The 144,179-nt window shown below is 32.4% G+C and overlaps 5 protein-coding genes across 5 annotated transcripts; 2 read left to right on the top strand and 3 right to left on the bottom strand.

The window, feature by feature from the left end:
• Positions 1–5,777: 5,777 nt before the first annotated feature.
• LOC127728210 (myeloid differentiation primary response protein MyD88-like) lies at positions 5,778–16,010 on the bottom strand. The gene is made up of 5 exons (XM_052235441.1): positions 15,208–16,010; positions 12,436–12,501; positions 10,814–10,994; positions 8,967–9,058; positions 5,778–7,924 (listed from the first exon to the last, which is right to left on the bottom strand). Exons 1-5 carry the CDS (start codon positions 15,560–15,562, stop codon positions 7,602–7,604), a joined length of 1,017 nt encoding a protein of 338 aa, XP_052091401.1. The 5' UTR covers positions 15,563–16,010; the 3' UTR covers positions 5,778–7,601.
• Positions 16,011–27,170: 11,160 nt separating this feature from the next.
• On the bottom strand, positions 27,171–41,288 carry LOC127728214 (proteasome subunit alpha type-2-like). The gene is made up of 7 exons (XM_052235446.1): positions 41,163–41,288; positions 36,293–36,369; positions 34,292–34,424; positions 32,842–32,964; positions 31,577–31,664; positions 30,610–30,683; positions 27,171–27,398 (listed from the first exon to the last, which is right to left on the bottom strand). Exons 1-7 carry the CDS (start codon positions 41,198–41,200, stop codon positions 27,224–27,226), a joined length of 708 nt encoding a protein of 235 aa, XP_052091406.1. The 5' UTR covers positions 41,201–41,288; the 3' UTR covers positions 27,171–27,223.
• A 22-nt stretch (positions 41,289–41,310) lies between these two features.
• On the top strand, positions 41,311–51,444 carry LOC127728217 (39S ribosomal protein L32, mitochondrial-like). Its single transcript, XM_052235448.1, has 3 exons — positions 41,311–41,454; positions 50,077–50,328; positions 51,211–51,444. The coding sequence occupies exons 1-3, from the start codon at positions 41,367–41,369 to the stop codon at positions 51,426–51,428; spliced, it is 558 nt and encodes a 185-aa protein (XP_052091408.1). The 5' UTR covers positions 41,311–41,366; the 3' UTR covers positions 51,429–51,444.
• Positions 51,445–58,731: 7,287 nt separating this feature from the next.
• LOC127728205 (uncharacterized) lies at positions 58,732–89,628 on the bottom strand. The gene is made up of 5 exons (XM_052235432.1): positions 89,444–89,628; positions 81,414–81,562; positions 77,961–78,086; positions 76,038–76,219; positions 58,732–66,575 (listed from the first exon to the last, which is right to left on the bottom strand). Exons 2-5 carry the CDS (start codon positions 81,553–81,555, stop codon positions 65,382–65,384), a joined length of 1,644 nt encoding a protein of 547 aa, XP_052091392.1. The 5' UTR covers positions 81,556–81,562; positions 89,444–89,628; the 3' UTR covers positions 58,732–65,381.
• A 4,319-nt stretch (positions 89,629–93,947) lies between these two features.
• LOC127728199 (uncharacterized) lies at positions 93,948–130,212 on the top strand. Its single transcript, XM_052235422.1, has 9 exons — positions 93,948–94,061; positions 95,572–95,691; positions 97,947–98,245; positions 100,698–101,773; positions 105,378–105,492; positions 117,760–117,844; positions 118,273–118,407; positions 122,968–123,148; positions 125,275–130,212. The coding sequence occupies exons 1-9, from the start codon at positions 93,969–93,971 to the stop codon at positions 125,457–125,459; spliced, it is 2,289 nt and encodes a 762-aa protein (XP_052091382.1). The 5' UTR covers positions 93,948–93,968; the 3' UTR covers positions 125,460–130,212.
• Positions 130,213–144,179: the final 13,967 nt, after the last annotated feature.

The raw sequence follows: 144,179 nt of genomic DNA, 5'->3' as shown, positions 1-144,179 counted from the left end.
CATCTTTTCCGCAAGTTTATTGTTTTCTGTTTGGTATTAAATTAATATTTAAGATCCATTTTGTTACATCTGGTGATTCGTTTATTTGGCAATCGCCAATGCCAGTCAGCAGGGTTTAAGAACATCCGTTGTTCGACCTGCTAGTCAAATACATTTTGTTAAAATATACTTTTTCACTTTTTTGGACTTTTGGAAAATGTTGTTTGTGCTGTATTTAGACCCCTCTACCAAGAAATTTGTTTTGCATGCACACGTATAAAAATTGTGGTTTTTATCTAACGCCATCATAGGTTTGAACGTTGTTTTCAATTTATACTTGTTAATATTTTTTCGTTTGGGCTTGTATTATATTTATAAGATCCGTTCATCCTAATTCGATTCTTCAAAATTCAAGAGTCTATACTAAATTGAGGTAAATTATATGGCCTTCCAAATACCGTTTCGATTCCTAACATCACTTAAGAGACATTAATTGTCGAAATCCGGATATGGTGTACTAATTTTTGCACCCTTTGTTTGCGGTATACTATCTTTTCCGCAAGTTTATAGTTTTCTGTTTGGTATTAAATTAATAGTTAAGATCCATTTTCTTACATCTGGTGATCCGTTTATTTGGAGATCGCCAATGGCAGTCAGCGGGGTATAAGAACATCCGTTGTTCGACCTGCTAGTCAAATGCGTTTTGTTTAAATATACTTTTTCACTTTTTTGGACTTTTGGAAAATGTTGTTTGTGCTGTATTTAGACCCCTCTACCAAGAAATTTGTTTTGCATGCACACGTATAAAAATTGTGGTTTTTATCCAACGCAATTATAGTTTAAACGTTGTTTTCAATTTAGACTTGTTTATTTTTTCGTTTGGGCTTGTATTATATTTACCTTCGGGTTTATATGATCCGTTCATCCTATTTTGACTCTTCAAAATTCAAGAGTCTATCCTAAATTGAGGTAAATTTTATGGCCTTCCAAATACCGTTTCGATTCCTAACATCACTGAAGAGACATTAATTATCGAAATCCGAATATGGTGTACTAATTTTTGCACCTTTTGTTTGCGATATACCATCTTTTCCGCAAGTTTATAGTTTTCTGTTTGGTATTAAATTAATAGTTAAGATCCATTTTGTTACATCTGGTGATCCGTTTATTTGGCAATCGCCAATGGCAGTCAGCAGGGTTTAAGAACATCCGTTGTTCGACCTGCTAGTCAAATGCGTTTTGTTAAAATATACTTTTTCACTTTTTTGGTCTTCTGGAAAATGTTGTTTGTGCTGTATTTAGACCACTCTACCAAGAATTTGTTTTGCATGCACACGTATAAAAATTGCGGTTTTTATCCAACGCAATCATAGGTTTGAACGCTGTTTTCAATTTAGACTTTTTTGTATTTTTTCATTTGGGCTTGTATTATATTTACCTTTGGGTTTATAGGATCCGTTCATCCTATTTCGACTCTTCAAAATTCAAGAGTCTTTTCTAAATTGAGGTAAATTATATGGCCTTTCAAATACCGTTTCGATTCCTAACATCACTGAAGAGACATTAATTGTCGAAATCCGAATATATTGTACTAATTTTTGCACCTTTTGTTTGCGGTATACCATCTTTCACGAAAGTTTATTGTTTTTTTGTTTGGTATTAAATTAATAGTTAAGATCCATTTTGTTACATCTGGTGATCAGTTTATTTGGCAATCGCCAATGGCAGTCAGCAGGGTTTAAGAACATCCGTTGTTCGACCTGCTAGTCAAATGCGTTTTGTTAAAATATACTTTTTCACTTTTTTGGTCTTTTGGAAAATGTTGTTTGTGCTGTATTTAGACCCCTCTACCAAGAAATTTGTTTTGCCTGCACACGTATAAAAATAGCGGTTTTTATCCAACGCAATCATAGGTTTGAACGTTGTTTTCAATTTAGACTTGTTTACATTTTTTCGTTTGGGCTTGTATTATATTTACCTTCGGTTTTATATGATCCGTTCATCCTATTTCGACTCTTCAAAATTCAAGAGTCTATCCTAAATTGAGGTAAATTATATGGCCTTCCAAATACCGTTTCGATTCCTTACACATCACTGAAGAGACATTAATTGTCGATTTCCGGATATGGTGTACTAATTTTTGCACCTTTTGTTTGCGGTATACCATCTTTTACGAAAGTTTATTGTTTTTCTGTTTGGTATTAAATTAATAGTTAAGATCCATTTTGTTACATCTGGTGATCCGTTTATTTGGCAATCGCCAATGGCAGTCAGCAGGGTTTAAGAACATCCGTTGTTCGACCTGCTAGTCAAATGCGTTTTGTTAAAATATACTTTTTCACTTTTTTGGACTTTTGGAAAATGTTGTTTGTGCTGTATTTAGACCCCTCTACCAAGAAATTTGTTTTGCATGAACACGTATAAAAATTGTGGTTTTTATCCAATGCAATCATAGGTTTGAACGTTGTTTTCAATTTAGACTTGTTTATATTTTTTCGTTTGGGCTTGTATTATATTTGCCTTCGGATTTATATGATCCGTTCATCCTAATTAGATTCTTCAAAATTCAAGAGTCTATCCTAAATTGAGGTAAATTATATGGCCTTCCAAATACCGTTTCGATTCCTAACATCACTGAAGAGACATTAATTGTCGAAATCCGAATATGGTGTTCTAATTTTTGCACCTTTTGTTTGCGGTATACCATCTTTTCCGCAAGTTTATTGTTTTCTGTTTGGTATTAAATTAGTAGTTAAGATCCATTTTGATACATCTATTGATCCGTTTATTTGGCAATCGCCAATGGCAGTCAGCAGGGTTTAAGAACATCCGTTGTTTGACCTGCTAGTCTAATGCGTTTTGTTAAAATATACTTTTTCACTTTTTTGGTCTTTTGGAAAATGTTGTTTGTGCTGTATTTAGACCCTTCTTCCAAGAAATTTGTTTTGCATGCACAGGTATCAAAATTGTGGTTTTTATCCAACGCAATCATAGGTTTGAACGTTGTTTTCAATTTATACTTGTTTATATTTTTTCGTTTGGGCTTGTATTATATTTGCCTTCGGGTTCATATGATCCGTTCATCCTATTTTGACTCCTCAAAATATATATATATATATATATATACACTATATATATATGTTAAAGAAAATCGTTGATTTATTTAAATTAATCCAAATTGAATGCGTATGACACTAAGGTTCAAACTACCTCGGGCACAGTTGACCTAAGATGGTTTTACCTATTCTTTTAGGTCCTATAGATTGGCTTTCAAATTCTACGTTTCGAGCTTAAATGATAATTTAAGCAACTGGTATAGTAATAGGCCAAAGCCTACTGAATAAGACCAGTTAAAAGATCAAAATTTCAGTATTTTTGGAAAGAACGTTGAAATACATACTTTTAAAGAAGTGAACAGCCTATGGTAGTTTAAATTTTTCTTTGAAATTTTACAGTTACAGCTTAGATTTACACACTTTTCCTCACAAAAGATTTCAAAATGGTATATTGATTGTGTGGTTTGTTTTCAAATACCATACAATGCGAATGAAGGTTATCAAAAAAAAAAATGATCCGAACGTACAAAAAATTTTTATATGGTTAAGATGTCTTTTTTCTGAATGTTGATACATTCGGCAGTGTCGCCAGTTCACAATAAACAAGCAAACAAAATATAATGTCCTTCGCACCTACTCCTTATAAAACTATACCATTTCTCATACTGATTTTTGTTAAACGTTGGTAACAATCCAAACCAGTTTAAATTAGCGAAACACCAATGATTATCACTATCTCTGAATGTCAGTTCTATAACTGTATATAATTATAGATTCAATTGAGTTGCAATATACAAGAGTCATTCAAATGGCACTTTGTGCTTGTTTGTTAGCCTTTGGACATATCATTGTTTTATCTTATTTTGTAATTTTGAGTTTTTAAGTTGCTGTCTATATTTATTAACCTCATTGTGGATTGTAAGACGATGTTTTGTTATTAGGTTTAAATAACCAACAAGAACTTCCTTGACAGGTAAAAGAATATTTAGGGACATACCCCGATTACATTTACTTCCTTCATTGAAGGTAAATTATTTCTTAAAACCTAATCACAAACCTTACACATACAAGACTGCGGGTCTGGATGGGTCCTTCTTTTCTATATTCTTTTTTCTTTAATCTTGTATACCCTTATTCTCTATTATTTATTTATTTTGTCATAATATTCTTCATTCTTTATATTTTAATTCCTCATTAATCTATTCTTTGTATTTGTTTGATCTTTTTTCTGCACTTTTTGAACATTATACTCTATTCTGTAAACCCCATCCAGACCAGTTCAAGAATTTGAGCACGTTCAAAAACATACATAATTTGTAAAGATCTACATGTAACATTTGTTTGTATAATCAAGGGGTATACCCTCAGTAAATAATAAAATTTAAGGACCCTGTAATAAATTACAACTGACATGATTGGACATCAAAATGCTAGGATAAAATTGTGATTTTTAATTAGTTTTGAAATAGGATCTTCGGTACCCTGTATTTACTTTTAACAACAATGCGTAAAAAGCAGCGTGTAAGCTATCCTACCGAGGAGTTTGGATGCGACATAGAAAAACTAAGGCGATGTGGTATGATTGCCGATGAGACAACTATCCACCAAAGTTTAAGTGACGTAGATGTAAGCAAATATAGGCAACTGCACGGCATTCAACAATGAGAAAAACCCCATACCGTGTAGTCGTTTATAAAAGGCCCCGACGTTAAACATATGAAACAATTCAATTGAGTAGAAAACTAACGGCCTGATTTATAACAAAACAATTTACGAAAAAAAAACATGAACCATCGGCAATCGCTGAACTACAAGCTACTGACTTTGGACATGCACATACACATTGTGGCGGGGTTAAACATATTCAAAGGCGCCAACCCTCCCCTCACCTAGGACAGTGGTGTAACAGTACAACATAAGAACAAACTAAATACGATACAAAGCAGAAATGCATCTATCAAAAACACAGACCGGACGTGACAGGGTATTGATACATCCCTCACAACTAAAAAAAAGTACACAACGTACAGATCTGAGAGTACCCGCAGTTACTGACAACTAGTTCAAAGCCAATAACAACTAATAAAATATTCATGTATCTAAGACTAAAATATCAATCAGTACACATCCAACATACAATGAATTTAGTGTAAAGACGTCATCTCCGTGTATTTCAAGTCACTGTAGGCATCCTCCTCCAATTGTATCTTGAAATGATAACAGAATAATTTGCATTCCGAAAGTCCATAGCACCTGCATAATAGATAGTTACAGTGTGAGAAATGTGATTTGATTTGAGGGATATTATCGTGCGTATACCTGTATACTGATCTATACGGGATCATGTGTACTTTTATTTACTGCAATTATTTCTAGGTACAGATATCGTTATAAACCCCAAACGTAGTTTATGTTTATAAAATTGCTAATTCGGATCGTAAAACTAGTTCTGAAGAGGGGGCATCTATACAGTTTTTTGGTGAATAAACATAAAGTCACATACTCAGGAAGGGACATTAAATGTAGCAAACGCGTCGGTGGAACCATTTTGCAATTTGAAGAATCCTGAGTGATAAACTCTCCGATGATTTATAACAGTTTAAGACCAGTTCAGAAGATTGGACCACACTTTTCAGTCAACTCCAACACCACTGACAACTTTTTGATGTTGAACAAATACAGGGGATATTGACCCTACCTCTTTTCTAGTAGTGTTCTTTAAATAAACGAACAGCAAATATAAGTGGCATACTTTTATTTAAGGATAATCGATTCCCGGATGGACGCTTTCAACAAGGATTCAAACATATATAGAATATCTATTGAAATAATGAAACAATTTTAATTAATTGATACGTTTATATTAATATTGAAGAAGCTCTTGATTTGAGAGACCACCATACTGTTTCATCAGATAATAATCCTTCATAGTAGTTTGTGCATATACACATATATCGTATATAGGTGATTGTGTGTTTTAAGTAGGATTATGAAAATTTAGAATAATCGTGATGTATATGTGTAATGGTATTAATATGAGTTTAGAATGTAATGGTATTCTTGGAATATACTTAGAATGTTATGGTATCTATAGAATTTACTTATGACTTGCTGTTACATGCATCTATGTTTCATTTATTATATGTTGTTTTAATATATTTATTGTCTGTATTTGGATCACGCCTCTATTGTGCTCTTTTCAATAAATATTGAAATATTGAATATTGAAATATATTACTATGCGTGTCATTGGTTTGAAATTCGTCTGATGTAATTTAAGAAACAAGTCTCTATAGACTGAAAACTTAGAAAAAAATATTTGTATACCGGTATAACATTGTATCTCTATGTGTTTGACATAATCATAGAAGACTAATGACTCAAATGTTGCGTCGAGAAATAATAGAAATGAATATCAATAAAAAACTATTATCCTTTTTTCTAGATCGACGCACTGAATGTTTAAACTAGCTTATGATTTTACAGTCCACAGGGGACGTTTCATTCCTGACTCACAAATTAGGTTGTCTCTTGAGTCGACCGATATTCGCTCATACTTCTTATTGTGTCCTCACTTTTGTGATTTAGGAAGCAGCAATTAAGTTCAAATCAGAAAAAAAAACATCGTCAATTTATGTTTTCCCTTTCTCGCTGGAAAGTCAATTTTAACCCCGTGATTCAGAATTTTCTTCATATCAATAATATGGCGAAGTTAATGAGTATTTCCTGTAATAGCATATTAACGATGGTTACTGTTTGTGCGTGTTTTGATGTTGAGTCTATGTATGGAAACTATAAATGCCTGAATTTTATACTTCGTTCAACATTTTTTGTTAGTTTGCTATCTCATTCACAGAAGGACAGACAAAAAAAAGAAAAAACAAAGGCGAAAAATAAAATCCCCAATTGATATAGCTGTATGGCATGTTCAGATATTTAAATTTGAAAACATCCACCAATCTCTAAACTTCAAGTATGTATTAGTGCATTTAAAAAACAATTTTCATTAATTTCAAAAATGCAAGTAACAAGAGTGTTGATCTGATTTCTGTGCGCACAAAACGTGTTTCTTGAACAAGATTCTTCAAACGTTTATCTAAAATTGGCTTGTAATATACAATATCCTAAATAATTCAGTATGGTGACGGTCTGTGTATTTCCTCTAAATGTTGATGAAGATGATATGTAATCATTAAATAACACAGCTGAACACTTGTATAGTTTAAAGTTTTTAATTGCTACGCCATAACACACACATAAAACAGTAGTCATAATTAATAACCAATATTTACAAATAACAATGAAACATTACATATTTATATCGTACAAAAGTAGTCAAATCTGAACAACAAAATATTCACTAATACAAAGTATATCCACATTAATATTCGTCCATTCCACTCAGAGGGTCGTTTTTCCTTAAGGGTTTTGCACGTGTTATAACAAGCCCATTTGGATGTTTTGAGATCCATATTTGGATTTCTTTAATAATCGGACAGTGATAAATGGACGGATACACGTCTCTATCAGATTTTTATAACAACCATCTATTTAACACTTTATTCATCATGTTTTCTTTTTCTTGTCTCCTTTTTTCCCTTTTTTGTCTTCTTCTTCTTCGGGTGGAAATTCTTGACATGCAACACCAATTCCATACAACAGATGTTGCACATGTTTACTGTCATATTTCATATTCTTTAAGTCATCAATTGTACACTGCCAATCCTGTATACTTGGGACGAGAGGACACTTGATAGTGGCGGCAACTCGGGGCCAAACCCATTCACGTTGCATGGGGTTTGTAAAATTAACTGTACCAACAAAGTTTAATATAAGTGGAATTTTTACATTGTCTAATAATATTGGTATAATACGTTTTGTTTTGGCACCTAAAATTGAAAAAAAACAATAATTACTATTTTTTTATGCCAACATAAAGGAAGTTGAATCACTGTGAACTTTTAGCTCGGAAAATACTACAGTTGACAATACATTTGTACACAAAAGAAATGATGATTTGTATTTTATATTTCAATGGATTTTTTTTTTGTCTTTTTGTTGTTGTTGGTTGCTGTCTCATTGACGTTAACATTATTCTCCTTCAATTCATTGATACACTTTCTTAACATATATTTGTTTGTTGAATTACCCTCCCCTTTTTCAACTTTGTATTTATTATCGTCACTTATAATTGTTTGTTAATATCTAGATGTCTTTGGGTATTTTGGTGTTGTTGGGGTACTGTCTCATTAACGTATAACCCAAATCTCCTGTTATTCGTATCTGCTTTTAATAAATTGTCAATAAAACTAAAAGTTATAAAAGTAAGAAGCCTCTGTATGAGGTATGTCCCATACAAATACAGGAACAAATCGACTGCAAGTGGAACACGATTGGTCCTACATGAATGCAAAAAAAAAAAAAAACGTGATTTGAAAGTTGTGAGCGTTGTTCTTTCCATTCCAGGAAAACGGTCTTGTTTAAGTTCATACTATTTTCATATAATTTTAATGAATTTAACTTAATTTGAACTGATTACGAATTTATATAAAGAGGAACCAACAATTCCATTAGACTAAAATGAATTTCAGAAGTTAAAAAAACACAAAAAAAACATTAGTTTATCAAAGAAAAACTCTAGCTTACAAATCAAAAAATATTTTTTTATTGAAACTGCTTCAGATAGTATACAAAATAGGATGTAAAAGAAATACAAGAGAAACAGTTTAGGTAAACGATACAAAATTAGAATTTCTTTGACAAAAACATCAAGTATTATCACAGGCATGCCAAGCTTTTAATTATAAATGTAGAGTAAAAAAAACTAATCAAAATTTTCAGGCTTACAATGTTCACGGTATGCCAGACGCGCGTTTCGTCTACAAAAAACTCGTTGGTGACGCTCGAATAAAAAAAGTAAACAAGTTCTACCTGGTGATAATGACTGTGCTAATTTCAATGCGAAATCACAATCTTCACTGTCTTCGAATCCTCTAGACAGTACGACTATAACTCTCCGACATCTGAAATGATAAACAATTGAGAAACAAACATATATAACATGCATCTCGTTTTATTCATACAATTAGGAACAAAACTATATATTATAATATGTACTCTAAGTATGTAAAAAAGAAGATGATAAAATTATTAAATAACTTTAAAATGTTCTTCGATCATAGTTGACTTTTAATGATTACAATTTTTTTTTTATCTATTTAGGTTCTTTTTTGTTGTTATACTCTTAGAATATTTCATGTTTGTTCGTTATGGGCACAAGCGCTTGGGGTAATAGACAGTCCCTTTTCTATATATCTATGTTTATGTATTATGCCCCTCTATTCTTAGTTAAACAAAAAATAGAGGGGCATCATATATAAACTCCGTGTTATATCGTATGGATAAGAGCAAGAACACATTCAAATAATTGAAAATAAGTTAATATATTAAAGAAAATTTACAAAAAAAAAATAAAATATGAAATAAAAAAATATACCAGTAACATATATAGAAGAAAAGGGGCCAAAGCCTCTGGTTATGGGCAGTTTTTGTACTATCTATTGATTGATGGCTGTTTAACGTCCTGCAACAAATAGTATGTGAATATATATTATACATGACGATAACATATTAATAATTTATGCATCTAATATTTCCCACAGGATATTAAGCAACCATCAAAATTAACAAACGAATGTGGGAAAAAAGTCACATGAAAAAAGTCACGAAAAAAAGTCACAGGAAAAAAGTCACAGGAAAAAAAGGTCACAGGAAATAAAGTCATAATAATAAAAAAAAGTAAATACAGCATATTAATTTTTTTGATATAAATACTGTTTTATAGATTTTTTCTTAACATGTAGGCAGAAACCTATACATGTTTATGTTTTATTTGTCTCTATGTATGGAAAAGATCACAGGATAATTATTTGACCTGAATTTGTTTGTAGTAAAACTGAATAGAGTTTTCGAATATTTAAACATCTGTGATGTAAGAATACAGGGGTATGGTATTATGATGTTTGTGTTTATTACAATCTAATAAATTTTCCAAGATTCATACAAAATGTCCATGAAAATGTCAAGTTTTAAAAACAATCCAACAGACGGTTAATAACTAATTAACTGGCTTCAATTTACTATTTTCCTGTCAATTGTCTCAATCTTGACAGATTAACAATTAAAACCTTAAAATATTTTTTTTATAATATGTCATTAATTTACCATTGAAAGTTCTGTATAACTTAAGAAGAAAGAGAAAACAATGAAATATTATTAAGCATTTGTACAAACATGGAGATTATTTCCTATCAGATTTGTGACTTATTTCCTTCATATATCAAACGTGTGACTTTTTTCCTACCAAATTTGTGACTTTTTTCCTGTGACCTTTTTTCCAGTGACTTTTTTCCGTTTACCAAACAAACTGCTGAAACCGAAAAGAAGACAACACACTGATCCAAATTTTTACCACAAGGTAACAGTTCGTAGGAAAAGATGTCACCCGAAGTTATTATTCCTACTGCAAGCCGACCAGACATTACTAATAAATGCAAAATATTTCAAGGCGGGGAGACAGGAACACAACAGGTTGACAGTCTTTGGTTTGCGCATGGAGATGTTAGGAAGACAGATAAAAATACCATATTAAGGGAGCAAGAACGAGAACACTGAGAAACCACTTTCATGAAGTAAGAGTATTAATCAGTTCTCCGTTTGGGTTGGGCTTGTTTCTATTCTTAAATCAATTATCCAAATACTTTTTCAACTAATGTTACCTGTTAGCAATCATTTCTGCTGTTACTACATATTTTTCATCGCCTGCGAGATCGTCCCTTCCAGGAACATATAACCTTATATTATGATCTTCTCCTTCTAGAATTTTCACCATATCTAACATGAACTGGATATCTCGTTCTGTGTTGCCATAAACAACAAAAGCATCATATCTGTCACTTTCTTCAAAATAGAAAAAAATATTTTTGTTTTATTAGTATTTAAAAAATGTTATAGTATATTTTTTTTATGACAGGTTCTAACAAGAAGAATATTTAGACATTCTCTAACCAGAAGGAACATTTTATTAACGTAAGGCTCTAAAGAGTATGTGGTCGCTCACCAAGGTCTATGTGCAACAATTGGCACTCTCCATCATTGTAGATTAGAATATAGCTAATGACTAAAATGTCTTTATTGTTGATCTTGTATTGCTGATAATTTTTTCTGGTTAAAAAATCGTCATTTAAGCTCCTATATGAAGACAACTGACAATTTCATCTATGGTGACCTATTTGCAGATCTTGTCTTGTTGATCGTTTTTGCTATTTAAAAGTTTCTCACTATCTATTAAAATTTTCAAGATAAAATGCAAAAACGCAAAACAAATAGTAAAAGTTGTAATTTATGAGCAATTATTCTTTCAAGGAGTGACGATTTCGACATTGTTGGCTTATTTGTAGATCTTGTCTTCCCGATCCGGCTTTTTAGCTAGTAAAAAATTCCATCTATCTCTGATATTTTCAAGATAATAGGCAAAGACACTTAAAATTGGTATAAATCGTCAGATGAGGACAATAACTCAAATAAGGAGTCGACTGACAATTTCGGCCATGTATACGTTTATTTAAAGATATTGTCTTGCTTTTTGTTGTGTTTCTCTCTCTGTTATAATGTTGAAGATAATAGGTAAAAACGAAAAAAAAAAGTAAAAATCGCTATTAAAGGGCAATATTTTCAATAATGAGTCGACTGACGATTTCGGTTGTGCATGTTGACTTGTTTGTAGAACTGGTCTTGCTGATCAATGTTGCTGTTCGAAGTTTTTGTCTATCTATTATACTTTTGAAAATATGAGGCAAAAAACGCAAAAAAATTGGTAAAAGTCGTCATTTTATCAATATCTCTCATGAGAAGTCAGCTTACAGTTTAGATATGAATAGACAGTATGTCAATCTCAACATTTTGAACATTTATGCAAAAGTCAGATTGTCTCTATCTATAGTGGTTTTCAAGATAATAGACAAAACTGTCATTTTCCTCCTATGTTCTATTTTTAGTCATGTCGGCCATGTTTGTTGGCAGCCTGGGTCATTGGACACTTTATATAGTATAATAAACTAGATACCTCCAATAAAAATTGTGGCCAATTGCGGTTATTTGGCCATGTAGTTTTAGAGGAGAACATTTCTGTAAAAGTTAACGGACGACGGACGCCAAGTAATGAGAACACAATTACCTTTCGGCCCAGGTGAATTAAAAAAACACAAAAAGCAGTTATTTTAGTAAGTATTAAAAACTCATTTTTCATCGTCTATTTCTCTCCCGGTATATTCTTTATTATTTGATACATTGTTCGGTAAATTTATCCTGGTTATATTATTAAAATGATAAGGTGTCTTACCTGGTACCTTTGGTTTTGGTGGCGGTGGAGCTCGAGCTGGTTGTTTGGAATGTTCTACATCTCTTCCTGAAATAATGACAAAGTTGTCAAATCGGATTATAAGAAAATGATATTTCAGAAACACGCATTCTTAAACCTGTCTGTCGTGTTATTTCTATAAAAAAAATGTATAGAATGTAGGATATATATTGACTCAAATGTTCCAAAATATAAAAAAAAAGATTGTAGTGATAATTACTTTTTACAATAAAAATGGGTCTCTGAAAAATCATTATTTTTAATATTTGTACAATGGCGACCAAAACTTTCATAACGGTTTTGCACTATGAATACTGTCAAACAACATTATAAACCCTTACCATGCGGGAGCGTAATGTTATGACCTCTACACATTATTTAAAGTTGCTCAAACGGCTTTCCATATCTTTAGAGTTATATAATCTTTATTTAGTCACTATTCAGGCATGTCACTTTAACCTAAGTTATTTTCTACAGATATAAACCAGTGGCGGATCCAGGGGGGGGGGGGGGGGGGGCTCAGATTCGAAATTTGAAATTATAGAAAAATAAACGCAGTACAGAAGTCTTGAAATTCACAAAACAACATAAACTTCCAAAAAATATAGCTACTAAACATGCTACGCTTGGGATACGACTACTTCCCTGTAAAGCCAAAACACCAAATAAAATCGGAAAAGTCTGGATTTTGGGTTGATTGGCCTTTTGTACATATATAGACTGCCATACCCAGAACAATTTTCCCAAGAGCTCATCATTGCGTACTAGTAGTTCATGTTTTCACTCAGGTTTACTGTCTAGGCAAGTTACAAGAAGTACATCTATCAGCGTCCCGATGTCTTGCAGGTCAAGGAATAGAGCAAATAACCGTTTGACGTTTTTTTGCACAGGAGGGCCAACTTAGGAAAAGAATTATATGAATTTTATACTACCATGATAATAATTTCCACATAATATGTCTAGTCTAAAGTAACAGCTAGATTGAGAAAGATGGACAGATAACCAAGAGTCTCTCAGTTCACATTTGAATTTATTCAAATTAAAACTTTATTTAGAATGAAGCGAATAGTTTTTTCTTTAATATTTTTTTTATATTTAATTCGAGCTTCTAATAAAGAAAAGGGGGCAATTTGTATATGTGTCATAGTAGAGCTGAATCAACTGTTGAACATATATGAATTTAAAAGAATACCACCCAGGTCAAGACTAAATTCAATAGCTTGAATAAGAATATAAATTATCGTTTTAAACACGTACAAACTGTATCTCTTTACACAGTTTATTTTGTGTCTTGTGCGTTTCTTTCTAGATCGACCATATATACAGTGGCGTATGAGCAGCCTGAAAAGTAAGGACAAAGTTCTGAAAGTGATAAGCCCAAAATAAAAGATATCTTTTATAGTCTAGAAGTTAGTCAGCGTCCTCACATTTTCATTTTTTATATTCAACATTTTTCCCCCAAACAAGTACGGGGGAACAGTTCTGCCCCCTTTTGTAAGTGGGTGACATAGGGGAAATTCACATCCCCACATACACTTTCAAATGTTAGGGGGCAAAACTTGTTTGAAAGTGTGACGATTTTCCCCTTGCCAACTTCACCCCAACCGGCTCTTAGCCAGTGTCAAATTTATACCGTGTATAGACTTTACATTTCAAATTAACTTCAATATAAGTGAACGTTTAACATTCGTTTATGTGCTACCAATCTTCTTGTTTATTTCTAATTTAATCTATTAACTTAAGTTTGCTTAGTGTAAAATTTAAATGGCACTTGTACTTCCTTGATGGTATACATGTAACAAGAGAAATATAGCACACAATCAAATATATACGACTTCCTGAAAACCTGTCATCTGGAACTTCCTGAATAAAAATACACATTAGACTGGATAAGATTTTTTATATTTTAGTTTTAATATTAACACTATTAACAAGAAATAATGAAAATTCAATTTTATTAATTCTCCATAAGAAATTGAGACAGACAAACTCAGTCAACATTATTTGACCTATACACTAGTGTATCGGAAATAGAGAGGAAACCCTATCGATTTTGTGTAAAACGTAAAGTGGTTACGGTAATGGTGTAAATAAAATTGCATGCGGTAAGACCGAGGATAGGCGAGGGACAAATATAATTTAAAATACGCATGATAATAATATTATAAATAAATACCTCTGTTTTATACACCATTTCTCTCAACTCGGGGTGATGAATATTGTACAGATATAGCCTATTTTTGAAGACCACATGTTTTCTTTTAAACTGTGTTGTTGGATTGCTATCTCTTTGAAGAATATGATCTCATTCATATATATATATATAATTGTCATCGGTCAAAAATGTTTCAACTGAAGTTACTATTTAGATATTAATCTTAATTGCTTCAGATAGATGACATTTCATGTGTACAGAAAACCATTATCAACCTTGTAACTTGGATGGAGAGTTGTCTCATTGGCACTCATACCACATCTTCCTATATCTATCATCAAAGAAGAAAGAGGGTTAGAAGGACCTTTTTTCGGGACGTCAGGATTAGCCCTTTATTTTTGTGGAAATTCGGGATTAGGCTTTGTTTTCGCGAGAATTCGGGATTTACACCTATAGGGAGTCGGGAATTAATGATTAAAATTTTCGGGACCTGGGAAATAATGTTCTATTTTTCGGGAATTTGGGATGACACTCCTACCGCTTATTTGTATGGGTTGTGTGTGTGTGTGTGTTGTAATTCAATATAAAATAATACGTACTTATACTTTTTTCGCTATCCAACACAACATCCGGTCTCTGTATCTCTACAAGATACTTTATCAAAGTGTCAACTGTTGGGGACATCTTTAGTCTGGTGCTCCAGTCGTTAATAAGAACGGTAGTTGGACTCTCGTGTTTTTCAAACTTTCTCATTTCCTTTGTCATGTATCCGATTCTTTCTGCAAGTCCATACCAGTCATTACTGTAGTCTCCTAAAACATATCCTTCTACATCAAGACGGTTAGACAATAGCTTTGTCGATGTCGCTCTCAATATTTTGAGCTGAACGTCTTTACAATACTCTATCAAGTCCTGAATAATTCTATCATCATCTGATATTGGTTCATCAGCCATTTTGATGAAATATTGAAATAAAAAGGTTCAAAGTAACCAACTTCCAGATGAAAATCGGAACTGTTGAGAAAAAGTCTTCCGGTTCAGTTAAATATGGTTACCTCAGTGGAAATCCAAGCTATATCCGATATATTTTTATCAATACAAGTTTAAAGTTTTCATTACGTTATAAGTCTATATTTAGTTTAGGTTAGCCAGGTATACGCAGAAAAATCAGTTTAAACATGTTTGAAATAAATTGGTCGAACGATTTCACTGAATATTTCTGCTCGCAACCTCTACGTTAATTTAGATGATTTTGATTTGTAGCTGTAATGATGAAAATTAGAAAAAATAAATCTGAAATGCGTGTCATGAAAGTCCAAAATAAAAGATGGAAGAAATTGACGGAAGTATTTCAAAAACGTGGGCGCTGATAAAATGATGAAACGGAAATCAAATCCAAATATGGATAAAAGTCTCTTTAGGAGTATAGGTCGCCGAAAGACGTACTTCATTCGCGTAAACAAATATATCCTGTATTGTTTTCTTGTTTACATAAACATTACAATCTAGTTACAAACATCCTGAATAAAATTACATCAGTTGTTAAACTATTTTACTTTTCTACATTTCCTAAAACGTTTTCCTTGTTCTGGTCAATAGAAGCGGAAAATGTACAACGTGTTAAATCCATAACTCCGGTCAACGAACTCCTACGGTCCTGATCGTGTCAATATTAAGTGCAACTAATAATGATTTTCGGAAAATAGCCAAATAAGCATTGCTTGCTGATGCTGAATTTAGTCAAAATAAACATTCACGGATTTGAGAAAAGCATTTTTACTACGAAAATCCGTTGGTACAATGGAAAAGAAGCGAACATTGTGATTAGATATAACGTTATTGTCAATTGTCATACTAATGATTAGTCAATTACACATCTTTTTTTTTTAACTTAGTATATATCTAGGCGTTTCGGGTGAGTTTGTTTGGGTAGGGACTTACAACTTATATTAAAATAGGTTCGTTTTCGCTGGGAAAATTTTGCATAACAAGCAACCAAATAACTTCCAAAAATGCACGATCTACCCCATTTTCATTATCGCCAAAATTATCAGCTATACGAGACATACAAATATGGCATAATACCGAAATCATTAGACTACTCATTATACGAGTTGCCCTTAAATGACGATTCTTAATTAACGTTTGAATTTTTCATATTATCTAGAAAACTATTTTTAATAGATAAGTAAAAATTGTATGCAGTAAAAATGATTAGCAGTAAATCCTCTCAAACCTGACCGTCACCATTGGAAGACTCCTTATTAGAGGTTTTGTCCGTAGACTGGTTCCCTGTCCTTTATCTGTTTGGCTCTGAGATACCCGTATGTTGGAAGGGAGAGGACCAGCCTATTTTGTCAGTAACTGACCACTTGTGATTATGTTGTCAGGGGCGTAGCTGGACTTAATTTGAAGTGCAATCATAACTATCGCCAGCGGAGCGAGGCGAAAATTTTTTTTGGACCATTTTATGCAGAAAATGATAACTTTTTTCGGGCATTTTCCAGGTATGCCATGCTTATAAAATTCCTTCACGCCCAAACTCCTATTTTGTGAATACTTGTGGACTTTATAGTGATTCTGCAAGGGAGGAGACTATGGACCGCTCAAAGTCCCCAGCTGGTCCAGGGTAGCACCCTAGTCGGGGATCCATGCAGGGTAGCATCGTAGACGGTGGTCCAGGGAAGCGAATCCCCATGAAGCTCCGGGCATATGAGTAATTACAGTGACTGCATTGAACATGAAAAATACCCTATCTGTTTCTTACTATATCATATTTTCATGAAACGATAGTAAAAGTCAGGGAGTTCCGTAATTTGCTGCTTATATTATTAACATGGTTATTTTCAAATATAAAAAAAATTTATAAAACGGGATGAACAGGAAGAGTAGACAACCGAAGCGTTAAAAGCCAATGGACAATTGACAAACCCGGGAACAGATAAGACACAAAAGGAGAAACAAAAGCATTCAACATTGAAAACTAAATACAGATGAAAAACACGGACCCAGAAAATAATGTGGCGACCTCCGGTGCTCCGGAAGGGTAAGCAGTTCCTGCTTCTTGCAAGACACCCGTAGTGTTTCTCACGAAGGTCATTCTCAAATCAAAGGAGAGGTTTCTACGACAACAGTAGAAGGTCATTTGGGACACAGATACCCCAGGTGAATTAATAGTCTTTTGGACGAACGGACAATGGGAATACGAAATCTAACGGCCACTTTTAAGTCTTGACTTATAAGTAAGGGATATAAATCTAAGATGTTTTCAAGGTAATTGTATTGAGCCTGTATCATTAAATGTTAATACTGAATGTAAGACTTAAAGTATAGTTAATATCGAAAGTCCATATATTTATTTTTTTGCCAAGGCAAATTATCGCAGAACTCTCTCGGAGTTGATATCCATTTCTTTGTGAACATGTATGAGCGCCAACGAAGATAGTCTGTCCTGTATCATGGTTGAACGGAGATACGTTTTCGGTCGCCGTAATGCACTAAATGACCGTTCAGTAGTTGATGTGGTTACTGGCATTGTAACTAGAATTGAGAAGATTGCGAATATTGAAGGATATAGTTCCTTATTAGTCACTGCTAGAGACGACATTAGAGATTTTGGCTTTAAACACCGCCCGACACGATAATCTGTAAAGACTAAAGACTATCCGTAATTCAATTTCAGAATATTTTTTTTGTGAAAAAAATGTGCAAGCAAATGATTTTTTGCGTAAAGGCAGCTACGCGCCTGGTTGTTTTTGTTTTTGGTCGATTATCTTGAAAACTAATAATAGAGATTGGTAGCAACTGTAAACAGCAAAATTTGTCATCAATTCGATTAAGACCTATATCACCGAAACCATTTGATGAAACCATATAAAAGTCATAGCTTGCAAAATGACAGTTTTTGACAAAATTTAATGTTTTTGCTTATCTTGAAAACTACAATAAATAGGTAGAAAATTAAACTGTGTAATGTTTAGCATTGTAAGTTCTATAAAAATGTTGATATGAATGGAACCATTGGATGACTCATTATAGGAGTAATTGTCCTTAAATGGTGATTTTGCTCAATTTCGAGTGTTTTCCTATTAACTCGAAGACTATAATAATAGACAGGTGGTAACAGTAGGCATAAACAAATGATCGGTAGTACAAGATAAAATTTTGACAGGCGAGTGATTTAGATTCTTAAGATCCTCTTGAAATTTTAAGCTCCTTGTCTGTTTCAATTAGATAATAAAAGACTTCTAAAGCGAAAGTGGCATATTTTTGTAGCACCCGTTAAATTTATTTACAACTCTTCTAAAATTTTGTAGTGTTACGGACGCCATCATGATGCATGTATTATTAACCGTTATTAAATATCTGTACCACAGATGACCATGGATATGTTCCACATATCGTAGCCAAATCCTGTTCTCGCCTCAACGATACTGACGTTACCGAATGCGTCCGGCTAATCATCGGATTATTTTTCTCGCCATGAGCAACACTACGGTTACCATTAGTGATTTATTAGTGGAACTGAAGGAACTGCTTACACGTTAGGACAAATTCAGTCATCGTGTTTCTCATTCTTTATTTTTCTATGTTGTCTTTTGTGGGCCGTTGTTCTTTTTAAATTGGGCCATGATGCTGTCTGTTTTTCTTTGATCTTAAGGATTGCCCAATGGTTTCGTCTTCCCTTATTTCAACACTTTTCTAGAAGCGATTGAAATTTTCTTTATTCCTAGATTAGACGGTTTAGCGTTTAACATATCGAACTGACACTTGTCTTTTTGTTTAAGACCGTATGTTGACCTCTAGATAACTCTGCGATTTTGTATCGTTGGGCTGCTGTTTCAATGACGTACATCCTATATCTCCTTTTATTTATCTTCATTTATTCAAAATGTCGGAATTACAAGACCAAACATAAAAAAAAACAAAAAAAAACAACAACAACAGACAGACAGACAGACAGACAGACAGACAGACAGACAGACAGACAGACAGACAGACAGACAGACAGACAGACAGACAGACAGACACACAGGCAGACAGACAGACACACAGACAGACAGACACACAATCATACGGAAAAGAAAGCATATGTAAACAGCAAACAATACTGAACACTAAATCTTGGTGAATGATAGATTATAATGTAAACATCTTAACCAACAGAAATGTGCTTTGGGTAAGTATAGCCTGCTCCGCAAGCTGGACCCGCTGTATACCGTGAAATAGATCAAACTAGTTCTATTTCAAAGTAAAATTTTTAAAAAGCGGATACAATTGAGAATACTGCATATAAATGTCAAAGAAATTGTCCTTCAATATTTTTAACCTTGAGTAGACATAACTTTTAAATCGTTATATTTACACAAAGACTATATTTTCCCCGTGACATTTAGCAGACCGGCGTACTAGGAGAGATTTTTTTAATTGATAGGCTTTGGTATCATGCTTCGGACTATGTGGAACCCTCTCTAAATTGGTGTATGGATGGAGCATTATATTTGGTATGTACATAATTTCTTCCACATGTGGAGCAGGATCTACTTACCATTCCGGAGCACCTGAGATCACCCCCAGTTTTTGGTGGGGTTCGTGTTGCTCAGTCTTTAGTTTTCTATGTTGTGTTTTGTGTACTATTGTTTGTCTGTTTGTCTTTTTCTTTTTTAGCCATGGTATTGTCAGTTTATTTTCGACTTATGATAAAATTGAGAATGGAAATGGGGAATGTGTTAAAGAAACAACAACCCGACCATAGAGCAGACAACAGCCGAAGGCCACCAATGGTTCTTCAATGCAGCGAGAAACTCCCGCACCAGGAGGCGTCCTTCAGCTGGCCCCTAAACAAATAAGTATACTAGTTCAGTGATAATGGACGTCATACTAAACTCCAAATTATACACAGGAAACTAAAATTAAAAATGATACAAGACTAACAAAGGCCAGAGGCTCCTGACTTGGGACAGGCGCAAAAATGCGGCGGGGTTAAACATGTTTTTGAGATCTCAACCCTCCCCCTATACCTCTAGCCAATGTAGAAAAAAACAAACGCACAACAGTACGCACAGTAAAACTCAGTATAAGAGAAGTCCGAGTCCGATGTTAGAATAGGAAACAAAAGAAAATAAACTAAATGACAATAATACATAAATAACAACAGACTACTAGCAGTTACTGACATGCCAGCTCCAGACCTCAATTAAACTGATTGAAAGATTATGTCTTCATCATATGAATATCAGGCACAATCCCTCCTGTTAGGGGTTTAGTATTATACCGTCATGAAATATATGAGAAGAACATAACCCGTGTCATGCCAACATGTTTGAATGTTCCTTTGGTATCTTTCGCCCCTCTATTCCAATTGTGTTAAACAATATGATGCAATTATCCCTCATTTTCACGTATTTTACTGATAAATGAACATTTTTTACAGTTAACATTTAGATACAGTCTGGTGACATCAGTTACTTTGACAAACCCTCATAGAATTTCATGAACTTCAACTGAAGCTTTTTAATGAGGAAGATATACCATTTTACCTATAATTGATTATATCCACGTCATTTGAACTATGGTGGATAGTTGTCTCTTCCCCACGTGACTGTATATTACTCAGTACGACAGAGTATGTGCCATTTTTGGATATAGAAAAAAATCTTTCTTTTTTTTTAAATCGTTTATACGTTGTTTTTTTTAATCGTTTGTACAAAAAAAAAGCAAGAAAAACTTAGAAAAAACTTATACACAGTAAAAGTTGTTAACATCCTTTTTGTTTTTACAGCTTATTGTATACATTTTCATCTTGATCATAATAAATGTCTCGTGTAAAGATTCAAACCATACATATACTTACCAAATCGTATAACCAACATACCCCAAACCATCCATTGAAACGTATACTTTTTGTTGTGAGGTCCAATTATGAGGAAGAAACCGTTTCTAGTATCATCGAGAAAAAAAAAATACGTGTAAACGATTTGTATGATTATAGCATCTCATTAACTGAACAACTATTTAACTAACATCGCAAACTAACGAAAAGGCTGTCTTTTATTTATTTCTGTGAGCAAGTATTTATATAAATATCGCGCTTATTTTAAATGTTAATTAATCATAGCATAATTAATCTACGTGTTTCTAATGAGGTGACACTTACGAAGACCTGTGTTTATAATAACATGCAATCTTGACATTTCCCGGTAGATTATGAGAACATCACTGAACAATTTATTTATGTTGTTTTCTCTATAAAGTTGTAAAATACAATTTACTATTTCACCAAATTAAACAATACTTTTGATTGGTCTAAATGCACAATGTGTATAACTTTGTCATAATAATATGGAGTTCGGCAAGTTACAAGCAGCCAATGATAATAGGCATGTATCTTGCTACGTAGTTATAATAGTGTTTACTGTTGATATCTTAAGTTATGCGCGTTTTACATATGACACGCATATTTCAACCAATCGATCGATTAGGCCTGGAACGGCACCGCAATAGAAATGTAAACCAACTCTATAAAACATACAATATGTTTTTAACTAATAGATTTGGTTTACATTGCAATTGTGGTGCCTTTTACCAGTTTCTTTACTAATTGTATTTAGAAAGCCGTAAGAGTATGTAAATGTTCACTATACGTACTAGGTGGGTACATTATTACTTCGTTCGTCAAACGCATTAGAAAAAAAGAAAGGTTGAATGTTCCTGAGACTATTATAGGCGGATCCAGGGAGGGGGGCTGGGGGCCCGCCCCCTCCCCCTTTCGTGGGAAAAATTGTGGTTGATTATATAGGGAATCACTGAAGCATGACTGTAGCGGGGCCCCCTCTTATGGCAGTCAGTCTCCCCTTATTAATATCAACTTAACAATACTTGGAAATAAGAAATGAATCATAGGAACAACGAATAACTTTATTAATTTTTTCCTTCTAGGCAGTAACTGTTGCTTACTGTATCGGGTTTATTCGTCATGTTCATGTTTCTCTAAATTTCGAATTATAATTTGCGTCAAAAATAAATGTTGATACAACATTTATTGGTTTTATTGAGATCTTTATAATCAACTGTCATTCATGATAATTTAAATCTTGGAATATTACCGGCAGAGACATATATATACACATATGTGTATATATGTCTCTGTTATCGGTAATTCATTTAAATAAAATTAAAACAACTTGTTAAACAGGGCGAGGAAACCCCCAATAATACAATACAATACAAAGTTTTTTATTGTCAATTATGACGCCCATACAATTAAGTTCAATTTCATACAAGTGATTACATATTGATTACATTGATTATTAACAATTAAACAAAATCAAGTCTTTCTCAGCAGAATAATTTCTACAGGAATAATATGTATAGTTTTACAATATAATATAGATGGACAAACTACCGGTGACTAAACTGTATCTAGAATTAAATTTCTCTCTTTGAATAAAGTACAAATAATAAACTTACTTTTTTAATTATAACATTATCCTCAGATGACATTAACCATATTAATTTTGATTTATTTGGGAGGCTTTTAAAGTTTTTGTTAACCTTATTTAAGTAATTTATATATTCAGATCTTTTATTTTCTAAAACAGGACACCGAAGAATAAGTTTTAAGGGATAGCAGGTCAAATATCAAGGTCACAGAGGCTTTTACTAGACTGAAATGAGGACAAAATAAATTTTGGTGTCTTAACTATATGTCCAATTTTCACCAAAATTGAATTGAAATTGCCCAATGAGATGACATATACTCCATATTGAATTTGATGTAATTAGGTCAAAGGTCACAAAAGTAATTGCTAAATTTTGTTTCCTGGTGTTATGCTTTGAAAGTATTTCCAATTATTTATCAAACTTGATTTTTTTATAATTGCCAAAAAGATGAAAAATACTATTGATTTTTAGGTCACTGGATAAACGGTCAAGGTTATTACAGCAACTGATAGACTGAAACTGAGGCGAAATTTTGTTTCAGATCACACATCAACCTTCTCCAAACTTATCTTGAAAATTCTCATTCGAAAGAACAAGGCCCTAATGATATTGCGGCAGTTGGTCATGGTAACCGTTCCTATAATAAAACATGCCCACATATATTTTAATGAGAACATTTTCTTTCATTCATCAAAGAAGTTAAAAGAAGAAATGATGGTAGAACGCTTCCTGGGTGTTAAATAAAAAGGCAGAGCATAAGCCAAGTTGCGATCTTTGTGGATTTGTACTAGAAGTAAAAGATTTTTACGGCAAGTACAATTAAGAATGTAAAGTCTGCTGACAATTTATGTCAAATGATGGGAGAAAAAAAAACTGCCCATCTGTTAGTCTATTAATTGCTGCTGTTACCTAAACTTTTGACTCGGAGTGACCTAAATATCAACAGAGATCATGTTCACACTATCAAATAAAGATCTGATTTATGACTCAATAGATGATTGTCCAAAACACAAAAATAGCTTTAAAAAATTCGACATTTAAGGGCAATAGCTCCTATAAGAAGACAACTGATGATTTCAGCCATGTTGCCTTATTTGTACCAATAGATCTTGTCTTGTAGATCTTTTTCGATATATAAATTTCCATCTATTAGTTATAGTTTTTCAAGTTTAGGCAAATACATGTAACAAAAAATAAATTGCTTAGCCGAGCGCAGCTGGATACAACCGCAGAGGTCCAACCCTGAACAGTTGGGGCAAAAATGGACACAATATTCGCGCTTGATACAGGTCTGAATTTGGATTGTAATTAAATATTTGACACATAATAGGTTTCTGACACAGAATAACTGTAGTCAAAGAACTTAGAATTGGTTATATGATATGAATTTATATTCAATTTTTTGCTTTTGTGCAATACACTATGCTGTTTCGAATTGACCCCAACCCCCCTTTTTAATTTCTAAAATCTGAAATGAAAAAAAATTGTCCCTCCCCCCTCACAATTTCTTTTTTACCCCTCCCCCCTTTTTCCCCCCAAAAAAAATCTTTCCTTCAAGATATGGTCATAATCTCAATTCAAATTTCCAATGGAGTTTGCAACCATAATTACCCATTTAAATACATCATAACAGTCTTAACATAGAAAATGACATACATAATCATGGCTAAAATTAATATTCCTTAATCAGCATTTTTTAATAGTAACTTCTAAAAATAAATTGAATGCTAATCACCTCGAGACAATACAACATTTCTTTATACATAATTTAAAAGCAGTGTAAGGGAGGTAATCCAAACATGACATTGTACTTTTTTTTAATTGTCCATTAACCAGGAAACCCTTGTTTTCCCCCCTTTTTTGCCCCTAATTCCTAAACGGTTTGAGCTATAACTCCCCAAAGCCAATCCTAACTATCCCTTTGTGGTATGGAAACTTGTGGTATAATTTCAGAGAGATCCATACACCGTTCCAAAAGTTATTGTCTAGAAACTGGAAAATGCTTATTTGGGCCCCTTTTTGGCCCTTATTCCTAAACTGTTCGGACTATAACCCCCTTTATCAATCCCAAACTTCCTTTTGTGGTTATAAACCTTGTGTTTAAATTTCATAGATTTCTATTTACATTTACTAAAATTATTGTGCGGAAACCAAATGTCTTCGGACGACGCTGACGACGACAAAGTGATACCAATATACGACCGCAAAATTTTTAACCCGAATTATTCAGTCCCTCCCCGTGATCGACTCTCCCACTCATGTTAATGTAGCCATCGTAGAGCAGTGGAATATAACGACTGAATTATTCGGGTTACGGTTGAAAAATTGGTAAAAATTGTCATTAAAGGGCAATAACTCCAATAAAGAGTTGTCTGACGATTTCAACCATAATTCATTTGTAAATCTTGTCTTGCGGAACATTTTTGCTAAATCAAGTTTCTCTCTATTATAGTTAAAATAATAGGCAAAAATGAAAAAATAAGGGTAAAATTCGTCATGAAGGGCAATAACTCTTATAAAGGTCGTCTGACATTTTTGAAGTGAATAAACATTAGGTAGGTCTCAACATTGTGGACACTTCTACCTCTGTATTATATAACCCAATGATGATTATTGCCAAATTTGGTTAAATCTGGCCAAATAGGTTTAGAGAAGATTTTTGTAAAGCTAATGTGAGATGATGCCATGTAGTTTAAACATATTTTATTGTTCAGAAACTAAACAAATGGATGAGACACAAGTAATGTCTTCTCCAGAGACATGTGCCATGTGATGAGAAAAGTCCGCTGAAAATTAGTAAAATTCTCCATTAAAGGGCAAAAACTCCTATAAGTCGTCTAACAGTTTTGATGTAAATGAACAGTTGGAAGATCTCAACATTCTGAACTTATCTACCCTTGTCACATTATCTCTATCTACAGCAGTTTTCAAGATGATAAGACAAAACTTGCACTTTATCCCTAGGTTCTATTTTTAGCCATGTCGGCCATGTTGGCTGGCAGGTGGGGTCATTTCAGAGGAGAAAGATTTTTGTAAAATTTAATGAATGACACCGGACCCCAAGTGACACGAAAACCCCAAAGGGCCAGGTGATCTACAAAGCAGAAGTACCTTTTTTTTTATGAACCAGATATTGCTTAAAATTTTACAAGGATTGGTGCAATTACTCAAAATGTGCTACGACATACAGATAGGCAACTAGGCAACGGTATACCAAAAATTTGTCTATTTAAGTTTAACGAAGGGGTTCACATTTATTTGACTACCAAATAATGTAAAGTTTAAGTGCAACCCAATCTCTATTTTGTGACTATCCAGATTACATAAATAGATTTTTATTATATGTATTATTGATTTGTCATATCCTTGCAAGAAAGCAGATATATATCTGGAATTCTTTACAACCTTAGATAAGGATTTGACTTTTCAAAAACTCAATCATGTCCTGTTTGTTGCTGGTAAGTGGTAATCAGATTTTTTAAAGTTCTTAAATATTTCTATCTTCCAAATTTTGCTGACAGTTATCATATTCATTATATATGTAAAAGTTCTAAAACACTTCTTCAAAGCATTTGAACCCTATGAGCTCTTGCAGCTTCTGAGAATATTTAATAATGACTTGAAAGGTCTGGTACTGTAAGCATTTCATTTTCAATGAACAGCCTTATACAAGAAAAGTTTAATTGCAACCCAATCTCTATTTTGTGACTATCCAGATAACATAAATAGATTTTTATTATATGTATTATTGATTTGTCATATCCTTGCAAGAAAGCAGATATATATCTGGAATTTCTTTTAATAGTTATTCTGAATTATTTACAACCTTAGATTAGGATTTGACTTTTCACAAACTCAATCATGTCCTGTTTGCTGCTGGTAAGTGGTAATCAGATTTTTTAAAGTTCTTAAATACTTCTATCTTCCAAATTTTGCTGACAGTTATCATATTAATTATATGTGTAAAAGTTCTAAAATACTTCTTCATACTGATCATACCTGTAAAGCATTTAAACCCTATGAGCTCTTGCAGCTTCTGAAATATTTAATAATGATTTAAAAGGTCTGGTACTGTAAGCATTTTATTTTCAATGAACAGCCTTATACAAGAAAACACAAAAAATGTAGCACTTTTATTTTATCTATTAAACAATAATGAGATGAATAATGTTGTTATTGAACTGAGGCTAAATAGTCTTTGACTTCTGGTGGGGTCAAACGTCTAAATCCATCTTTATTACATATGCCTATTTCAATATTATCCTCTGTCATTTGTCCTTCAAAACTTTCCTTCAAAGTCAAAATAGCTGTGTGGATTGCATCTTCAAGTTCTAAATTATCACTGTATCTGCAATTACAAGAATGGTTATACATTGTAAGAAAGTTATTGCTGTAAAGTGTATTATTTTTCACAATATCTTGAGCCAAACTTGTTTATGACAAAAATGCAAGGGGATATTTTCTTTATTTTATCTTTGTTATAAAAAAACGAAGAAAAACCTTGCAAAACATTTCCCTATTTACAGCCATGACAGTATGCTATCTGTAACCAGGTAACAGGCATATTCAAATCAAGTCACAGCTCCTTAAAAAAAATATGTTTTGGTGACTTGAAAATAGATCAAGACTTAAAGCATGAAATGGTGCAAATGTTGCATTCCAAAGCTTAAAGAGCTACTCTGCAGTCTATTATACCATACAAGATGGCAACAAAGAAATTGTAAGTTGAAAGGCATTAACATTTCTCGCCATCACAATTTTTCTTTTATCTGATACATTGGAGTGCTAAAATTTTAAAGCAACTTTAGCAACTTGCGGAAATTGCTTTCTACTAAACAACATTTATTTATGAGCCATTCTTTGTTTCATTTCAGCTATAATCTACTCTCTGCATAATAACATGACACTTCCAAGTCATGTTTTGCAGAAATTTAAAACAAGTTTTACCAGGGGGAACTGACATAAACCTGTAAATGCAGAGAATAGGTTTCAAGCATAAACAATGAAGAGCTGTGCCATGAGCGCATGATATGCCCGTCACTTTTTCAACAAATAAAGCTCCATAACTCCTTAATGTCATATCAGAAATTTATAAAAAAATAAAGGGAGCTTATTTTAATAGATATAAAGCAATCACCAAAGTTTCATGAAAACTGCTCAAAGCATTTTTGAGTTATTGTCGGAGTACTGGAAAATCCTCCCTTTTTTTATGAATAAAATCCCATAACTCGGAAACGTAACATCTAAAATTTATAAAAATCGAAAGGTAGCTATGTCAATAGATATAAACAATTCACCAAAGTTTCATGAAAATTGGTTAAAGTGTTTTGAGTTATTGTCGAACATGTTGACGACTGATGGACAACGGTATACCATAATATGTCCCGTAAACGGATGTATAAAAATGAAATAAAACACTTTTTTTATGGTTTAAAATATAAATTTAGGTTTAGTTACTTAAAAACAAGAAAATGTGTCAATAGGACACCATGCCCCACTGGAACCGTTTCACATTTCAATCTTCAGTGAACTGTGAAATCTTGGTCAAAACCCTTAATTGGCTTAATGATATCTATTAAATAGTCTACTTAATAATATATAAACTAAGTTTCAAGTTGATATGACCACAAACTACCTTAAACCAAAACTTTAACATGATACCAGACGGACAGAGGCACAGACTAGAAAAAATAATTCCCCTCTACTATCACAGACATGGTATAAAAATAAAAACTTGCACAAAGCATACAAATTCAATATTTTCAATAAATTGCTTCGCTGAGCGCAGCTGGATATGACCGCAGATGTCCAACCCTGAAAAGTTGGACCAAAATGGACACAATATTCACGCTTGATACAGGTCTGAATTTGGATTGTAACTAAATTTTTGACACATAATAGGTTTCTGACACAGAATAACTGTAGTCAAAGAACTTCAAATCAGTTATATGATTTGAATTTATATTCAATTTATTGCTTTTGAGCAATACACTATGCTGTTGCGAATTGACCCCCCCCCCCACCCCCTACCAAAAAAAATTTATTTTACCCCAGTTTTTAGCTTTTGTGCAATACACTATGCTGTTGAATATTAACCCCCCAAAAAAAATATTTGAAGAAATTTTCTTTTAATTTCTAAAATCTGAAATGAGAAAAATTGTCCCCCCCTCAAATTTTTTTCACCTCCCCCTTTCCCTTATTCCCCAAAAAAATTCTTTCCCTCAAGATATGGTCAGTATCTCAATTCAAATTTCTAATGCAGTTTGCAACCAAAATTACCCATTTAAATACATCATAAAAGTTTTAAAATATAAAATGACATACATAGTCATGGCTAAAATTAATATTAATTTATAATAGTAACTGCTAAAAATAAATTGACAGCTAATCACCCCAAGACAATCATCATTTCTTAATACTTAATTTACAAGCAGTGTAAGGGAGGTAATCATAAAGTGTTCTTTAATTTGAATTGGATTACCTCCCTTACACTGCTTTTAAATTGTCTCAATTGTCCTTTAACCAGAAAAACCCTTGTTTTTCCCCTTTTTTTTGCCCCTAATTACTAAATGGTTTGAGCCATAACCCCCCCAAAGTCAATCCTAACCATCCCTTTGTTGTATGGAAGTTTGTGGTATAATTTCAGAGAGATTCATACACTTTAACACAAGTTATTGTCTGGAAACTACAAAAATGCTTATTTGGGCCCCTTTTTTGGCCCCTAATTCCGAAACAGTTTGGACTATAATCCCTAAAATCAATCCCAACCTTCCTTTAGTGGTTATTAACCTTGTGTTAAAATTTTATTGATTTCTATTTACTTATACTAAAGTTATTATCCGGAAACCATCTGTCTTCGGACGACGCTGACGACAACGACGACGACAACATGATACCAATATAGGACCAAATTTTTTTAATTTTTGCGGTCGTATAAAATTTTTTTAATTTTTGCGGTTGTATAAAAAGTAATTCAATCTAAGTCTTTGATCAATGAGTGAACTGTATGAATAAACTCTAAACCACATATTTTTACTAAACTGAGATGTGATGAATCAACCATGAGAGCTGATCTTATGAACAATATATATAACTATATAACTGACAAATAATAAGGAAACAAATCATTTTACTACATATCTACTAATTAAGGTGGTACCTAACACTACAGGGAGATAACTCTGTAAAAATCAGCTAAAAGCTTTAATCACGTTGTATTGTTAAGGAAATATTAAGCTTCTCAATGATAAAAATTAGTGTTTGTCCAACTGCTATATAACCAATGAAATTTTTCTGATAAAGTGGTTGGTTCAAATTTTTTGAAATTTTTATATTTTTGTCAAAGGGTCAAAGTAAACATTTTGTCAAAATTTTATGAAAATTAAACGAGCCAAATTAATATTAGTCAAGGTGTTGGGTACCACCTTAACTCTAAATGTCTTCAGATTTTTTATGGTAAATTGGCACTATATAGCAGAATCCATCACTGAACCAATCAAGACTATTGCCTATGTCTGAATTGACCTTGATTTTTCAAACTTATAAACAGCAGAAGTTACCTTTTTTCTAAGAATGTTTTCCCATTTACAAAATTCTTTCCCATTGCAGTTGCCTTCCAGGCAAAATAAGCTCCCTGAAATAAAGTTAACATACACATAAAATTATTTGTTTTCTCTGCAACAGGTATTGTTCAATTCATTTTGGCAAAAGTGTTGTATCTTATAAAATCAATTGATTGGGTAAATTATTTGTATTGAATACATAAGTTCTCTGAAAAGAAAGACAAATGACACACAATGCCATTTTCGCATCTTGAATTTGGAATACTAAGAAAAAAATTGTAGCACAAACATATTATCACAAATTATGAGAGAACCTTGAGAACATAAAATCCAAATCCAAGAAAATTTGAATTAAATCGTTTACCACCTCCATGTCTTTGCCATGCAGTCCTTCATTTACATTTCTAACACTTTAACAAATAGGTAACTATACTACAGAATGGTTTAATATTATCAAATTCAACTATTTTTTGTAAAGCTATCAATCAAATGATCCTACTGAGTATGAAAGTTTTTTTTTACTTATAGTTTTTGATTGCATTTAACGACTCAAATCAAAATTTTTGCATTAAAAATTTGGATCTTAGCTCAGGTTGTAAGAAACAAATCTTTGTTTTTTGCCATCCTTTTAAAACATGCAAGGGGTCTGAGAAAATAGGTAATGACTTTGTGTAGACTTAAGAGAAAACTGATTAAAGCAGATATTTTGAACTATCTTACAATTTAAATGAACCAAATAAAAATCTTATTTCTAATGATTAACATATAAATAGACATATATATATATATCTATAGTTTCTTACATCCACAACATTTGTACTCTTAGTTCATAGTTTGTTTCATTGGCAGTCATACTACATTCAAATTATTTATACCATATCATTAAAACAATATTTCTTCTAATAAAAAAATGATTATGTGTAGCCTAAGGTACAATAAAAGTGGACCTATTGGTGTGACTTACTGATGGGTCACACTGATAAAGGTATGGTCTTTCCTCATCTTCATCCCAACCAGCAAGTAAAAGTGAAACACCAAATGGTCGTACTCCACTGAAAATATATGCATGAATGATTTCAGAACACAAAGAAATCTAATATACTTTTTAGCTTCCCCATAATTGTAATTGTTTTTAAATGATTGAACAGAGCTTGGAATATAGACTTAACCAATAGCATATGATTGACATGTGTGTCATAAATAAGATTAAATCACCAATCATAAATTTAATCAAAAGTTAAATTTTCGAAACAGTATAAAAATATCAAGTCAGAATAAATGTTTCGTTTAGCAAATAAATACCACATTTACCATGGAACTTATGTTTTACTATTACACTATTTTACAATTTAGCCTATTTATAAGAATTCAATCTAAGTTTAAGTGCCTATTTGGAGATTTTGATAAAATCATGGTGTTAAAAAAATAATATACCATCATATCACCATTAACAATGTATTATAATTTCTTATCACAGTAGATAAGTTAAAAATTGTATGGAATACACTGAAAAATGAGAAAGCAATTCTTCAACTAATTTATGAAAATGATATTAGAATGTTCAGCAGTCACTATCACATTAAAACTGCATGATTTAGTTTGGCAGATTATAAAAAATGAAACACGTTTTTTTTATATACTTGTACATACATATCTAAACATAAGTCATTTTATAAATGTTTTATTATTCAATGTATGCTAAAATAGAATTTGTGTATACATTAATGAGAAAGCAAAGTACTTGTAAACACTGAAGGGTACAAATTGCATTCATTTTGCAGAAGAAACTAAAAGTTAAGCAGCATGGAAGGCATAACTATGACAACTACAGTTATGATCTAAGGAAGATAACTCCAATTTTAAATATTACTTTAACAATGACATTATTGATTATTGATACCTTTAAAACAGATACTAGATTCATGCACCATGCACAATTTAAGTAATTTCTTGACAAATATGGTTTTACACATACACATAATTTTCAAACAGAGTATATATTTCATTGATTAATTTCTTGAAATGGTCATGCTTAGGATGTATCTAATGTTGTGCTGAATGCAATATGTTTTATAGTGATAAAGTCTGGAAAATATATAACACATAAAGATTTTGATTGCATGAATGCATTCTTTACTCCCCCTTCCAAAAAAAAAGAAAAGAAACATGGATATCATTAAGTATCAGATCATAGAGTATAATTTCAAATGTTTGTATATCTCTGAATACCCTGATTGTGTGTATTCCTGCATGACATTAGCTATTTTATGTACAATCTGTGCTGTGGGTATTTGTTCTTGATAAGACAACTGATACTGCTGAGCTAACTTCCTTGCCGCCTTTAATAAGACCCTGAAAATACAAAATATATACCTAAAAATACACTGTGTCCTGTTTGTAGAATTAACCCTTCAAATATCACATTCAAAAATTATAAATGTGCTAATAGCTTCATTGGGTTTTTATATAAAACAGTTGAACCCAGAAGTCAGAAAATCAAGCCATCTTTTTTCTAATCATTATCCATCTTTTGACGAAGAAGTTTCTACTATTTGATTATTTTGTAATCTGTTTTTGTTCTATGTATACTAGAGGCTCTAAATTGAAAAGACTGTTTCTCTTATTTGTATCTATGACCATTGTTAACAACAACTTTTACATCAACACAACAACTCCATAAGTTCATCAGAAGTTAGCTTTGCAATTAACAGATAATTTTTTGCTACATTTTGAAAATTGATCAAAATCAAGAATTATCTCAAAATTTGGTTTGAGACTGAGAGCCCTGTATTGTAACTGGAACAAAAAGAGGATTTATTTTAAGGAAGCGTGGGTACGGTAATTATGCCTGCAAAGTTCAGTTCACACTGGAGAGGTAAAGTTTCTGAGATATACAACAGACCTTATAGGGAACCTTTGAAGTATCATGACTTATCACACACCAAAATAATTCTTTGGCTTATAGAGAGACCACCAATCATCATTCCTGTATCATGTGTATAATTTGAAAATGATTTTGGCTATTAAGTTCATTTGAGGGGAAATTTGAAAGTTCATCAATCAGAATCAATAATTGCCTTTGGTCATTACTCTTTTGGCTGATCATAACAAAATAAGATATTTTTCAAAGACCATCTATAAATTTTACTGGTGAGTTTGATTTAGACATGTACAAGCCACTTGGTTTCTGAGAAAAAAGATGAAAATAAGATTTCCCAAAAGGTCCAATAAAAACCAATGTGGCATCATTGTTGCCATATCTGTCATCCTTTCTCCACAAATTGACTGCATTTTCATCTTTATATGTACAACTATCATAACTATATACCTGTAATAATCTAATCTATAGTCCTGTCTGGCAAATAAAATCATTAAGAACAAAAAACACCAATGGACAACTTCATTGTACTATAAAATGAAGAAAGGAGATGCACCTAAATGTCCATGAGACAGAAATAAAAAACACAAGATAAAACCATCTAGATGCTACCACAGATCACTCAATGGTGTACAAATAACAAACAGTGAATTTGCCTAAAGTCTCATAAATTTTTTAGACTTTGTTCTAATATACATTTTTTGTACATGTGCACATTTTCATCAAGTTTTTTTTCTGGTTTATATTTCATACAATTCAATGTGTATGAAAACTTTGGTAAGATGCATGTCTTCTACAAACCTGAAATCCGGTCCCATCCCACTGTATACCATGCCTACATTTCTAGTTATCATTTCTATTTTGTGTATACTGTTTTCATCATATAATATGGATTTCTGTTTCTTCTCTGTAGCTAATACCACTCCATTTGTTGCTAAAATAAAAATACATAATTTACATATATTTACTGTGTATTTCATATAAATATCTGTGGTGTAAATGATACTCTGACACAACAACAACAACAACAAGAAGAATAATTTATTCTAAGAGGGTTACACAGTTAGCTATATAACTAATCTTCCCTGAGGCCCTCATCATAAAAAATCAAACAAAATGCAAACTTATACATTGCATACATTAGTATAAAAAGACAAGTATGATAAAAATGTTCAATACAACTTGATAAAATGTTATGAAAAAATAAACGTGATGACATAATCAGTTTTCAATATTTTTTATACAGCTAGGTTGATTTCAATAAATGATCTGTTATTTTGTATTTGAAAGAGTTAACATTTGTAATATTTCTTAACGGTATTGGCAAATTATTCCACAAGAATCGTCCAGAATACATAAGATTTTTTGAACAAATCTGTTTTTGGTTTAGGGAGTATGAGGTTTCCTTGAATAGCATTTCTCAAGGGGTATGGATTTCTGTCTGAAACATAATGAAACTTATTAGTAAGATATGATGGTGCGTCATTTTTTAAGCACTTAAATGTCATCACAAACTTGTGATATCTTATTCTCTGTTCCCATGGACATGACTTCTGATTTGTGTGGCCTGTCATACTTAAGGTACATGTATTTATTTTACGGAGTTTCTTTTGATTACAAATACTGTTACCACATTGATCTCAATGTTTACTTTCAACTCTACCATAAAAATTAATATGAAGAAAAATCCTTATATGATGGAATTTATCACTGTTCATTGAAAAGTAAAGATAAGAGCTACAATGCATGATGTACCTGAAAATGTTTGATGCTTGATACATGTACATGTGATAGTAAGGTTACCAGTTATTTGAATGTTTTGTAGAGCACATATTCACAAAATTTTAAATATTAAAGCTACTGGCTTGATTAACATACATGTACAGAGGAAATTTGATGAAATAAATAAAAACTCTGACAAGGTCATGATGGATGGTGCATTGAAGAAAATCGCATTCAATGGAAAAAAAGATATTGTACTGATAAAAAAATTATAACAGTAGCAATTGGTGCAAATGACTTTTTATAAATTCCTTTTAATGGATTACTCATATTTTTAAGTCTTTCTAAGACATTCTTCCTAACTGATTCATTTGTCAGTACATGTACATTTTTGATAAAATTGGGTGCATGGAATTGTTTATTGAGAGTAGTTATTTAATAGAAAGTACATGTATACCAAAAAAAGTAACCTTTGATGTCTTATGCTGTTTTTTTTGTGTTGTTCTGTTGCTGTCTCATTAACATCATTTGAACATATATCTGTCACCTGTTAATCATTTGTTATTAATTATATACATGTAAAATAGAGTTTCAATTTATTCAACTGTTTTTTAGAAGACATTCTTTTCTCGTATCTCACCACAAGCCTTTGCTTGAATTGCTTAATGAATGCATCATATTCAGCAACAAAATTACACACTCACAAGGTAAAAGTTTGCATGTACATGTAGCCCTTTCCTTACATCTTATTCTATCTCAGAGCTGACAGTTTACTTACAGGGTTCTCCTTTATTTCACATGCTTGATGGAGAAGCAGCAAATACAAATTTAAAGTCAAGTTTTATCTAGCCAAGTATAAAACACACAATCTTCCTGATGAGAGAGTCAGGCTCTACCACAAGACCACAGCATTGGTTTACTTTTCATGGTACCTCATAGTTTTGATGCCTTTAACATAAAAGTTGGGGGCTTTAGCATGTTTAGTATCTAGAAGAATAACGAAAAATAATTCCCTGCCAATAAATTTATTTTTATGATAAAAAAAAAAAAACTGTATCATTTGTACTATATGACACTTGCCTTTAATGCCTACAGATGGTGCTCCTGCTGCTACAGCTGCCAATGCATATTCTATTTGTACCAGTTTCCCTGAGGGACTGTAAAATACATGTATGTAACAATATTTTATTTAGAAGGTTTGAAGAAAATCTTCAACATAATTTTATCACACACTGAAATAAAGTTGTCTACCATTCATCAATTTAATGCCAAACAAGAATAATTTTAAAGTGTTGAATATATTTCATGTCTCAAAGAATATGACAAGCACCAATTAGTTTATCTTTTACCTACTCATTGAATCAACATCTTAGTATTTGGAAAATCTTTAATTATAGTAAATAAGCCTTTGCGAATTCAGCAATTTTTCAATTTACAAAGGCACATAACTCAAGAACAGTGAAAGTGACGCTACCCAAATTAGAGCTTGATTTGTGTTTGGTGGTAATAATTATAAGCATTGTGTATAAGTTTCATAACATTTGGTTTAGGCAAACAAAAGTTAGAATGCGGAAATGGAAAATTAAATTGCTAAATTTTCCTATTCAAAAACAATGATAAAGGGACATAACTCGAGGAAGGTGAAAGTGACAACACCCAAATCCAAACTTGATCTGTGTTTGGTGGTAATAAGCATTGTGTACAAGTTTCATCACATTTGGTTGAGGCAAACAAAAGTTAGTGTGTTGATATGGCAAATTTAGCAATTTTTCCATTTATAAAGGGACATAATTCCCGAATGGTGAAAGTGACGCCACCCAAATATGAACTTGATCTCTGTTTGGTGGTTATAAGCATTGTGTATAAGGTTCATAACATTTGGTTGAGGCAAACTTAAGTTAGAGAACGGAAACTAAAAATTTTGCAATTTTTCCATTTATAAAGGGGCATAACTCTAGAACGGTTAAAGTGACGCCACCAAAATTCAAACTTGATCTGTGTTTTGTGGTAATTAGCATTATGTATAAGTTTCATAACATTTGGTTGAGGCAAACTCAAGTTAGAGAACGGAAATCAATTTTGGGACGTACATACGTACAAGGGTTAAACTTAATGCCCCCTTCGCTACGGCAGGGGCATAAAAACACCAAAAATTTAATTTTAGTTGAAATCAAACAAAGTTTAATTTTGGACCCTTCAAACCTTAATATGGACTTATTTGAAAACAGGGCCCAAAATGAAACAAGAGTACACATGCTGAAATGTCTCACCTTCTTTACTAACCATTGATATTATGTTGATAGTACTAAATATAAAGCGTTACTACAACTATCACATAAACTTAACATGATCCAAGAAAATGAGGTCAAGGTCATATAAACCAAACGAGAAATACATGTACACCTTACAATCATTCAATACACTAAATATAGTTGACCTATTGCTTATAGTTTCTAAGAAACAGACTTCACCATGAAAACTAAACATTGACCAATGAACCATGAAAATGAGTTCAAGGTCAGATGAAAAATGCCAGGCAGACATGTACAGCTTACAATCCTTCCATACAACAATTATAGTTGACCTATTGCTTATAGTTTAAGAAAAACAGACCAAAACACAAAAACTTAACACTGAGCAATGAACCGTGAAAATGATGTCAAGGTCAAATAAAACCTGCGAGACTGACATGTACATCATAAAATATTTCCATACACCAAATATAGTTGACCTATTGCATATAGTATTATAAAAAATAGACTTAAACTCAAAAACTTAACTTTGACCACTGAACCATGAAAATGAGGTCAAGGTCAGATGACACCTGCCAGTTGCACATGTACACCTTACACTCATTCCATACACCAAATATACATGATATAGTAGACCTATTGCATACAGTATAAGAAAAACAGACCAAAACACAAAAACTTCAACTATAACCACTGAACCATGAAAATGAGGTCAAGGTCAGATGACACCTGCCAGTTGGACATGTACACCTTACAATCCTTCCATACACCAAATATACTGCACCTATTGCTTATAGTATCCGAGATATGGACTTGACCACCAAAACTTAACCTTGTTCACTGATCCATGAAATGAGGTCGAGGTCAAGTGAAAACTGTCTGACAGGCATGAGGACCTTGCAAGGGAGGCACATACCAAATATAGTTATCCTATTACTCATAATAAGAGAGAAATTAACATTACAAAAATTAACTTTTTTTTCAAGTAGTCACTGAACCATGACAATGAGGTCAAGGACAATTGACATGTGACAGACACAAACTTCGTAACATAAGGCATCTATATACAAAGTATGAAGCATCCAGGTCTTCCACCTTCTAAAATATAAAGCTTTTAAGAAGTTATTTAACGCTGCCGGATCACTATCCCTATGTCGAGCTTTCTGCAACAAAAGTCGCAGGCTCGACAAAAATTAAATGCACAATAAGATTCAGCATATCATACAGCCGCAATAATTCAGTTTTTAATGAAATCAAACATAGTTTAATTTTGGAGCCTTTTGACCTCAATATAGACCAATTTAAAAATGGGGCAATATCCAACAAAGTAATACATTTGTACAAGGTTAGAACCCCCAAAAATTAAAGACTTTAAATTAATCCCATTGAAATTGGTTATAAGATTTGTATTCATTTTCAATTGAAGATTTCTTGCTATTGCAAAAATTTCTAGCCATCAATGAAGATTTCATGGCAAAATTGGGTCTCAAAGTGGGGAGGAATATTCTCTCTTAAAGTCCATACAAAAAAAAAATGGCTTCAGCATTATGATGTTGTTGGACGGCGTTACAGCAAAAAATTATATCCTTCAAAACGTTGTACTCATGAATTCTAGTCACTTAGGCACCTGGTCAAATCAGCACCAGTTATAATTAAATAGGCACCTAGTCAAATCGGGATGGTTAACACCCAAAATTAACATTATGTTTTGCAAGTAAGATATTGAAGACTCTTTTTTTCCCCATAATTTTTAAAAATATTTTCACTCAAGGTGTCAACGTCAATTTGATGCACGTAACAGAAGTTCCAATCTAAACTTTGTTATAAACAATGGAGCCATATGATAATATCTGTTCCTATTGGAACTTATATTATAAAGCAACCTCTATTTCATGGCAACTGCACATTACTAGTAAACATGGGCTACAAGATTGGTGCCAACATTATTCATTTATACAAGTAGACAGGAAATGCAGAAAAAAAAACAATTCAGATTACAACATGTACAATGATTAAATTAGTTTTTATCCTCATTTGTGTATTAAACAACAGCTTGCCTAATCACCATGATCATGATGATCACTCCTCGTTTAAATTTTTTTTTAATTATAAAAGATCGAAAACTACCTGAAAATTGTTAAAACAACAAACAGGTTATTGTTTGCAATTGATATATAATCCCAACCTTCCTTTTGTGGTATAGAACCTTCTGGTAAAATTTCATAGAGATCTATTCACTTAAACTTAAGTTATTGTCCGGAAACCAAATGTGTCTTTAGACGCCGACAACGATATCATAGCATTATACGACGCAAAAAAATGTTTGCAGTCGTATAAAAATGTGTTGTTATATCAATTGAATGTTCTGGAAATTCTGATCCTTCAAATTTTACAGAGTTTGGTATTTTATACTCTCTGAAAGTGAAGGATCTTGGGAAATCTTGGAAACCATTTCAAAAACAAAGTAGATCATTGCACTTCTTGGATGGGAATTTTTAAAACTTTTTACATCATTACTTTGGGATATTTCTGGAAATATTCTGCACCAACAAGCATGACAAGCAAAAAGTTAGAATTTGTTTATATGCAAAAATTTCTAGCCATCAATGAAGATTTCATGGCAAAATTGGGTCTCAGAGTGGGTAGGAATATTCTCTCTTAAAGTCCCTACGAAAAAAAAAATGGCTTCAGCATTATGATGTTGTTGCACATCGTTACAGCAAAAAATTATATCCTTTCAAAACGTCGTACTCATGAATTCTAGTCACTTAGGCACCTGGTCAAATCAGCACCGGTTATAATTAAATAGGCACCTAGTCAAATCGGGATGGTTAACACCCAAAATTAACATTATGTTTTGCAAGTAAGATATTGAAGACTCTTTTTTTCCCCATAATTTTTAAAAATATTTTCACTCAAGGTGTCAACGTCTATTTGATGCACGTAACAGAAGTTCCAATCTAAACTTTGTTATAAACAATGGAGCCATATGATAATATCTGTTCCTATTGGAACTTATATTAAAGCAACCTCTATTTCATGACAACTGCACATTACTAGTAAACATGGGCTACTAGATTGGGGCCAACATTATTCATTTATACAAGTAGACAGGAAATGCAGAAAAAAAACGATTCAGATTACAATGATTAAATTAGTTTTTATCCTCATTTGTGTATTAAACAACAGCTTGCCTAATCACCTGACCATGATCATGATGAATCGATCACTCCTTCGTTTAAATTTTTTTTTTAATTATAAAAGATCGAAAACTACCTGAAAATTGTTAAAACAACAAACGGGTTATTGTTTGCAATTGATATACACATGTAAGTTCACAAGTTTTTAAAGTGATTACCAATCAAAACATTAATCATTATTCATGTTATTAATTAATAGAGTATTGAGAAAATTTCAAACAGAAAGCCAACTGATTATAATTTGTTTATTGCGTATTCTTAATTACATGTGCTGAGATTTTAACGATGTACGAAACGAACCTCTGAAATTGTAAGTTTTGCCAAAAAATACATATATTCATGGCGATGACAATGCAGAACTGAACAGTGCAACTAGAATACATATAGTTTTGCTGTAGAATTGCAGAAGACTCTATAAATTTGAATTCTTATTCGTAAACGATACTCTTTTTGACTGACATTTTTGGTAAAATAATGTATCAATAATGCTCAGAATACCTAAAAGTTGTAAGAGAAAAGCTGTATCGCTCAGACATTGCTGTATTTTGTTAGGGTACCGGCTAAAATAAAAGCACAACGGCGATTGGACGAATTTAGAAAATGGACCAATCGACAGAAGTCTTCTTTCTTCGACTTTAGAGGAAATACTAACTGGTTCAATTTTGATATATTTATCGTCATTTGAAACCAGTCGAAATAAACATGAGCCTGCTAACACGGCTTCATCTTTCAGTGCAAAGACTTGAACAGTATTTACAAAAGCTAACAGCAACATATATAAATAACCAAAGTAAGAATTAAAAAAATGTCAGGTCGGTTTTATGCAACACGCATAAAAATATCACATCTTCATGGGATTTTGATATTTCAATTTTTATTGGGGGGTAAAGTTTTGCAATTACTTTCAAAAACATGAAACAACTAATACAATACAAACATTTATTAGGCTAATGAAATGGATTCACACAACACAATAGTTCAATAATAATCGATAAACAAATTTAAGAATAACCAAGATAGAAATTCAAAAATTGTTAATACATATCGTCTTGGTACCTGTTTTGACGCGGACCAGAAATGACGCACCGATTTAGTTAACGGTTTTATATTTCTAAACAAAAGCTGTGACGTCATCAACATTTGCTGTTCATAACATGATGTTGAAGGTCATCTGACTACAACAAAGATGCCTAAAACTCTGCCCAGAAATGTTATTATTGCTAAAATATTAAAGACAATGCAATTTCCGCCATTTTATTAAGGTAAAAAAAATTCTACCCTTCCCCGAAAGATTATCAGTCCTATCTCCACTTTGGTCAAGAAAAGTATGTAACCATATGCTTCCCCATTTTGTGTTTTTCAAATCCCGTGACTGTCATGTGACATGGTTTTATATTTAAGCGGGAATCACTGTAGAACAAATGATCGTCTCTTATATAATTTTCTATGGTTTATCGATTTTTTTTCATTCAATGTATGAAGTATACATTGATAAATGTATTATTGTCAATGTTGTTTTATGAATGCAATTACTTTTTATTTTCAAATATATGGAATATGTATATCACTTTCATAAATTTTGAACAATTATATACCAAAATATAGGTTACATTAAAATTGATTAAAAATTTGGTGTTACAATCATCATGATCATTAAAGTGAATGAAAATGTCAAAAGTTGTTAATAAAATTGAATCTGTTGCACAGTTTTAATTTTAAAGAATCCGGATTGAAGCAATTTTTCGATTATCAGTTACGTGCAAGTGGTTTTTACTGGTTTGTTTACAGTGCGTCATTACTGGTACCCATCATTAGTTGGCAGTCCATTTGTAATGTTAGCAAACATGAATTTTATTGCTATTACTGTTTCAAATATCAACTGTTTAATGATTGAAATATAATAACAAGTTCCCAATCTTTTATTCCATTCCGTTTTTCTAATTCTTTGAAATGGTAGATTAAATGCAGAAACAAAACAACCTTAGGTGCGTCATTACTGGTTCCTCGGGGATAATTAAGGTTCATCTAGTCCAAATAATTATGACGTCTTGAAAGGCTATTATATTTTTTTTCTTTGACGCCTTACATCGACAGGAAGGCGTCAAAGCAAAAATTTAAAATAGCCATCCAAGACATAATAATTTGGACTAAGGTTCATCATAACAAATGGAAAAAATGGCTGTATTTCCACCTCAGTACAGACTTACCTGTCCAGTTGGAAAAGTTTTAAGGATGGCATCCACTAGATATTGTTTTTGGATTTTGATGGGCATTTTTTTTCCTTTCTGCAGAAGGTGTAAAAATAAACAAACACCTGAATTATATATAATATGCTTTGATACTGTCCACTCAGTTAAACCCTTTAACTCACCTATAGTTGTGTAGATACCTATTGTCTGTCTATTGTCCATGTCAATCAAGGACAATCAATACAATACAATACAGTTTTAACCTGAGAGGGAGCATCTCAAAGTTGTATCCCAACTTAGTTTATTTTTACACCTTCTGCCTGAACAAAAAAAAAATGCCCATCAAAATCCAAAAAAAGATTATATCTTTCTGAAACACAAAATGCACTTCAATTTTATATATTTAGTGGATGCCAGGCCTTAAAAACTTTTCCAACTGGACAGGTAAGTCTGTACTCGGAGTAGTTTTTGAGGTGCAAATACAGCCATTTTTGTCCATTTGTTAGGATGAACCTTAATTAAACCTTAAAACCAGTAGAAAAATATAATGTAATACCCATTTATAAATAGGGCACAGGTGGGCGGGTTAAAAATGTTCTCTAAACTATCGAAATTGTTGATTGTCGCTTCAACTCAAAATTCAAAAATAATATAATAAGATCTAAGTGTTTACAGTGTGAAAACAAACCTTGGAGTGAAGAAAAAAGGTATGTAATTTAACAGGTAAATGATGAAAGTGAGTAGAATTCAACTGATAATCCAATAAGAAAAGTTATGACAAACTTAGGATGACGAAAATAAAAAGCAATTAAACAAATTAAATTCGTTAAGAGCAGAAAAATATAAAATCTAGCAAGAATTGAAATTTCTTTATCAGTAATTAATCATTTTTATTAAAATAAAAATTTCCAAATCAAAACCTTTATGTGGCTGGATTGATAGTGCTTTGTATCTGTATCTATATACTTGCACAGTATAGGAACTGTTCACCATTTTGTACGCACTTGAAGGAGAGCAGCTGGACTTAGTCCAACTGTCAGAGGGCGTGTCTAAAGCCCTCTTCTGTCTTTTATGCACTTACATGTTCAATGAAGTTCTATCTTCTAGGTAGTTCCAATCGATTATAGTTTTTGCAAAGAATGAGTGTTTCAGTGTGGTTTGATAAGTCTTTGAGTTTTTTGTTTCTACAGTACAGTTAAAGCGAACATGTTTCCAAACTCCATACACCGCAATTATTCATGGAGTGACACCAGGAAACTCCGATATCCCTCCCTAAATTCTCGGAGAAATTTGGGAGTATTCCTTTATGGATCTGAAAGTTATCAAGGTTAAAATTTTGTGGTCAAATCCGTGTCTCAGATACTTTAAGCAATAGGTCAACTATTGTAAGGTGTACATGTCAGACTGGCAGGTTTCATCTGACCTTGACTTCATTTCCATGGTTCATTGGTCAGTGTTAAGTTATTGTGGTTTTGTCTGTTTCTCAGATATCTGAGTAATAGACCAAACCAGACAGGCATGTAAACCTTCCATTCATTCCTGAAAAAAATTACAGCTTATACTATAAGCAATGGGGCCACTATATTAAATGAATGGAATGATTGTAAGGTGTACATGTCTGTCTGGCAGATTTCATCTGACGTTGACCTCATTTTTATAGTTCATTGGTCTATATTAAGTTTTCATGGTGTTGTCTGTTTAACGGATACTACAATGTACTATAAGCAATAGGTCAACTATGTTTGGTGCATGGAATGATTGTTAGGTGAACGTGATAATTGTCTGTCTGGAAGGTTCAGCTGACCTTGACCTCATTTTTATGGTTCATTAGTCAATGTTAAGTTTTCATGTTTATGTCTGATTTTCAGATACTACATGTATTAGCAATAGGTTAGCTTTATTCCATGTATGGAATGATTGCATGGTGTTCATGTTTTATGGCAGGGTTCATCTGACCATGACCTCATTTTTATGGTCCATTGGTCAATGTTTGGTTATTAGGTCAGTTTCTCAGATGCTACATGTATTAGCAATAAGGTAACTTTATTTGGTGTATGGTATGAGTGTAAGTTGTACATGTCTATCAGGGTTCATCTGACCTTGACCTCATTTACATGGATCATTGGCAATGTTAATTTTATGTAATATTGGTAGTAAAACCTTCATATTTCAAATATTTTTCAACATAAATTCAATCATAATTAGTAAAGCAGGCAAGACATTTCAGGTGTGCACTCTTGTTTTATATTTTACATATCGTAAATGTTAAAAATGAGGCAAGACTATGAGAATAACTTTATAAAAATTATAATCATTAATGTGTTGGATATATATTATATATGCAAGTTTATTACTTCAGGCTAATTAGATCACTGAAGTTTAATTAAGTAACAGTACATGTTTTCTGTTTGACACCCAAACTGTATTAAGCCATTTTATTGACAAAATTGATTTTTTATTGCCCATTTTATTTGCTGATCATGACCAACTAGGACATGTAGGAAGTAAATCTGAGATCAATTTTGTAAATTTTGTTGATCTAATAAAAATCAATACTATTACAATTGACAACAAATGCTTTAGAGCACTGGGATAAGTTAGGTTTGTAAATTTCATCCAATCCATGTAGTTCCTCTCATTAACAGGTACACATGTCACAATGACATCTTGTATCTTTAATTAATAGCTGTAAAGACAGTCAGTGAATGGTTGAGGATTAGGAGGAAATAAATCATGTTCTCTTTTCTAACTAAAAAGGCACAGGGGCACTCAAAAGGGCACAGAATAGGAAAATTTCAGGGGCTGGGTGTAGCATCTCTCTATTTTCTCCTAATTTGGTAACAGATTACCTGAGAGGAACATCTTTAAAATTTTACCCAACTTATAAAAGATAAAAAGATTTGGTATGCTTTAGTTTATTTTGACACCTTTCATGCCTTTTGTAGTGATGAACAAGAATTCACATCAATATCATTGAAATTTTTTATTTTCTGAAAGGCAAAAATGCAAATAACTTTTATATATCTAGTTCTTAAAAACTTTTCCAGTTGTAAAAGTGTGTCTGTACTCTGAATGAATGTTTATGTATAAACACAGAGCTATATTTGCCAAATGGTTATGATGAACCTTTAATAGCTAACAAAACCCATCAGTCTTAATCATATTATGAATACAAAATTCAGTGAAGTTTTAGAATGTCAGTAAACCTAGGACTTTCAATGAGGAGAGAGGCGGCTTAAAGTGGTAAAAGACTAAAACATATTGAAATAAAAAGCAAAATCGTTGTTATTTGAATTTTTTTGTGTTCATTTTAGTCAATACATGTATGTTTTACTTATTCCTATTTGAGATCCTTAAGTGTTAAACCTGTATACCTGGGATTTATCAACACTTGACCAACTGGCATCATAAAAACAATCTACTTTGACAAAAAGTGACAGTCTCACTTGTCTGAATGGAATAGTTACAAAAAAAAGGATACAACTGATCTTATTTGAATAAAAAATACAACAGAACAATATTGGATTTAATTACACATCCTTGCATGGATTTATCAACTTTCCTTTCATCATCAGTGGAAGTTGCATATTTTAAGTCAAGAAAATATACATGTATCCACCAAGATTGGCAAATATCTTTTAAAATACATTCAGGTCTATTCATTCCCCCTTTCACTCCAAATAAACTTATGAAGTATAGCATTTATTGATATTACAGCAATTCAGAAATAAAATTGTTTCACAAATACTGTAAATTCAGAAATTATTTGGAGCATTTATTATTGCGATTCTGTCACGACCAACTTAAATCCAAGATTTATTATTGCTTGTATCAGATACAGAATGCAAGTTCTTATTTTTGTGATAATCAATCACCCAGTTGCATTATTTGCATCAATAAAAACCTCACAATAATTTCTGAATTTACAGTAATAACTTTAGTTGTGATTGAAGCCCATTTTACATGTGCTTCCGTCCTAAGATAGGTTACAAGCGCTACAAAAAGCTCACTTTTTACATGTAGCTTACCTGGCCCGATGGGCCAAATGAGCTTTTCTCATCACTTGGCGTCCGTCGTCGTCGTTAACTTTTACAAAAATCTTCTCCTCTGAAACCACTGGGCCAAATTTAACCGAACTTGGCCATAATCATCATTGGGGTATCTTGTTTAAAAAATGTGTCCGATGACCCTGCCTGCTGACCAAGATGGCCGACATGGCTAAAAATAGAACATAGGGGTAAAATGCAAGTTTTGTCTATTATTTTGAAAACCATTATAAACAGACAAAATCTGACAGGGGCAAAAATGTTCATAATGTTGAGCTCTACCAATTGTCCGTATACATCAAAACTGTCAGACAACTTCTTATAGGAGTTATTGCCCTTAAATGACAAATTTTACCTTTTTTTTTCATTTTTATATGACCGAAAAATTTCTTTAGGACAATAACTTTAGTATATGTAAATAGAAATCTATGAAATTTAAACACAAGGTTTATAACCACAAAAGGAAGGTTGGGATTGATTTTGGGGGTTATGGTCCTAACAGTTTAAGAATAGGGGCCAAAAAGAGGCCCAAATAAGCATTTTCTAGTTTCCAGACAATAACTTGTGGAGCGGTGTATGGATCTGTCTGAATTTATGCCACAAGTTTCCATACCACAAAGGGATGGTTAGGATTGGCTTTGTGGGGTTATGGGTCAAACCGTTTAGGAATTAGGGGCAGAAAAGGGGGAAAACAAGGGTTTCCTGGTTAATGGACAATTACTTTAGCTTTGTTTCTTTATGATGGTACTTTTTGCTATTTGTTTGCTAGTTCTAGTATGAAATATTTTTTAGCTGTTTCTAGAAATATCAAATACTGTGATTTAAATACATATAATATTATAATAGTGTATATCAAAGGGTTCAGTGGTAATACATTTTTATACTCAGAATTGGTTATTCTTTGTTTGGTTTTTTTTTACATTAGATTTACCTCCCTTACAATGGTTTTGTTTTACAGAAATTTGTATTCTCTTGAGGTGATTATCTGTCAATTTATTTTTAGAAGTTACTTTTAAATGCTGATGAAGGAATTTTATTTTTAGATATTACTATAATGCTGATGAAGGAATTTTATTTTTAGCTCACCTGGCCCAAAGGGCCAAGTGAGCTTTTCTCATCACTTGGCGTCCGTCGTCCGTCGTTGTCGTCCGTCGTAGTTAACTTTTACAAAAATCTTCTCCTCTGAAACTACTAAGACAAATTTAACCAAACTTGTCCACAATCATCATTAGGGTATCTAGTTTAAAAAATGTGTCCGATGACCCCGCCTGCGAACCAAGATGGCCGACATTGCTAAAAAATAGTACATAGGGTAAAATGCAGTTTTTGGCTCATATCTCTGAAACCAATTTTCAGACCAATCAGGCAACACGTTGTTGGGTTGCGACCCCTGAATTGGTAATTTTAAGAAAATTTTGCAGCTTTTGGTTATTATCTTGAATATTATTATAGATAGAGATAAACTGTAAACAGCAATAATGTACAGCAAAGTAAGATCTACAAATAAGTCAACATGACCAAAATTGTCAATTGACCCCTTAAGGAGTTATTGCCCTTTATAGTCAATTTTTTACAATTTTCATAAATTTTGTAAATTTTTGTAAATTTTTACAAAATATTTTCCACTGTAACTACTGGGCCAAGTTCATTATAGATAGAGATAATTGTAAGCAGCAAGAATGTTCAGTAAAGTAAGATCTACAAACACATCACCATCACCAAAACACAATTTTGTCATGAATCCATCTGTGTCCTTTGTTTAATATGCACATATACCAAGGTGAGCGACACTGGCTCTTTAGAGCCTCTAGTTAGATATTACTATAAAATGTTGCTGATGAAGGAATTTTATTTTTAGATATTACTGTTAAATGTTGCTGATGATGGTTTTTTAGCCATGATTATGATGTCCTTTTCTATTTTAATACTTTTATGATGTATTTAAATCAGAGCCAAAAACAAGCATTTTTAAAGTTTCCAGACAATAACTTATGTTTAAGTGTATGGATCTCTCTAAAATTGTACCACAAGGTTCCATACTACAAAGGAAAGAATGGGATTCAGTTTGATGGTTAATGCTCCAAGGGGGGTTCAAAAAGTTTGAAAGGGGGGGGGGTCCAATTTTTTTTAAGGGGTTCACATTTTTTTTTCAGCATTTTTCAAATTTCAAATTTTTGAAAAGTTTCAAGAAGAAATCTTCAATTGCACAGTATTGTGAATTAGATTTGTAAAATGTTTGACCACATTTATTTTGTGTCAAAAACCTATATTATGTCAAAAAATTTGATCACAATCCAAATTCAGATAGTAGTCTGTATCAAGCTTGAATATTGTGTCCAAATTTGCCCCAACTATTCTGGGTTCAACCACTGCGGTTGTATCAGGCTGCGCTCAGCGAAGCATTTTATTGCATATTATCTTGAAAACTATGATAGATAAAGAGAAACTTTAAGTTGCCAAAATGATCAGCAAGACAAGTTCTACAAATAAGTCTGCATTGTTGAATTTGTCAATCGACTCCTTTTTAGAGTTATTACCCTTTGATGAAGATTTTTACCCTTATCGTTTTTGCCTTATATCTTAAAAATTATAATAGATAGATAGAAACTTAAATAAGCAAAAATGAATAGCAAGACAAGATACACAATTAAGACAATTTGTTGGAAATCGTCCAGCAACTTTTTATTGGAGTTATTGCCCTTTAATGATGATTTTTACCATGTTTTGCCTTATATGGTAAAAATTGTGATAGATAAATAGACACTTTAAATCACAAAGATGATTAGCAATGCAAGATCTACTTACAAGTCAAATTTTACTGATATAGTTTGTAGACTGTCACTCTTTAAAGGAGTGATTGCCTTTAAATGAGGATTTTTTTTACCCTCTTTTGTGTTTTGAGCAAAAACTAAAGAAGATTGAGAGATACTAAACAGACTAAAGGATCAGTAATACAAGATCAACAAAACAGAGATTTTTGTCATGAATTCTATTCTCGTCTACAAAGTTGGAGAGTTTCCTTTGTTAAATATGCACATAGACCAAGGTGAGCGACACAGGCTCTTTAGAGCCTCTAGTTAATTTTTTTACATAATCTTTATGTTCTAAATAGCAAATCTCTTTAATACTTTGTGTACAATTGTTGTATCAGTTTATATTTATGATTTCTACTTTCAGCACATTTTGGCTTAGCTATAGATACACCTTCAACAAATGGAAGATTGGACAATGGCCATGCTGAGCAAAAGTCTATTTTGGATGAAATCTTTTCTCCAATAGATTATGCAGTACCTAAATTTAGACGATCACGTGAACGTAGAATGACACGGCAGTTTGGGAAACATCAAATGGAAAAATATATTGATATCAAGAAAAGTTTGATTATGTGTCTTGAATGTGGTCATTGGCATGAAAAGAGAACAATTTGTGGTAAGTTTTGAAGTTAATGAAAGAGGAGGAATAGATGGTTTATTTATTCATGACACACTTGAAATAGCAAATTAAAGGAGCAACAGTGAGGTGTTCACCACAAAGCAAAAGCTTACTCAAGACCGCCCCTAGCACCTTTTTTAGTTGAATTTTTGCCAGATGGCCTTGACGCTGCAATGAAGATCATAGACAAATGATAGATGTGGGGTAATATCAACAGATTACAGACTAATACAAATAAAGAAATCAAACAAATATGTAACAATTTCCTTCACAATCTCAATGTAAAATGCAGAACTATACAAACATTTAGACAACCATGGACCAAATTTATTCAAAATATTTGTTAGATAACCTTGGCAGGAAATACTGTATGGATAGGGCAAATAATTTGGATGGACTGGTAAAACAATTAGTGCGGTTTTTCATCTCAAAGCTACAGTGAGACCTAGCCCTTCAACACAGGATTAAAAGCTCACACCTCAAAGCATGTTCAAAAGGTCCCTAGCACTGATTTGAGCAGAATTATTTGCTATATTTGTCCATAACTTTACAACTGTGAACTGAAGAACATACTTAAACTATAAATTTAACCATGTCAAAGTGATTTATAAACAAAAGGCATACAAATTTTGATGTTGCTGTTCATTTTATGCCCTTACATTTATAGTATAGAACTTTTTTTTTGTAGCATTGTTTACTTTAAATTTTATGACTCTGATTATAATAACAAAACCTTCTTCAAGAATTGATCGTTAGTAAGATTTTTAAAACATCTTAGATCTAATAAAATTTTACTTCTAAGATGAATAACCAGTTGTGTCTGAAATATTGTAAAATTTATCTTGTATGCTAAAAAAATGTCCTGTTGCCTATTTTCAGGTACTTGTTATGAAAGAGTTAAAGAAGAAACACAAGAGATGAAAAAAGAATTGGGCGAGGCCATGGAGTATACACCTGATCAGAAAGAAATCATGTTTGTTTATGATGGTGAAGAGAAACCTACCTTTGAAGGAAAACATATTGTGGAAATGAAAAAGCCTAGACCTAAGTGGTTTGCTGATGCACTGTTGACAAAAGTGAAACCATCAAATAATTAAAATTCAATAAAAGTTTTGTTATGTTTTACAATTTTCTTTCACCTTTACCTTATCTGATTTTGAAATATATGTCCACTATACATTCAACTTGCCATAGGTTATATATCTGTCTCTTAATATTCATTTAAAAAATGTTTATAAAACAAAAAAATCAAAAACCAAATGATATTATTTTGTGATCACAACACATGATTCTGGAATAACCTTCATCAAGTCTCATGACCAAAAGTTTCGACAAAGCCTTAGTGGTATTGTGGTTTCATGCTCCCTCGTGTGATGATTAAAACTATTATGGGCTAAATCATAAACTTGAACATGGTATTTGCTGCTCCTCTATTTAATAAGCATGCAGTCTTAAGGAATAAAAATCAACTTAAGGGTTGGCTTAAGTCATAATAATGTGTCCAGGTAAGGTGACTTGACGTCCAGCAAACAGTTACTATGTGAACTACCACATTAAAATTTTGCTCAGAGTGTAGGTCTAGTACAAAGCAGGTTCATATCACATTAAAATGTTCTTGTCCTGATATGCATGTAATAAATGGATGTTAAAGACCAATCTATCAATCTAAAAAGTTAAGAAAGGCAAAATATATAAGTTGTGCTGGAGCATAAAAACAAAAAGAGCCTAAAGAGAACAGCCAAATTAATCTGTGTTCAGCTTTGCCAGAGAATATTACTTGTTACATTAGTATTTTAGTACTGGAAATTTATTATGAAATCATGCCAATTCTTATAAAGAACTGGGCCTTAGGAAGATGGCACCCTGTGAACAGCTGTTCCACTGGCACTGTACTGGCCCAGTGATTATATAAAAAAAAAACAAATGACACAATTTCATTGTGCACAACACATATTTCTGGAATAACTTTCATCAGATACCCTGAAACTAAAAGTTTGGAAAAATTAAAAAAGGGGCCTAAATAGAACATCAAGAACTGTCTCAAGGTCAGCTTGCCTGAGGGAATTATGTCTTATTTGTAGCAGTTACAAGGTTATATCCACCATGTTTAACCGACATTGACAATACCTTCATTTTTTAATTGTTGTTTTCTGTATTATTCTGATTAAAACCCCTGAAATTTTGACTGTCAAATTTGTTTAAATCTTCTCTGAAAATATGAGCTGAATTGCAATTATTTTGAACCCTGGGGAATACTAACTAACACAAAAGCCATCTGATGCTCAAGTCAGAAATTTCCATTTCTTAAGCAGTTGAGGGGTTGATTTACTTGATGAGGAATTCAGGTTCTACAAGCCTATAACTAGTTTTACCACATTGAACATTTGATTATGATACTATAAAAAGTAGATCAACAATATTTGATGAATGGAATAATTGTACATGTTTGACAGCAGGGTTCTCTGACCTTAACATCAATTACATGGATCTTTTATCAAGTAAAGTTTATGTGATACTTGTAGTAAAATCTTAATCTCAAAGACTTTCAACATAAAATCAATCATGATCAGTAGCAGGCGAGACATTTCAGTGTGTGCCACTATATTCACTTTGTGAACATCTATTGCCTCTATTTTTAACCCCCTACTCAAAGATGAGGTAGTATACTGCATTGACCTTGTCATCTGTTCATCCTTAAATAATTTTCATTACACATTACTCACTTTCTGTCACTACAAACCAGTAAAAGTCTGAAATGGCCTATATCTGTACTCAACTGTACTGATTTTTACTTGACCAGTCTGAATTGGTCTGAATCTTAATTGATATTATGTGTTATTCAATGATTTGATATTTCATCTGAAAATTTATAATGATGTGTTGTTCTGCACAAGGGATTTCCAGATCTTCAGGATAGTCACTTTCTGATCAACTATACTTAAAAATTTTTATTATTCCCATTGAGCAATTTTTATACGACCACAAAAAAAATTATATATTGGTATCACGTCGTCGTCCGAAGACAGTTGGTTTCCGGACAATAACTTTAGTATAAGTAAATAGAAATCTATGAAATTTTAAACACAAGGTTTATAACCACAAAAGGAAGGTTGGGATTGATTTTGGGGGTTATAGGCCCTAACAGTTTAGGAATTATGGGCCAAAAAGAGGCCCAAAAAGGCATTTTTCTAGTTTCCAGACAATAACTTGTGTTTAAGTGTATGGATCTCTCTGAAATTATACCACAAGTTTCCATACCACAAAGGGATGGTTAGGATTGGCTTTGGGGGGTTATGGCTCAAACTGTTTAGGAATTAGGGGCAAAAAAGGTTGAAAAAACAAGGGTTTCCTGGTTAATGGACAATTTAAAAGCAGTGTAAGGGAGGTAATCCAAAAACAAAATTGTACAATGTTGTACAATGTTGGATTACCTCCCTTACACTGCTTTTAAATTATCTATTTAAGACTTTTATGATGTATTTAAATGGGTAATTATGGTTGCAAACTCCATTGGAAATTTGAATTGAGATTATGATGACCATATCTTGAGGGAAAGAATTTTTTTTTTTGGAAAAGGGGATGGGGGTTAAAAGAAATTGGGGGGGGGGAGCAATTTTTTCTCATTTCAGATATTAAACAAAATTTCTTCACATATTTGGGGATTTTTTTGGGGGGGGGGGGGGGGGTCAATACACAACAGCATAGTGTATTGCACAAAAGCAAACAAAAAAGGGGGTTAATTTTTATTTTCATTTTTGGGTGGGGGGGGTGTCAATTCGCACAGGCACAGTGTATATCACAAAAGCAAAAAAATGAATATAAATTCAAATCATATAACCAATTCTAAGTTCTTTGACTACAGTTATTCTGTGTCAGAAACCTATTATGTGTCAAATATTTAATTACAATCCAAATTCAGACCTGTATCAAGCGCGATATTGTGTCCATTTTTGCCCCAACTGTTCAGGTTTGGACCTCTGCAGTCGTATCCAGCTGTGCCCAGCGAAGCAATTTATTGTAATATATCACTCAGCTTGTGTATTATTGAGCAATTTGGTATTTGGTCTGGAACTTTTGAAAAATAAGGTGTACCATATAAGTGATTTTCAGATCTGCCAGGCTTCCTGTTTGACCATTCTTTTAACCTTTTTATCAAAATGTCTAATATCAAGTTGGGATTGACATGACATCACTTACAACTTCTTGTTGGTGGAGTTAAGATTTAAGGAAGACTAATGTGAAACAGATTTCATATTCACAAATTAATTTTACTACAGTATACATAAAGTTATCAACTGTCTTAAATGTAGGTCAAAAGAAACATTTCAAGGTTCAACAATAATGCTTAATTTGTTGGTTTAATTTCAAGTTTAATGCGTAACAGATGCTATATCACAGTGCTACTTCACAATAGAATACAACCCCCAAGGGTGACTGGGGAATAGAAGTATGGTCACCATTGGTCTTCCTCCGACCGGCAGTAAAACCCGTGCTTAAGTGGGGCGTCCGTTTGGCTGTGCGGGATGTACAAATTCGCAGCCACGTCCGGTCAGAATGGGGACGTTAAATCCGATGCCTCGTGTAAAGAGAGTGCCACGCTCTTTGCACGTTAAGAACCCTTGCAACAACTCTTTGAGGGGTCCGTAGGTGACCTGTTGCAAGGCTAAATTTCTGTCCCTATCCAATATACCCTCATTTCCCGTGGCAGTCTAAATTTCTCCGACCTTTATCCCTTAATCTATTACAGAACCTACCTATTGTATTTATTGTGAACTTGTTCTCGTCCTGAATATGCATGAAATATTTGCCACTGGACGTTAAGCAACCAACAATCAATCAATCAATAGAATACAAGATATGAAAATTTTGTATATAGGTCAAAGGGATGGTATGATTTCATGATTAATATTAATGGTTATCAGTGGTCTGACCTGAAGTTTAACTAGAGGCGAAATAAACCAGATTGACATTCATACTCATAAGTCGAAAAATAAACTGACAATGCCATGGCTAAAAAAGAAAAAGACCAACAGACAAACAATAGTACACAAAACACAACATAGAAATCTAAAGACTGAGCAACACGAACCCCACCAAAAACTGGGGACGATCTCAGGTGCTCCAGAAGGGTATGCAGGTACTGCTGGAATATTGCTACATAGAAATGGAAAGTTCACAATTGTGAAGCTGAAATCATCTCTTTTGTCGTAAAGTTTGTTTTCAACCAACCCTCATTGTCAATTTCTAGATGTAATTTGTAATTATTGCGAACCAAATGAAAGTCTTCCACAGAGTCATCTGCTCTTGACCAGGGTATTTAAACTTTTGTCTATTCTCTTGTCCTATTGCATAAGTACAATAGCTATTGTTCTCTGTGCAGTTTTTTCACTGGGACCTTTAAATTTCTTCTAGGAGAAATCTATCACTCATTGATTAATTTACCTGACCAAAAAATTATCTTTTTGGGGGGGGGGGGGGGGGGGGGGGAAATAGTTGTATAAACTCGCATAAACTGCATGCAATATTGTATTTAATCCATATCAATAACATATTTTCAATCTGTTCAATATAAACACTGATTTAATTATAAAAAGTTTACTTCTGACAAAATTTTTAGTATTGTTCCAATGAAATTGCATGTTTTTGTTGTTGTTCAGTTATAGAATACATTTATCAAGACCTTAATTTATAAACTCAATAATTTTCAAGTTTTTATTTGTCAAACACACACAAAAAAGCAAATTTTAATAGGGAAAGTATAAAATTTTTTTTCAGAAATCAACTTTTAATTTTTGAATCAGTGTTTATATTGAAACTATTAAAAATGAATTATTGATATTGAATAAATACAACACCACATGCAGTTTTTTGAGTCCTTATTTAGTATTTGTACATGTATTTTCATTTTTGACAGTTCAATTTTTTGTTCAGGTAAATTAATCAGTGAGTGATAGATTTCTCTTGGAAGAAATTTAAAGGTCTAATAAAAAAACTACACAGAGAACAATAGCTATCCTATTTATTAGATGGGACAAAAGAACTTATAAAAGTTTAAATCGACAGGTAACTTGCAGGTGAATCTGTGGAAAAGCATCATTGGGTTTGCAATAATACAAACTTTTTTGTTCAGGGATAATATATTCCAAAACATAGGTTATAATCATGGTACAACCATTTATTCATTTATTCACTAATCAGCATAACAATGTAATACTTAAGAATTGATATGAAAGGCTGTGTGTAGCATTGGACATATAAAAGAAAAATGTGTCCATGGGACACAGATGCCTGTGCTTGTAATTATATAGCAAATTCAGCAATTTTTCAATTTACAAACGGTCATATCTCGAGAACTGTGAAAGTGATGCCACTCAAATTCGAACTTGATCTGTGTTTGGTGGTAATAAGCATTGTGTATAAGGTTTATAACATTTGGTTGTGGCAAACTAAAGTTAGAGTGCAGAAACTGCAAATTAAGCAATTGTTCCATTTATAAAGTGACATAACTCGAGAAAGGTAAAAGTGATGCTACCCAAGTTCTAATTTGATCTGTGTTTGGTGGTAACATTTGGTTGAGGCAAACTAAAGATAGTGTTCGGAAATGGCAAATTTAACAATTTTACCATTTATAAAGGGACATAAATCGAGAAAAGTAGAGGTGACGCCACTTTAATTCAAACAGCGTGGCACTCCGGCTTCCTCCATCAATAAACTGTTAACACAGAGCTATATCTTGCCTCTTTGTAATTTTGAAAGTATAATGCAGATATTGAATCAAAATGCGTTATTTAAACATGTAAACTATGCAAAACATTCAAAGTAAATGAACTATGACTTATGGTGCAGGACCAAATAACCCAATGGAAATGAGAATGCCAATGCTTATTAAATTGCATACCAAATACAATTGGCTTATAAGTGGTTCTCTTTATAATAACCTAAACACAAACTTCAATTTATAAACAATGTAAAAGTTTCTAAATCAATAAACTGTGCTAAGGGGATGGGGCCATATAGTCACCATGGAAAAAAGACTTCCAAATGCTAAAACAACTGCATACCAAATATCATTGACTTAGCACTAGTGGTTCCTGTTAAACTGATCTAATCACAAACTTAACATGTAAACTATGCAAAACATTTAAAGTCAATAGGCCATGACTGAGGGGGCGAAGTCAAATACTATCCATGGAAATGAGATATGCCAATGCTTATGCATCTACTTAACAAATATTATTTATCTACCACTAGCATTTCCCCTTAAACTGACCTAATCACAAACTATTGTAATTTCAGAAATTAATGCAGTCATTTATTATTGCGATTTTTGAAGAATGGACAAAAATGTGAGATTAACTATTGCGATTTCAGGAAAATATTTTTACCGATATATGCGTCATATATCAAAATGAGAGTTCTTGTTATTGCGATACTCGCCCAGTCGCAAAATTCGCATTAATTTCTGAATTTACAGTAATTCATGTAAAGTAAGCAAAAGTTTCAAAGTCAATAGACCATGACTGAGGGGGTGGGGTTGAATAATCTCCATGGCAATAAGATGTGTCAATGCTAATACAACTGCATACCAAATATCATTGACCTACGACTAGTGGTTCCCCATAAACTGACCTAATCACAAACTTATACAAACAGCTTACATAAGTCTTGCTTTTTGACTGCAAGACAATAATCAAAGTGCTTTTAAGCACTGAAGAGTAAAGTTTGCTTTAATTTATCAATGGGAAGTCAAATTAAACATTGCATTGTACAAAGCATTGGTTGAAGTTGATTCAACTACAATTATGGACAAAGGAAGATAACTCCAATTTTAAAGATTACTTTAACAATAACATCATTGATATTTTTAGAACAAATATTAGAGTTCTGCAACTTGCACAAGTTATGTAATTTTCTTGACAAGTATAACATCATTTAATAATTTAAATATCTGAGCATATATTTCACTGATGAATTTCTGGAAATGTTCATGGATAGGATGTTTAGAATGTTATGACCAATGCACTATATTTTGTGTATCTCAAGAGTAGTGATAAACCTTGGAAGATTTAGATATGGTAAGTACCATAGGGTTTAGATCGCATTTCATGCAATCTTTACCCCAAAACTGGCTGTTATGAAAATAGCCAACAGTGCTGAAAGTGCCGTTAAGAAGTATTGACTAATTGGTGTTTAATCCCAAATTCAGCACTATAGGCTATTTTGTGGCAGTCAGTTTTTATTGGTTAAGGAAGCCAGAGAGAACCACCCACCTTTCGGCAGGAAAACTGACAATCTTAGTCAATCAAGATTGGCATGGAATCCAGGATTCAAACTCACAATCTCAGTGATGGCAGGCTAGTAATCCAGTAGTTGAACTACTGGCAGAAGGAGAAGACAATCTTAAAATCTTAACATTTTATTCAGGTTAAATGACTAGATTAATACATGTCATTAGGCCTTCTACATAAAATATCTCTTTAACAATTTAAAATAAAGTTAAAACAATGCACTATTTAATTATGAACATCCATACTTCACAACTAATAAAATTTCACACCACACATTTCTCAGGAACAAAAAACTGTCTGTTGCAAAATAAAGGTAATTTAATTGTGATATCTTCATAAAATATCATACTTTTAAATTTGATTCCTGGTAATTCATTACTGTTTAGAGGAAAGAATAATGACACATTAAATAATTATTTGTCTGTACCTTGAATGTATAATAGGAAAACTATATTTTCCATTTTCATTTAGAAAAGGTCGATGAACAAGGTTTGTCAGAGCAAGAGTAAAGCATGTTCATTTGTGAAAAAAAAATATAATTTTGTGACAATAATTAAAAGCCAACATTTAAACCAGATACTGTATATGTATATTAATGTTTTCAATTTAGACTTGTATGTATATTAATGGTATATACTTGGCTGCTTGTATTATTCTTCTGCAGACAGGAAAATGCATAAATAAGAGTACACAGTATTTAACTAATCTCAATATACTTCTTACACATAGATGATATTTAACTTTAAATAAAAATAAGACCCGACATGTAGGAGGGTAGGCATGCCCTTTATCGTTCAAGTCAAATGTCTGTTTTTCGCTACCGTTAGTGTCAAATGAGCCTTAATTTTTTATAGTCATTGGTCAAATCTCATTTTGTAGCTACCATTAGCATCAAATGGAGTAAAATGTTTAATGTGTACATCATTTTAACACATATTTTCTCGTCATTCATCATGTTGGGTACCCCATTCCTACACTCAAAATATTTTCTATTGAAATTTTTTTTTTTGTGTGTTTGACAAATAAAAACTGGAAAATGACAATGTTTAAATTAAGGCCTTCTTAAATGTATACTATAACTTAACATAAACAAAACAATGCAAATTTCAATAGGAACAATGCTTAAAATTTTGTCAGAAATCAATTTTTGAAGATTAAAGCCGTGTTTATATTGAACAGATTGAAAGTATATTATTGATATTGAATATAAATACAACATCACATGCAGTTTTGTGAGTTGATACATCTATTTTCATTTATTTAAAAGATATTTTTTTTACTCAGGTAAATTAATCAATGAGTGATGGATTTCCCTTAGAAGAAATTCAAAGGTCCCAGTGAATAAGCTACACAGAGAACAATAGCTATTGTATTTATTCAATGGGACAATAGAACTGACAAAGGTTAAAGTACCTTGACCAAGAGGAGATGACTCTTTGGAAAAGTTTTATTTAGTTCGAAATAAAACTAAATGAAGTTACATTTATTTTATAGGACACTAACTTTATAGGATTTAAAACTTTTTACTAATTGAAATTCACAGTATATACAATTTTTAGTTTGCTCTGATGAAGAGGGGCAGTGGTGGCAAATAATGAAAGCACAAAATACTATAAATTAAGTCCAATCAACAGCAGATCCATCATTCACTTTATAAAGAGAACAAATGAACACATCAAATTTGATTCCTTTGAAATAGATAGGTTTAGACATGATGTAATTTGGATTTGATTAATTCCCTTAGCCACCATGTTGTAACTGAGTGATTTTGTTATTTGACCTACTGAATTAAAACATGTGATACAAGCAAGTCTGAGATGAGATTCTTAGTAGGTCCTATATAACTTGTGATGAATTATACAAGGCTTTAAGAAATCAAAATTGTCCAGAAAACAACTTTTTTCTAAAATCAAACATCAGTATAACAAGATGAAACTGGCTGTCTATGAAGGAATTTGTGCACATTGACCTCCAACATGATGACAAAAGTCAATATAACAAGATGAAACTAGCTGTCTTTGAAGAAATTTGTGCATACTGACCCCCAACATGGCAACAAAAGGGTTATAACTGCAACTCAAATTGCATCAATCCAAAACTATCTATTGTACAATACTCATGAAAAAGTTAAATAAATGCATTGTAACATATTCATAAAATAAATAAAATGCTTAATACATACATTTAGGTACATTTGAGTGTAAATAAAACAAGTTTATATAGTGATAACTGATTGAATACAAATAAATTATGTACAAAGTTATTTGTATTTAATCATGTTAATCATAAAGATATTGAAGTTGGCATATACAAATATATTATTAAATAAATGTAAAGTAAAACTGCAACTAAAATTAAATACATAAAACACAGCACTTTAGAATTCATAAAATACTAACAGTTATTCATAAACTACTAACAGTTTCAGACACACCAATTTGATATTCCAGTAATAGGACAACATTGTTTTAACTCTTTTGAAAACAATCAGATATTGCTCAATCATTTTGTTATAAAAAGAAGAAAAGCAAGATTTTGTTTATAAAAAATTTTTACAACAAATTCTTCTATTCATCTTAATAGCTACTTTTAGAAATATTGCTCTCGTAAAATACTTGACTTTTAATTTTATAAATCCAATTAAAAATTGTTTCTTATATATTTCACAATCATATTTTGACACACAAAAATAGCACAATAAAAAGTTTCTGTAAACTAGAAAATTACTGCGATGTTTTTATCAATGTGAAAAATGGGACAGTATCAGGTTCCCAGAAATAAAAACTTGCATTCATAATTTCAGTACTGATTTTCCTTCAGTAATTTTTGAAATCACATTAATTAGATCTAACATTTTTACAAGTTATCAGCAATTTTCTATAATTAATGCACACATTTATTTCTGAATTTACAGTCTCCAAATATAATGACAGTAAAATATGTGTTTAGTTTTCTTAATACATTTACCCATATCATCAAAACTTAAGGATTTCAAACTTATGGATTTCTATGAATGACTTTCAGCAGTTACAATATGTATTACAATATACAATTTATTGAAAATATAGACAATTCTAACATACTATCACTACATGTGGAGTTATGTACATACATGTAGCATGTAAAGATATTAACTTGTACATAAAAATAAAATTAATGCCAGAATTTACAGCAGTTTAAAAATAGAATAAATACAACCATTCCCTAAAATCAATTTTAAAACATAGTATAAATATTCAAAACAATCCATTTCGAAATTAAAGAGCATGACTACCGTAATGTCAATGTTGGTAAGAAACAGGGTACAAAATCATTCAATACTGATAGTCTGTAAAAATTGAATTTTCAGATAAAGGTAGAAAAAACACTTTGTTCCTTTTTATTGTTCAATTTTCCATGTTTAGTCAGTCAGTCAGTCACAACCTGTTGGTATTATTTAAATTTGACATTTCTGTCTTGTTCACATATTACAAAGTGTTATTTTCACGTTTTAGTTCAATTATAGAAATTATAAAATTTCAGTTGAAACATTTTGTCATGCTTGTGCAATGTACCAATAAATTATGTAAAAATCATTATCATATTTAATCGACCATAGACTGATGATAGTAGATAGGAATTCTTATGTTAAATTGTTAATCTATGCAGCAGGTTTAAGATAATTGTTTGTGTGTTGCAAATTAAAAAAAAAATTAGGAATGTAACAGTGATAATTCCATAATTTAAAATGACTTCAAGTTCAACACTTAATACGTTTTCTAAAGAGCAATTTTTGAAAAGGGCAGAAAAATTAATCAATAACAAATTAGGTTTAATATGTATAAAGTTCTCAAAGTCCCCCTACATTTTGCACCTCTTCCATACCATTAAAAAAAAATCTTCTTAAATTTACTTGAAATTGTTTAACCAATTAAAAAAAAAGTCTGAGTGTTGAAAGTCAAAACTTAAAGTCTCTTGTGCATGCTGGTTGCCATGTTCTGATTTCACAAATAGTACTGATCAAAGTATGAGTAAAGAGATATAAGAAGATGTGGTATGAGTGCCAATGAGACAACTCTCCATCCAAGTAAAAATTTATAAAAGTAAACCATTATAGGTCACAGTACGGTCTTCAACACGGATGTATGTATACCTTACATGTCAGGGGATCTACTTGTGCAAGAAGAATTAATCTTGTTTGTTGAAATTAGAATCAAATTTGACAAAGAGCTATCTTTTTCAAGTAAGAAATCTATGGTCTATATTTTTTAATTAGAGTTACCTCCACTTAATCTTATTGTGACAATTTTGCATACTTTATCTGTGTAAAAATTGAATTAAAGAGTGTAATTTCAATCCACTGGATCACCATTGTTTTAAAATTAAAGAGAAAACCAACCAAACCAGGAAAATTTTATTCTTCAGCATGACAATTATCCTTTTATGAAAAAATAAATTGCTTCGCCGAGCGCAGCTGGATACAACCGCAGAGGTCCAATCCTGAACAGTTGGGGCAAAAATGGAAACAATATTCATGCTTGATACAGGTCTGAATTTGGATTGTAATTAAATATTTGACACATAATAGGTTTCTGACACAGAATAACTGTAGTCAAAGAACTTAGAATTGGTTTTTTGATTTGAATTTATTCAATTTTTTGCTTTTGTGCAATACACTATGCTGTTGTGAATTGACTCCACCCCCAAAAAAATATTTTTTTTTTTACCCCCCTCAAGATATGGTCAAAATCTCAATTCAAATTTCCAAGGGAGTTTGCAACCATAATTACCCATTTAAATACATCATAAAAGTCTTAAAATAGAAAATGACATACATAATCATGGCTAAAATTAATATATTAAATATTCCTTAATCAGCATTTTTAAATAGTAACTTCTAAAAATAAATTGACAGCTAATCACCTCAAGACAATACAACATTTCTTTAAACATAATTTAACAGCAGTGTAAGGGAGGTAGTCCAAACTTAACATTGTACTTTTTTTTAATTGTCCATTAACCAGGAAACCCTTGTTTTTCCCCCTTTTTGCCCCCAATTCCTAAATGGTTTGAGCCATAACCCCTCAAAGCAAATCCTAACCACCATTTGTGGTATGGAAACTTGTGGTATAATTTCAGAGAGATCCATACACCGTTCCACAAGTTATTGTCTGGAAACTAGAAAAATGCTTATTTTGGCCCCTAATCCCTAAACTGTTAGGACTGTAACCCCCAAAATCGATCCCAACCTTCCTTTTGTGGTTATAAACCTTGTATTAAAATTTCATAGATTTCTATTTACATTTACTAAAGTCATTGTCCGGAAACAAAATGTCTTATGACGACGACTACATGATACCAATATACGACCGCAAAAATAAAAATTATCAGAATAATGAAAATTGTCAAACAAGTTCAAGCAAATCTAAGAAGAAAATTAGTTTTTTAGCCAATGAAGCTTAAAATATAGGTCAGAGTGTCCTATGTTTTGAAGGAGGCTGCTATCAGTCAGGGGTACTACTTGTACAAGTAATCTTTATTTACTTGAAGAAGTAAATAAAATATACTTATATAAGATAATTATAATGTTTGAATAATCTCCCCTTAATTTTCTCAAAAATTCACTTGTATAAGTAAATTTTGTTTACAATCCCACAAAAATTCTCAAGTTTTGAGATGTAAAAACATGCCTTTAATGATTTTTCCCAGGTTAGCTCATAATTTTTTATTAGAGTTCAATGTTTCATCTCATTAATTCAACAAAGAAACTGATTGCGCAAAGATCTTAAGTATTTGGGCAAGGCCTTCAAAAATTGCTCCTTGGGGATTTGTAAATGAGCAGTGTTCTGAAGATAACAGACAAATGAGATTTTCATTGTCCATTAAATTAAACTTAAATGATTAGTTAAGACATCTGCAAAGGACAGACAATTTAAAACTCTATAAGAGCAAAGAAGTCCTAAGAATTCACAAAAAGAAGATAGGATGACTTTTTTACTTGTATAAGTAAAAAAATCTGAATGTCTAACGGACATAACTAAGTCAATTTTTTTTTACCTATACAAGTAAATAAAATACACTTGTATAAGTATCCTACAAATTTACTTATATATGTATATCAATATTACTTCTTCAAGTAAATTAAATTACTTGTACAAGTAGTACCCCTGACTGGCTATACTCCCCAAGATGCACCCTTACAACTCAGTTATATAATTGTATGTTACTTAGAAACTGAAATCAGGAAATCAATGAAGCCTTATATTGATGTCTTATTTTTGTGGGAATTTGTCATACTTCCCTTAATGCAGACCTAACACAAAATCGTAGATTAAAGGTCACTTAATGAATGAAGACTCAGATATAAAATGTACTATGAGTAATGAAGCTTAAAAGCATTATCAAATTATCAAAGCTCCTAAACCATGAACTATAAGTCATGTGACCTTCATCTTTTGGCACATTGTCTTTCTCTCCAAGATTCACCTGTACTCCACATTTAATTTAATGGCTGTATGTTTATAATTTCCATGTGCAGGTAATAAACACACTTTTAATTTTTTTATACAAAATTATAATTTTATTCTCAATCTTTCTGAAACATATTATTATCCAAAGAAATCACATGGATGGTAATATTTTTTTCTTTTTGCACAGTTTCTTAAAAAGCCACAATAATCATGATAATACGGTTGAACAATAAAATAATGTATCAAAACTTAAACTATTGTATAAAAACCAAAAAGTAACAGTTTTGAATGTTTTAATCATATTTTGATTTCTTTAAACAGCTGATTCATATGACACAGATGTCCTTTTGGGATGCTGTGCTGGTAACGGAATAGGAATTTCTCGATTTGGACTTTGAGGGCTCATAGGAGACGGTGAGCTTAGATCTTTAGGCAGAAAATTTAAACAACCATTTTCTGGGCTTGAAGGAGTATTTGGTTCTGATCCTGATCTTGATCTTTTAAATGAAAATTTTTGTGGAGAAATTGAGAGTTTTCCTAATGATGATGGACTTAAAGGAGATTGTGGTGATGTCACACTAAGACTTCTTAACCGGGAAAACAATTTCCTGGGACGTGAAGGCTTGGAACCTGAGAGACCATGATGTGAGTGTCTACGACTGCTATTAGAGTCTGGTGTACTGGTTGCAGATGATTTTGTTATCAAAGGACTTCCTATCAAGGGAATATTTTCCAAGTTGTCATGGTTAGTTCTTCCTAATTCAAAGGCAACTATTGAAGCATGATCCAGTTTTCCTGGTGCTTTTGACATTTTCTTCTTTATTTCTGAATCTCGCTTCTGTCTCTGGTCTTGTGTCATTCTTCTACGTTTATACAAAGATGGATTTTCCAATACTTTACGTTTAGAATCAGTTAGCATAAGTACATGCTGGACAAGTGTACTACACAAACTTTGTGCAGTACATTGTTCTTCTGTGACTAGTTCTTGTTCATTAATAACACGTTCCATTTCCTTCATACCATATATATGTCGCTCACCTGGTTCCATTTCAGGTTTTATAATTGCTTCTGAATTAGAAATATCTTGTGCACTTTCACCATTAACTTGCCTAGGTATGGCTACTTTTGTGACAACAGGATCAAAATTGTCAGAAATGCCATCAGTAGTTAAAAACACAATATCTCCTTCACTTGCAAAAGTCATAGAACAAGTAAGATTTTGTAATTCTGGATCACTTCCATGAACTGGTCCTATTGCTCCACCTGCATCCCTAATATCTCGTTCTGAACTTATGTCATGTGACCCTACAGTTATTTCTCTTATTCCACGTCTTTCTCCAAGAATATAACCATAACTGTCTCCAACATTTACACAACAAACTGAAAATTCTTTGGAACTTTTTAGCGGACAGATCATACAAGCACACATTGTTGTTAGTCCACCTTCTTTTGACAGAATAGTTTGATGAGCTTGATCAAATGAATTCCTGAGAATTTCTACCACTTCCTACAATAAGATAATATGATTTCATTCAATATATGGTTTGTAATAGATTATACAACCCAGACAGTGTTTTTTTAACGCCAGATCATGAGTTTTCAAGAACTGATAGAAAACATAATGTGTTTTATATTACCAATCATGTGACAAACACTTGAACTGATAAGATCAGTAGACCTACATGTGGGTCTTGAGAGTTTTTTGGCAATACTAATGGATGCTGAAAAGAATATCTGTCTACTTTTTAGCAGATAAATATCTACTTAGATATATGGAATGATGCTATCAGTGTTAAATGCATTAGACTGAGATGTGACAACTTTAAATTTCCTCAAATCAATTTAACATGGTTGAATAGGTTTTATTCAGTGGTTTTCATTTGATGCTGGATATCATATTTATTTTTTGTTTATTATTTTGTACGTAAATCAGGCTGTTAGTTGTCTCGTTTGAATTGTTTAACATTTGTCATTTTGGAACCTTCTGTAGCTTACTATGTGGTATGGGCTTTGCTCATTGTTGAAGGGCATACAGCGATCTGATGGTTGTTTATGTCTATATCATTTGGTCTCTGATGGAGAGTTGTCTCATTTGCAATCATACCACATCTCCTTATTTTCGAACCCTGAACAGTTGGAGCAAGTATAGACACAACATTTAAGCTTTAAACAGCTCTGAATTTGGATTGTGATTGAATATTTGACACAGCATAGGTTTGTGACACAAAATAAATGTGGTCAAAGAACTGAAATATTTGAAATTGGACATTTAAATACCCATTATGGTCCAATATCCAAAATCTAAGTACATATTAGAATCAGCATATCAAAGAACCGCTAGAATTCAATTTTTGATGAAATCAGACAAAAGTTTAATTTAGGACCCTTTGGACCTCAATGTGGACCAATTTGATAAAGGAGCCCATAATCCAAAATCTCTCAATACATGGTTAGATTCAGCATTTCAAAGAACCCCATAAATTCATTTTTTGTTGAATCAAACAAAGTTTAATTTTGGACCCTGATTTGGACCAACTTGAAAACTGGGCCCAAAAAATCTAATATTTAAATACAAGTTTAGATTCAGCATTTGAAAGAACCCTATATATATTTAATCTATGTTGAAATGAAACACAGGTTAATTTTATCCATAATATTTTCTGTGCAAAGGGAAATAACTCAAACTGGATAAATAGTTCTCTAAAATAAGATATGATGCAATTTTTTCAAATCATAATCAATAATATAATAACAACAACATGTGATGACTAAGTTCTCTAAAATTAGATATGATTTAACACTCAAACATTGTTAGAATCAGCATATCAAAGAACCAAGGAATTCAATTTTTGATGAAATCAAACAAAAGTTTAATTTAGGACCCTTAACTTTGGACCTCAATGTGGTATTATCTTATTAATAATGAAAAGAAATACAGGTTTAGATTAAGCATTTCAAAGAACCCTATATATATTCAATTTATGTTGAAATCAAACACAGTTTAATTTTGGACCCCAATTTGGACCAACTTGACAACTGGGCCCAAAATCAGAAATCTAAATATATGTTTATTAATAGACAATATAAGCTTAGTTTTTAAAGGAGTTCACTTCATCAAAAAAAAATATATAGCATTCAGAAAATTAGTTTTTACAGAATAACAAACAAACTTGCCACAAAATTCTTCAAACAATTTACCAAAGAAAAGAAGAATCCATCCCAAATTTTATTCATCATTAAAACAGTGTCTTTTCAAAATCTATAAAAATCAGTAACATGAAATAATTGTAACAGGATGCTGTTACAAAGTCTCCCAAACAAAGCTCCAATAATTCGTCATTCCCAGGGTCGCCTGACATTGGGCAAAGTCCAGTACAAATTGGTTTGTGGTTTAGGGGTGGGGATCTCAACCGTTTACAAGTTATCAATAAAATGCTCCACTGGGGCACAGCTTGATACGACAGCAGAGGTCGAACCCTGAACAGTTGGGGCAAGTATGGACACAACATTCAAGCTTGATACAGCACTGAATTTGGATTGTAATTAAATATTTGACACAGCATAGGTTTCTGACACAGAATGAATGTGGTCTATGAACTTAAATTTTTTTAATTTACCTATTCAAACCCTATCATTATTATTTGCTTTTATATATAAATCAGAAATAACCAATTTAACATGGAAAATTTTAAAGAAAAAAAAGGAAAAAAAAATCCCCCCCCCAATTTTTTGAACCCCCTTATGATTCATCAACCCCAAACTCAATCCCAGCCTTCCCTTTGTGGTATGGTACCTTGCAGTACAATTTCAGAGAGATCCATACACTTGAACACAAGTTATTGTCTGGAAACTAGAAAAATGCTTGTTTTTTGCCCCTTTTTGTCCCCAAATTCATAAACGTTTAGGGCAATTACCCCCAACTCAAACCCAGCTTTCCCTTTGTGATATGGAACCTTGTAGTACAATTTCATAAAGATCCATACACTTACACACAAGTTATTGTCCTGAAACTAGAAAAATGCTTTTTTTTTTGCCCCTTTATGGCCCCTAATTCCTAAAATTTTGAGGCAATTACCCCCAAAATCAATCCCAGCCTTTCCTTTGTGGTATGGTACCTTGCAGTACAATTTCAGAGAGATCCATACACTTGAACACAAGTTATTGTCTGGAAACTAGAAAAATGCTTATTTTTGGCCCATTTTTGGCCCCTTATTCCTAAATGTTTTAGGCAATGCAATTACCCCCAAACTCAATTCCAGCTTTCCCTTTGTGATATGGAACCTTGTAGTACAATTTCATAAAGATCCATACACTTACACACAAGTTATTGTCATGAAACTAGAAAAATGCTTGTTTTTTGCCCCTTTTTGGCCCCTAATTCCTAAAATTTGGAGGCAATTACCCCCAAAATTAATCCAAGCATTCCCTTTGTGATATGGAACCTTGTGGTACTATGTCAGAGAGATCCATACACTTATACACAAGTTATTGCCATGAAACTAGAAAAATGCTTGTTTTTTGCCCCTTTTTGGCCCCTAATTCCTAAAATTTGGAGGCAATTACCCCCAAAATCAATCCCAGCATTCCCTTTGTGAAATGGGACCTTGTGGTACAATGTCAGAGAGATCCATACACTAACACACAAGTTATGTCTGGAAGTTACAAAAATGCTTATTTTTAGCCCCTTTTTGGCCCCTAATTCCTTAACTGTTTGTACCATAACCCCCAAAATCAATCCCCACCTTCCTTTTGTGATATATATTGAACCTTATGGTAAAATTTCATAGAGATCCATTCACTTTGATTAAAGTTAGAGTGCGAAAACCAATGTGTCTTCGGAGGACAGCGACACCGGACAACGACGATGACGACGCCAATGTCATACCAATATACGACCACAAAATTTTTTTGCGGTCGTATAAAAAGAAGGGGGTGGGGATGACCACCATGGACTTCCCCTATATTTCATTTGATTTTTTTTATTGTCCCATACAAGAATATATATGGTTTAGGGGTGGGGATCTTGACCGTTTACAAGTTCTCAAACAGGAGGGGGTTGGGGTGACCCCAGGGGACTCGCCTTTTATTTCATTTGATTAGTTTTAATGTCCCATACAAAAATAAATATGGTTTCAGGGTGGGGATCTTGACCATTTACAAGTTTTCCAAAAGAAAGGGGGGTGGGGGTGAACTCGGGGACTCCCCCAATATTTCATTTGATTTGTTATATTGTCCCATACAAGAATATATATGGTTTAGGGGTGGGGATCTTGACCGTTTACAAGATAAAAGCACATTCTCAAATTGAAGAGGGGTGGGGGTAAGAATATATATGGTTTAGGGAGACTTAATTATCTACAAAATGTCTAATAATGAACAGAAAATTTCAAACTTCATTTATACAGTCCTACTAGTAAATTTCAAACTTTATGTATACAGTCCTACAGATCTTATGAGGAAACAGAAAATTTTCAAATAAATCTGTCACTCCAATGATTATCATATGATAAGATATAACCCAGTTCTAATTAATAATTAATAATGTAATTAACTTCAAAATGTCTAATAATATAGCTTATAATCATCACCACTTAGGATATAGAAAATTTTCAAATAAATCTGTCACTCCAATTTTTATTGCAAGATAAGACGTTATGCTGAGTCATAATGTGATAACAAGAGAAAAATATTTTAAAATACCACTTTTGGATATTAAAATTGGCGATAACTCAAACAGGAGAAATACTAAAATCATGAAAATTGAACTAGATCTTCATCAAGTCACAAGAAACAACATATCTAAATTTGAAAAAAATTATCACAGCATTTCATGTTATATATTGAAGAGACACTGTTTGGCAGCCGCCCGTCTGCCCATCCGCCCGCCCAGCCGCCGTACATCCCCAAATCAATAACCGATATTTCCTTCGAAAATCCGGTTAACAAAATAAATGGGGAATGTGTCCATGGGACACAGATCATGCCCCTGCTTGCATATAATGTTATAAAGGGACACAACTCCAGAACTGTGAAAGTGACGCTACCCAAATTTGTACTTGATCTGAGTTTTGTGGTAATTAGTATTGTGTATACGTTTCAAAACATTTATGAGGGAAACTTAAGTAGGAGAACCGAAACAAAAAATCCAGCAATTTTTCCATTTGTAAAGAGGCATAACTTTAGATCGATAAAAGTGACGCCACCAAAGGTCAAACTCGATCTGTGTTTTGTGGTTATAAGCATTGTGTATAAGTTTCATAACATTTGGTTGAGGCAAACTAAAGTTAGAGAACGGAAACCAAAAATTTAGCAATTTTTCCATTTGTAAAGGGGCAGAACTCTAAAACGGCAAAAGTGACGCAACCAAAATTCAAACTTGGTCTGTGGTTTAAGGTAGTAAGCATTGTGTATAAGTTTCATATCATTTGGTTGAGGCAAACTAAAGTTAGAGAACGGAAACCAAAAATTAAGCAATTTTTCCATTTGTAAAGGGGCATAACTCTAAAACAGTAAAAGCAATGCCACAAAAATTTAAACTTGATCTGTGTTTTGTAGTAATAAGCATTGTGTATAAGTTTCATAACATTTGGTTGAGGCAAACTAAAATTAGAGAACGGAAACATAAATATCAGCAATTTTTCAATTTGTAAAGGGCATAACTCAAGAACGGTAAAAGTGATGCCACCAAAATTCAAACTTGATCTGTGTTTTGTGATTATAAGCATTGTGTATAAGTTTCATAACATTTGATCTACGCAAACTAAAGTTAGAGAAAGGAAACCAATTTTGGGACGGACGTACGTACGGACGTACAGACAGACAAGGGTAAAACTTAATGCTTCCTCCGCTATGGCGGGGGCATAAAAATAATTTCCAAAATATCATTTATCAATAATACAATGTCTTTAAAAAATCTATAAAACTTATCTGTAATTATCTTCAAAATATCTAATAATGAACAGTAAATTTCAAACTATATTTATACTGTCCTACAGAGCTTATCATCAACAACACTTATGAAACACAAAATTTTAAAATAAAACTGTCACTCCAATTATAATTATGTTATTGATAATTACCACATGTTTGTTATCTTGATAATAGGTGAAAATTATTAACAAAACCCATAGTGTAATCAAACTTTATTTATATAATTAATAGTTCCCAATATTTTTTCTTTCATTTGTCACAAACTAATATCTGCAACTTATCTATCAATGTGAATAACTTTATCTACACAATGTATTGTAATGAAATATATCCTTTAATAAAAATAGATTATTATCTAAAGGTAATATTTTTTTTTATTAAGATGTAACATAACATAATGTATGGCACAATTGTATTTAAAAACTTCACTTACCTGCAGTTCCACTTTAACAGATGGACAAAGGTCTATTAATTTCCAAGGGAATTTTCAACCATAAGAAAATCTTCAAACATGTTAACAATCCTCCTATAGTGGTATGGAACCTTGTGCTAAAATTTCTTGCACGTCCATACACTTATACTAAAGTTATTGTCTGTGAAACAATTTATTTTCCATGAACCAATTTATTTCACATAAACCAGTGATGTAAACCACAAAAATAGTTCTCTAAAACTAGATAGGATTTTATATCTATTTTCAGCTATGAACCAATGAGCAAATATGTAATAATAGCCTAGTTTCTGACACAGAATGAATGTGGTATAAGTTCTTAAATAATTTTAAAATTGGACATTTACCAATTATGGTCAAATATTCAAATACTATATACATGGTTGGATTCAGCTTATCAAGTAACCACATTATTTCATTTTTTGTTAAAATCAAACTAAGTTTTATTTTGGATACTTTGGACCTTTATGGGGTCCAGTTTGAAAAATGGGCCTACAATCAAAAATTTTAAACGCTGTTAGATTGCACACATTAAAAACACTAATGATTTAATTTTTGAAGAAACCAAACAAAATTTAATTTTGGATCCAAATTTGGACCAACTTTGAAAACCAAGCACAAAATCAAAAAATCTAAAACACTGTTGGATTGACCATATCAAATAACACAAACAATTTAATTTTTTGGTGAAATCAAAAAATGTTCAATTCTGGACCCCAATTTGGACCATCTTGAATACTGTACCAAAATTCAAAATCTTATACACTTAGATTCAGCAATGCTGCATATCAAAGAACCCCAACCATTCTTTTTTTTTTCAAATCAAACAAAGTTTAATTTTGGACCCTTTGGACCTTAATATGGATCATTTCAAAAATAGACCCAAAATCCAAATAATAAATACACAATTAGATTCAGCATATTAAAGACTCCCAAGAATTCAAGACTTTTGAATTAAATCCCATTGAAATTGCTAGAGAAATAAGCAATTTATACACAGTATTGGTTTTGGCCCCTTTTAACTAAACCAATAGGGTCATAACCCTTAAAATAAATCCCAAACTTTATTTTATGATATAACACCTTGTGGCACAGTTAAATAGCAATAAATAGACTTATACTCAAGTAATTGTCCAGAAATCAGAAAATCCTAGTTTTTTGGTACCTTTTCAGCTCCTTATGATTAAACGGTTTGGACCATGACCCCTAAAATCAATCCCAACTTTCCTTTTGAAATATGGAACCTTGTAGTAAAATTTCCAAGAAATCCATACCCTTATACACAAATTAGTGTCCTGAAACATGAAAAATGCTTTTATTTTACCCCTTTTTGGTCCTTAATTACTAAAAAGCTACAACAATAACCCCCAAAATAAATCCCAACCTTCCTATTGTGGGGTGGAACCTTGTGCTTAAATTTAATACAGAACTATCCAGTTATACTCAAGTTATTGTCTGTGAACCAGAAAAATAATTGTTTTTGTTGGGCCCTTTTTGGCCTCTAATTCCTAAACAGCTACTACAATAACCCCCCCCCCCCCCCCCAAAAAAAAAAAAAACCAACCTTCCTATTGTGGTGTGGAACCTTGTGCTAAAAATGAATAGAGATCCATTAACTTATACTCAAGTTATTGCCTGCAAACCAGAAAAATAGTTGTTTTCGGCCCCTTTTCGACCCCTAATTATTAAAAGATATGGGCTATGACCCTCCAAAAATCATTCTTAACTTTCCTTTTGAAGTTTGGGACCTTGTGGTAAAATTTCCTAGAAATATATACTCTTATACACCAATTATTGTCCTGAAACAAATTTTTAGGCCCTAATTCTTAAACAGCTATGACAATAACCCTCAAAATAAATCCCAACCTTTCTATTGTGGTATGAAACCTTGTGCTAAAGTTTAATAGAAATCCATACACTTATACTCAAGTTATTGTCTGTGAACCAGACAAAAAAATGGTTTTTGTTAGACCCTTTTTGGCCCCAAATTCCTAAACAGCTATGACAATAACCCCCAAAATTAATCCCAACCTTCCTATTGTGGTGTGGAACCTTGTGCTAAAATTTTGACCAAAGAAATATCTCTTATACTCAAGTTATTATCTTAAAACCAGACAAATAATTGTTTTTGACCCCTTTCTGGCTCCTAATTACAAAACAGCTAAGACAATAACCCCCAAAATCAATCCCAACCCTCCTATTGTGGTACGGAACCTTGTACTAAAATTTCTTACACATCCATACACTTACAATAAAGTTATTGTCTGCGAACCAATTTATTTTCCATGAACCAGTAAAACTGACCTTTTTTGGCCCCTAATTATAAAATCACATGGACAAAAGCCCCCAAAAACAAATCCAAACAAACTTTAGTGGTATGAAACTTTGTGCTAAAATTTCATAGAGATCCATGAACTTGTACTCAAGTTATTGTCTGCGAACCAAAATGTCTTCAGACGCAGACACAGACAATACCATAACATAATACTACCAAAAAAAACATGTAAGAATTCTGAATAGTAATAGAGATTAGGGTTTACATGCATATTTCATGGTTGTAATGCATTTGATAGAAGTACACTTTGTGTTGATTGTTTACAATATTTTTTAAGTCTTTTGACAGTATCTAATATGTGATTATTTTAGGGTTGATTTTATTAGGTTATACTAAATCTGTATATTTTATGAGGGTTTGAATGGGGTATACAGAATAGAGAATAATGGCCCCCAAAATATGGGACAAACCTATATCTGCACAAAAATTGACAGTTATTATGTTTGCACGAACAAATGGCATTATGGTTGCACAAAGTTACCTGTAATTTACCTGAGTTTGAAGTTTTCACCTGTGTTTTAATCCTGATAAATATATAATTGCAGAAGTCTTTGTTTGTCAATTCAATTTTAATCTATTTTGCTTAAGGCTATTCCATTAAAATGTATGTGGGAGGGTAGGAAAGGACTTTCAAAATATCCCTACAACCAAGAACCATTTTTTAGATAATTTTGCATAATAGTAGACGCATACTGAAAAAAGACCCATGACCCACATTCAATAATTAAACTTCCCTTCCTACCCTCCCACATACATTTTAATGGAATTGCCCTTATGTCAGAGTCATGATTGTTTCAATTATGTTCAAACTGATTTACTTGATATAATTCAATTAATAATGTTGTATATTTTGATTTTTGAACAGGTAAATTTCACGCAAAAGTTGAAAAAAATCACAAAAACATAAGGCACCTAGAAAATAAATAGAGAAAATTAGCAAAAAAAAAATTAAGAATAGAGAATAATGGGGTGCAAAAGTATAAAGTTTAATAGTGGAAAATAAAAGAATTTGGTAATAATTGTACTAAACAAAAATGAATGATGTACAGAATAAAGAAATCATCTAATTACAGAAAAATGTAATAGCAAAATTAGTTGTATGAGAATTTTACCAGAAAGCGTTATTTTCAAAGATAAAGAAAAATCCATTTAAAGAATACAGAATTTAAGGAACCCCATCCAGAACCTCTTTTATTACTGTATACATAACATGTATACATATACTTAATAACTGTTGACTTTATGGTTGTTACCCTTGTATTTCTTGGTTGATTAAGTTTATCATACAACTGTTTGTTGAGGTATTTCATGGCTCCATACAGAGCACATCTGGCTGCAAGTCTTGACTTTTCTCCCCAGTTTACACCATCAGCTATGAGCAGTATACAATTATTTTTTCTTGCACAAATGGCAAATGCATCAGCAATTGGATCTCCTAAAAATATAATTAGACTGGAAAGTTTTGCAGCTTAATTCAAAGAATCTATCAGATTATAATAAGTCATTGATGGATGGTAATTTTCCAACCATTTGGATCTTCAACAATATTTTCAATCAGTTTCACAATGAATTAACTTTGCATTTACTATGGCTCCTATCACAATATGATAAAAATAACCTGACATCAAAGAGATATGACTAACCTATGTTATTATACCTCAGTATGTTTTTTCTATATAAAAAAGAATGAAATATTTGTGCTATTTCATTCCACAGACTATTTGCCAGTCAATAGTTTCAAAGACTATTACCCCGGTCAATAGTTTTATAAACATATTTCCCGTACTTTTTCATACTAATTTTTCATTGGACAACAATGACGTCATCGACTATTCTGCTTGGATTTGTGCACTTGGCAACGTTAAACTCTGAAATATTGTAAACGTTATAATCTGTATGTATCTGTCGTAATTTCAAATTAATATATTACTTACCAGAAGCAATTGAAAAAGAAAATCTACGCGACATATTTTAAGAACTAAAACATGTAATGTATGGTATTGGTCTGTCGTCGTCTTCATAATCTGGGATTGCTTTGGTGTACGGTAAAATATTTTAGCTAATGTTTATCATATGCACAGGAATTTTTACACAAGGATTCCTGGTCTTGATTACAGTAAATAGGTTATTGACAAATACCACACAGGGAAAAAAACCTGATAGTTCATGTTGTACATGTTTATGTGATCATTTTTTTTTCAAGTGGTTAATGTAGTCTTTTTAGAAAGTTGTTTTGTTCGGTATAATAAAACACTTAATGACTGGTTATGAGGGTAATAGCAAGTTTGTTGTCCCTTTGAAACTAACTATTGCCCTCGGCTTCGCCTCGAGCAATAGTTGGTATCTCAGGGACAACAAACTTGCTATTACCCTCATACCCAGTCAATAGGTGTATACTACTGAACAATTAACTTTAGCAAATTTGTTATGCTGCAAACACCGGAATAAGTACAATACATTTTTGTAGGTGTCATTTTTTTGTTTTGTGAATAAACAGTATATGAAAATTAAAGCACTTTTATTTTCCCATCACGTATGGTATACTTTTGTTCAACTTTTCATCCATCTGTCCATGCTGCAAGTCCTGATTATACTTAGGTTTGCTTTTGCCAGTTTCGGACCTTTGCCAAACTTGTATACGATGTTTTCGTTAGTAAATACAAACTGCCTTTCATTTCTTAGGGTTCTTTTTGTTGTTATTCTTAAGTTATTGGAATTTAAATTCAAAGAATTTGACAATTTAGATCACATATCATTATAACTTGTTTGCTTTGTTGAACAGTGTAGAAAAGTCTTTTACAAAATATTTATTAATCTATATTACTAGTAATTGGACTTTAATCTTTAAAATTCTATGATTTGGAGAAATTGTCTCACAATAACTGAAATTTGATGAGTTATCAAACTGACGTACTGGAGTCATAGGACTTTTTCAAATACAGACACAACTTTATGTGTCTTGCAAAAAAATAAAATTTTCATCTAATTCCATGAGATTTTACTACGTCCTGACTTTTAAATCATATTTCATACTTTCAGATTTGTTGTGGCTTGGAGTGATGAGACTGTTTCTCTTTATCCATCACTGTTTTCAAGATGATACCCATTAATACTATAAGTTCATAAATATTATTAAAGGATAATCATTTTAAAATTGTGTTTTTACTGTGTTTTACCTGACATTTTTCCATTGACAGGATGTTGTTCATAAAGTGAGATACAAATCCCATAACCTTTCTCTGACTTCTTTTTCCAGTCTGTAATTCCTGCGACATCAACACTATTGAATCCTGTATTTCCATCTGTTAAAATCAAATCACAAATTAAATTCTAAAATAATGGATATGGTATAAAATATCCATACTTTTTTAATTGGGAATTACATCTTTTAACGTAATTTATGAAATAGTCATTGTTGAATAATTGAGAATAAAGTACTTTGAATGAAAAAAATGAATTAACAGCTGCACCTAAAGAAAACTTTTTTCTTTCAGGAAATTTCTAATTTTCATCAATTATCTGAGCATCCCTTCTGGGCATGTTTCAAAAATACTATTTTGGTTTAAAATATTTTCAAAGTATCATTCAATATATAACAGATACATCTAAAACATGAAATTTTAAGATTAAACTATCAAAAAACAAGAGGCTGTCAGAGTAACAGCAAACCGGATTTCCTGCAGAGGTCGAACCCTGAACAGTTGAGCAAGTATGGACACTACATTTAAGCTTAAAACAGCTCTGAATTTGGATTGTGATTCAATATTTGACACAGCATATGTTTGTGACACAAAATGAATGTGGTCAAAGAACTGAAATATTTGAAATTGGACATTTACGTATTATGGTCCAATATCAATGTACATTGTTAGAATCAGCATATCAGAGAACCCCAAGAATTCAATTTTTGATGAAATCAAACAAAAGTTTAATTAGGACCCTTTGGACCTCAATGTGGACCAATTTGATAAAGGAGCCCACAATCCAAATCTCTAAATACATGGTTAGATTCAGCATTTCGAAGAACCCCATAAATTCAATTTTTGTTGAATCAAACAAAGTTTAATTTTGGACCCTGATTTGGACCAACTTGAAAACTGGGCCCAAAAATCTAATATTTAAATACAGGTTTAGATTCAGCATTTGAAAGAACCCTATATATATTTAATTTCTGTTGAAATGAAACACAGTTTAATTTTATCCATATAATTTTCTGTTCAAAGGTAAATAACTCAAACTGAATAAATTATAAACACATAGTTCTCTAAAATTAGATATGATTTAAGCACTATTTTCTTAAATTAGATATGATGTTACACAATGTATATCTATTTTCAAATTATAATCAAATATATAATTAATAGTTCCAAATATTTTTTCTTTCATTTGTCACAAACTAATATAGATCTGCAACTTATCTATCTATGTCAACAACTTTATCTACACAATGTAATGTAATGAAATATATCCCTTAATAAAAAAAGATTATTATCTAATTAAAGGAGTTCACTTCATCAAAAAAAATTATATATAAGCATTCAGAAAATTAGTTTATACAGAATAACAAACAAACCCACCACAAAATTCATCAAACAAGTAACCAAAGAAAAGAAAAAAAAAATCCAAAATGTCATTTATCATTCATACAATGTCTTTTGAACATCTTTTAAAAAATGAGTTATTTCCCTATGAACAGAATGGAGTAATTAATAAGAATTTCATCAAAAAAGGGCTATTACTCAACAACAAGAAAAGCTAAAATCATGAAAATTGAACTTCACCTTCATTTAGTCACAGGAAACAACATATCTAAATTTGAAAAAATTTCGTCAAAGCATTTTCATGTTCATTAACGGACACTGTTTGGTAGCCGCCTGCCGTACATCCCCAAATCAATAACCGATTTTTCTTTTGAAAATCCAGTTAATTAAGTGTCCTGAAGTGTATTTAAATTTTCCTTTTAAATTCAATGGCAGATAATTATATTGAATTTGATAGGACAATTTGGTTTTGAGGGGATTTTTCAAGAAAATAAAGCCTGTGGCCCCCTATTTTTATTAGATAAGTTTTGTGAAAAGTAATTCTCTCAATGAAAAAAGTAAAAATAACAAAAATATCGAAATCCAAGGAAAATTCCAAACAGAAAGTCCCTTATCGAATGGCAAAATCAAAAGCTCAAACACATCAAACGAATGGAAAACAACTGTCATATTCCTGACTTGGAACAGGCATTTCCTTATGTAGAAAATGGTGGATAAAACCTGGTTTTATAGCTAGCTAAACCTCTCACTTGTAGGACAGTTGCATAAAATTAAATTATATTGACCATGATGTGTGAACAAAACAAACAGACATAATAGGTAAAAATGTCAAAAATAGGGGTAGCAGTCAACATTGTGTTATAATCTTAATCACTATAAAAACAAACATATATGTCAACAAAGAAAAACAAAATGGCATATAGACAAAGCACATTAGCAAAAATGAAAGACAAGAATACAAAAAATGACCATAGCACAATAACACAATGGCGGGATGTATAAGTACCGAGCCACGCCAAAAGAATATTACCACAGTGAAGGTTTATAATTTACAAAGACAAATAAAAGAACACTATAACACGTAATTAAGATGATAAACAACATCAGTACCTAGAATCTATACTAAGTTCGTTCGCGGTAACTCAGGAAGACCATCATGTATTATTTGTGAAGAATTTATGAATTTTAATCAATCCTATCATTTAATGTTTCCTCAATAAAAAATAAAAGAAGAATGCGTCTGAGCCTCTGAGGACACTAATGCCCCTGCTCAAGCTTTCCAATTTCCAAATTAAAAAGGGGCATAACTCTATAACAGTAAATGACTCACTGCCAAAATTAAAACTCTGTCTGCAAGTTTTGGTTCTTTTAATGGCATATGTCTAGTAAAGACATCTACGTGTATTCAGCATCTAAATGAAAATGTTTTTATTAATCGGCATAAAAGATCTTAGAAAATCAGACTTATTGGACCACTTTCCAGTCCTTAAATGTATATCAGACTTTTCAAGACCAAAATCAGTCAAGTTTCCTTTTATTGGTTCACCTGTTATTGAGAAGAAGTTTTTCTAACTTCAACCAATCAGAAATTGATCAGAAAGGCCATGGCAGCAATGTTTGTTGACTAATTGGCACCAAAGTAACAAAACTTGAAGGACCTTGTTAGGTACATACATGTACAACAAAAAATCATTCCAAATTAAAAAAAAAATCATTTTTTGCTCTTCTTTAGTCAGTTAGTGTCTTATCAAAACATGAGTAGGGCCATGATTTAAACTTCAATTGGAAGGATTATTGCGATCAGACAAATAGAAAAAATGTTTTAACATGAACTTCTGATGGTAAACAACAATGATCATGATGAAGATAATCAAATAGAGTTAAAGACTGCACAAGACAGTTTAACAATTACAAATGTTGGTGGTTTTATTAAAAGGATGCTAAAAAACATATTTTCCAAAACAGAAGTATATTGAAAACTGTCAGATTGATGCATCAAATATATAGTGCATTGATATGTAATGGAGACATATTAGTAAGTTTTGTGTAACTAAGTGAAAACAATAAGAGGATGTCATCTATATATACTTTGTTCTCTAACAGGAAATGCTAGGCCATCATCTGGTCCTGTGTAACTTGCTGTTATTTCATCGTCCAAAGTATCCAAATCCAACACAGGAATATCGTCTGGTATCTTCCCTGAGAAAAGTTCATGACTATAGCTTGCCATTCTAGCCCTGTAAAAACACAATATTACAAAAATATTAATCATGTTAATAAATACTTTAATGTACAAATGATGTAAGTTACTCTTATCCGAAATGAAATCTTTATTCAGATGCTCCAAACCTAACATTACATTTTGTTTTATTTATGTGGGATTACATGCATGAGAATGATGAGCTATTTTTTTTTAACTAAACGTGGAGCAATGATTGAAACAAAAGTGCATTTTTTGTTTGCATAAAAAAATATTCCATTCAAAGAATATATTTTTATATTACATGTATTAGAAAGTAAAAGTTTACAGCTATGAAATATCTTTTTTTAAACAAAATTCTGAGGACAGATCTTGTGAGAAATCACAACTAAAAGTGAAAATGAATATTTTCCCCTGCTTTTTACATACATTCTATACATTTATAAATCTTTTTCCCAAATTTTTGATTGACAATATTTTTGCAGAAAATGCTACATTTGAGATGGATAACCATCCTATCCTTTCTTTTCTATTACATGAATTAATAGACCTTACTAACCATTACTGAGCATCACAGTCATTCCCATCACAAGAGAAAATATTTGATGCCACAAAAGAAAAGATGTTGAATGAAGTCAAAAGTTCAAGCATACCTGTCAACCTATGAAAATGAAAATGCAGGTCATGCATGACCTGCATTGAGAAAAAAACTCAGGTTGTAATGCATACAAACTTTTTACAGCTGAATTTAAGTATTTTTTATGGGACATTTTGTAATATTCTAAATCTAACAGTTCATGAGTTTCCAAAATATGTTCAAAAGGTTGAGTATTATTTGAAAATAATTTAAAGCTTTAAGTTTATTTTTTCATTGCATTTATAAGCCATTGAAATATTAATGCATTATACTATATCAATTCAAGCCAAGCCCCCTCTTCTTCATTCATTCATTGTTTTAAACCTATCCACAAGCCACATTTTGTACAACATATTAAAGCCATTTAGCATCAATATACAGCTTTATTTATTATTCCATTAGCATGATTAGGAGGTAGTGGATAATAGAATATATAATTTAAGATTTTTAATCATTTAAAGAAAGTAGAGATGAATAAATGGGGAATGTGTCCATGGGACACAGATGATGCCCCCGCTTGCATATCATATAAAGTTATAAACTGAAGAACGGTAAAAGTGACACTACCCAAATTTGTACTTGATCTGACTTTTGTGGTAATAAGTATTGTGTATAAGTTTCATAACATTTGGTTGAGGCAAACTAAAGTTAGAGAACGGAAACCAACTTTCAGATGGACGGACAAGGGTAAAACTTAATGCCCCCTCCGCTACAGCGGGGTTATAAAAAAATAATTTTCAAAATATTTAATTTTTCAATTGTTCTAAGGTAGAAAAATAATAGAAAGTAATATTCTGATATGTATTTGCATTCAATTTGCCTTAGATTTAATCTTTTTACAAATAAAACATAAATCTAAGAAGTATATAATATTGTGAAAGGTGGCAAAAAAGGGGAGTAACTCAATTTTTTTTTTCAAACAACTTTGAAATACATAAATCATTTATGACCTTAAAGGGAAAATTCGCGATTTTTTACTTTTCATCTTATTATGTTCATAATACCATAAAAAACATATTTACCAAGTTTTATCTGGATATGAACACTAATAAAGAAGAAAATTGGGAATTAATAATTTAATTTATTCCAACTTCCTGACTTATGTGACGTAGTTTAAGTCTTTTTGCATGCCGGGAGTGAATAAATCTCGTTGTAAGTCTTGTTCGTTAATCATCTAATAACGCGATTTAAAGCGCATCAACGACTTTTGGCGTAGCTATTAACCAACTAATAATTAAGAAAGTAAAGTGATCCGCCGTGCAACTTTCAAAATTAAAATGTACAATTTATATTTAAAGGATTTCTGATATGATTATAGCAATAAAAGTAAATCATACAATAGAATATATATTCATGAATTTTTTTTCCGACGGATATTTTGAACAAACATATATAACTGATATTGTTTTACAAATGCATGTTTGTATTCTCACCTGAAGGCTTTTACTTCAGTCTAGTACTGTGTAAATACAATGTGTATTGTACTGTGACACTAAGTGACCACCTGTTGAATGCGTGGTTAAATTCAAGGTAATTAAAAGATTAGCATTCTGTAATTCTATTCTTTTGATCTTCACTCAGTGAATTTTAGCCAACACGGTTCACCGTTACAGGTGTGAACAACATTTCGTATGAATGATAAAAACATTAATTATTTGGGGAGGAATATGGTGGCAAAATACAATGTTTAGAGAAAATTATCGCGGTTACATGATAAATATAGCTTGGTCCGTCCACAGCGATCTACATTTACCTAATCGGGAATGCCCTTATTAAAATATTTAAAATCTCACAACGTATACATACTTTAGCTATTTGACCAACGATGTTTAAAAAAATAACAGAATCAATCTAACGTTAACTTTCCTTTTTTGAATGGAGACAGACCGGAGGAATCAATTTTCAATGTGCTTTATATCTTGTACCTTTGCAAGGCTTATTATTCATTCATAAACCCACTTTATACCAGAGACATATATGTCAGTCTTAACTGACAAGAATACACCTAAAGTGGACAAGCAGTATTTTCTTTAAGTTTCTGTGATTTAATACTAAGAAAGAAAAAAATCCCGAAATTAATTTGATACTTTGATACTCAATATTTTTCCTGGAAAATATTCATATCCTCGTTTGGTCTGAAAATAAGATAAGAATTTGGTATACAGAACATGCAGAAGTGTGAATGTCATAAAACCTTGTTATATCAGAAACCATTATAAGTGTGAACCTGTATACGTAAGACCTCATGGGACGTCACCTAACCACATACAGGTAATATACAAGTAGCTAGATGTTATACACGGAAATGTCAAGGTAAATCACTACCGATATGATTGTACCAATGCAAAGAAAATTCTGATGATTGTGAAGCATGACCATTCATGATTTTAGTGGAGTCTTAGGTAGAAATTGCCGGTACGATTTAAATTCTGACTATATTTTTTTCTCTCAATTTAAATCACTGAACTTAAAAAAAAAAGAAACATACGCCCAAGATCAGAATTCTTCATGTAAATTCATAAATACAACGTTCTTATTTTGTAACTTTCGATATACTTCACCCCCAACCACCGCCCCCTCCCAACCTGGGAACAGTATATCTAACATTACAATGTTTGTGTACCTGCCCAAATAAAAAAAAAAGATGAAAAAAGAAAGAGATGAACGGTAAGTCACATCAGATTCAAATATTTATATGGTTGATTGTCGTTAACTAGAGATGTAAAGTTACATGTCTCTGCGTTAACTTATAAGAATGACAGGAAAGTCTATACTTGAAATAGATTTATGATGAATAATATGCAACTACAGCACCCCTTTTTATCAAAGTGTACATGCATGTATTTTAATGACTGTCCGTTATTTCGATTAAGAATGACAATTGTACGTGAAATTCTATAGTTGCCAGTGAGACTTTTTTTTACCAGATATGCGACTTTTTGTATTTATATTTTCTCTTATATTACTCTCATTTAATATTTTATGCATAAGTGCAATATTAGGAATGGTTTATCCCCCCTCCCTTTTAAGCTAACTAAATAAATTAATCAACCTTCTAGCTGACCAGACGTTAACACATCTACTATCAGTCAATTCGGAGTGAAGTTTTTTTATTTCTTCAAATAAGCTTTTTGGGGATCATTAGTGTACGTCCAGTGGCATATATATTACATGCATGTCGGAACAGGAAAATTGACATGAGGTATAATAGAACCATGTTCACATTATTACATTATTATATATAATACACAACCATTGAGATGATGACGACTTTCTTAAACTGTTCAAAATAATCTTATGGAAATAAAAATCTGTGATTTTACTATGTGCATAACTTTGATGAACCAAAGCAAGTTAGATATAAATAAATAAAATAAATAAAAATAAATAAAATAAATAAAATAAATAAATAATTATTTTATTATAGTGTCACATATTTGATCAAACAATATATATATACAACAATTCATAAATCGAAAAACAGAGATCAAATATCCAGCCTTAGAATAGACTTATGAGACACTTAGATATCGACCTGTATTTAAATCAGATTGGTTTTGGATGTTTCTCTCGTATATTCAATATACATGTATATATTCTAAATTGCGACTATCTATAGTTCCGTAACCTTCTATCTAGGCGTATAATCCAATGATCGACAAGTGCGTACATTTTGTTAAATCAATATTTGTACGTTTCAAAATGTCCATAATTATTGACAACGAGTAATTACTTACATTTTCCCCAATTTATGTTTGGAAAATATGTAAATATATTTTTATTTTATCAAATCTTTTTTTGGAATTATTTAGATTTTCATAAATGTTCTTTTACACCATAAATGTTATTTATAAACAAGCGTACGAGTTTAGTCATATATATAATGGCTATTATATCTATGGTTTAGTAAAGACTAGCATATCACTATCGGACACGCAAGACAAAGATGTATATTCACCTGATAGTTTCAAAATGGAAAGTTACAAGTTATCGTCCGTGTACACTTCTCAATACCCTCAGAGGTGAAGTGATGCACGAACTTGCTTTATGTAATTGTGTAATAAGAGTTTTCAAGCCCGACAGGAAATCGCTTGAATACCTGGACGTGTCAACTCACAATACCTCTGGGAACAATTCCTTTAGCAATGCTGGTGATCAGATAAGGGAAGGTCCGAATTTATTTAAATAAGATTATTACATAAATGAATTATGAACACACTAGATTTTCGAAAACATTTTTACACGGAACACTTAATTTATCACTTTGAACTTTTTAACTAATTTTCATTAACATTTCTTGTTTCAAAAACTTAGTAAAAAAAAAAACAGTTTCAAAACGACAGACCATAGTACTAGTTATTCAAAAAAATTATATATAATTACATTTTCCGTATCAAGTTAGTTAGGAAAGGTTGCATGCACAACCATGTCTATTATAATCTTTTTTTGTGACCCGGGAAACTGTTTAGGCTTTCCTTGTCGGGTAAAACAACCGTACGCTTGACAAGATATCGACACTCAATTACGGCTACATTAGGTTACTGCTTGTTTTGGTCCTTTGTGGTTTATAGATATATCGTGGTTTCTATTCTGGGATGATGTCAAAATGGCTGCACGCGGAGAAGTGATACTCTAAATTTAAAATCGATGGTGATCTCTTATCTAGCAGAATTAAACTTTAATATTTATGAATTTGTGGTTTTTTATACATAATCAACATAATATCAATTTTTCATTTTTTTGCGAAGTTTCCCTTTAAGCTATGGTAATTGGTGTTAATTAACAGTGTGTTTGACACCAAAGCTGTCAAGTGTAGCCATGCACTAAATGGGTCACTTAATTTGACAGTTAACAGCTAGTTCAACTTCTGTCCAGAAAGATAATAACATGCACTATGCTATGTCCATGTTCAAAACGTACAAGTTTAACATGTTGGGGACAACCCACCACATGGCAATCTGATTAATACCAGCCTCCACTATCCACTTGCTTCTGTAGGGTCGGGAGAACACTAATATCGGGTCATGTACGGTGACCCCATAATTCAGCCAATCAGATCGCTACTTTAACTACAAACGCAAGTGGATAGTGAGGGCTGGTTTTAATCAGACTGACCACATGGGGAATAGTTCCCCAAAAGAGTAACTATCCCGCAAATCAGGGATATTTATCTAGTATTAAAAAAACTTTGTTTTTAATCCACATTTAATACTTGAAATAGCACATATTCTTAAAAATGTATCAAATTTCTTAAATGATGAATGCATAGTATGGGAACCACACCATATATTGGTACTAGTTGAAGCGGAGAGAGATTGTAAAATTATGTAATCACAGGTAAAAATTCCAATTTTTAATGCATTTTTTTATGCATTTGTAATTTATATTGCACGCGTCTTGTATAATGATATGTTGGGACTTGACCTGTTCCTAAAATCATTTAGGAATATTAGATAAGAGCGTAAACTAAATCTTGAGATAAAAAACTATCATCTAGTACCGGAAAAAGAGGAACGGATTACTTCAGATCAAGAAAAGTAGCTGGTTTAATGCCTGCAATGATTGGATATTCCTTCCTAGATGCCTAGTACAAAAATGTATTTAATTATGACCCACTATCATGACTATAAATACACAAGAACATCATTTTCATAAATTGTCTTTAAAAGTTATGTTTATCACAAGGACAAAGTTTCAATAGTGTACAGCAACTTATGTATTGATATGTATGGCAGCTTGCATTTTACAACCTCTCTCGCTTCAGCTTGTTCCAATATCCAGTGTCGCGCCACTAAAGTGGAACTGTCCTTATCTGAGAAGTTACAAGCCTATGAACACTGCTAAGAACTAACAATTGTCAAGGCTATTAACCTTTTAAATCCTCCTATGTAAAAATTGGTTATTCCCTCATTAAAATATGACAAATAGACTTTTCTAAACGAACTTAATAGTCTCAAACTTGGAAACTAATATAACATATATTACATGTATTATAGGATTCCTGAGATTTAACGAATAATGGCATAACGTCAGACATGTCAGATTGACAGATATAACATCAAAGAATAAAGTTTGGCGTCATTTCCCAAATTATTTACAAAATGAAAATAAAAATGAAAAATACTTTGTGGGTGCTATGACCTTCATTCTAAAAACGACATGGTAAATGGGTTAATCATAAAATGTAAATGCATGTTAATTGAGTAATCATGGTGATTGTTAGATTTATCAGTTGGGGGATATTTACCCATATGTCAGGTTGTCCTCCTTCTGAGCCCTTATTCAAACACTTAAACTGGATGACAGTTGAACAGAGAATAAAATATCACAAGTTTGTGATGACATTTAAGTGCATCAAAAATGATGCCCCATCATATCTTACTAGCAAGTTTCATTATGTTTCAGACAGAAATCCATACCCCTTGAGAAATGCTGTTCAAGGAAACCTCATACTCCCTAAATCAAAAATAGAATTTTTCAAGAAATCTTTTATGTATTCTGGACCATTCTTGTGGAACAATTTGCCAATATCGTTACGAAATATTACAAACACATGACAAATGTTAATTCTTTCAAATACAAAATAACAGATCATTTATTGAAATCAACCAGTTGAAAAAATATTGAATATTAATTATTTCTTCATGCTTATTTTTTTATAACATTTTATGCAGTTGTACTGAACATTATCATTATACTTGACTTTCATACTAATGAGTAATGTATGCCATGTATATGTTTTCTTTTTTGTTTCTGCCTTTTTCTATGATGAGGGCCTCAGGGAAGATGTTATATAGCTAACTGTGTTACCCTCTTTAAATAAAGTATAGTTGTTGTTGTTGTTAAATAGTGTCAAAACTCTTCATTTATTTCAATCCTATTAAGCAGTATCTTAATATTTAATATATCAATATGCAATTATGGAATTGAGAATGGAAACAGGGAATGTGTCAAAGAGACAACAACCTGAAAACAGCCCAAGGCCACCAATGGGACTTCAACACAGTGAGAAAATCCCACATCCTGAGGCGGGCTTCAGCATGTTCATCTGGCAATTTATTTTGTTTCATGACAAAGAAATATATCCCCGTTTTGACATTACATTTCTCTCAGGCTTACCATCGGTAAGCAAAATCTAAAAAAAAATACAGCATAGGAATCCAAATATTAATTTGGGTTAGTTTTTCACTAAGTCTATAGTTGATAAAATGTAAAATTTAAACATAAAGCCATTTAAAGAAATGATAAGAGATTCAAATCAACAAATGAACAGTTCAGTACCGCTGTAAACATTACTATGTTTGTCGTCTCTCTTTTGTCTTTCCCATATGGATATTTCAGGTAATTTAGAGATAAAAAGAAATGACGAATAAGAACTCTGTTTATGTTAATTTTCCTAGCAATCGAAGTTCGTCTTTATCTTTATCCAATCACAATGCATTTTTATACGAGAGTATAAAATTTCAGTTTTGTAAATCACACTGATGATGAAGACGATGTCCTTGACCTATACAGTATCAATTCGTCCTATTTTAGTATCTCAAGTAAAGTCGTCCCATCTTAACAAAGGACGACAAACCTTGTAATGTTTAACACATCTATTAAAATTTAACATTGTTTTGAAATTTTGACATTTTTATATTTTGACTGAAAAGTAAAATTAAGTGTGTTTTTTTTTAAATATTCATATTTCAGGTAATAAGTCAACAAAATAATAATGGTAAATTTGAAAAAAAATACGTTCAGTTCGTCGGTTCTATAGTTTGAAATTTCGATAACTATCCTTTAATACAAATTTGAGAATGGCATGTATATAATTTCATTCTTACTGGAATGCAAGTATCTTTTATGTATATTAAAATCTGGTTCTCAACTTGGATTAACAGTTTTAAAAAAACACACATGTATGTGCTTTAATTTGTACCATATGCAATCTATCAGCTGATCTATTGAGTTAAGCCATTTGCAACTGATTTTTGCAGTTTGTTCGCAGTATGTTGCGATGTTGCAATACTGTCCAAGCTAGGGCAGGTTTGGGCTCGCAAACATGCTTAACCCCGCCACAAATATCAAACCAAAAGGCGAATAAAATTTAAAGTCGGTAAAAAATTATCATACAATACAGTAAAACATAGCTATCTAGAGCTTTTAAAACCGACATACTAAAAGTACTTTTATATTTTAAAAAGCATGACTGAGCCAAGGATTTATATAGTAACTATATATATAATATATATTTACTATATAAATCCTTGACTGAGCGTAGCAATTCGATGAAATTTTTATAATATAAAAAGGTCCTACTTTGTTTCATGAAAAAGAATTCCCAATATAGATACATGTACAAGTTTCTTGCCTTAGGGAGGGATAACTAAAAAAACCCACTCTCATTCAAACACAAAATTCTTTGAAACTGACATTATCAAGGTGGTTGATTTCTGGATTGACAACAATTTGTTATGATTGGAGGACGTGTTTTCAACCGTGAAACAATCGACACTCCCATGGGAATCAACCGTGCTCCTCTTCTTGTCGACTTGTTCCTTTATTCTCAGTATGAGTGCTCAGGCAGAATTCATACAGGAGCTTCTTATGAAGAATGAAAAAGAGCTAGCAAATTATCCGTTAGATTCACGTTCCGCTATGTAGATGATTTCCTCTCACGAACTAATTCAAAACTTTGTGACTATGTTGAACGCATCTATCCTATCGAACTTCAAAATAAAGGATACAGCAGATACAGTTAATTCTGCCTCATATCTTGACTTACATCTAGCATTTGACAATGAGGGGCGGTTTAGAACAAAACTTTACAACAAAAGAGATTATTTCAGCTTCAAAATTGTGAACTTTCCATTTGCATTTCCATTTCAGCGCCTGCATATAGAGTATTTATCTTACCTCCTATACATTTCTTAGAATATGATTGGTTAAAAGCAACCACGTGGAGACCGTGTATATTCCATATTGGGTTAGTAGGCCGGGGCTTAATTCAATACACGGATAGTAGTTCGTTACGTCCCTTTATAAAAATGACACGGTGTTGAGGGGAAATCTTAACGGTTTCAACAGACGAAGAAACTGATGATGAACGATTGAAATAAATTCATAAAACACATTTAAAGCTAACAAGTTGTTATTTTTGGCATTTGTTTTTGTATAGACCAATGGAAGTAGGTTCTTAATACTAACGGTATTGCATACTTGATCACTTTGATAGGCCACTAGTCTAAATACCACATGTTAAGATAGTCGGTAAGATAAATTCGTTACATAGTGTGCTAGTGACCTAATACGATATATATGGGGTCAGTAAATTCCATATGGGGTGAGAGCTACATAAACTACATAATGGTAAAATCTTCAAAACTTTCAAAATTATGCTAATTTTTTTTTATAAGTGTATGATGTCACTTTGATGACATTAACACCTGTGAAATTGACATTATTAACATAGAAAGGTCGTTTTATTCATAGTTTTGAGCAAAATAACATATGAGCCAATGCCATACCTAAAAAGATATTTTACCTATATTACCATCTGTGATAAGACATCTTGTAGCAAAATATCCTTTATAGTAAATACCCAAATAGACATTGACAATATCTCAAACCCATTGACAACATATATATTTATTAGCAATGACACACGCCATGACACTACATTTGCATGCAGCTCATTGGCACTCATACCACATCTTCTCATATCTAAGTACTAGAACGAGTTATACTTATGACTTTCCTTTACCGCAGTGACTTTTATAGACGAAAGGGAGATCGATATATGTTTCTGTTCACTTACTACTGAACGATTTTCCTTTTCCCAGACAGATAAAAAAATTTTCGTAAAAGATTATCAACCTTCCAGACCGTTGTGTGACTTGTTAATCAACTACAGGTCACTCATGCAGTAGCCCTAGCTCCTGCTATATTTAAATTAAGGAAAAGGCTATTGAACGTCTAATGATAAAATAGACTACTATAACAGAAAATAAGTCTCGAATCTTCTAGCTGTTTACACGACTACGACAGGTAAAGGGACCATCCGTCAAAAGTTGAACATAGAAAACTCAATTCATTAAACATGTAGTTTGTAAAATAAACCAACACGTGTTCCTTGTTTTTGTTTCCTTACAAACCGAGGCTTTCCCGCAATACTTAATTTGCGAATGAATTTTTCACGCAAAAACATATATACAACAGAAACGAATACGAATTATGTGTGTTTATATAGCAGATTCACAGTGGAGAGTGTATGATCGTGTCCGTCAAATAAAATGATAAGCCGGGTCGGTTTTACGCTTAGCCTATGTGAAGTTTTCAGCATTATGTATCTGTTGGTCAGGAGTCTTTTTGGGCTTTATGATTTATATCAAAATTTGCGGAGAAATTTCTCACGACATCAAATTGGTTATGTCAGTTTGAAAGTATATGCAAAGGAAAACGAACATGTTGTATATCAAAACACGCAAAATCAACAACGGGGGCATACAATTCGAGGCCAATAAAGACAGTTTCTGTTTTTAGCATCAATAAATTCGTACATTGCAGGAATTCGTATAACTTCCGTGACGTTTTGAAGAACGGCGGGAAAAGCAGCAGGACGATCTTGCATTAAGAATACACAAAATTTAGCGCAAGAAAGGGAAATGGGATCTCAGGCATTTAAAAAAACCACGCAGTTATTCGTATTTCTAGCTAAAACAATTAGCACATGCACATCCCTTTTTTTCTTTTGCAATCGACCATGCATCCATACTTAAGCTTCAAGAATGTTTTATCGAAATTGCAAGAAAAAAAATCAACGACAGAATTTTGTATGATATGCATTTGAAACTTGTCTACCGCTTTTTATTACTCGCGAATAATTATATATGATTCCACAAACATTTTATTGTATTCAGCTTCACTTGATGGAATACTTTTAATGCCTTTTAATTATGGAACACTTTACAAAAAATCGGGTAAAAATATCTCTTTTCTTTTGAAAGTTGTGTCACTTTTTCGGAAAAGAATTGAAAAATAAAATTTTGTCTTTTTACATGTTTTAAACATTCAAATTTCACAGCTTAATTTGACTTCTCCAACTGGCCGTTAATTAACCACAGCTTCAACATGTGTGATTTATGACAACATCTCGATGGATGTATAAATATTGACATCTACTGTATGTGCAATGTCTATTATGTAAACTACATATATATATATAAAAAAATGCAGATCAGGAAAGAAATGACCAAAATCGGGCTTTCAAGAATAGGTACAAAAAGAATGATGTTCAGTGTTAAAAAAAATGTTTTTTTATAATAAAAAACTCACGTTACGGTTTTATGGTTTTCCGATTTCTAGGGAATGCTTTTTTTTCAATCGGTACAGTATTTTTTCGGACTTTATTCAACAACAAACTATTTTTTTTTCAATAACATACAGGATTTTTTTTAAAAGCTGCATGAATGCCAATTCTGTTTTTTCCCTTATTTTCAATGAAAACACACAATTTGTTTGAAAAAAACCTCTCACAACCACCACCACCACCACCACAACCCATACTAGCATAAAGTCATTTATACATTTCTAGACAATTATTTAATTTTAATTTCATGGTGCCCCCAGACATCGAGGTTCTGGGTCCGCCACTGAATCAACGAGATGTATTTTCTATTATAGTATATATTGTATTAACAAAAGGGAAGAGACCGTCCGCTTTGGAATGAGTAGGTGCTTGCTATGCGATCTAACAGTAAGGTATGTCAAGAGGGGTTCCGATGGCTCTAATTAGCATACACACAGCAACAATGAGAAGTAAATGGCGCAACCAAGTCTAACAGTAGGGAAAAACCAGGAAAATGCAGTAAGAGAATCGATGAAAACAAATGGAAACATTCAATTTGGTCTGCAGGTTTGTTCTTTGAACACTTTCACTCATATTTTTAGCATGACAACTGTCAATTTCGGTTCTTTGCACATGCTGCAAACTGTCGTATGCTCGTCGGGTCATAAATGCATTTCCTTTTCAAAAGAATTTCATTAAAAAGAAAAGAAAATAAAGACGCCTGTCAAGTTTTATTGAAATTTTATAAATATTTCTTTGGTTGATATGTTTTATTCAGATTATACTGTAAAATCAAGGTATTTATGTATCTGCTTTTATATCTCGATCGTCTGGGTTTCCCGTAAAAACGAATTTGCTTAATTTTACTGGATGGGTATCTATTATGGTCATTGGTCGATATATAAAAATTCGCGTCTTTACAGGAGGTATAGATAAATTCTATCTGATGAAAAATTGAACAAAGGGACCGAATGACAATACAGTTTTTACTTGACCTAATTTATTACGTCATTTGTATTTTAAATTTAAATTACCCCAGCTGGTGCAAGAATGGTAATTATTTTCCTAACATTGTTTATTAATAAACAAGTTGCTTTTAAAAAAAATACTTATTCACTTTAAACAAATTACTTTTTTTTCTTTTCTCAAACTGTCAAAGAAATTCAGACTATTATTGTTTTGATTGACTGCCAACAGTGAGGTCATGCACTTGGGGTCATGGCTGATCAGCTGTTTTCCCATATTTCCTATAGATACCTAATATACAACTCAAACATGTCAAAGAATAATAATGTCTTTAAGAATTCAAGCAAATCACTTTTGTTATTTGTTTTATTAAAAATGAAAATGGCTTGATAGTCTAGAAAACATATGTATATAAAGTTTGCTGAAACAGGAATAAGCTGTACAAGTCACAAATAAGGAAAAATGTTTAATTTGTTGGAATTTTCAATGTGTACATTTGATGTGGGCATTAAAACTATGGTGGAAGGATATTTTGACCATCATACTAAAAAGGAGCATTTGTATTAAATTAAATTGTGAGGGGTCTATTGTACATATTCCTAAAGAAATTTCATGTGGATCAGGACCAAAATTCCATTAAAATTTGTACATAACCAAAAAGTAAATTTTTATTTACAAACATTCAGTGAAAATGGGTAAAATTGGTAAACATGCAAATTGTTCCTGTGTTAGTAATAAAAAAAAACCAGACCTGTTACATAAGACCAACAAGGCCAACGAAAAGCAATTAGTAGATTTTGATCCCACTTTTGGGGTGGAAAATGGGGTTTGAAGCAGGGATTTAATTTTTTATCAATTGACAAACCAAAAAATGTCTTTCAACAAATGGTCAATATATTAAACAAACTTACCCCAAAATTGTTTTATAAAGATATTTTTTTTATCAATAAGGTGGAATACCCCTTCTACCTCCATGACCTCCCACCTTTTAAAGTCCTCCACTGAGAAAATCTAAAAATAAAGTAATCTCATGATGTTGAAAGATTGAGGAAACGTCTTGCTCACATGAAGCAATTTTGCTGAGAAATTATCTTTTTTTATAATTTTATAGGTTCCAGACCATTTTGCAAGTTCAGATTTAATGAAATCAACAGAAGAAAGTCGGTCTTTGAATTTCAATTTCCTTGGACCAAACCAGTCATGTTTTGATGAGGCACACAGAAATGGACAGGTAAACAAGTAATGAAGGAAAATGTGCCTGTCATTACTCAATATTTTTCAAAATTTAATTTCAAGAAAGGCCTTTGAAGACTTATTTCCAAATTTATTGCCTTATAGGAAAAATGATATTCCCAGCAACTTCATAGTCTATTTGATTAAAAAGTATTGTTACTGTGTAACATCATTTAGAAAAGGTTATGCATTGAGACAATACTTTGAACTTGTTGAAAAGTCCCAACCTTATTTAATTGTTATAACATTTGTGTATAAAGCATAATTGAAAAATATATATTAAATTCACATCCCTTTAATACAGTCATGACTTTAATAGCGTATTACTATGTGTTTCTTAATTATACATTGGCTAGAGGTATAGGGGGAGGGTTGAGATCACACAAAACATGTTTAACCCCACCACATTTTTGCACCTGTCCCAAGTCAGGAGCCTCTGGCCTTTGTTAGTCTTGTATGTTTTTTAATTTTAGTTCATTTATATGTTTTGGAGTTTAGTATGATGTCCATTTTCACGAAACTAGTACACAATTTTATTTAGGGGCTAGCTGAGGACCACCTCCGGGTGCGGGATTTTCTCGCTGCGTTGAAGACCCATTGGTGGCCTTCGGCTGTTGTCTGTTCTTTGGTCGGGTTGTTGTCTCTTTGACATATTCCCCATTTCCATTCTCAATTTTATGACAGTTGTAATATGTGAATATAAGTACATGTAAAATAGAGGACATATGGTTACAGGTTGCAGTCTTGTAATTGACTGCTTCATAGGCTTACATACTGAACTGCTGATCTTTAAAGATAAAATGCAGCATAGAATTTTTTATACGACCGCACAATTTTTGCGTTTGTATTTAATGTTATGATGTTGTCAGCGTCGCCGTCATCCAAAGACATTTGGTTTCCAGACAATAACTTGAGTATACGTTTATGGATCTCTATGAAATTGTACCACAAGGTTCCATACTATAAAAAGGTTGGGATTGATTTTGGGGGTTACGGCCCTAACTGTTTAAGAAAAAGTGGCCAAAAACAATACTATTCTAATATTTTGTATAAATTGCTTATTTCTTGACCAATTTCAATAGGGTTTAATTCAAAAGTTTTGAATTCTTTGGGTTCTTTAATATGCGGAATCTAACCATGTAATAAGATTTAGGATTTTGGGCCCCATTTTTAAATTGACCCACATTGTCATTGAGTTCCAAAGGGCCCAAAATTAAACTTTGTTTGATTTCAACAAAAAATGAATTCTTTGGGTTCTTTAATATGCTGAATCATATTGTGTATTTATATTTATGATTTTGGGCCCGGTTTTCAAATTGGTCAACTTAAAAGTCCAAAGGGTCCAAAATTAAACTTTGTTTGATAATAACAAAAATTGAAAATATGGGGTTCTTTGAAATGCTGAATCTAACCGTGTAATTAGATTTTAGATTTTGGGCCCTGTTATTAAATTGGGCCACATTGAGGTATAAAAGGGTCCAAAATTAAACTTTTTGTTTGATTTCATCAAAATTGGAATTCATGGGGTTCTTTGATATGCTGAATTTAACCATGTATTTAGATTTTGGATATTGGATCATAATAGGGAAATGTCCAATTTCAAATTTTTAAGTTCTTGGACCACATTCATTCTGTGTCAGAAACATATGCTATGTCAAACATTTAATCACAATCAAAATTCTGAGCTGTATCAAGCATGAATGTTGTGTCCATACTTGCCCCAACTGTTCAGGGTTTGACCTCTGTGGTCGTATTAAGTTGGACATATGGAGCATTTTATTACATTTGATGTGGAAACTATAGTAAATAGATCAAAACTGTCAGCAGCAATAATGATCACAATCTACAGGAAAATCAATATGATTAAAAATGGTCAATAAACCCTTACAGGAGTTATTGCCACTAAATCACAGTTTTGAAGCTTTTTTTTCATTTTTGCCTAATACATGACTTTATTTGTATCCTGAAATCTATGATCTTTAATTGATGGATAAAAACTCCTGTCAAGCAAAAATTATCAGCAAGACTAAGACAAGATTTCAGCCAGCACAAATTCCCATTCTACACAAAAATTTTATTGCTTCAGTCTTATGCAAATATACCAGGTGAGCAATACATGCTTCATGGAACCTCTAATTAGTTGTGTCTTCATGGTAAAATTCTCCAATAGCACTTATTGTTATTTGCCAATGAATATGTAGAATTAAGTGATAACTCCTGTTAGCAAATGGTTATTATTTTCTTATTTTACAGGTTTCTATAACAGATAACAACAATCCAGGTCCAACTGGTGGCAGGGATGGACCACAACCTGTGGATTTTAGTCTTTTCTGGAGTGATGTAAATGCTAATACCATTAAAAACAACAGACAACATCTTGACTCTGGATTTTTTGAACAGACAAGTTTCAATGAAAGATATTGTATGAACACAAGTGGAGATAAATTTTCTACTTTTGATGATATCGTTTCACAAATTGTTGATGATGAGAATTCGTTATTCACATTTAACCATAGTTTGGACAATGCACAACATACATATGGAATTGAAAGGTAACCTACCTGTATGAAACAAATGACTGAAAATTTAGAAAATCTGAATAGAATTCTTCTTTACCAGTTCAGTCAACTCTCTTTGTCTGAAACTCAGTTGAATTGAAATTCTGCATGAGTCGTAATATTTCTGTTGTCTCGATGTTGAAATACAGTAGTTTATATTATTTATATTTATTCACACAGTTTGTGTCGAATTTCAAAGAGTCAAAATTTGGCTAGACTCGAACAAAGTATTAGTCCTTAGTTCATGATGTCATAATGTTACAGTTGGCTCTGTGTAAAGCATGGAATGCTCAAACAAACCAACTGATTTGTATTTTTATTTTTCCAAAGCCGGACCAGAAAGTTTAAATTATAGTTGGCCGCACGTAGAAATGTTTTACCAAACTCTTTATTCAATAAACTGAAAAAGAAAAAAAAGAGTAAAAAATTTTAAAGTACAGTAATAAAATACATGTAACATTAACAAAGGGATCCATCACAACAACTTTTCACAATTAAAAATTGCTAAATTTTTAACATACAGTATTTAAACAACGACAGTAAGGTGCCTGTAATTCAGTGGTTGTTGTTGGTTCATGTCTGTAATATTTGTTTAGCTAAAATTGAATTGTATAAATTGTTATTCTTCTCGTTTGAATTGTTTCACAATTTTCATGTGGGGGCCTTTTATAACCGTCTAAACTGTATGGGTTCTCATTGTTGAAGGCCTTACTGTAACCTATGATTGCTTTTATTTTCTCTGTTTGAACTCTGGTGGATAGTTGTCTCATTGGCAACCATACCACATCTTATTTTTTTTACAGGAAACGAAAACACTTGTCTCAAAGAAAAATGTACCGGGTAACATGATTTGTATCAATGTCCATTTTAGTACAATGTAAACAATACTGAAACAGACTTGTGCAAATTTGACTTGCCTCCCCTTGATTGATTTCAGGTTTGCACCCTTTGCGTCTTTAACTTGGGTTGACTTTAAATTCTATCACGTTCCCATCGGATTTGATATAATAAGAGTTAACTGTATCTTCATTTCCCATATATGTTTTGAATATGTATGGAGAAGTTGAAAGAAAACTTTTGAAGCTATTCCAAAAGTATTTAAATCAGTTTTGAAGATTATGCCTTGATATGAAAAAACAGTCTTTGAAGAAGAATGAAACTTTGGGCCAGACCCTATAGTTTTCACTTGAAATGTCAATCTTTCTGTGGTCCTTCTGTCTGTCAACAATTTTTTAAAACGCCAGGAATATTTTTATCAGTTATTTAACTAATTTCAGTAATTTTCCTTCTAAATTTTTAATCGCAAAAGTTGCTGGACTTGGTGAGAGCTGTCAGAATAGGACATGTTTGAAATGGGAAATGAAGGGGGTGATATCTGTCATGTTAATGTCTTATGGACATTTGAAGGTTGTTATTTTGTAAAATATTTATTATACTTTTAAATTTTTGAATTAAAGGAGCCAAAAAAGTGGCCTTATCATATCTTCTCCTTTTAAGAAACAGTTTTTGTAAATGCTAAAACTCCAAAAGTATGTGTAGGAGGCCAATGAATATGTTCACAGTTTTAAGCATAATATGTAGATGTACATATTTTTTGTGAAAATTTGCAAATTAAATTTTTGCTTTTGGACAATGTTGGAAGAACTAAGATTTTGTAAAAATATAGCAAATTATGAGAAACATCTTTTTTGATCTAGTATCATGAGTATTTAAATAACAACTGATATTTTGGTATCATATGCTACTCCAAATTGATTCCTAGTGTCAAAATTGATTTCTATGAAAATTCAAGGTGAAATTGCCATAAACACTTTTCTATTTTGTTATTTTTGTCTCACTTTGACGGAGTCAAAAAGCGAGACATAGGTATGCTGTTTCTGGCGACTGGCTGCATCCAATCAAAAAGCGCCTTTAAGATGATCACGTGTAAATGTAGAAAATGTAAATAAACAATTGCCATGTGCTGATCATGCTGATTGTGCAACAAGTCTTTACCCCAAAACATAGGACGATATTTAGTAACAATTCTAAAGTTCTTAATCAACTAATTAAAGTTCCTGGGTATGTTTCTCACTCAAATGTTGGAATGTCAACATACATTTTCGGTTCCTGCTTCACAAAATTTGTAAACACTAGACACAACCATTTTACATCTCCACATTGAAGAGAGTTCAAGTGCGGTCATTGATCAAGAATAATGTAGTCGGAATGGGCATGACTTTTATCAACCGGTAGATGGTGCAGCATTGTAATCACAAATGATGGCTTAATATGCCAAGGGTGGAGAGGAGGGGACTGGATCGTAACCCACGGCAAGGGAAGATGTGCCTCACACAAAAATGTGCAAGCTTGGCCCTAACATGATCAGTTTCTAGTAATTGATAGTAAACTTTAGGATTGTGCATATTCATTTTAGTCATATCAGTTATTATTAATTTGGTTTCAGCTCGCCAACGACACCAAGTAGTGCATGGTCTTCAGGAACTGATGATTTTGGTCCTAAAAGTTCATCAACAAGTTTTAGCTTTTCTGAAGTTTGGGACAGAAGTACAGCTAATGATATACTAAATCTTTCCAATAATCCTAACAATAATATCTTTCCTGTTGAAGATAAATCTTTCATATCAGAAAGTTCAGATGTTCTAGACGGAAGCCAGTCTGCACAATCCAAAGCCTTAGAGAGTTTGATTCAGGATTTACAACGCACAGATCTTTCAGTATTTGACAATTTAAATCAGTTTCCAATTTCAAGTACAAGGGCACAAGCTAGCAGCACACCTATTTATGGCCACACAAATGATACAAGACCAGAAATTCAGCAGAAAGCTAGAAGGTCCTTGGTTTTTGGACAAACAGAGCAGTCTAATGTTGGGCTGCAATCATCTAAACCAGGAATTAATTTAAAGCACATGTCTCAAACATTTTCTCCAAAATGTTCTTTATCTCAGGGTGCTGCAGTATTTCCAACTCGACCACAAGATGTGTTCACTACTACACAGGGATACCCAGCTTCCTTCACAACAAGCAATACAGTCATACAAGACCATGTCTTGTCTGAACCGAATGGATTTCACTCTCGTTTGCAATCTCAAAAGCATCATTCATACAGCTCACCAGTTGTTTCATCATCACAAAATAAATCAAGTTTTCGAGAACCTGACATAGGGTCACCACATTTATTGAGTAATACACAAGAGCTTAGACAGTTGGCAGAGCTTGCTACTAACAGCAACATTTTGTCTCATCCCCCTCCAGAACTTCATCGCCATGACAGACTTGGAAACTCTGATCCATATAAATTACCACTACCTGACAATTACATCCATGACATGCTTTTATCTCCCATTGTTGATCACTCAGTGGATCATGTCAATCAGAGAGATCTCATTTTGACCGATCAGTATGGCAATATTCCTCCCGCAATCCATCCTGCATTTTTGAAATACCACAACCTTGTCATGCCACCTGTTCTCATGCCACAAGGAGCCTTTCCAGCAGCAGATGCCCTAGAGTATGTTGCAGGTATGTTTATGAATAAGAATATAAAAGGAGATATGGGGTAAATTTTGATGGCAAAGCAAACCAACAACATGATCTGAATAGACAGCTAGAGTTAAACATGAGGTTCTGACATGATGAAAGTGTCATATATATGTGAAGATCAAAAACCATCTCTAGTTCACACAAATTGTGAAAGGAGTGGATGCAGTTATGGAATATAGCAACATTCTTCTAAATATAAAATAAGTCATCCTGTCTTATATTTTAGGCATCATTGACTCTCATTGTTTAACTTCCAAATTAAAATTTTAGATTTTTTATAACATGGTGTGTGTAAGGGGGAGTATAAAACTTTTTCCTATAGGTCACTTGACATACAGTTTACAGTAAATGTATTAAAGGTTTAAGTTTAAATTAATTTTTCAGATACAAAGTGACCTTCTATTATATAACTACAATAAAGGTGTGAGGATATATATAGGGGAGTATAACAGTCACCAATAAATAGTTGGTCGCTCTGACCTCTATGTTACACTTTATTGATTTATATTGAGTTTAACATCAAAAGTTACATAGTTCATTTTTATACCAACGCAAAAAAATTTTGTGGTCGTATATTGGTATGACATTGTCATCGTGTTCGTCATCCGTCGTCCAAAGACACATTGGTTTTCGTACAATAACTTTAGTTTAAGTGAATGGATCTCTATGATATTTTACTGTAAGGTTCAATACCACAAAAGGAAGGGTGGGATTGATTTTGGGGGTTATGGTACCAACAGTTAAGGAATAAGGGGCCAAAAATAAGCATTTTTGTAACTTCCAGACAATAACTTGTGTTAGTGTATGGATCTCTCTGACATTGTACCACAAGGTTCCATATCACAAAGGGAATGCTGGGATTGATTTTGGGGGTAATTGCCTTAAAATTTTAGGAATTGGGGACCAAAAAAGGGGCAAAAAACAAGCATTTTTCTAGTTTCATGACAATAACTTGTGTGTAAGTGTATGGATCTTTCTGAAATTGTACTACAAGGTTCCATATCACAAAGGGAAAGCTGGAATTGAGTTTGGGGGTAATTATCGTATATTGGTATGACGTTGGCGTCGTCGTCGTTGTCCGAAGACACATTGGTTTTTGCACTCTAACTTTAGTTTAAGTGAATGGATCTCTATGAAATTTTACCATAAGGTTCAATACCACAAAAGGAAGGTTGGGATTGATTTCGGGGGTTATGGTACCAACAGTTAAGGAAAAAGGGGTAAAAAATAAGCATTTTTGTAACTTCCAGACATAACTTGTGTGTTAGTGTATGGATCTCGTACCACAAGGTTCCATATCACACAGGGAATGCTGGGATTGATTTTGGGGGTAATTGCCTCCAAAAATTAGGAATTAGGGGCCAAAAAACGGGCAAAAAACAAGCATTTTTCTAGTTTCATGACAATAACTTGTGTGTAAGTGTATGGATCTTTCTGAAATTGTTCTACAAGGTTCCATATCACAAAGGGAAAGCTGGAATTGAGTTTGGGGGTAATTGCCCAAAACGTTTAGGAATAAGGGGCCAAAAATAAGCATTTTTCTAGTTTCCAGACAATAACTTGTGTTCAAGTCTATGGATCTCTCTGAAATTGTACTGCAAGGTACCATACCACAAAGGGAAGGCTGGGATTGATTTTGGGGGTAATTGCTTCAAAATTTCAGGAATTAGGGGCAAAAAAAGGGGCAAAAAACAAGCATTTTTCTAGTTTCAGGACAATAACTTGTGTGTAAGTGTATGGATCTTTCTGAAATTGTACTACAAGGTTCCATATCACAAAGGGAAAGCTGGGTTTGATTTTGGGGGTAATTGCCCTAAATTTTTAGGAATTTAGGGCCAAAAAGGGGCCTAAAAACAAGCATTTTTCTAGTTTCCAGACAATAACTTGTGTTCAAGTGTATGGATCGCTCTGAAATTGTACTGCAGGTACCATACCACAAAGGGAAGGCTGGGATTGAGTTTGGGGGTGATGAATCATAAGGGGGTTCAAAAAATTTGGGGGGGGATTTTTTTTTTCTTTAAAATTTTCCATTTTAAATTCGTTATTTCTGATTTATATATAAAAGCAAATAATAATGATATGGTTTGAATAGGTAAATTAAAAATGTTTAAGTTCTTAGACCACATTCATTCTGTGTCAGAAACCAGTGCTGTGTCAAATATTTAATCACAATCCAAATTCAGAGCTGTATCAAGCTTGAATGTTGTGTCCTTACTTGCCCAAACTGTTCAGGGTTCGACCTCTGCGGTCATATCAAGCTGCGCCAAGCGGAGCAATTTATTCTAGTTTCCAGACAATAACTTGTGTTCAAGTGTATGGATCTCTCTGAAATTGTACTGCAAGGTACCATACCACAAAGGGAAGGCTGGGATTGATTTTGGGGGTAATTGCCTCAAGATGTTAGGAATTAGGGACCAAAAAGGGGCAATAAACAAGCATTTTTCTAGTTTCAGGACAATAACTTGTGTGTAAGTGTATGGATCTTTATGAAATTGTACTACAAGGTTCCATATCACAAAGGGAAAGCTGGGTTTGAGTTTGGGGGTAATTGCCCTTAACGTTTAGGAATTTGGGGCCAAAAAGGGGCCAAAAAACAAGCATTTTTCTAGTTTCCAGACAATAACTTGTGTTCAAGTGTATGGATCTCTCTGAAATTGTACTGTAAGGTACCATACCACAAAGGGAAGGATGGGATTGAGTTTTGGGGGTGATGAAACATAAGGGGTTCAAAAAATTGAGGGGGGGATTTTTTTTTCCTTTTTTTCCTTTTTTTTCCCTTTATTTTAATTTTCTAAAATTTTCCATTTTAAGTTGGTTATTTCTGATTTATATATAAAAGCAAATAATAATGATATGGTTTGAATAGGTAAATTAAAAATTTTTAAGATCTTAGACCACATTCATTCTGTGTCAGAAACCTATGCTGTGTCAAATATTTAATCACAATCCAAATTCAGAGCTGTATCAAGCTTGAATGTTGTGTCCATACTTGCCCCAACTGTTCAGGGTTCGACCTCTGCGGTCGTATCAAGCTGCGCCCAGCGGAGCAATTTATTATAACCTTTTTGAAAATTAACTGAACTTTCTGACTAATATGAATTATCATCTAAAGATGTGTAAAAGTGAGACACATATCTACAAATTCATTTTTGGTCAGAGCATGTGGTTTATCTTTGAAAATAAAAAAAAATATACAGAAATAGCCCAGATTTGAGAACAAAATGCATGTTTATACGAACGCAAAAATTAAAAAATTTTTGGTCGTATATTGGTATGACGTTGGCTGTATCAAGCTTGAATGTTGTGTCCATACTTTCCCCAACTGTTCAGGGTTCTACCTCTGCGGTCGTATCAAGCTGTGCCCCAGCGGAGCATTTTATTGTATTTTGCAATTAAAATAATAGGACCAGCAGATTTTCTTCAAGGACCAGCAGGGAGAAAAACGATTTCGAGAACTCTGATTATACTGTTATAAAACAAATTAAATAGTATCAGTTCAGAATTTTCATGGACTTGCAGGGCCATTATTCTGCCTTTCCTAATTCTAACGTAAGCTTTACTCTGTTTATATATTACATTGTAGTGGACCAATTTGGAAGGCTGATACCAGCATATTATAGGCCAGAGATGTATTTAGATTTACAGAATTACATGTATGGTTTTCATCCTTTGCATCCAGGTTTAAGAAATCCTTTGAAGTAAGTCATTTTTATGCCCCACCTAGGGGCATTATGTTTTTCGGTCTGTGTGTCCGTTTGTCTGTCCGTCCGTCCGTCTGTCTGTCTGTCCGTCCGTCCAAAAACTTGAAGCAGGACAGACGGACGGTCAAGGTAGTTTTTGATGAAGTTGAAGTCCAATCAACTTGAAACTTAGTACACATGTTCCCTATGATATGATCTTTCTAATTTTAGTGCTAAATTAGAGTTTTTACCCCAATTTCACTGTCCACTGAACATAGAATATGATACATCATACTGCAAGTGATGCATCTGTGTACAATGGACACATTCTTGTTGACAATAAGAAAATGGTGTCTACCATATAGTATAAAGACATGATTTTATTGTTATATAAAAGTAAGAAAATGTGGTATGATTGCCAATGAGACATTCTCCACAAGAGACCAAATGACACAGAAATTAACAACGAGGTCACCATACGGCCTTCAACAATGAGCAAAGCCCATACAGCATAGTCAGCCATAAAAGGCCATGAAGTGACAAATGTAAAACAATTCAAATGAGAAAACTAACGGTCTGATTTATGTACAAAATAATGAACGAAAAACAAATATGGTATACAGTAACAAACGACAACCACTGAATTACAGGCTCCTGACTTGGGACAGGCACATACAGAATGTGGCAGGGTTAAACATGTTAGCTGGCGCCCAACCCTCCCCGTAACCTGGGATAGTGGTGTAACAGTACAACATATGAACAAACTATAAAAATCAGTTGAAAAGGGCTTAACTCATCAGATAGATACAAAGCACAAAAACAAGTAACAAAAACACAGGAGTGTTATTTTTATGTCATTAAGTGGCCTGAGCATAAAAGTGTTATCCATAAAAAATGAAAAGAACACTTTATAAACTTTATGCGTCTGCAGTGCTTTAGTTGATTTACCTTCATCAGGAACTATCAAAGCCAAATATTTGAAAGCCAAGGATTTATATATATATATACCGAAACACCTGAAGAGCTATAGGACTATTAAAAGGGACTTAAAAAAAGCAAAAATAAAAATAAGTAGATGTTGAATAATTGCCAATGAGACAACTTTCAATCAGAGACCAAATGACAGAAGTTATCAACTGTATGGCCTTCAACAATGAGCAAAATCCATACCGCATAGAAAGCTATAAAATTCTTCAAAAGGACATGTAAAACAATTCAAAGGAGAAAATTAACGGCCTGATTTATGTAGAAACAATAAATGAAAAACAAAAATGATATACATCAACAAACGTCAACCACTGAATTACAGGCTCCTGACTTGAGTCAGGCACATACAGAATGTGGCGGGGTTAAACATGTTTGCTTGCGCAAAACCCTCCCCCTAACCTGGGACAGTGGTGTAACAGTACAACATAAGAACAAACTATAAAAATCAGTAAAAAGGGCTAAGCAAATCCATATAAGTTCAACTTTCCCTGGGGGAGTTGGAACCTCAGTTTTTATGCCCCCGCCCTAACGGAGGGGGCATTAAGTTTTACCTTTGTCCGTCTGTACGTCCATCCGTAAATCCCAAAAATGGTTTCCGTTCTCTAACTTTTTTAGTTTACCCCAACCAAATGTTATGAAACTTATACACAATGCTTATCACCACAAAATACAGATCAAGTTTGAATTTTGGTGGTGTCACTTTAACTGTTCTAGAGTTATGCTCCTTTACAAATGGAAAAAATTGCTGAATTTTGCATATCGTTCTCTAACTTAAGTTAGCCTCAACCAAATGTTATGAAACTTATACACTATGCTTATTACCACAAAATACAGATCAAGTTTGAATTTTGGTGGCATCACTTTAACCGTTCTAGAGTTATGCCCCTTTACAAATGGAAAAATTGCTGAATTTTCATATCCGTTCTTTAACTTAACCTTAGTACTGCCAGCTATAGAGAGATTATCAGTTCACTGCAGTGCCATGATCCTAATTAGCCTTTGCATCTCACTATGCCAAGTTGTTTTAGAGAAATTTATCAGTGTTACACCATGTAATTGTTTTATCAATTTTCTATGATTTTTTAACATTTTAGAAAGTAACATTTCAATGAGTTTGTTTTGCAAAATTGAATGCACAATTTCACAGTATAGAATAAGTGACAGTGGATTATGAAATTATTAAGATATAGCAAATGAAAGTCGAAAAATTATGTTTTTACTTATTTGATTATTAAAAATATTTGTAAATCTCATTTAATTAGCAAAAAAAAGACAAATAATATATTTTATTATTTCATGACGAACTGCTTCATGTCAACCCGGTTGACATTGTCCTATAATTTAAACCACGAGTGTGAATTTTCCTTGAAAATCGTTATTTTACTTTTCAATATTGTTGCCCTTGCTCCGACTCAAAAAAGTCTAGTATGTATCCGTTTGGTTCTTCAACTAATTTTTTTATGAAATCTTAGTTAATAATTATAAACGTAAGCAATCTTTTATCTCCAACATCAAAGTTTAACTTCTTTTCAGAATCAAAAACGAGACCACGTGTATCCAGGTGTCTACGTATCCTAAAACAGCGCTATATGTTCTAGGTTATCCTCATCAAAACATAAATTCTTCGTCCGAATCATCTTGTAGATATATTTATCTTTCAAAATCACGATTTTCATGGTCTACTTCCTATAATTAATCAACTACTCTGTTATTGGACTTAATATGATGAAAACTGCCTTTGCTATACAAAAGTGTCAACTCGGCTAATATGGATTTTTTCTGTATTGGCCGAGTTCTGATCCGGCCAATACAGGATTTCGGAACGTCTCTAGTTTTTAGATCGAAAGTCATGATAAACACAAACTTAATGTAAACTGTAGTTTGGAAGACGCTGTTTTATTTACTCACCATAAACATGCTGAAACGTTCAGTGTGGCAAATATTTCAGGTCACATTCATTCAAAAAAGCATTTTATAACTGAGTAGACAATTGAATTATTTCAGGTTTGGTCAACGAGTCTGTAGATTATCACAAAGCTCATTTCTTGTCGACCTCATAACTATTTAAAACAGTTTATCAGTTTAATGGGTGCATTTCAATTTACTGTTTACTTTCGCTTCTCATGTTTTTGTATCATATATTTTTCATCCCGAACCTCTATGGATTGTTGAAGGATGACCTGTAATCTATTGATCAAGTCTTTGTTCTTTGGTCATGGTCTATGGATAGTTGTCTCATTGGCAATCATATTCAACTCCTAGTTTTATTTAGTCCTTTTGTTTCTGAATCTCTCATGCAATGGCAGTACCTTTCCAATTACTATTTATGTATTGCATCTAAATATGTATTGTAACACTTTATAGTGACTGAAAAGGGTTAACAAATCATCAAAAAATGTAGAAGACTCTTCCAAACATCATTTGACATTGCAGAGCTTATAAAAGGAAACTTAGATTTAGATAGTTCAATTTCAATGTAAAACATGTTAAAATCTTGTGAAAGGAAATAAAACACAAAAAAAAGGTAAACACTGTATGTACATAGTAAGTTAATTAATAAAGTATAGTAAGTTAATTAATAAAGATATCATTACGTGATTATTAAGTCTCCCAAACGAAGTTTGGGAAGACTTATTGTTTTTGCTCAGTTATTATTATTAGAATCATGTGCAAAACAGTGTAGGCGAGACCATTGATTGGCGCGCTAAAATATCCCATTGACTGGGTCAGATTAGGTGAACGTTCGTCTGTAACACCCACAACTCACGACGTATTTATTATAGACATTTAAACTGTGAGGTCACCAAAGGGTCTCAACGCCTAAATAAAATAATTCGAAAAACTAATCAAGAATAACCTTTGTGTTTTGATTTATATTGAATACTTAAACGTTCTTTACTTGTGTTTTCGTTATGTTTTGATAATCAATTTTTATGATATCGCACGTTCTTTCAGCAAAAAAAAAGGATTTAAATGGCTTTAAAAGTTACAATGCATGTGTTGATTATTATCTTTTTTTTTTCGGACGTCAAAGCGATTTAACAATTGCGGTTGTCCAATTATGTCATCTTTTAACTTTTATCTGGTCAAAATTTTATTTTAGAACGAATGCATGATCAACTTTAAAAAGTGTGCGTACACAAAACATATAGACAAAATATACTTCTGTCCTGTACTTTTTCGTACTTGCAAGTTATTACACTGAACTGCGGCCAAGCTTAGCGAAAGGTCGTGCAACATAATCATTGAAACAAACTTTATTAGATTAACTAGTTAAGGAACGATCGTTCTCATTGGTCAATTCAAACCTTCGACCTCACACCTGCGAAAATAGAACATGCGTACTATAAAGTTGAATGGACTGATCAGTATTCACGTAGCCGGTCAAGGTCGTTAAAAACTTCCATCGTCGTATTCACGTACATGATTGTGTTCTTGATTATCCCATGGCAATTTTAGCTTTAAATTTTTTATACATGTGCATGTAAAATTTAAACTTTAATCTTAACAGTCACGTCGGAATATTTAATTCAACTGTCTCCTCTCAATTGGTTCTGGATTAAGGGAGCTGCCATTTTATTTTGATTGGGGGTGGGGGACTTGGATGAAACATTTTGTCCTGCATTTTTTTTTTAGTTGTTATCGCTGTCCTGTCTTTCTATTTTTCAGTCTGTTAGGTCCTGACTATATTTATTAGTTTATCTTGATTTTTTTACATAAATCGTCATCCTGCCTTTTTTTTGTCAAGTTGCTCACCCTGCCTTATCTTTTATTCAATGGACTTGATGGAATTAATGTTGTACTTGAAATGAAACTGTACTTAACTACAAAAATAACCAAAATACATACTAAAGATATTGCTCGATTTATACAGTAAATGGGTTTGTGTTATAAACTGTCATGTTCATTATTCATATTCTTTCATAAGTTTTAGGATAGTGTGATTTTTTTTCTGATTCAGTTTACTTGATTTTGAAAAAAAAATCCCGAAATTCTAAGTAAATTCAGAACATGTAACCAGCCATGCTTTGTTTAGAGAAAAATGGAGATGGCAAACCATGGCACAGTGGAAGGAAATGTACTTTATAAACTCCAGCAAAATACTTCCTTAATTTATAATTAACTGTTTTGCTATCCTCGGTTGAAATTATATATGGTAAATATTTAAATAGTTGCATAGAAAACAATCAGTTTTAAACAGTGTGTTTATTCACTAAATGTATTGATAAAAGGTGACTCCCTTTTTGTACATACTTTTACAGTAGTCATCCTTAATTTCTTAATATTTCGTTTATAAGTTTATCATACATGTATGATTTTGTATTTCATTTTAAATACGCACGCATGCCACATGTTACTTTGGCGGATAGTTCAACAATGTTATGCAAAGCTCTATTCTTACGGTATGAAATTAAAGGATAAATTTTCAACCAATTAAAATCGAAAACAGTACATTTATATAGTTCCTTATAAACTACGACATTTCTCACAAGTATTTATTTATTTTTTAGTTCCCCACATGCATAAGAAAAAATCTTCGCCGATGAAACATTTCAATCCTTTTTACACCAACATGCCTTCACTGTATTCATTTGAATTTCGTGGTGACCATGATAGTACATTGCATAGTACATCTATATTCACGTGCACACATGATACGATCTTTCGGGGACAATTTGCTCGTTTATGACACGTTATTTCTGAATGACCAAACGCTTAGCTACTTTATTTTCGTTTTATAGCATGAAAACAATAAAAGAGGAATGTGCAACCCATCATAAATTTGAAATGGATCAGTATTATGAGATCCTTATTATAAGTAACTACGACATTGTTAGGATAATAACCTAGCGTCAATATGAAAGAAATTAAAGTGGTTCATACATTCATCCATATAAAAGCGACACATGTATTTTATTTTATCCTTATATTTTTCATAGTGCGGTACAAGTGCTGCATGCATAAAGAATATTACTTAACACAAATTATTAGTAAAATATTTCGACCCCACTATTTGAAATTCACAAAATATTTATTTAATTATTTCGACCAAAAATCATTGTTTTTTACGTTCGTAGTACCGTAGTACATTCCATTGTCGGTCACCTGTGTCAATTCACGTGCACACTACAATTGTTGTTGTATTTAAATCTTTCGGCCAATGAAATGAGACGTTACAAGTTGTTTGTTTGTGATACGCCAGAATGTTATCAATGAATTATCAATCGCTAAACTTGACTGCATTTCAGTGTAGACAATAAAAAGGCTATTTGGATCAAGCCTTGTGGAATTTGCATTTACGTTTTTGAATAGGTAAAATGTATAGTTTGGTGAAGTTTTCTGCTAACTACTATACTTGTGAAAAACCCTTGGCAACAGAAACATCTTCAGCTTTTTTTATAATCGACCCAATTTACATAGTAATGGACGACTTCGTACATTTTATGATCGCAAATAAAATATATATATAATATACTGTGCACTGTAGTTCGTATATATACTGAAACCCTTTGGCAACCCCACAGTTTAAATGTTTATATTAAATACGTCGTGAGTTGTGGGCGTTACAGACGAACGTTCACCTAATCTGACCCAGTCAATGGGATATTTTAGCGCGCCAATCAATGGTCTCGCCTACACTGTTTTGCACATAATTCTATTATTCTTCTTCCTCTTCCTCTTCCGCCACTTTTAAATTTGAACTTGTCCGCACCCGTTCTCAAAAACCGCTTGTCAGATTAACTTAGGGTTTCACAATATGTTAGACTAACATGTCTAGTGGTGCAATCAGGGTTTTGTTTGTGCAATGGGGTTTATAAAGGGGTACTTTGAGGGGCAAAAAGAAAAGAGGGTTTTACTATAGAACCCTATGGGATTTTATTTTTTTAAATTTTCAAATGATTATAAATTGAAAACCGTTTGTGATAGACACATTATTTTTAATTGAAAATGTTCTAAATGATAAAACCCATTAAATGAAATACAGGGTTAGTCCCCAGGGGTCATCCCCACCCCCTGCCATTTAAGAAAGTTCTAATACCTTGTAAGTGGTCAAGATCCCCACCCCTAAACCATATATATTCTGGTTTGTCATGCTAAGATGGTTTGAATGATATACAGGGTTAGTCCCCAGGGGTCATCCCGACCCCCTGCCATTTGAAAAAGTTCTAATATCTTGAAAATGGTGTCGAGATCCCCACCCCTAAACCATATATATTCTGGTTTGTCATGCTATGATGGTTTGAATGTAATACAGGGTTAGTCCCCAGGGGTCATCCCGACCCCATTGCCATTTGAGAAAGTTCTAATATCTTGTAAATGGTCGAGATCCCCACCCCTAAACCATATATATTCTGGTTTGTCATGATAAAACACATGAAATGAAATACAGGGTTAGTCCCCAGGGGTCACCCCCACCCCATGCCATTTAAGAAAGTTCTAATATCTTGTAAGTGGTCAAGATCCCCACCCCTAAACCATATATATTCTGATTTGTCATGCTAAGATGGTTTGAATGATATACAGGGTTAGTCCCCAGGGGTCATCCCGACCCCCTGCCATTTGAGAAAGTTCTAATATCTTGTAAATGGTCGAGATCCCCACCCCTAAACTATATATATTCTGGTTTGTCATGATAAAGCACATCAAATGAAATACAGGGTTAGTCCCCAGGGGTCACCCCCACCCCATGCCATTTAAGAAAGTTCTAATATCTTGTAAGTGGTCAAGATCCCCACCCCTAAACCATATCTATTCTGGTTTGTCATGCTAAGATGGTTTGAATGATATACAGGGTTAGTCCCCAGGGGTCATCCCGACCCCCTGCCATTTGAGAAAGTTCTAATATCTTGTAAATGGTCGAGATCCCCACCCCTAAACCATATATATTCTGGTTTGTCATGCTAAGATGGTTTGAATGATATACAGGGTTAGTCCCCAGGGGTCATCCTGACCCCCTGCCATTTGAGAAAGTTCTAATATCTTGTAAATGGTCGAGATCCCCACCCCTAAACCATATATATTCTGGTTTGTCATGATAAAGCACATCAAATGAAATGCAAGGTTAGTCCTCAGGGGTCACCCCCACCCCCTGCCATTTAAGAAAGTTCTAATGTAAGTGGTTAAGATCCCCACCCCTAAACCATATATATTCTGGTTTGTCATGCTATGATGGTTTGAATGATATACAGGGTTAGTCCCCAGGGGTCATCCCGACCCCCTGACATTTGAGAAAGTTCTAATATCTTGTAAATGGTTGAGATCCCCACCCCTAAACCATATATATTCTGGTTTGTCATGATAAAGCACATCAAATGAAATACAGGGTTAGTCCCCAGGGGTCACCCCCGCCCCCTGCTATTTAAGAAAGTTCTAATATCTTGTAAGTGGTCAAGATCCCCAACCCTAAACCATATATATTCTGGTTTGTCATGCGAAGATGGTTTGAATGATATACAGGGTTAGTCCCCAGGGGTAACCCCCAGCCCCTTCTATTTAAGAAAGATCTAATATCTTGTAAGTGGTCAAGATCCCTACCCCTAAACCATATATATTCTGGTTTGTCATACCAAGATGGTTTGAATGATATACAGGGTTAGTCCCCAGGGGTCACCCCCACCCCCTGCTATTTAAGAAAGTTCTAATATCTTGTAAATGGTCAAGATCCCCATCCCTAAACCATATATATTCTAGTTTGTCATACCAAGATGGTTTGAATGATATACAGGGTTAGTCCCCAGGGGTCATCCCGACCTCCTGCTATTTGAGAAAGTTCTAATATCTTGTAAATGGTTGAGATCCCCACCCCTAAACCATATATATTCCTGTTCATCATGTCTCGAACATTTGAATGACGTATACGGTCAGTCCCCACTGGGTTCCCCCCACCCCCAATGTTCTAATATCTTGTAAATGGTCGAGAACCCCACCCCTAGACCATATATATTCCTGTTCGTCTTTTCTCGAACATTTGAATGATGTATAGGGTCAGTCCCCAGGGGTTCTCCCACCCCCAATGTTCTAGTATCTTGTAAATGGTCGAGATCCCCACCCCTAAACCATATATATTCTGGTTTGTCATGCCAAGATGATTTGAATGATATACAGGGTTAGTCCCCAGGCATCAATAATGCATTAACTTTACTGGACCAAACCAATTTTCACTGGACTTTGTCCAATGTCAGGCGACACTGGGAATTACGAATTATGGGAGCTTTGTTTGGGAGACTTCGTAACAGCATCCTGTTACAATCATTTCTTGTTTCTGTATTGGCCTTGTTATTGGTCCTCGGCCAGCTGTATTGGCGAAGCCTCAGGCCAATACAGCAAGCCTTGGACAAATAACAAGGCCAATACAGAAATAATCACGTAATGATATCTTTATTAATTAACTTACTATGTACATACAGCGTTTACCTTTTTTTTGTGTTTTATTTCCTTTCACAAGATTTTAACATGTTTTTCATTGAAAAAGAACTATCTAAATCTAAGTTTCCTTTTATAAGCTCTGCAATGTCAAATGATGTTTGGAAGAGTCTTCTACATTTTTTGATGATTTGTTAACCCTTTTCAGTCACTATAAAGTGTTACAATACATATTATTTCTGTATTGGCCTTGTTATTGGTCCTCAGCCAGCTGTATTGGCCTGAGGCAAAGCCTTGGACAAATAACAAGGCCAATACAGAAATAATCACGTAATACATGTAATATCATATTAAAACGTCTACAAATACTTCCATTGCTTCATACTCGAATGTAAACAAACTATGGGGTCGATTTTGTCATCAAAATAATTTTAGAATGGAATGTGGAAAGCAACCAATGAGAACATCTTTCTACAGGGAAATCCTTCTTCTGACGTAATATCGACTTAAAATAAAAATATCTGTGTGATTTGATTGGCTAGAACTCAAAACCTTTACCTTATATAGAAAGTCAATATAGGGACGACCAGCACTGAATGAACCTACTGGAAGTTATCAATATATTGACGACCGGCAGTACAGTAAAGTTATATGGGCCATCACTATATCGACGTCCTGCAGTACTAGGGTAAAGTTTGCCTCAACCAAATGTTATGAAACTTATACACAATACTTATTACCACAAAACTCAGTTCAAGTATAAATTTTGGTAGCATCACTTTTACCGTTCTTCAGTTATGTCCCTTTATAACTTTATATGATATGCAAGTGGGGGCATCATCTGTGGCCCATGGACACATTCCCCATTTATTAGTCCCCTGCCGACGAAGTCGAAGGGGACTTTAGGTTTGCACTTCGTCTGTCTGTCTGTCTGTCCGTCCGTCAGTCCGGCAAATGAGTTTTCCACACTTTTTTTCTTCGTGCTTGAAGATATTGATTTGATATTTGGTATTTTGTTTTATCATGACAAGTTACAGATCTGTTTAGAATTTTGTTCCGGTCTGATAATTTTGTGCAGATTTATGGTCCTTGGACTTCGAAATTTCACTCAAATATTCAGTTTTCCTCACTTTTTTTCATCATCATGCTTGAAGATATTGACTTGATATTTGTTATATAGTTTACACCATGACAAGTTATAGCATTTTGTTCCAGTACAATTAATTTTTAACCGGTAGGGGACTACCGGTATGTATTGCCATGCAATACTCTCAGAATGCTTGTTTCAAATAATTTCCAAATCCATGTCTGTCCTTCGATCATCCTCCTCTAATTTCAAGGACTGCTTTAAGTGTAGGGAGAAAATGAATGTCCTTGAGGAGTGTTACCGAAACAGGATCTGACATTTTTGGTTTCCTCGCAACTTTTGTTTTCTATGGGTCTCAAAGAAACAGAAGGCAAAGAATCTATGATTGATAAAAGATAAAACAAAGAATGTGATGATTTCTTAGTCCGACAGCCATTAGAACTATGTATGAATTGGTTGTTAAGAAATGATGATTTAAAAAAAAAATTTCACCAGCTTAATGTGCAAGTATACTTATACATGCATGTATATTGATAAGGGCAACTAAAATTAAATAGTAGATTTTCATCCAGATTTTTGAAAAAAATGGGGCGGGTGGAAGGATTTTATTTATTTTTTTTATTTCCTCCGAAACCCTTTTGTAATGTGATCTTCGTATGCAAGGGTAATGCTAAGCTTATATCATGTATATATAAGGAATTCTACAAAATTTTTAATTCTTAAATAAATATTTCTGATTGGCAACCACTAATCTACATGTAATTGCCGCTTTAGAAACCTATTTTCATTTAATACCAGGAACGTGGAGAAATGCTCTCTTTTACACTACCCAGTATATTAAACTTATTTTGATTTCTAAGCTATGCTTTGTAGTGCCCATAAAATGAAGGATATGCATTGGTATGCAACACAAGTATTATGATTACAGAGTGAAATGAAAACTCAAACTGTGTTGAAAATACTAAGTTTGATGCTTTTAAGATTCTTATGCAAGATGCAAATATAATTACAATGTAAATCAATGAACTTAACCAAAAAGAAGAAGTTGTTTAATGACTCTATTGAGGGTCTGGGGACAGTGGGTGTTTGCTGTTTGTCAATAAAAAATGACAGCCTTGGGGTAAATCTAAGGGTTTGCTATAATACATTATGTACGTTGGCTGACTTTTTTGGGTCATAAATCGCACAAGTTTGTGCTTGTGTCAATTTTTTTTATTCCAGTCATGTTTTTGTACCAATGTGTTCCACGAGTCTTGCGCTTTGAATATCATTCACAGTCCAAATTTCCTGACACAAAGTCATTGTATAGCTAGAAAAATCCATGGTTTTCTGTAATCACTGAAATTTGTGACATGTTGGATTTGTGTTCTTGGACAATGCCTATTACTCATAACCCGAATTGTCCATGCCCTTCCCGTAATCAATCTCTATTCTCGGAAGATAATATTTGCGTCATAGAGTAGCAAAACATGTCAACTTAATTATTTTGGTAAAAATACTGGATGAAATACCAAAACTGAAATTTTCAACAGGAAGTTTTGAATGAAACGAAATTTGGTTACCGGTAACGGAATTGAGCAAAACCAAAAATCGTATACTTTTAAAAATAAAAAAAATCAGGGCAGGACTGTTTCAGAGGGGCGGGCAGGGATGAAAATCTATCAATTAATTTTAATTGGCCTAACTGGCATTCAATTATATTTCAAAAAATGAATTGGATAAATGTTTCTCTTTAAATATATGCAATGTTTAATTTTTAGTTCCCACTGCTAAATGAATGCAATCTTTACCCTTCAGTGCTCACTAGCACTTTGATTTTTTTGTGTTGTAAGTTGTTCTTTTTTCAGGAGAACTGGGCCATCAAATGAGTTACATGTCAAGTTGGAGGAATGCTATGAACAGTTCAGGAATGTTGAGAGAGAAAGAAAAAAGGTAAAATTAAAGACATGTGTGAATGCCAACATCTTCAATTTCTGTTTATCAAATATATAGTCTGATTAAAAAAACATAAAAATTATTGTAAGGCCATTTTTAACCCTTCAGCTCTGATCAATTATTTTTTTCATGAGTAAACTCTCTTAGAAAGGTTAATTTTATAGAAAATTGCATTGTAAGTGCTCTCAAGTGTACAATTCTTGCAGGATACTTATTAAATGTATATCAAATGTTAATATCAGCAATGATTTGGACAGGTTGGAAAATCAGTACTGATCAACTCTTTTAAAGAGTTATACCCCTCCCAAATATTAATTATATAGAATATTGCATTGTATGCACTCTCACACCTACCTTTCTTGTAGGATTGATATAAGATTTATATCAAAGCTAATTTAGTAACTGCTGTTTTTTTTTATTTACAGACTGAGGCTGAATTGGCACGTCAAAATCCGGGAAAAAGGGTATCAAGCATGAATAATATAGTTGTTCCAAGGCTACCATCCAATCCCTCTAGAGTTGATAGGCTCATAGTAGACTCATTTAAGGAACATGCAAGGGTACTAGTATTTGAAATTTATTTTACATAATGTAAGAAATTCATATATAAGCATTTATTGGTTTACTTAAAAGGAGCAATTTTTGTAACCATATTTGCTGTTAAAATAATTATCACATGAAAGCACAATAATTTGAGATAAATGCTTTCAGTTTGTATAGCAAAATTTTATTTTTGCACCAGGATGCTCATTCATATATATATATATATATATATTACTCACAATGTGTGTTTAATTAAGTCTCCCAAACGAAGTTTGGGAAGACTTATTGTTTTTGCTCAGTTCTTATTATTATTATTATTCTTCTTCCTCTTCCTCTTCCTCTTCCGCCGCTTTTAAATTTGAACTTGTCCGCACCCGTTCTCCAAAACCGCTTGTCAGATTAACTTAGGGTTTCACAATATGTTATACTAACATGTCTAGTGGTGCAATCAGGGTTTTGTTTGTGCAATGGGGTTTATAAAGGGGTACTTTGAGGGGCAAAAAGAAAAGAGGGTTTTACTATAGAACCCTATGGGATTTTATTTTTTTAAATTTTCAAATGATTATAAATTGAAAACCGTTTGTGATAGACACAATCTTTTTAATTGAAAATGTTCTAAATGATAAAACCCATTAAATGAAATACAGGGTTAGTCCCCAGGGGTCATCCCCACCCCCTGCCATTTAAGAAAGTTCTAATACCTTGTAAGTGGTCAAGATCACCACCCCTAAACCATATATATTCTGGTTTGTCATGCTAAGATGGTTTGAATGATATACAGGGTTAGTCCCCAGGGGTCATCCTGACCCCCTGCCATTTGAGAAAGTTCTAATATCTTGAAAATGGTCGAGATCCCCACCCCTAAACCATATATATTCTGGTTTGTCATGCTTAGATGGTTTGAATGATATACAGGGTTAGTCCCCAGGGGTCATCCCCACCCCCTGCCATTTGAGAAAGTTCTAATATCTTGTAAATGGTCGAGATCCCCACCCCTAAACCATATACATTCTGGTTTGTCATGATAAAGCACATGAAATGAAATACAGGGTTAGTCCCCAGGGGTCACCCCCACCCCATGCCATTTAAGAAAGTTCTAATATCTTGTAAGTGGTCAAGATCCCCACCCCTAAACCATATATATTCTGGTTTGTCATGCTAAGATGGTTTGAATGATATACAGGGTTAGTCCCCAGGGGTCATCCCGACCCCCTGCCATTTGAGAAAGTTCTAATATCTTGTAAATGGTCGAGATCCCCACCCCTAAACCATATATATTCTGGTTTGTCATGCTAAGATGGTTTGAATGATATACAGGGTTAGTCCCCAGGGGTCATCCCGACCCCCTGCCATTTGAGAAAGTTCTAATATCTTGTAAATGGTCGAGATCCCCACCCCTAAACCATATATATTCTGGTTTGTCATGATAAAGCACATGAAATGAAATACAGGGTTAGTCCCCAGGGTTCACCCCCACCCCATGCCATTTAAGAAAGTTCTAATATCTTGTAAGTGGTCAAGATCCCCACCCCTAAACCATATATATTCTGGTTTGTCATGCTAAGATGGTTTGAATGATATACAGGGTAAGTCCCCAGGGGTCATCCCGACCCCCTGCCATTTGAGAAAGTTCTAATATCTTTGGTCGAGATCCCCACCCCTAAACCATATATATTCTTGTTTGTCATGCTAAGATGGTTTGAATGATATACAGGGTTAGTCCCCAGGGGTCATCCCGACCCCCTGCCATTTGAGAAAGTTCTAATATCTTGTAAATGGTCGAGATCCCCACCCCTAAACCATATATATTCTGGTTTGTCATGCTAAGATGGTTTGAATGATATACAGGGTTAGTCCCCAGGGGTCATCCCGACCCCCTGCCATTTGAGAAAGTTCTAATATCTTTGGTCGAGATCCCCACCCCTAAACCATATATATTCTTGTTTGTCATGCTAAGATGGTTTGAATGATATACAGGGTTAGTCCCCAGGGGTCATCCTGACCCCCTGCCATTTGAGAAAGTTCTAATATCTTGAAAATGGTCGAGATCCCCACCCCTAAACCATATATATTCTGGTTTGTCATGCTTAGATGGTTTGAATGATATACAGGGTTAGTCCCCAGGGGTCATCCCCACCCCCTGCCATTTGAGAAAGTTCTAATATCTTGTAAATGGTCGAGATCCCCACCCCTAAACCATATACATTCTGGTTTGTCATGATAAAGCACATGAAATGAAATACAGGGTTAGTCCCCAGGGGTCACCCCCACCCCATGCCATTTAAGAAAGTTCTAATATCTTGTAAGTGGTCAAGATCCCCACCCCTAAACCATATATATTCTGGTTTGTCATGCTAAGATGGTTTGAATGATATACAGGGTTAGTCCCCAGGGGTCATCCCGACCCCCTGCCATTTGAGAAAGTTCTAATATCTTGTAAATGGTCGAGATCCCCACCCCTAAACCATATATATTCTGGTTTGTCATGCTAAGATGGTTTGAATGATATACAGGGTTAGTCCCCAGGGGTCATCCCGACCCCCTGCCATTTGAGAAAGTTCTAATATCTTGTAAATGGTCGAGATCCCCACCCCTAAACCATATATATTCTGGTTTGTCATGATAAAGCACATGAAATGAAATACAGGGTTAGTCCCCAGGGTTCACCCCCACCCCATGCCATTTAAGAAAGTTCTAATATCTTGTAAGTGGTCAAGATCCCCACCCCTAAACCATATATATTCTGGTTTGTCATGCTAAGATGGTTTGAATGATATACAGGGTAAGTCCCCAGGGGTCATCCCGACCCCCTGCCATTTGAGAAAGTTCTAATATCTTTGGTCGAGATCCCCACCCCTAAACCATATATATTCTTGTTTGTCATGCTAAGATGGTTTGAATGATATACAGGGTTAGTCCCCAGGGGTCATCCCGACCCCCTGCCATTTGAGAAAGTTCTAATATCTTGTAAATGGTCGAGATCCCCACCCCTAAACCATATATATTCTGGTTTGTCATGCTAAGATGGTTTGAATGATATACAGGGTTAGTCCCCAGGGGTCATCCCGACCCCCTGCCATTTGAGAAAGTTCTAATATCTTGTAAATGGTCGAGATCCCCACCCCTAAACCATATATATTCTGGTTTCATCATGCTAAGATGGTTTGAATGATATACAGGGTTAGTCCCCAGGGGTCATCCCGACCCCCTGCCATTTGAGAAAGTTCTAATATCTTGTAAATGGTCGAGATCCCCACCCCTAAACCATATATATTCTGGTTTGTCATGATAAAGCACATCAAATGAAATACAGGGTTAGTCCTCAGGGGTCACCCCCACCCCCTGCCATTTAAGAAAGTTCTAATGTAAGTGGTTAAGATCCCCACCCCTAAACCATATATATTCTGGTTTGTCATGCGAAGATGGTTTGAATGATATACAGGGTTAGTCCCCAGGGGTCTCCCCCAGCCCCTTCTATTTAAGAAAGTTCTAATATCTTGTAAGTGGTCAAGATCCCCACCCCTAAACCATATATATTCTGGTTTGTCATACCAAGATGGTTTGAATGATATACAGGGTTAGTCCCCAGGGGTCACCCCCACCCCCTGCTATTTAAGAAAGTTCTAATATCTTGTAAGTGGTCAAGATCCCCACCCCTAAACCATATATATTCTGGTTTGTCATACCAAGATGGTTTGAATGATATGCAGGGTTAGTCCCCAGGGGTCATCCCGACCTCCTGCCATTTGAGAAAGTTCTAATATCTTGTAAATGGTCGAGATCCCCACCCCTAAACCATATATATTCCTGTTCATCATGTCTCGAACATTTGAATGACGTATACGGTCAGTCCCCACTGGGTTCCCCCCACCCCCAATGTTCTAATATCTTGTAAATGGTCGAGATCCCCACCCCTAGACCATATATATTCCTGTTCGTCGTTTCTCGAACATTTGAATGATGTATAGGGTCAGTCCCCAGGGGTTCCCCCCACCCCCAATGTTCTAGTATCTTGTAAATGGTCGAGATCCCCACCCCTCAACCATATATATTCTGGTTTGTCATGCCAAGATGATTTGAATGATATACAGGGTTAGTCCCCAGGCATCACTAATGCACTAACTTTACTGGACCAAACCAATTTTCACTGGACTTTGTCCAATGTCAGGCGACACTGGGAATTACGAATTATGGGAGCTTCGTTTGGGAGACTTCGTAACAGCATCCTGTTACAATCATTTCTTGTTGTAGAATTCTGTTTGTAATTTTATCAATTTCACAATTATCCAATTTCATTATGAGACAACTGAAAGGAAGAACAAGAACTAGAAACTTATATAGATGCCCCTTATAGAGAGGAATGTAATAAGTCTAAACTATACCTTCATAATAATTGTGTAGAGTTGTTGCTGCTGTCCTTTTTATCACAATGACATAATGATAGTAAGTAAGTAACAAAGTTGCCAGCCAGCTTATTACCAAATTTTACAATTTATAACAATCAGTGACAGTTCTGTTTCACCTTTTTTAACTGTAAAGATTCAGGGATTGATTTATGCTAGTTGTTTTTTTGACAGATTTTAACATTGATTGATAAAATGGAGAGGTTAAGAAATATAACAGTTCATCCTAACATCCATTCAGCCATGGAAAGATGGCTGGAAGGGATCAGAAAAGTACAGGCTAGACGAAAGGAAGAGATTGTTAATGCCACAAATCGTCATAGGAACGGTGGTCCTAGGCATCAAGAAGACAAAGGTATTGTATTAAAGTTTATAGTGCATAAATATTGTGTATACTGTGTACCTAGAACATTTTGCACTATGTTATTATGCCTCCGCAATAGGCAACAGGGGAATTAAGTGCTACCCTTGAGTCTATCCTTCTGTCCGTCCCATTTTCATTTCCACACACTAACTTAAGTTTGCCTAATGCTAATTTTATGAAACTCATACACCATGCTAATAACCAACACTTGCAGACAGAGTTCGAATTTGGGCAGTGAGTCACTTACCATTGGCATTCTAGAGTTATGCCCCTTTATAACTTGAAAAATTGCAAATTTTGCCGTTTCTGCACTCTAACTAAAGTTTGCCTCACCCAAATTATATGAAACTCATACACAATGCTAAAAACCACAACACATAGACAGAATTGGAATTTGGGCAGTGAGTCATTTACCGTTCCAGAGTTATGTCCCTTTTTCACTTTGAAAATTGCAAAGCTTATGCGGGGGCATTCTTGTCCTCAGACGCATTCTTCTTTTATTTACGCAATCTTTCTGTGTGATATCAATTATTTCTTATTTGTTTTCAAAATGCTTTAAATGTCCAAATTGAACCATACATGACAAAAACTATATGGACTCAATTTTAAACTGTGTTTTTTGGAAAACTCTGTTGTTAGAGGAAATTCTGGTTTCTGATTGGTCAATTTTTGTCTCAACTGAAGTCAACAGGAGGTGAGACTTACACATGCTATTTCTGGCAGCAGCTGCATCAACAATTTCTTAAAGTTGTTTTTATATCAGTTTATGGGGAATTACTTCAGGTTAGTCCAAGATATTTGAATAAAATTGAGAATGGAAATGGGGAATATGTCAAAGAGACAACAACCCGACCAAAGAGCAGAAAACAGCCGAAGGCCACCAATGGGTCTTCAACACAGCAAGAAAATCCCTCACCCGGAGACGGGCTTCAGCTGGCCCCTAAACAAACATGTGTACTAGTTTACTAGTTGAATGAAAATGGAGGTCACACTAAACTCAAAAACATATAAATGAACTAAAATTAAAAAAGCATACAAGACTAACAAAGGCCAGAGGCTCCTGACTTGGGACAGGCGCAAAAATGTGGCAGGGTTAAACATGTTTTGTGAGATCTCAACCCTCCCCCTATACCTGTAGCCAATGTAGAATAAACAAACAGCAATGCGCACAGTAAAACTCAGTTTAAAAAAAGTCTTGAGTCCGATGTCAGAATAGGTAACAAAAGAAACTAAGCAAAATGACAATGATACATAAATTAACAAAGGACTACTAGCAGTTACTGATATGCCAGCTCCAGACCTCAATTAAACTGATTGAAAGATTATGTCTTCATCATATGAAAATCAAGCACAATCCCTCCCATTAGGGGTTTAGTATCATACCATCATAAAATATATGAGAAGAACATGACCCGTATCATGCCAACAACTGGTTTTAGAATAAATGTGTTTATTTCCGATGCAAAGACCCTATAAGTGAATCAATATTAATACCAAAATATGCCTCCTTTAATGACCTGACAACAGTATCGTAACTATATCCCTTCTGAAAAGTCTGTTTAAAGGTTTGGTTAGCTTTTGAGGTGAATGTTGACATTTTTGTGCTTTGTATAGAATATTACCATAAAAGATTGGATGTGAAATACCTGAACTTATAAGATGTCTGCATGTTGATTTATATTTATGAATGTATTTACGAATGATGTCCTTGTACCGATGATAAATTATAGGTAAATGTATCTACAGTTTATTTAACTTATTATTTCATGAAACAACAATACCTTACCTCTTTGTTATAGTAAGGATAAATTCCTACCACTTCATTCTAAAAATGTGCACACAATCCATGCTTTTATAACCTTATAAAACTACGCCCCAAAAAAATCATTCAAATCTTATAATTATACTTGAATCAAACTTTTTGCTTGTTTTTTTTTATACACATTGTTGTATTGTTGTCAGGGAGTATATGTGCAGTCATGGATGTTGTGGTTTATAAAGATTTAAAACATCACTTGAAATCACCATGAGATTGCTATCTCCCACTAAAAATTATGAAATCTTTATGACACATCTATGTAATGTAATTATTTCATCTTACACTCTAACTATTTCAGATGTTCTTGCTTTAGCAGCAAGCATAAGTGAATTGTCAGAATTAACAAGAAGGGCAAGAACTGCACAATGGTGTTCCCTCCAGGCAGCTGATAAGGACAATCCTTGTCTTAGTAAACTGGGAATAGATATACAATCCCTGACAATGGTCACACAAGGAGAATCTGCTGGTAATGATAAGTCATAGAAAGAAATATCAGAGGAATGGTCAACTGAGTGGTCAACATTTGCCTGTACAACTTTTTGACTTGACTGGTTAAGATGATTTATGTGTGAATTATTATGTGATAGTAGATATTAAGTTCAGTCATAATCATGAGAGATACTGATCAGAAATTACTATTAGGTTGTGATATTAGAACATACATGTATTATTAAGTGGCCATAATTATTTTATTATTGTAATCAAAGTTAAGATTAGTATTATTTGATGTTATTTAGAACACTTGTGTAGATTTTTAATAATTTGCATGATGTCATATGAATAGTTTGTATTGAAGTTCCTACCTTTGGTAAATATTGAACCAGAGTGTAATATTTTATGTTTATATTTTATTAAAGTTTTCATCTTTAAACGTTGCACATTGGCTATGCTCTCTGAGGACAGGGTCAAGCTGAAGTAGGTAAAGAGCATTGTTTAAGATAATTAAATTGCAGAAATAATGCAAATTAATTTAAATTCATGCAAAATCTTATCATATTTGGTATTATTTTGTTCTCTTTCTGGAAAAAAAGTAAACAAGAAAGAAACCTTTAAAATTGCATTCAGATGTTTTAAATTATTGTTTGGAATATGAATTTTAAAGAAAACACTTTTCCAAACAATTGATTCAGATGTATTCATTCTCTTCTTGGGCTACACAAATAAACATTTGAGAAAAAACTGATAAACATTGACTATTTTCAAAAAATTCTTATTTGGACAAATACCAATTCTTGTTAGGGAGGGAGTCCATCAATTTTTACATATTTCCTCAGGTATTGTATACTAGTATCTATTCCTATTTTACATATTTTGTCTATTAATATAGATGCATGATTATATAGAACTAATATGACTCCATTAACAATTAAAGTTGAAATGCCCATCAGGATATGACATGATAAAATTGTTTTGGCCTGTAGAATTTAAATATTTTCATAGCATTTAAAGTATTTGTATATAGTCTTTCATCATTCCCTTACAAAGTTAGATGTAAATTTACTAGTTTTATTAAGTTATTGTTATTTAGAAATGATATTTCATTGCGTATCAGGTGCATATTTATTGAAACAGCTTCTTTTTGGTATTCAGCAGCGTAGTGTGATTGCTTTATGTTCATAGCTATGTTCATAGCTGTTTAAATATTATGGAAAATATATAAGAAAAAAATAATTGATAGGAATAGTATTCACCATATTGTTTCAAAATCTTAAGTCATTGGTGTCTTTTTAGTAATGTCAAATATGATTGTTTAATTTTAAAAATAGCATATGTACATGATGTACTGCAACATCTTTAAATTTTTAGAACATTTTTGATCACATGTGCAAAGTTTGTTGTCAGTTTGTCATATTTAAAAAAAATAAAAAAATAAAAGAGAAGAAGATTCAGACTTGGCAGAAATGTTTGGAAAGATTTATCAAGTGCTGTTGCTGTGGTCAGATAACAAACATAATGGTCATGACCAGAAATGGGTTACTAGAATTTGACAAAAATGGAAAATGGGAAGGACCATAGATAATAATAATTTATTTTAATGGGATCATAAATGAAAATGGGACATGTTTAAAAAATTGCTGTTATGAATCTTAAAGAAACTGTCATAGTTGTATATTATTATGTTTATTATTTAGATCAAATAGTATTTATCATTTTGTACATAGAAAGGAGGACATAGAATTTTTTATGAAGTTATACAGCAGGGCATGTAATCATATAGTTTATTAATATGTAAATATCTTTAATACTGCCATCTTTTCATCTTTGATAATAACACATTGTTTGTTATGAAAGCTTTAAAGATTTAAAGATTTTGGTGACTACATTATTTCTGTTCATAAAAAATAACAATACATAGTCTGTGTTCTAAAACTTTGCATTTGAATATAGTTCATCTCTTTTCAATATATTATTATTGAGGAGTATAAGTGCCATGTCTATGATGTCAGATTGATATAAACATGTAAATATACAGCTATTTAAATAGAATTCTTCAATCTTGTTCATGGTGCAACACATTTCTAGTCTTTCATTCTAATATATATCACAGTCTTCAAGTACATAGCTTAACAGTATTATTCTATGTGTAGTACATATTTTGTGCTGTTGAAAATAAACCCAAAATATACTTGAATTTCTTTTTCCTTCTTTACATCAGTTTCTCTTAATCTTTTTGAACAATTGAAAACAAATCAGATTTGTTGAAAATCTTGTATATCTGGGATCTTTTATGAACCGTAACATAATCACTTAAGCCTTGTGAAGCTGCAATGAATAGGAATTTTGCTTAGCCTAATTTATATTTTGCATTAAATGGATGTTTAAAAGATACAAATTAATATGATTGTGAATATAAATAGAATGTTTGGTCTTATTTTCTATTGAAATTTATTAACAATGTTGTTGTTTACCATTTTCATTTTTATAATTAGAAATCAGTTGGTTAAGTTGTAGATGCCAATTTTCCCAGTATTTTAGTTGTTGTAGAAACATAGTGATGAATAAAGAGTCTGTTTTATTTTGTAAATGTTGATTTTATAGTTAATATGAGATTAGCCTATTGATGTTTAAAAGTAACATGTATTTATTGAAGAGGCATGTCTCCAAATCAATCAAAATTATCATGTATTATACTGCCTATCAAAAAATAAACTGAAAATGCCATCCAATAAAAAAAGAAAGAGTTTGTTAAATCTTGCCAACACTTAATAAAATTAAATAGTTTGGAATTTATATGGGTTCCTTGTTTCAGTAAACAAATTTCAATAATATAATAAGTATTTATGCAAAAATAGCTTTTGTTGCAGATTTTTAAGACCCACTGTGACAGAAGCTAGATCTGATTCCCAAGGGAATCATGTTAAAGAGACATTGTGCTTAGAAACAGTTTATTTTATCATTATGTCAGGAAACTTAAATTTTAGAGTATGATATTAGGTTGTAAAGAGAGAAAATAAGTACTTAAAAGTAAAAAAAGTCTGTGTTTTACATTTTCTTAAAATTTAGTATTAATGCATTATGCAGGTGCGTTTTTTAATATAATATATATAATACATGAATAATCATGAAAATATTATTCATAAATAGACCAGGAAACAATTATCTTAATATTTGTACACTTTCTAAGAAATAGTAAATATTATGACAGATCCATTATATTCCTGGTTCTGAAAATCTTGAAATCAGAAAATTAAAATATGTAGCATTAAATAGCAAGAAACATTTAAAAATATTGATGATTAATCAGAAAAGTATTAATTGCTCCTAGGATTAAATTTTGTTCATCTTTAAAGTGAAATCACTTAGTTTTTGTTGTCCTCTGTAATTACAATTTTATGTGGCCTTTGACATTACAAACTCACTTTTTACTTATGCATAATATAACTCAGTACTTTACATGCATTTAATTGTTCTAGTGAGTACTCTACCATTTCTCTGTTGGGTTTGGGAGAAGTTAGATACTAACTTTTGAAGTAAGTGACATCCTTAGTTATCATTATTCAAAATGATAAAAAAATAAAATATTTTGAACTGAAAAGTATCATCTTGATTTACTTATTTCAAATATACTATCTTTCAGCACTGCTTTTAGTTTAGTTGAGCATAGTTGCAATAAAAGACACAGTTCTACTGTATGTTAATTAAAATATTTATATCCATTGTTTCAGCATTAATGTTATATTTTCTCTACCTTTGTTGCAATATTTTTTGTAAGTGTAATAATTTATGCAAGGTTTTTTTTCTACTTGTTAAATAATTTGGTATTAAACCTATGCACACATTCTGTATTTTGTTGTAAGGAGCACAATATATATTATAGTCACATTAATCTATGAAATAACATAGTCAGGTTTAGATAATATAATGGTTGTTTTATAGTATAATGGCTAGAATTTTTATTATGGCTGTCTTTTTTTTTACTATGTAGAAATAATATTGCCAACCCTGTCACATTATAGAAGTATGTTATTCCTTGAATTTGAACAGATTACTGCTTACTCAGTTGTAATTCTTGTAGATATCAGCAAACCTTCAGAAATGATAGAAATTTATTTTTATTATACGACCGCAAAAAATTTTTTGGGATCGTATGATGTCGTCGTCATCTGCGTCGTCGTCCGAAGACACATTGGTTTCTGGACAATAACTTAAGTTTAAGTGAATGGATCTCTATGAAATTTTTTAAGAAGGTTCAATACCACAAAAGGAAGGTTGGGATTGATTTTGGGGATGATGGTCCCAACCGTTTAGCAATTAGGGGCCCAAAACAAGCATTTTTCTAGTTTTAGGATAATAACTTGTGTATAAGTATTTCGATTACTCTGAAATTGTACGACAATGTTTAATACCACAAGTAGAAGGTTGGGATTTATTTTAAGGGTTATGGGCCAGCAGTTTAGGAATTAAGGGCCAAAAAGGGGCCAAAAACAAGCATTTTTCTAGTTTCCAGACAATAACTCGTGTTTAAGTGTATGGATCTCTCTGACATTGTACCACAAGGTTCCATATCACAAAGGGAAGGCTAGGATTGAGTTTGGGGTTAATTGCCCAAATATGTAGGAATTAGGGGCCAAAAAAGGCCAAAAACAAAAATTTTTCTAGTTTCCAGACAATAACTTGTGTTTAAGTGTATGGATCTCTCTGAAATTGTACTACAAGGTTCCATACTACAAAGGAAAGGCTGGGATCGAGTTTTGGGGTTATTGCTCCAAGGGGGGTTTCAAAAAGTTGGGGGGGGGGGGGGGGGGGGGTTTCCAATTTTTTTAGAGGATTCATATTTTTTTTTCAAAATTTTTCAAATTTTGAGTTTTTAAAAAGTTTCAAGAAGAAATCTTCATTTGCACAGTATTGCGCAATAGATTTGTAAGATCTTTGACCACATTAATTTTGTGTCAGAAATCTATATTATGTCAAAAATTTGATCACAATCCAAATTCAGACAGTATCAAGCTTGAATATTGTGTCCAAATTTGTACCAACTGTTCAGGGTTCTACCTCTGCGGTCGTATCAGGCTGCGCTCAGCGAAGCATTTTATTTTGTCATGATTGACACATAAGTTAGTCCAACCTATTATCATCAATACTCATTTTACAAAGAATTATAGACTTCAAATAAAAATAAATGTCACAGCAATTATTGCAAAAGCATGATTTACAAATTTCTTATTTAAGTCTGAATTTTGAGACTTTTATAGAAAATGAAAATTACAAAATTATTATACATCTTAAAATGATACATGATAATAATGTAAAGAAATAAAAATCTTAAGATAAAAAATGAAAAAGTGACTGCTTTTGTTTGAAAAATTGAGCTTTTAAACATTTTGATATATGTAAAGGGTTGGCAATTTTGTAGAATTGTGTGTTTATTTACTAGAGATGCCATAATATTTACAATATTTATATAGAAGTGTGTAGCTTTTTATGACAAAGGTGAATATTTATCACAATAAACTAGATATATTGTAGCTGCAAATGATCAGGGTGTTAATAGAATGTTGAAATGGTTATTTCATGTGAAGTTGTCATTATTGTCATTCCAAAGTTGAAAGACCTCATTTACAATTTTAATGAAAATCACAGTTTGAATTAATTTGTTTTTCTGGAGAATTCTTGGTAATAGCTACTAAAATTAACAATGAATATTTCAATAAACGAAGAAAAGTTCTTATTAAGATGATAATAAAACTAATAGAAATTAGAAATGGAATTTTCACTAGTTTTGTTCTGGGTTGATATTTGGTTTGAATGAAGTTAATACGACTGTATTTAAATCATTTAATGGTATGAATAATGTTGATCTCATATACAAGGTTGTGTTGTAAATTTACAAAACGCATGAAAATATTGCATGTTAACAAAGTACTGATTTTGTGGAATTCGTTTGCCTTATAAAAATCAAATATCATGTGACTGGAAATGAAAAATTGAGATATTTTTAAGGGCATACTGTACAGTTGGGTACCTACATTGATTTCCTTCAAATAAACAAAGCAAAATTATACTTACTTTTGGAGATGTTTTAAAGCTTTTCCTGGAGAAATATGTTTGGGGATTGGAAAGAACTTTTTCAAAACCCTAATATATTTATATTGTGAAAACTGTTCTGAACTCCATGACATATGTATTATTATGAAATTGTCTTCTGACCCCTAATTTTTTTTTCAAACATTTTATATGTATACATAAAAAAAACAGCACAATTTTTTCTTTAAAATTTGACATAACTTTCCTGAAGCAGAAACAAATATGATAGCAAAAGAAACAAATGTGGGTCAGTGTCTTTGTTTTCTAGCTAAAAGCCTTATTGCTGAAATATTTTTTTTTCATTTTTGGTGCTAAACACCATTGTAGTATATATTCAGTGAAACAATGAAGTGTAGGCCTTCCTGAAATAGCGTATTTGTACAACTGGATTTGGTTCTATAATGTATAATCTGGAAATTTTTGTCACCTGTTGATAGCAACGTTGTGAAAAGAATGCTTTTTACTTGAATATGTTATTATGTGCTCTTACCACTGTATTGTATGCCCTAAAATTTATTTTATTCAGTGATATTTTTAATTTTGTAATAATTAATGCAATAAAAAATTAAGAATAAATCAAAATATATTTAAGGTCATTATGATATTGGACATGAAATGATTTGTCCCAGAAAATATTTGAAAAAAATTGTTGAAATAATCCTGAGTGTTTTTTTAGCGATTGAAAACATGAAATATTGGTAAGTGTATTTTGGATGCATGCAATTATGAAATTAAAAAATTTGAAATGAAGGATATTAAAAGATAAACATTAATAGACATTATACCATAACTGAAAGTGTATTTTGGATGCATGCAAATATAAAACTGACAAATTTGAAATAAAGTATATTATAAGATTAATATACATAGACAGCATACCATAATATATAATTCAAATTAAAAAAACAAAAAGTTTGTGTTCATAGATTAATCCTACATTAGTAAAATGGAAAGATCAGATTAAAGCCAAAAAAACTACCACAATTTTCTTGTTAATGAATATATCTTGGAACAACAGAAAGGTTTATTCTTAATTTCTATATATCTTGAGAAAAAAATTGTATTTCAGCGAAAATATCCATATTTCAGCTCCAAGCATTTTTGGAAATTTACAAGAAATGATTTTTTTTTGGAAATGTTGAAGTGTATGTGAGAATTGTAAAAGAAATTTATTTTCCCTCCCCATCTGATCTCATGAAGTGAAAAAAGTCTCTGAAGTTGTCTACCTTAAATATATTTTTATTTATTTTGATTTTTTAAAAATCAAATGACAATCAAATGTTTTATTTTTTCAAATATTTAATGAGTTTATTTTTATTGCTGTAGAATATACTGACATGTATTAGGGACTTGAGTTATTTTGTATGGTCAATTGGTTTCAGTTATATTGTTCGCTGTCAAATAATGTTTAATGACAGATATTTAACAGTTTATCATTATATTTTGAATTACAATTATTGGAATATATTTAAGACTTAAAGTCTTTGTTTGAAATTAAATTAGATTAAATAAAAACTTCTTTTAAATAAAGAAATTAAGTGCTGTTATATAGAATAACTTTTAGAGAATTGTATAGTTAAAGGGGCATTAGCTGTCAAATTCATGTTCACCAAACTGACTCAAATTTTCATATTTTATTTATAACCAGATAACATACTTAAACATATATCCAAATTACAAAAAAAGCTCACACATATATCCAAATTACAAAAAGTCAAAAAAAAAACAATAAACAATTCATGGACTCTATATTATGTATCAGTATTTCCTGTCTGTATTTTAAAAAAGATGCCATCTAATTATTAAAATACAATCATTGAGATGACCCCCAAAGATTGCTGACGGTCATTTGACCTGATTAGAATATAGATATAAATATAAAAAACAGGCAACCACATGCAGTCAAATAATGACTTTTTTTCTGTTTGATTTCATTTTATAGACTTAAAAAATGTATAAATCATTATTTTACCTGTATCAGAATGTTTTTTTGTGGACGGTATCAGTCAATGAAGTGGTTCGCCCATGTAGCTCCCTTGTTTCACTTTTCAATATTGACCATTTTTCTTTTCAATAACTAAACATGCTAAGGTTGAAATTGAAGGTCACATGAATATGCATTTAAATGAATTGAATTATTTACTTGCGAGCCAATAATACTTCAGAGATGTTTTTGAGCTTATTTTGACAAAATTGAACCAAACAGACTAATAGCGAAATATGTTAACAAGTTCCCCTTTTATAAATGTTTGACACACAAAAAATAATCAAATTTCCAGTTTTTGCATCAATTGTAGCTAATGCCCCTTTAATAGAAACAGCCTGTGATATTCTTTCAACTATTTTACTCATTATCATACATCTTTTTTTTTAAACAAAGAAAAAATAATTTGCTTTTCAACTTTGTAAAACTTGAAAATATAAAAATGTCTGCCTAATCCAGTGATATTAATGATTTTTCTTTCTTTATGAATGGGTATTATATGAAATTAAATAGTGTTCACAAGTACATGTGTAATATGATTTAAGGGACTATTTTGATTTTGCAAATATTAATTGAAAGCAATACATATTTTTAAATCATTAATTTAAAATCAATGTAAATGAATATTTGTCTTAAATTGTTTAGAAATTGAGTGTTTATTTGTAATACCCTGATCTAAGGCAGAGCTGTGATTATTACATTAGTTGTTATTTATTATTGTATACTAGATTTGCATAGAAATAGTTGGAATCTCATGTTTATTATTATTGGTGTTATTTGTTGAAAAATGTTTTCCCTATGAGGGACTGAGATTGAACTGGATGAGTACTGAAAAGATTTTTTTAAAAGACCTCTTAAATTTGTGTTGCTCTTTCTTTCTACCACTTCCACATAAATACCAATGCTTTGTTGCTGTTTTTGTCATGTTCTGATTGCATTTGTATTAGAAAATTACCCAAATGCATAAGACTTAATATTGTTTTTATTCAATCAAATTTTATTTCTATTTTATTTTAAAGTAGATTGGTACAAGGAAAACGTTTTCTTTAAAAAAAAGTGGCTTATTATCAATTTTAGGATTAACACAAAATATTCATTAGTATTGTACAGAGAAAACTATTTTATTTGAAAAAATATAAATGTAGTTAAATGAGGGACAATTTTCATGAAGTTACTACCATAGCAAACTTATTTGGTTAAAATGACATTTTTACCTATAGATTAAGTCAAGTTTTGAAGAGAAATATCACCCTATATGCAAGTATGACTGATCATGCTTTCAAATGTTTAGTTTTGCATCAATTCATTTCTAAGTTCTAGAATAAATATATTAAAATCTGAATAAGTGTGTGTTTTTCAGATAAAAAAAAAGAATTATGTAAAACATTAATTTTTGAGGTCTTTTGTTGATAGGCTTTGGCTGAATCAAGTTCACATGTTAAGAATATTATATTAAGATATGGTATCCATACCAGTGGTGTTGAGTTCACTGTTTATCCTATTACACTAACATTCCAATATAAGTGTGTTTTATTTCTAGATTTAATGATCACTTGTGGCATGTGCTTCAATGATTTATATTGAAATGAATAGTTCATATTCAAAGTTTTTAAATGATGGTGAATTTCATACGGTTTAAAAAGCTGTATTAGAACTGTAAGGCTGTTTTGTTAATTAATTGATTTTAGCATTTTGTTACACAATTATTGAAATTAAAATTATGGAGATTTTTATGTGAACTTGAAAAATATGTATAGTAGTGAGATTTATAAACTGAATGTAGTATTGGTTTTAAAAGAAAGGTTTGGTATGGACCCATGTTATTTGTAAGCTCAAGGTATTGTATAATTTCTTGTTAAAATGATGTTTTTTTTCAAATGTTAGGTCATCTCCATGTGTAATGTTCTATATTAATTGAGATTTTGTCTTGCTGCAAAATTTTCCATTCATCTTGCTTTGTTTCATTGAGATTTGCTGAAGATATACTGCCTCCAACATTTTTTTAAGATATATAAAGTATTAAGAGTGATAAATTATTATTCATATATAAATAATCAGAATTAGCATTATTGAATAGTATTATTAAAGTTTGACCCTTTATACTTAGACATTACAATATTAAAACTTCTTTTAATTGACTGGGACCATCTGTGATACATTTCCTTCCAGTTTTTGCCAAGTATTATCTAACAGCCATATATAACTTCTCACATATACAGTACTGGTTCTGACCAAACTTGCAAGAACTTTTTTTAATCATTCATGAAACAGGGTTTTATGTCATTTGGTCTCTTGGAGAAAGTTTTCTCAGTCGCAATCATACCACATTTTCTTATTTTTATACTTACAATTTTGACCCTTTTAAATAGTTCAATTTTAAAATGCTTGGCAGTCCTCACTTTTTATATTTAGAAAATTAAGCTATCTTTTTAAGAAAGATATGGTAAAAATCAGAACATCATGAAAAAAAGAACCCACATTTGGTATTGCCAAAGAGTGACTGTTAACTAGAGGTTTTACTGCTTATTTTATAGGAAGGGGATTTTTTTCTGTTTAAACCATTGGCTAGTCATGTGTTAAACATCGCCTTTGATTTTTTTTATTTTAGTGGATTTATTGGCTTTTTGCAGAAACATTCTAAAAACTAGTTCAAGGTCATTTAAAAAAGAACAGCTTAGCTATGAAAGAAAAAGAACCAATGTTATTTTTTTGCAGAAATGTTCTAAAAATACTGTTATTGTTGATAAAAACAACTTGAATATAAAAGAAACAGGACCAAAACATATTTGTTGCAGTTTTATAAAATAATATAACAGAACATGAAGAGAACAAATTTAGATGATATTGTAATAGCTCATTTTGAACTGAACACATGAAGACAATAGTATTTTCTGTTTTCATTTTTAGTAATTGTATGTGTTATGGGATAATGTGCAACATAGATGTGACAGCAATATTTTTGTAGCAGGCTCATACAGCAATATTGCTTGACTCTGATTATATGTAATTTATTAAGAATAGTCCATACTCCTTTGTAAAACAGAACTGAAACATTGAAAATTTTTGACAATACAGTAATACTTGTACATGTAGTTATTTGCTTTTAAAAACTATCATAAAACTGAAAATCAAAATGAATACGCTTGGTAAACTTTATAGGTTGTAAAACAAAAAATTACCAAGGAATAAAAACTTAAGAATCTAACAATACTGTTACAAATCATTTCCATGACAATATTTTTGCTGTTATACCTTGAGCTTTGAGAAAGTGATATAGGGCAGCTTGTGTAACGAGTGCCTTGGAAAGAATTTTTATTTTCTGGTTAATATTGTTTGCTGTTTTGAATTTTAATAAAAATGGTTACAAAATTTTGTAGATTGTTTCTTTTTAAGAGATGCCTTTTCATACTTGAAAAAAACCCATCTTGCATTACTATAAAAATGTATGGCTTCAATATAGGTAATGGTACATTTGATAGAAATATAGAATATGAAGAGACAACATATCCATTGGTCAGTATTGGAAGAAAAAATATGGATAAGTATATCTGTTGTCAGGTCATTTTATATTTATGTACTATGTAAGAAAACACTGATAATTAAAAACAAATGGACTGATAAGGGATAATATGCAAAATGAGAAGGTATTGATAATTCAAAAAGAATTATAAATCTCCCAAATAACATCTTTTAGATGTTCATAAGACATAAGGCTGTCGGACATCAGTTGTATACTTTTGAATTTTGTCTTATATATTGTCATTAGGGTTTCAAACTTCTTACATTTAGCGAATTGTCATTGATATTTAAATATGAGCAAGAGCTTTACCCAAAAAGATATTTTGAGATGTGAACATGGTTAATGTGTTTAAAAGTTCTTTTTGGGTTAAGCGCTTGCTCATATATGTTTTAACAAAATACTGTATGTGAAATGGCAGTTTTAGGTCAAATATGTTAATTTCATCATGTATTTGATATCATGAGTGACTACTCATTATTAAAGCAACATGTTCATTTATCAATAAGATTAGCATAATTCTGAACGATGTTTTTTTTCAAATTCAGGAGCCAAATAATGGCCCTTTTTCATACCTCCTATAATAATTTCATTAAAGAAACTTCTCCTTTACATGTAATTTACATGAAAATTAATACTCAAAATTATAATGTACTCACATAGATGTAAGCTTCTCATATCTAAGGGTGGTTAGTCCTTAAAGATATGAGACGATTACAACTGATTTAAATAGAAGTAATAAATTAATATTTTATCTTTTCTCTTATTCTAAAAAGAGCAATTAGTTTTGATAAAACAGGAACAGTGTCATTATCTCAAGTTTTCTAACTGCAGTAACACTTTCAGAAGATGTTTTTATACGACCGTTTACGGGACGTATTATGGTATACCGTTGTCCGTCTGTCCGTCCGTCTGTCCGTCGTCAACATGTCGGACATTAACTCAAAATTGCTTTCACCAATTTGCATAAAACTTTGGTGAATTGTTTATATCTATTGACGTGAGCTCCCTTTCGTTTTTTATAAAATTTAGATTTCACGTTTCCGAGTTATGGGGTTTTATTCATTAAAAAAAGGGGGATTTTCCAGTTTTCGGACAATAAGTCAAGAATGCTTTCACTAACTTGCAAGAAATTGTGGTGAATTGTTTATATCTATTGACATGAGTTCCCTTTCGATTTTTATAAATTTTAGATTTTACGTTTCCGAGTAACAGGGTTTTATTCATAAAAAAAGGGGGGATTTTCCGATTTCGGACAAAAACTCAAAAATGCTTTCAGCAATTCTTATGAAACCTTGGTGAATTGTTTGTTTGTATTGATGTAAGCTCCTTTTAGAATTTTATAAATTTTACATTTTACATTTCTGAGTTATGGGGTTTTATTCATTAAAAAAAAGGGGTGGTTTTCAAGTTTTCTGGCAATACCTCAAAAATGCTGTCACCAATTCTCAGGAAACTTTGGTGAATTGTTAATATCTATTAATGTAAGCTCCCTTTTTATTTTCATAAATTTCTAATATGACATTGAGAATTAATTGAACTTTATTTGTTTATAGTCTGACAACAGCAGATATACTAAGTATTGCACAACAGCAAGAAATCTTTAAGTGAATATAAATTCAATTCATATAACCAATTTCAAGTTCTTTGACTACATTTATTCAGAAACCTATAATATGTCAAATATTTAATTACAATCCAAATTCAGACCTGAATCAAGCTTGAATATTGTGTCCATTTTTGCCCCAACTGTTCAGGGTTGGACCTCTGCGGGCGTATCTAGCTGCGCTCAGCGAAGCAGTTTATATAGTTATGAATTTGGAATGAAATCTTAATTGTGTCTATTTTTCTGTCATCAAATTGATACCTTATCCCTGCTTTTGTATGGCAATATGAATCCCTGTACTATCTTGTCTTTTTCTGGTTTAATTGCCAAAATCTTAACTTTTTGCAGATAAATGATCACATGCTCAATTGAAAGATCGACTTCACCATCTCATTTAAGAGAGCTTTTTCTATAAAAATTGGAATCGTAGATATAAATGTCTTGTTTTGGGTTCTATCAGAAAATACACTGAAGATGATATCAAAATGCTGACTTTTTGATCGACAATATATTTGTTGAGTTTGGAGGATTGATATTTCAACAGACAGTTGGTATTCCAATGGGTACTAATTGTGCACCACTACCAGCCGATTTGTTTTTGTACTCATATGGAGCAGAATTCATTCAGAACCTTCTAAAAGACAAAGAAAAAGCACCTTGCGAAATTCTTTAATTATACTTTCAGATATATTGATGATGTCGTATCACTGAATAACCCATATTTCAGTCAGTACTTACATCTCGTTTATCCCAGTGAACTTAAAATTAAGGATACTACTGATACTAGAAGGACTGCTTCATACCTGAATCTTTTCCTCAATATTGACACATATGGACGACTTCTCACTAAAATCTATGACAAACGGGACGATTTCAACTTCCCAATTATAAATTTCCCATTTCTCAGCAGTAACATACCACACCATCACGAATTGGTTGATCTATATGATGTGGCTGCATCTGTGTCTAAACTAACGAACGACATTTTTACCACGTCTTAGGTTTTGGTTTACCATCTACGTCGTCTGGTCTGCTAAGTACTGCACGTGACCTATTCCCGAATATGACTGTTTTGCCAAGTGTGAATTCGCATTGCTATTAGGAAGCAATACACAGTTAGAAGTTTAGTTTCGCATTTTGGCCATGGTGAATTTTTTTAAATATGAAAGTTTTTGTACAATAAAATTGATTTTTAGATAGTTGAAGAATAATATAGCCTTCCAAGTGGGTTTATATGAACATCAAGATTGTTTTTAGCATGTTTTATAGGCCATTTTTCATTTTGACAATCCGTATTTTCACATCCGTACCGCCCATAGGTCCAGAAATTATTGTAGTGTTTTTCAACAAAGATTTGACCCTCGATCTTTTCAATTCAATTTTATGGAAAAACGAGCAGAAATGCATATGATTTGTTTTGGACCTCTTGGTAGATAAATGTCTATGGTTTCAGGAAAGGTATCACTCTAATGGATTGAAATTCTACTTTTGACCAAATTTTGAGACTTTTGTGACATTTTCACCCCCCTTTTTGCAATATTTTGTAATCAAATCTATGGATGGTGCTCTTTCCATAAATATATACATGCATAACACAAATATTAAGCCTTATTTGTTAGAAAGGAAGGGAAAGAGGGTGGTTCAAAATTATGAGTGTCAATTTTAAGTTTTTTTCCTAACTGTGTATTGCTACCTTAGACGTGTCTCGGTAATGATACATCCAACATTCATGTATTTAGTTATGATGTTTCTTTTGTAAGTCTGGTTTGATATTGTGTAATGTCTTATCATTTGTGGTTTGAATTCAATTTTTACTTTCTATATGTATGTAAACGTTAAGATAATTAATCAGCTAGTTCATTTATGTGATTTTTAGTTTAAAGCAACTATATGCAAAGGATTTATTTGTTGATTTAGAAGAATAACCGGCATGGTTAGAAAATACAAATAATTACACCATTACAAACACATTTCTATATTAATATTCTTGTAATAGTTGAAAAATACATAATATAACACCATTATAAACTCAATCCCAATTTTACATTCTATTTTCAGAAATTTACCTGTGATAAAATAAACGTCACAAGAAATACGTCACTTTTTGTGGCGTTGATACATTCGTGTGACGCAAGGTTTATAATTCTATTGTGGTGTACTGGTGTAAATCTATGGGAAGTGTCCGTTGTTAATCTGTGGTTTACATGTTGTAATGTACTATTATATTATTTATTTACGATTTCTCTGTCTTGAGTGTTCTTGCGTTTATTTGTACTGTATTCCTGTCACGTAATGTTGTCATTTTAGCGGTATTTCTAACATTTCCATATAAGCGGGAGGTTTGGCTAGCCATAAAACCAGGTTCAACCCACCATTTTTTCTTAAAATGTCCTGTACTAATTCAGGAATATGGCAGTTGTTATCAAATAGTCCGTTTCTATGTATGTTGGCGTTTGGTTTTGTAGCAGTTCAGTGTTTCTGTTGTTGCGTTGTTTTCCTCTTATGGTTGATGTGTTTCCCTCGGTTTTGGTTTGTGACCCGGATTTGTTTTCGCTTAATCGATTTATGACTATTGAACAGCGGTATACTACTGTTGCCTTTATATATGTAAATTATTTTAATACTCAATTATAATGATATGCATTGATTTGACCAAAAACATAATGGCTACCAAATCTAAAAGTAAAATATAGCTTTCAAAACTTAAGCATAATATTCTGTTGTTTTAGAAGAAAAGAGAAAGTATCATAATCCATCAAATTTCACTGAAATTCGACTTTATACGACCGCAAAATTTTTGCAGTCGTATAATGTTATTTTGTTGTCAGCGTCGTCGTTGTCAGAAGACATTTGGTTTACAGACAATAACTTGAGTTTAAGTGTAGGGATCTCTATGAAATTGTACCTCAAGGTTCCATACCACAAAAGGAAGGTTGGGATTGACTTTGGGGGTTATTGCCCATATCGTTTAGGAATTAGGGGGAAAAAAAACTAGGATTTTCTGGTTTCCGGACAATAACTTGGGTATAAGTCTTTGGATCTCTATAAAATTGTACCACAATGTTCCATACCAAAAAAGGAAGGTTTGGCTTGATTTTATGGGTAATTGTCCTAACTGTTTAGGAATAAGGGACCAGAAACAAGCATTTTTCTTGTTTCAGGACAATAACTTGTGTATAAGTATAAGGATCTCTATGAAATTGTACCACAAGGTTCCATACCTCAAAAGGAAGGTTGGGGTTGATTTTGGGGGTTATGGCCCAAATATTTTAAGAATTAAGGGCAAAAAAAAACTAGGATTTTCTGGTTTCTGGACAATGACCTGAGTATAAGTCTATGGATCTATGAAATTGTACCACAAGATTAAATACCAAAAAGGGAAGGTTGGGATTGATTTTGGGGGTTAAAATTGTACCACAATGTTCCATACAAAAAAAAGAAGGTTTGGATTGATTTTTGGGGTTATGGCCCTAATTGTTTAAGAAAATGGGGCCAAAATCAATACGTTTCTAATACTTTGTAAAAATTGCTTATTTCTTGACCAATTTCAATGGGGTTTAAGTCGTTGTCTTGAATTCTTTGGATTCTTTGATATGCCAAATCTAACCATGTATTTAGATTTTTAATTTTGGGACCAGTTTTCAAGTTTCAACAAAAAATGAATTCTTGGGGTTCTTTGAAAAGCTGAATCTAACTGTGTATTAAGATTTTGGATGTTTGAGCCTGGTTTTCAAATTGGTCTACATTAAGGTCCAATTAGAGTCCAAAATTAAACTTTGTTTGATTTTAACAAAAACTGAATTCAAGAGGTTCTTTGATATGCTGAATCTATACATGTATATTTAGATTTTTGATTTTGGGCCCAGTTTTCAAGTTAATCTAATTTGGGTTTTATAATTCAACTTTGTTTGATTTCAACAAAAATTGAACATATGGGGTTCTTTGATATGCTTAATATAACCAAGTATTTAGATTTTGGATATTGGACCATAATAGGTAAACATATCCATAAATGTCCAATTTCAAATTTTTAAGTTTTTAGACCACACTAATTCTGTTTCAGGAACCTATGCTATGTCAAATATTTAATCACAATCCAAATTCATAGTTAAAAATAGATATAGATATAGCATCAAATTCTATTTTTAGAGAAGAAGTTATGTATAAATATAGTTTGAAGTTTACTGTTCATTATTAGATATTTTGAAAAATAATTGAAGGTAAGTTTTATAGATTTTTTTAAAGATATTTTAGAAATTGTTATATCAATTTTTTTGTAAACTTTTTGAAGAACTTCCTGGATGGTTTGTTTGTTTTTCAGTATAAATTGATTTTCAGAATGCTATATATATTGGGTTTTTTTTATGAAGCGGATCCCTTTAAAAACGTAGCTAAAATTGTCCATTAATAAATTAATAAATTAAATTCTTTGTGTACTTAGATATGCTGAATCTAACCGTGTATACAAGTTTGAATATTGGACCATAATAGATAAGTACCATTTCAAAATTGTCAGTTCTTTGACCACATTCATTCTGTGTCAGAAACCTATTTTGTGTCAAACATTTAATCACAATCCAAATTCAGAGCTGTATCAAGCTTAAATGTAGTGTCCATACTTGCCCCAACTGTTCAGGGTTCAACCTCAGCGGTCGTATCAAGCTGCGGCCAGCGGAGCATTTTATTTCCTCTAGTTTCATATGTTACTTCTGTGATTTGTATTACATAAATTATTGGATATCCTTAGTTAATGTATTTTCCTGCCAAGTCAGATTACTCCTAACCAAGACTGGTATACTATAAAAATATTGATAAAACACTATATGACCAATATAACAAATAAGAATACCCTATTAAAACAACAATCAATTAGATACATGTCTTCCCATAGAATACTGCAAAAAACAACATTTACATGTGGAATAGTACTTGCATTTTGTTTTTGCAATCAAAAGTGAAGTGTTTTTTGGTGCAAATTTAGGAAAATATGTATATGTATAAACATAATGGGCTGATTCATGTAGAAATATTAAACAAATTGAAATGCCAACTTAACTGTTAAAATATCTGAAAGTCCGATCCTAGTCTTTTCTTTATCCGGAATTCTTCTCTTAACTGCAACGGAATCCAACGAAATATTTATATTTCGAAAAAGTTCAAAAACTAGTATGATGTTGTTACCCTAAATAAAAGTGTCAATCCAACAACTCCAGAGATCTTCTAAGAAAACTTATATATTTATGTCTGTCATTACAATTCATCATAATTATATATATAGTTACCACGGAAACTTCTAGAAAACTGTAGAGGGGAAACTTCTAGAACACCTTAGAAGTTTAAATTACGCATTGTAGATTATGATCATTCCGGAATTATTATGCAAGTCAAATAGAAAGTTCTCATTCCATCAGTATCTACGATTGTTCCAGATTTATAAACTGCACATACAATTATAACATTATTTTGTAAACAACTATAACCCAATTATGTTAACATCTTATAAGGCCACAAAAAACAAATTAGGCCAAGATAAATAAACATGATAATTACAATATCAGAACACCTCCCCTT

The sequence above is a fragment of the Mytilus californianus genome, unplaced genomic scaffold (genome assembly GCF_021869535.1).
Source record: "Mytilus californianus isolate M0D057914Y unplaced genomic scaffold, xbMytCali1.0.p SCAF_2, whole genome shotgun sequence".
Lineage (NCBI taxonomy): Eukaryota > Metazoa > Mollusca > Bivalvia > Mytilida > Mytilidae > Mytilus > Mytilus californianus.
This window is presented reverse-complemented; position numbering and strand designations above follow the sequence as displayed.

Coding starts and splice junctions, on each gene's coding strand:
- LOC127728214 (XM_052235446.1), bottom strand. CDS start 41,200: ATGTCTGAGCGATACAGCTTTTCTCTTACAACTTTTAG. Junction 34,425..36,292: donor ACCATCTGTAGGCATTAAAG/GCAAGTGTCATA, acceptor TTTTTATTTTAG/CAACAAATGGAGTGGTATTA. Junction 27,399..30,609: donor AAAACATTCTTAGAAAAAAG/GTAACTTCTGCT, acceptor TTGTAATTGCAG/ATACAGTGATAATTTAGAAC.
- LOC127728217 (XM_052235448.1), top strand. CDS start 41,367: ATGAGCCTGCTAACACGGCTTCATCTTTCAGTGCAAAGACTTGAACAG. Junction 41,455..50,076: donor AACATATATAAATAACCAAA/GTAAGAATTAAA, acceptor TTCTACTTTCAG/CACATTTTGGCTTAGCTATA. Junction 50,329..51,210: donor TGAAAAGAGAACAATTTGTG/GTAAGTTTTGAA, acceptor GCCTATTTTCAG/GTACTTGTTATGAAAGAGTT.
- LOC127728199 (XM_052235422.1), top strand. CDS start 93,969: ATGGCGCAACCAAGTCTAACAGTAGGGAAAAACCAGGAAAATGCAGTA. Junction 105,493..117,759: donor GGTTTAAGAAATCCTTTGAA/GTAAGTCATTTT, acceptor TTCTTTTTTCAG/GAGAACTGGGCCATCAAATG. Junction 117,845..118,272: donor TTGAGAGAGAAAGAAAAAAG/GTAAAATTAAAG, acceptor TTTTATTTACAG/ACTGAGGCTGAATTGGCACG.
- LOC127728205 (XM_052235432.1), bottom strand. CDS start 81,555: ATGGCAAGCTATAGTCATGAACTTTTCTCAGGGAAGATACCAGACGAT. Junction 76,220..77,960: donor TGTCAATGGAAAAATGTCAG/GTAAAACACAGT, acceptor TTATATTTTTAG/GAGATCCAATTGCTGATGCA. Junction 66,576..76,037: donor ATCAACCAAGAAATACAAGG/GTAACAACCATA, acceptor ATCTTATTGTAG/GAAGTGGTAGAAATTCTCAG.
- LOC127728210 (XM_052235441.1), bottom strand. CDS start 15,562: ATGGCTGATGAACCAATATCAGATGATGATAGAATTATTCAGGACTTG. Junction 12,502..15,207: donor GGATAGCGAAAAAAGTATAA/GTACGTATTATT, acceptor TCATTATTTCAG/GAAGAGATGTAGAACATTCC. Junction 7,925..8,966: donor AGCACAGTCATTATCACCAG/GTAGAACTTGTT, acceptor TTTCAATTTTAG/GTGCCAAAACAAAACGTATT.